Genomic DNA, 137,847 nt, shown 5'->3' with positions numbered 1-137,847 from the left:
CCAACAGTGCATGTTTGGCAGGCAAACTAGGTGGATTCCATGTAGCTGAGACACTAATTACCCCACCTGTGCATAGGTGAGGTTGCCTGCCAAACATGCACCGCTGGGGAGTCATGAGGGCAGATTTGAGAAGCACTGTCCTAATGATATACTGTATATTAAAGTGTTTACAGTATATACTTGTAGTACATAAGTATTACTAAAATGCTTCAAAATAAGCCTGTGATTAGTGATCCATTAAACTTACTGTACATTGCTGTTTTGAGATACGTCATTGCCCTCCGAAAATCTGTAACCTATAGAGAGTAAAAACGGATACTTACCTCAGGAAGGGGAAGTCTCTGGACCCTTAAGAAGCTTCTCCCATCCCCCTGTGCTGTCTCATTCAAGCACTGGGACCCCCACACAACAAGATATTTGCATTGCCTCCCTGCACAGACGCACTAGTGGCTCTATGCTCGGGATCTGGTGAGTTCAGTGAAGCAGAAGGCTCGCACCTGCGCAGTAGAGCAGACATGATCGGGCTTTGTTATTTCTGGTGGAGACTGAGGAAAAGCCGCTAGTGTGCCTGAACAGAACTGGTGACACGCACTGTCACGTGGACTTTTGGGGAAGCCAGCGCTGGATCCCTTCTGCTGAGAAGGACAGGGGGAGCCTATTTAGGATCCAGAGGCTTCCACCTCCCGAGGTAAGTATCCACTTCCCGAGGTAAGTATCTCCCAGGGGCTATTTTTCTCACTTCAGGTTTCCTTTCAGAAAGATTCAATACCAGCCTCACTCCTCTGTGCTTTGTGTTTGTTGCAATGCTGATTAAGCACTGCACAATATGCAGTGAAATTATACGGAGAACAGAGAATCAGTTAGCAACAAGAGAGAATGTAGAGGACATTTCAGAAGTAATGGTAACACTTTGGAAGCAGATTTTTACAAGTATGAGCACACACTGCAGCTAGTCTATTATCAATATAAGCAGAGAATAACACATTTCATTACATGCTGAACTAAGCCATTATTTATCTGCTAACTCCGTGCTTGATCAGTTCCAGTCTGAATTTTCTCTAACCACTCCACAGAAACAGCTCTTACTAAAGTGTCCAATGATATTCTTACAGCTAAATTGAAAGGTCATTTTTGCATACTCTCCTTCTTGATCTGTCATCAGCATTTTTGATACTGTTGACCACACCTTACTCCTGCAGATACTTTCATCTGTAGGCATAAAGGGCCTCGCTCTCTCTTGGTTATCTTCCTATCTCTCTGGAAGGTCCTTCACAGTCTATTACTTAGATCAGATATCTTCTATTCATCCTTTGTTTTTGGGGGTACCTTAAGGCTCTGTCCTCGGCTTCCTCCTCTTTTCCATCTACATGCACGGTCATGGCAACTCAGTCAACTAATTTGGGTTTCAATACCACTTATATTCAAATAATACACAACTGTACCTCTCAGCCTCAGACCTTAACTCCCTCCTCACACGTGTTCCTGACTGCTTGTCTGCTATATCCTCCTCATAGCTTCTCGCTTCTTAAAACTTAATATGAGTAAAAGATAACTAATCATTTTTTCACTGTCTCTGTCCATCACTCTGCCTGAAATAACAATAAATGTTAATAACACTGCCATAACTTCAGTTCCCAGAGCACGGTGCTTAGGGGTAATATTCGACTCCCCTCTCTCTTTTATTCCTCACATTCACTCCCTAACCAGCTCATGTCATCTGCAACTCAAAAACATATCTCGCCTCTGATCTTTTCTCACTCAAGACACAAAATGTTAATACATGCTCTTATAATATCTCGCCTGGACTATTGTAACATACTACTTTGTGGACTACCAACAAACAGACTGGCACCGATCCAATCTGTGCTGAGGACTATTGTAACATACTACTTTGTGGACTACCAACAAACAGACTGGCACCGATCCAATCTGTGCTGAACTCAGCTGCTCGTCTCATTCATCTTTCTTCTTAATCTTCCTCTGCTGACCCTCTCTGTCAAGCTCTTCATTGGCTACCAATTAACTAGAGGATCCAGTTCAAATGCTTAACCCTAACCTACAAAGCTCTCTACAATCTCTCTCCCCTGTACATCTCCTCACTAATTTCCAGATACCAACCCAATCGTAATCTCAGATCTGCTCATACCTGCTGTTGTCCTCCTCTAGAATCACCTCCTCTCATTCACGTAAACAAGATTTTGCACGCGCTTCACCCCTTCTCTGGAATGCCCACCCACAACACATCCGTCACTCTTCAACCCTTGATATCTTTAAAAAGGAACTTCAGTGAAAATAATGTAGTAAAAAAAGTGCTTCATTTTTTACCATAATTATGTATAAATGATTTAGTCAGTGTTTGCTCATTGTAAAATCTTTCCTCTCCCAGATTCACATTGTGACATGTATTACATGGTGACATTGTTACTGTGGGCAGGTTATGTAGCTGCTCCTAGCTGTTTTGGCTGTTAGAGACAGCTGTAAACAGCTAATTCCTGTCTGTGAACATTGTTACATTGTGGCAGTTTGCCCAGAGTACCGCGGTACTGAGAGCTTCTTGTGGGAGGGGTTTCAGCACAAAATCAGTCATACAGCGCCCCTGATGGTCTGTTTGTGAAAATCATTATATTTCTCATGTAAAAGGGGGTATCAGCTACTGATTGGGATACAGTTCAATTCTAGGTTGGAGTTTCTCTTTAAACGCTCTCTCAAAACTCACTTGTTCCGACAAGCAAACGCTCTACCTTAGGCCACTTCCCCTTTGTCCTAAAGCCAAGTTGCACTCCAATTAGATATCCTAAAACACACTGTCTCTAGGTATGATTATTGTATATGTATACTACACCACCTCTTGTTTCCCCCTATCCCTTTAGATTGTAAGCTTGCAAGGGCAGGGCTCTCTCCCCCTATTGTGTCTTGGAATTCATTATACATTTTACTTATCATGTTACTTTTGTCACTGGCATTACCAATTCTGCATTTTGTATTGATTCTGTATTTTGTCATCAATTGTGTATCTTGTATATTGCTGTATTCCATTTGTCTGTATTATTATGTACCCCGTGTTCATTTCTTACTTTGTACAGCACCATGAATATGTTGGTGCTTTATAAATCAAAAATAATAATAACTATTATTTTACTGTATGTACTTGAGGAGACATGTCACTATTATGTAATGGAGCTAAATTCAATCATGGAAACGATCTCCTTTCAAAGGGAACCTTAACTGAGAGGGATATGGAAGTTTCCTTTTAAACAATACCTGTTGCTTGGCAGTCCTGCTGATCTCTTTGGCTGCAGAAGTGGCAGAATCGCACACCTGAAACAAGTAGGCAGCTAATCCAGTCTGACTTCAGTCAGAGCACCTGATCTGCATGCTTGTTGAGGGGCTGTGGCTAAGAGTATTAGAGACACAGGATCAGCAGGAGAGTCCGGCAACTGGTATTATTTTAAAAGGGAAAATCCATATCCTTCTCAGTTTAGGTTCCCTTTAAAGCTTTAAAGGGTCTCCTTTTAAATACTTAAAGGACCTCTATCGCGAAAATCTTAAAATTTAAAATACATGTAAACATATACAAATAAGAAGTACTTTTCTTCCAGAGTAAAATGAGCCATAAATTGCTTTTCTCCTATGTTGCTGTCACTTACAGTAAGTAGTAGAAATCTGACATTACAGACAGATTTTGGACTAGCCCATCTTCTCATAGGGGGTTCTACGGGTTTTCTTTATTTTTAAAAGCACTTAGTGAATGGCAGTTGCTCAGTCCAACTGCCAAAAAAGTGTGCAACGAGCAGGGAGGCGCCAGGTGTTACCCGGACCAAATACTGTTGTGTGCTCCTATTTTTATTACCTGAGGAAGCAGGTCTAATCCTGCGGAACGCGTTGCAACCCCCCTGGAGTATGCCAATAAATTATTTTTGTTTGAATAGACAGTTTCTTGTGTCTGCTTGCAGGAGGTAAGTCCACCACTGCCTCCTAAGCATATTGATTGATTTTATCCTGTTGGCGCCTCTGGTTCTTTCTATTTAGCAATTAATATCAACCATTGGTGGAGGAGGATACCCCTTTTTTCCTATCTACAGAGAGCGACTTCTTATTCCTGAGTGAGCAAAGGTTAAATCTCCTCACCTGCCTGTACAGTGGTTGCCTGGAGGTAACCCTGGTTTGTGAGTATATCTTGCACTCTCTTTCATAACCTCATCTTGTTTATACCTACTACACTATATTGGGCTCTCGGTTTCTCTCTTTACATATATGCATCGAGCAGGGAGGCTGTCCAGCATCTATGTATAAATATTAAAGAACAAAGGCCATGCTGAAAATCCCCCAAGAAGCGATGGACTAACCCAAAACCTGTCGGTAATATAGGAGATTTCTACTACCTACTGTAAGTGACAGCAGCATAGGAGAAAAGTAATGTATGGCCCATTTTACTCTGGAAGAAACGCACTTTTTATTTGTATGTATGTGTAAATTTGAAGATTTCCCGACAGTTCATCTTTAAGTGAATTTTTTTTTTAAAGCAGACACTCACCTATAAGAGGGAAGGGAGCCTTCGGAAAGCTTCAGAAGCACTGATGTCCCCGAGTTCTTCCAAAGACCAGCGGCTTCATGCTGCGCTCGTGCATGCACAGTACGAAGCTGTCTGTCTTTAGAAGCATGCGGGGTAAGAGTGGGAAACAGGAAATTTGGGTGCGTGTGGCAACTTGACTGTTTGGGCACCGTTATTCACTTTAATGTTAAATATTGGCTAGCGGGCACCAAAGAAGAAATGTGGGTTCCTGGTAAAAAATGTCGGTTTTAGGCATATATACTTACATTTTTATTTTATTTATTTATATTTTTAATTTATACTTCCATTTAAAGCAGAAATTTCATTTTCATCACATATATTTGGGCAGCACGGTGGCGTAGTGGTTAGCGCTCTTGTCTTGCAGCGCTGAGTTCCTGGTTTTAATCCCAGCCAGGTCAACATCTGCAAGGAGTTTGTATGTTCTTCCCGTGTCTGTGTGGGTTTCCTCCGGGCACTCCGGTTTCCTCCCACATTCCAAAAACACACAGATACTGTAAGTTAATTGGCTTCCCCCTAAATTGGCCCTAGACTATGATACATACACTACACAATACATGCATAGACATATGACTTTGGTAGGGACTAGATTGTGAGCCCCTTTGAGGGACAGTTAGTGACAAGACAATATACGTTGCATAATATGTTGGCGCTATACAAATACTTAAATCATTAAATAAATATATTTGTCATCTATATTCCTCTATGCATTGCAAGGGGGGGGGGTTAGGTGTCAGGTAGGGTGTTTGTACGGGGTGGAAGGTTAGGGTGGGTTAGGTATGGAAGGGAGGGTTCTGTGTGAGAGTAGGGTTAGGGTTAGCCATAGTAAAATATCTGTATTTAATACCAATATTTTACACTTAAATAGTAACTATCAATATTTAATACCAATATTTTACATTTTAATAGTAAAATAACTATATTAAATACCAATATTTGACTATCAGAAATTACTGGGCACCCCACATTTCCCAGCGCCTTTTTTTTATGTACTCCACAAGTGCTTCCAAAGTCTCCCAAGGATCCCAAAGGCATCTTTGTCCAGTTGGTCAAATACCTGAAATGAAGGCGACAGTGCTGAAACAAAGCCACCAACAGAGGACTGGGAAGGCTCTGAGATCTTTAGAAAGTTATCAGGTGAAGTAGCATGGTCTTAACCACCCTGGCGTTCTACTGTATTAAATGCGCCAGGCTGGAGGCGCAGCAGTATTTTTTGATTTTTTTTTTAAATCATGTAGCTAGCTCAGCGCTAGCTACATGATTCCTCCCTCCCTGCGGCATCCCTCCCACCCCTCCGATCCCCGCCGGCGCGTATGCCCATAAGGAAATCCCGTTCTGAACGGGATTTCCTTTAGGGCTTACCTTGTCGCCATGGCGACGATCGTGATGACGTCATCGACATTGTGACGTCATCGGGTGTCCCGATCCACCCCTCAGCGCTGCCTGGCACTGATTGGCCAAGCTGCGCACGGGGTCTCGGGGGGGCCTGTAACGCGGCGGGTAGCGGTGCATTAGCAGGTAGCGGCGGCGATCGTCCTAAACACGCAGCTAGCAAAGTGGTCATTACCGCCAAGGAGGTTAAGCCTAGTTGTCTGCCTGGATTGGAACTCGATCCCTCAGGTGGCAATTTAGGGCCCAAATGCTGTACAAACACATGGGGTGTATGGATGACGGCACAAGGCACGATGCAGTGGGAGTGGTTAGGGGAACTATAGATTTGGCTTGTGCATTTGGATGAGATGATCCACCAGGCTGAATTTCTTGCTGATGCATCAAGGGCCGTCGTAAACACATTGCATGGGGACTATTTCACTATATATACCTCAAAATGTAAACATGTGTTCATATTTATGATCATAGTTAATGTGCATCTATATAGTGCTGGCCCATTTTGACAACACTTTATAGAGAGGCTCTGGATAAAGTGCTATCATTGTTGTGACATATGTTGGGCCGCTGATATACATCCCCAGATGTCTGCGATGCCTAGGCGGTCATGCCTCACTCCTCAGTATAGTGACTCTTCCCAGGGTAACGTTCTCCTGGTTTTCTTTGCTAAACTTGCACTAATTTGTCCTCAGGTGTATGCTGTTCCTATTATGCAAACTAAAAAAACTTTTTATATTGAGGTTTACAGTATATATTCAGTACTTTATTCTTTTTCTAAATTTTAGTTGTTTTGGTTCTGTATACATGCGCTACATTATTGTATGACTTATTCATCTGTACTCTATATTTATATGCATTTTTTAAACTCGAAAGTCTAGCTCAGGAAGGTTTTATTCGGGAAGTTTTGAGATTACTTGTGTGTGCGTCTACACAGGGCTGGATTGACCATAAGGCACTGTAGGCATGTGCCTACAGGCGCCTGATGATGGAAAGGCAGCTCAATCCCCTCCCCAAGCGCCTCTCTTCCTCCTTGCCTATGCAGAGTTCTGAGTGGAGTGTAAATGAAAGGTTGCTCACCCTGCTTTCGGCATTCCACTGACAAGATCTCTATTCACTGGGGGCATCAGTAGCTACTTAATACTGAGAGTACCTCTGGCTACCAATACTTGGGGGCGCCTCTAGCTATGATGGGAAAGGGAAGTAAGGGAGAAGTGACAGTTGAGCAGCCCACCTGTGGTGTGCTCGGGAGGGGGTTTGTAAATTCATGGAGGGTGCCAGTAAATCTTTGCCTATAGGCGCCAGAACATCTGTGCCTATAGGCTCTTGTGGTGTAATCCAGACCTGTGTACACATATAAATTCACTGGCCACTTTATTAGGTACCTCGATTCCATCGCCTGCATTGATGAGTCTTGATTTCAGTTAGGACATTGTGATAGATGGTCGGGCCAATAATTGGTATAAACAACATGAAAACATGTAGCCATCCTGCCTTGGGTCCACAGTTCAGGCGGGTGATGTATTGTTGTGCTGGACATTTTCTGGGCACACCTTGAGCATTGTTTAAATTCCACAGCCTACCTGAGAAAACGTTGCTGACTAAGCCCATGCCTGTTATGGCCACCGTATACCTTTTTGTCTGATGGCTACTTCCAGCATAATGATGCACCATGTCAAAAGGCTAAAAATCATCTGAACCAGTTTTATTGAACATGACAATTAGTTCACTGTACCAGGGGTGTAACTAGGAGCCACCGGGCCCCCCTGCAGAGACTCTGACAGCCCCCCCTGGGGCCTGCTCAGGCCCGTTTTGGGGGGCTGGAGGGGACACTGCATGAGAGGAAAGCCATGGCCACACTCGGCGGGGAGGGGGGACAGTCCCCCCCTCCCTCACCTCGGGCTCTCCCCTCTGCGCTTCGCTCCAGCTTAAATTATTGTCTGGGCAGCAGCGGGCAGATACATACCTACCTTGCGTTCCACCGCAGATACACCTCGCTCTAGTGTCTGACGCTACTTCCTGTTTATACAGGAAGTGACGTCAGACGCTGGAAAGAACGGTGGAACGCAAGGAAGGTATTTAACTGCATGACGCTATCATACCAATGTGGCCCACAATCTCTGAGGAATGTTTCCAACAATTTGCGATAAACTTAATAAAGTGAACAGCTCTCTCACCCTTTTGTGTCTTGGAATTTGTATTTTATAGCTTGCACTCTGTTATACATTTTACTCATCATGCTACATATCTCATTGTAATCACCAGTTCTGTATTTTGTACCAGTGTCCATAATTGATGTATATCATTGTCTGTATCATTATCTACCCCTTGTTTGTTTTCCTACTTTGTACAGCACCATGAAATATGTTGGCACTTTATAAATCAATAATATATATATTTTTTTCTATATGTGATGGTATATATACAGTATATTTTGTCCACTAAATGCTTTTTATGCTTACTTAATGGATACCTGAATCGTAGTTAAACATTTTGCTTTTTACTTAACTGCCCCGGTGATCTTGTAGATCCCTCGCCGTCCTCCCGGTCCCCTTCAGTAAAGTCTGTGCACTACTGCACGAGCGATGACTTGACGGCAAGCCTCCTTGGCCGGGGGTATTCTGTGCATGTGCAGTCTTTCAACACTCATAGCCATGCATGCGCAGAACGCTCCCAGCAATAGAGGCACACTGCGAGGTCAGCGCCTGCACAGTAATGAGTGACTCGCCTGAGACGGGGACTTTACAGACCGCACATCGGATCAACCAGAAGGACCGCGCAGGACTTACAAGACCACGGGGGTTGAAAAAAGCCTCTGGTAAGTAAAAGCAAACTGTTTAATTACCACTCAAGTATCCTTTAAGTGTTTATTGTATACAATATATTGACTTAGCTTTGGGACGCCCAATTGCTTCTTAAGTGTTTTTATATTAAGTGTTATTACAGTCTATATATTTTGAGCTATTTTAAATAAATTGACTTTTCCTCATTATAAGTAGTGCTTTTTAGTGGTTTTGTATTTGAAGATTTTTAGTTTAAATCATCCATAGGGTCATAGCACATTTCTTTCTATTCTCGCAGACTTTCCTTTCTTCATTTAACACCTTACAAAGTACATTTTATGTCACTCAGTGGCCCTCAGAGGAGCCCACATTCTGATGACCATATCATTATCCAGGGTCAGTTTTTTCCATCATGTAGGTTCTTGACACAGAGGAAGCAAGGACAGCAGAAAGCTCATGCAAACACAGGAAAAACACATAAGAATCATGCAGACAGCGTCCTAGCCAAATATTCCAGGCTGAACGCGATCTTAAAGAGAAACTTTAACCAATGATTGAACTTCATCCCAATCAGTAGCTGTTACCCCCTTTCCCACGAGAAATCTTTACCTTTTCTCAACTAGATCATCAGGGAGGTCTGTAGGGCTGATGTTGTGGTGAAACCCCTCCCACAGTGTGATGTTATGACCAAGGTCCTGACAGTTTGCTGTCTGTGAACTTCATTGCATTGTGGGAAATAATGGCTTTTTCCAACTGCTAAGCAAGCAGCATCTCCCTCTGTGCATAGAACTGTCAGTAACAAACATTCCGTACAGATCACCCGGAAGAACTACAGATGTCACCACCAGTGATACATTTCAGAATGTAAATCAGGGAGAGGAAAGATTTTACAATGGGCAAACACTGACTAAATAAACTATAAATTGAATATTGTAAAGAATTAGCAATTCATTATGTTATTTTCACTACAGTTCCACGTCAAAGGATAGACAATAATAAAATAAAATAAATGGCATATATACAATCATCCCAAACCAACCCCAAGTGTTTCAGGGATGATAAGTAGTGTGATTTCTTCTCCAAATATGGTGTGTGCAATGACAATCAAAGCCACTGACACAAAATATATGTCCGAGGTAGATGTTCTTTGACATTACCTAGACAGCGAGACTTACTAAACACAGAGCTGGGACACCAAGAGCCAAATATTGTGTAGTATGTACTGGTAGTTGGAATGAAGTATAATAGAGTAATAAGCTATACTCACAAAGCAGGGTTACCTCAAAGGCAACCACTGTATATGCAGGTGGAGAGATTAGACCTGACCCCACTCAGGATCAAAAAGGTCACTCTCTGTAGATGAGAAAAAAAGGGGGTAACGCCCCTCCACCAGGGGTGGACTTGATATAGTGTAGTATGGATACAACAGAGGTGCTTGGCTCTTCTACTGACCAGTGTGACCACATATGCTATTACTCTGCTGTTATCGCATGATGAAGCGGGATCAAACCTGCGAAACACGTTGCATTGTCCCCTGGAGTATGTAAATTAACTTGTTCTGTTTGACGAACACATTGGCAATTTTTGTGTCTGCTTGAAGGTGGTAAGTCCACCACTGCCTCCTCATGTTTTAAACTTTTTAGATACTTTTATCCTTTGGGCACTAAAGAGACTTACTAGGCAGTATTATTTTTTAAGGATGGGATTTTAGAGGCTATTTACTCTTTCCTGGAAAACAAAGCCTCTGGCCTAGATGCGGGCCCACTGACAGTGATGTACAGGCCCTGCCCCACTCGGCACATACCTCCAGATCCTTCCAAGCTACCACTTGTAAAATGTTTGGGCGTCCTCACTATAGGTGACTTAGGTAAAAGCATGCATCCAGTTGTTCACCCAGCCAAAGTGTTTGCAAATATATTGTATGTGTGTAATGTGGCCATTAGGGGCCATCTGAGAGGTATGCGTGTCATATTTCATCTACACATGAGAGGGTGAAAAATACACGGTGGAGGTCTGGAGGACGGTGTGGGAAGCCTCTGGAGGATCTATGGGCTTCCTTCTTCTTAGGTAGGTATTAGATTTCTGACCTGAGGTTCTCCTCAGGTTCACTTTCAAGTGGTTAGGAAAACAAGCTTAATCTGGCATATATGGGACACGAGCCACCTTGACATACAATTAGCTTTTATTGATACAAAATTCAGACACTTTCAAGTGGACCTGAACCAAGTAAAATTATTTAAAATAAACACATGGGCCTCGATTCATAAAGCATTACCTCATGCGGTAATGCTGAAAACGGCAGACTTTACCGACCACTTAGCAAAATGTCAATTCATAAAGGCTGTTACTGCATACAAAGCTGACATTATCGACCAGGGAGATAAATTACCGACTTGGCTGCAGTTACCGACAACACATGTCAGTAAATTGTCAGCAAATGTCAATTCATAAAGCCTTCAACAAGCGGTAAGCCAGGCGGTAGTTACCGACACCTCTGGTGAGGTCTTAACAAGTTACCGACAGCTCTGACAGCTCTGATTAATGCAAAGTGCAGAGATCCGTAGTCTGTTTGATTCATCCGTGGAGAGAGCCAGAGAGCCCTCTGTGTGAATCATTTCAGCAGGCAGGGAAAGACTGTGTGACTCATCTGTCTGAGTCATCAGTGGAAAGAGCCGTCTGTGTGAGTAATTTCTGCAAGCAGGGAAAGACTGTGTGACTCATCTGTCTGAGTCATCAGTGGAAAGAGCCGTCTGTGTGAGTAATTTCTGCAGGCAGGGAAAGACTGTGTGACTCATCTGTCTGAGTCATCAGTGGGAGAGCCAGAGAGAGCCGTCTGTGTGATTCATTTCTGCAGGGCAAAGAGGGAATCGGGACACTGCTCTACTCTACCGCTCAATGGGCTGCGGCAATTTACCGACCTCCAAGGGCAGCTGGGGAAATCTTTATGAATTAGCACACAGACCGGCAAAATACTGAGTGCGGTATTTTCCCAACAAGATTTTGTTTATCGCACTGCTGATGTACTTGCAAATGAATATTACATACTTACCTCGCTGCCATTTCCTCTAAGAAGCTCACCATTTTCTTCTAACAATGATTCCTTCCATTTCTAACAAGATTTTGTCAGAACTGAAATATATTCGTTGCTGTCAGTTATATATCAGTTGCTGTCAGCTTTATCTGAAAGGACAACTGATGAGCAAGGTATTGTCTATTTTTCTCTATGGCTTAAGTGGGCAATATTACAGTTTAACAGTGTGCTGACAGGAAACTGTTATGGGGTAATTGCCATTTTCAAAATGGAGGATGGAGAATTCCATTGATCGCAGTGGACAGGATGCAGGAGAGGAGAAAGAGATTGATGAGTAGACTACATGGGAGGTAAGTATGATGTGTGTATGTTTATTTTGACTTTTAATTTTCAGTTCAAGTTTGCCATACCTAGTTACCAACGAGGGTTTTTTCCCCATATGGACCGGAGCAATTTTCACATTTCAGCTCTTCTCTATTTATTCACCAATAACGTTATCCCTAATTATCACAACAAATGATCTATATCTTGTTTTTTCGCCACCAATTAGGGCTGGTTGAGACGGGCGTTTTTGTGGGTGGCGTTTAACGCAGCGTTTCAGACGCAGCGTTTTTTGGGATCTACTGCCATCCCATGCAAGTGAATGGGAGCGTTTAGAGCTGGCTTTTGCAGGCTTTCATGAAAGCCTGGCAGTAGATCCCAGCATTGCGTCTAGTCTCAAAAGCAACATGCTGCTTTCAGAGGCGGTAAACGCGAGGAAACAATAGCAGAGACCAGAACTGCTAGCCTTGAACGCTTTTCAAAAGCCTTCAAAAGCTAGCTTTTAAACGCTGGCGTTTAAACGCTGGCGTTTGAACGCAATGCCAAGCAAAAGCTCAGCAGACGCCCGTGTGAACCAGCCCTTAGGCTTTCTTTGGGGTGTACATTTTCCTGAGAATCATTTTATTCTAAATGTATTTTAATGGTAATAATAAGAAAATAATGGAAAAAAAAACAATTATTTCTCAGTCTTTGGACATTATAGTTCTAAAATAGTAAATGCTACTGAGGATGAAAGACACATTTTATTTGCCCATTTGTGCTGGTTATTACAAAATGTAAATTATATCCCTAGTACCATGTATGTTGACAATATTTTATTTGCATATAAAGGTGTATTTTTTCAGTTTTGCGCCCGTTACTAATTGCACCTTCTTATTCGCAAAAATACGGTAACAGTATATACTCTCATGACATACATATTAAGAAAAAGTCCTTAAGGTAACTTTTATGTATTTTTTATGTAATTTTTTTAATATACATGTTTTATTTTGGTAATTATGGTGAAGTGGGGGAGGTAAGGGGTTAATTTTAATTGGGGTTATATGTATTTTTATTAAATTTAATGTGTTAGGTTGTAATTTACTATTTGGCCAATAGATGTCCGCCCCCCAGTTTATTCCTCCTGTGTACTAAACAGTACACAAAGGAAGTGAAGGAGGGACTGAGCAGGAGCAGGTAGTGCGGTGATCGCAGGGACAGACGAGTATCTTAACGGGACTTCAAATTCTTCAAATGGGACTTTCCAGAGCGTAGATAAACTGCACGCTGTGCAGTAAGTAGTTACTGTAAGTCTGAACCATGTAGTTTGTATTATATGTCTATGCTGCTAACTGCGTATTTGCACTAAAGGGAATTTACAATCTGTTGCTTATGGAAATAAAAGAACCAATTTGTACATTAACCTCCCTGGCGGTTTAATAAAATCCGTTTTTAAAATCCGTTTTTTTTAAAATTTCAATCAAAGAACGGGATCTCTTGGAGGGCTTCCTCCGTCGCCATGGTGACGGGGCGGGATGACGTCACCGGCGTCATCGACGTCGTGACGTCAAAGGGGAATCCGATCCACCCCACTGCGCTGCCTGGCACTGATTGGCCAGGCAGCGCACGGGGTCTCGCCTGGGGGGGCCTTGCATCGCGGTGGGTAGCGGCGGATCGGCGGTGGCGATTGGCTAAGACACGCAGCAAGCAAAGTGCTTGCTGCGTGTTTAAAAAAAAAATTATTCAAATCGGCCCAGCGGGGCCCGAGCGGCGACCTCCGGCGGTAATGGACGTAACAATGCGTCCATACCGCTAAGGAGGTTAACACTCCCTCCACTATCTTCCTATAAAGAAAAAAACAAAAAACAAAAACTCTGAAAGACCTGTCCAAATGTGACTCATACAGTCCCATCTACCTGCTAATTGTAGATTCTTGCTAACATGTTCTCGGCTCATCTAAATAAAGGTATTCTTTCAACCTCCCTAGCGGTAAGCCCGAGCTGAGATTGGGGTGGGAGAAATTAGCTGGGAACGGTAATCCCGAGCTCAACTCGGGCTAGCAAGTTACCTGCTTTCCTGAGTCCCGCGTGCGATCGGCACTGCACAGCATGGACTCCAGCATGTCTCCCCTGCTCTCCCCTGAGCGGAGCGGCGCTAGTGCGGCGTGATGTCTGGGCGGCGTGACGTCATGGGGGAGGTGCGGGAAATTTAAAAATGTTAATGCTGATTGGCCCTAATTCTCATTGTATTAGATACAAATGTGTCAAGTACATTTGTATCCAATGCATTGTAGACATTTGGTTCCCTGCTGCTTCTGAGCAAGTGCTTTTGTCTACTCACTTTACCAACCTCTGCCTGAATTACGACTATTTTTTTGCCTGCTGCCTGTACTGACCTTGGCTTGGATTCCAACTATTCTGTTTGCCTGCTGCCTTTACCGACCTCTGCCTGGATTACAACTATTATCTTTGCCTGTCGCCTCTGCCTGGATTTGATTACTCTCTGCCTGTCACCTGCCCGTCACTTCGTCACTTGCTATGGCTTCAGCCTGAAGGCGTCTCTCACCAGAAGCGCTGATGGAATTTGAGGACTGTGATCATGATCTGCAGTTGCTGGCGGACTCGAGTGACAGTGATGCACCTGGGGATCTGTCATCTGACTCGGGTAGTGAGAGCGAAGGTGCCTCCATCACCACCGACACCAAGGTTAGTGATGTACAGGTTTGGTGCCCAATCAACACTACTTATGCTCCACCACCGCCCCCATGTTTCCCTTTTACTGGGGAGCCCGGCCTGAAGATCGACTGAGAGCATAACCCCCTGGCGTACTTGCAGCTCTTTTTCAGTGACTCTGTCATTAAGAAAATCATAGTGGAGGCAAACCGCTACACCACACAAGAACTGGCTGCTCCATGAGGGCCCTTTTCAAGGAGCAGGATGTGGGAGCAGGTCACCAAGGATGACTTGTGGCTTTTGCTCTTATTTATCGCTCGCATTATTCTGCAGGAGGTGGTGGGGAAGCCCCTGCAGAAATGGTATTGGTCTATTAACAAGATCATCGCTACCCCCGTTCTTTGGAATGGTAATGTCTGAATACTGTTTTGGAATTATCATGAAATATCTGCACTTTTAAGACAACACCACCTTCGATGAGTCCACCCACCTTGCGCCAAAGCTGAATAAAATTTGGGAGGTTTATCAGCTGGTGGTGGAAAACTTCCAAAACACTTATGTACCCCAGAGGGACATAATTGTTGGTGAAAGTCTGATGGCCTACAAGGGGAGACTATCCTGGATACAGTACATCGCATCCAAGAGGGCCCGCTTTGGAGTGAAATCCTATATGCTATGCGAGTCAGCAATGGGATATATATGGAACAGCATTCTGTATACTGGAAAAGGGACAAAATGTAACCCCACTTTCAACAACTACGGACTGGTGACATCATCTGTGCTGTCTTTGGTGGAGCCTTTGCTGAACAAGGGAAACTGTGTGACCACTGAACTTTTTGAAATATTGATCAAGAACAAAACTGATGCCAACAACCTTCGCCAAACAAAAACTAAAAACTGGGGACATTGTGGCTGGCGTGACAAGAAAGATGTGTGTGTCCTCAGTACAGTCCATGACACATTAACTGTCACCACCAGGATACGAGGAGGTAAAGCCTCAAGTCATCCTGGACTATAACAACACAATGGGTGGGATGCACAGAGCCGACCAGGCGATGACATTCTACCCCACAGTCCACAAGCAACAACAAAAAAATATTATAAAAATGTTTTCGACATCTGCTGGAACAGTCACTTTGGAATGCGTACATCCTGTACAAACAGCGCAGTGACAGGCCAGGAACACATGCAGATTTTATCTGGAAGGTTTGCGAATGCATCTGTATGAGGTTTCAGACCTCATCAGCAGATGTCAGAGTTGGGTGCCGTGTATCCTACATCGTCAATCCCAAGCGCCTCACTGGCCGTCACCTTATGGAGTATATACCTCCCACTCCAAAAAAAACTGCACCAACCAGGATGTGCGTTGTATGCTGCAGCAAGACTGATAGCAAAGGCAAGAAAGTCCGCAAAGAATCCCAATACTACTGCCCGGATTGTAATGTCACCCTCTGTGCCATTCCCTGTTTTAAAGTATGCCACACACGGGAGGTGTACTAGGTTCATACTGTATTGCATGTACATACTGTATATATAATGTGCTGCCTTATTTGTACAGTTTTTCAATGTTTTCAGTTTATTGATAAACTTAATTATTTCAACAAGTTTGTGTTCCAGTTTTTTATTTATATGCAGATTGTCTACCAGGCCTTTATTCTGATATATTTTGGTGAGTTATGACTTGAAGGGACTCTGAGCACCTCTCATGGGTATGCCTTTAAGACTCCGACCAGTACTGCAAAGTACTTAAAGATGCATACCCTACTGTAGCTTGTGCTCTCCTCTTTCATTTGATGCCGTTCTACACCAAATAGTTTTCGTTCGATCTCAATTTAAAAATCGCGACTGCCATCTTGGCTATGTTATAACATCTGGGTCACCCCTGTTTTCTCTGTTAGAGAAGTGCATCACTGAATGAAGCAGGAAGAGCAAGTGACACACATAGCCATTGCAAGAGGCTCCTCCAGAGGGGTCATAGCACTTCTTTGTTGGAAGTCGTCTGGCTTAAAGGCATGCCCATGAGAGGTGCTTGGAGTCCCTTTAAGAATTGGAGGTCTAAAATTCTTAAAAACAATGTACCGCTTTTGGCTAATAATTCACAATTACCAAACCTGGGAAAAAGATATAAATGAATACTGATTGGATCCTTGAAATTATGCAATTCAAATGCAATAGGTTTCTGGCATCTCTTGAGGTGGCCAAAGCATTTGTCTCAGGAGAATGGCAATATTTGTATCCCACACTAGCTACTCTATATTTAGCTTCAGTGATAAATTAGTTTCCTGGGTTTTGCTCCTCTGTGTTAATCCCCAGGCCAAAGTCTGCTGCACTAGTTGCTAAATTCCCTTCAAGAAGGGGCACCAAACAGTGGTGCTCTGTATTCCCTTTATTTATGATATGCAATTTCCAGCAGTAGTGTCTGAACAACACGAAAAACAAGCATGCAGCTAATCTTGTCAGCTCTGGCAATAATGTCAGAAACACCTGATCTGCTGCATGCTTGTTCAGGTCTATGGCTACAAGTAGCAAAGGATCAGCAGGTCTGCCAGGAAATGAGTATTGCTTAACCTGCCTGGCGTTCTGATAAGATCGCCAGGGAGGCTGCGGGAGGGTTTTTTTTTAATAAAAAAAAAACTATTTCATGCAGCCAACTGAAAGTTGGCTGCATGAAAGCCCACTAGAGGGCGCTCCGGAGGCGTTCTTCCGATCGCCTCCGGCGCCCAGAATAAACAAGGAAGGCCGCAATGAGCGGCCTTCCTTGTTTTGCTTCCCTCGTCGCCATAGCGACGAGCGGAGTGACGTCATGGACGTCAGCCGACGTCCTGACGTCAGCCGCCTCCGATCCAGCCCTTAGCGCTGGCCGGAACTTTTTGTTCCGGCTACGCTGGGCTCAGGCGGCTGGGGGGACCCTCTTTCGCCGCTGCTCGCGGCGGATCGCCGCAGAGCGGCGGCGATCAGGCAGCACACGCGGCTGGCAAAGTGCCGGCTGCGTGTGCTGCTCTTTATTTCATCCAAATCGGCCCAGCAGGGCCTGAGCGGCAGGCTCCGGCGGTACTGGACGAGCTGAGCTCGTCCAGACCGCCCAGCAGGTTAAAGCAGAATATAACCCTGCATTTCAACTTTGCTCTAAAATATTATTTACAGTATATTATATGCAACCAGCATTTTTTTTTTACTAGACCAGCATTGGAGGGGTTACACAGGGCTTTAAAGTTCCTGGAGATTTCTGCAGACGCATCCGAAGCTGACATAGATACATTTTGTTTACATAAATGTATCTAAGTGTTGAATGTGACTCATCTCTCTCACTGAGAAGGAGCTTGGAGGACAGCCAAAGAGTGTGTAACATTTATCAATAGATACATTCAACTAAATAGAATGTATCTATCTGAACTTCTGCATATCTCTCCACGGAACTTTAAACCTCTGTGTTTAACCCTTCCAATGCTGGTCTAGTAAAAAAAAAAATGCTTTTTGCATATAATATGCTGGAAATAATATTTTAGAGCAAAGTTTAATGCAGGGTTATATTCCGCTTTAAAAGAAAATAAATATGGCAGCCTCCATTTACTTCTTGTTACAGTTGTCCTTTAAGATTAAAGCGGAATATAACCCTGCATTTCAACTTTGCTCTAAAACATTATTTACAGTATATTATATGCAACCAGCATTTTTTTTTTTACTAGACCAGCATTGGAAGGGTTACACAGGGCTTTAAAGTCCCTAGAGATTTCTGCAGACCAATCCGAACTTGAGTTAGATACTTTTTGTTTACAAATATGTGTTTATTGTGACTCATCTCTCTCACTGAGAAGGAGCTTGGAGGACAGCCAAAGAGATGTATCTATTGATAAACAGTTACACACTAACTAAATAGAATGTAACTATCTGAATGTCTGCACGGAACTTAAAACCTCTGTGTTTAACCCTTCCAATGCTGGTCTAGTAAAAAAAAAAAAATGCTTTTTGCATATAATATGCTGTAAATAATGTTTTAGAGCAAAGTTGAAATGCAGGGTTATATTCCGCTTTAAGAAGAGGAAAGTGTGTTAAAGAAAGCGTATGGAGGAAATGTGCAAGAAACCCCACGCATTTCATCATAAAATACAGCAATACCTGATATTGCACTGCATGGATTGATATTGCACAGATCGAATATGAGTATTGCTGTATTTTATGATGAAATATGTGTTTTTTATGTCAAGGTTTTTTTTAATATTCTAACTTTGATATATTGTATTATGCCTGAGGCGTTCTTTTATGAGTTTTTTTTAAATATATGAACTTGTGTTTTAGGCCCACATTTTTGTTTGATTGACCTGAAGAAGTGGGATAATCCCACAAACATGTTGTATGACTTCATATGTGCTGATAAATTAATTTGTCCACAGACCCCAGACAGCAATTGGCCTATTCTTCCAAAAGGCAACTACTTCCCTCTCCATTTTTACCAAGGCCGGGTTTATACTTTTTGTGCTCCTAGGCCAAGTATGTTGTGTCTCCCCTTTCTTGTGCAGCAATTCCTCCCCCATTCCATGTGCAATCCTTCTTCTATGTGTATAATCCATGTACTGAAGCCCCCTCTTCCATGTGTATCAGCCATGTACTGCAGGCCTGATTGGTCCATTGATTTCAAGTTCTGTAATTGGGCTAAAATTATCGAATTGCAGTAATGCAGTATTTCTGCAGAAATTAGATTTCCGAGTTCCAGTTTTCCGATTTCTGATCGGAAATTTCAATTCCGCGAAATCCGAATAAGCATCCCTACATAATAGTGTGACCTGGCCCTGAGGGTGCAGAGATAATAATAATTCCAATATTTGTATAAAAAGTGTTTTTCTCCTCAAAGCGGTTGCAAGGCAGCCACTATAGCGTGCTCAGGGGGCAGTAGCAGTGTAGGGAGTCTTGCCCAAGGACTCCCTACTGAATAGGTGCTGGCTTACTGAATAGGAATCAGGATTTGAACCCAGGTCTCTGTGTCAGAGGCATGTTGAAGATAGAAATACAATAGTGATAGAGATGGTTTGCTTCTACTATGTATTCCTTTGAAGCAAATCTAAACAAAAAATAATTATTATTATTGATTTATAAAGTGCAAACATATGTAACATAGTAATGTTAAAGTAAACCTAGAGTGGAAAAACTCTCTTCAGTTTAGATAATTACCTACATAGAGCATAGCTCCCAACTGTGCCTGTTTTGGAGCCCTGTTCCTCTGTCCCTCTTTCCTCCTCATTTGTCCCTCTTTCAGGACATTGGCCTCAATTCACTATGCTTATCTCCTGTCTTTAATAACATTTATAGAGTTATCACCATGGTGATGAGGCAGGTCTTATTCAGGAAACATTTTACCTCAGGCAAACCTAAAGTTAACTCTTCAATCCTTAAAATAACTCCAGTATTCTAAAGTTAAAGACAGGCTGTTAATTAACTGCGTGTGAAAATAACTACAGAGGAGGTAACTTAACTACAAAGGAGGTAACAACTATAGAGGAGGTAACTCAGGGAATGAAGAGATAAGATAATTTATTACCATCCTTTAAATTGATATATTACTAATTTTAAAATATTAATATAAAGGAAAATGAACTAAGATAGAAAGGACCAGTGTGCTTTGAATTATAAAACAACATATTTTTCTTATGAAATCTTTATGGTATGTGTGACTAGGGGTGTGTAAGGGCGTGATCAGGGGTGTGGCAGCCGCGTGGCTTAAAGAGACTCCGTAACAAAAATTGCATCCTGTTTTTTATCATCCTACAAGTTCCAAAAGCTATTCTAATGTGTTCTGGCTTACTGCAGCACTTTGTACTATCACAGTCTCTGTAATAAATCAACTTATCTCTCTCTTGTCAGACTTGTCAGCCAGTGTCTGGAAGGCTGCCAAGTTCTTCACTGTTGTAGTTCTGCTATGAACTCCCCCTTCCAGGCCCCTCTATGCACACTGCCTGTGTGTTATTTAGATTAGAGCAGCTTCTTTCTGCTCTCTTATCTTTTACAAGCTGGATAAATCGTCCTCTGAGCTGGATGGGCTTTCACATAGTGAGGAATTACAGACAAGGGCAAAGCTGTTTGCAGGAAGAAAAGAGCAGCCTGAAACTTCAGTGCATGAGAACAGGGGGAAAAAAACACACAAATGATCTCTTGAGATTCAAAAGGAAGGGTGTATACAGCCTGCTTGTGTATGGATGTATTTTCTATGTGTGGACATGCTGTACATCAACCTACTTCCTGTTTTGGTGGCCATTTTGTTTGTTTATAAACAAACTTTTTAAAACTGTTTTTAACCACTTTTAATGCGGCGGGGAGCGGCAAAATTGTGACAGAGGGTAATAGGAGATGTCCCCTAACGCACTGGTATGTTTACTTTTGTGTGATTTTAACAATACAGATTCTCTTTAAGATGAGAAAGAGGGACACTCTTTCTCATCGCAAAAAGTTGGGAGGTATGACATAGAGGGGTGTTCTGGATACTATGAAGCCTTCCCAGCCCTCGTTGAAGCTATTTGCCTTGCAAGGTCAAATGCCTCTTTGGGGCTCCTCATGCCAGCTTTGGAGCTTTGCGCAATTTTCAATTTTATTTGGTGGCGCACCCAGGCTATGCATATGCATAGATTAGGATTTAGTTAGTGTTAGGTCCCCTCCCATCAAGGATGACTTCTCTGCAGTGGGAGGGACAAGTACTTAACAAGTTGCATGCAAGCTGTTACAGGAAACCAACATCCTCCAGTGGTAGACAGGTCATGTGTATGCTAGGTGTGTATTTTATCCCACAAGTGCGGCTTGCACTCTCTTGCAGGTAGGCACTTATCTGTTTTTAAGTAGCGCTGTTCATTTCCTTGCCATGTGCAGCTTTGGAGTTTGTCTGAGCTGGTGCATGTGCAGTATGGATGCGCCTGTTTTCGAAAGCACTCAGGGATGCAAGTACTTCTGCAGCCTGCTAAGGAGTACAGAGGACAGAGCCGGGAGTGTAAATTCAACAGTGGACAGCAGTGGAATGACAAACGGAGAAAGGATCGGGAAGGGTTTATGGTATTCACAGCCTTCCCTCTACATAGATAAGTGTCTAACTGGCTTCAGGTTAAAGTGTACCAGCCGGCGGAGAGAGTTACGTAGAGGGCGCACTTCTCTTGTGCAGACTGGCTGCAACTGGCTGAAGTTACGGGACCCGGTACCAAAGAGGGAGAAGACTGAGGACGGTGGCGTGGGAGCGATCCGTGTGCATGGGGCTGGAGGAAGCCCCAGGTATGTATGCATTTTTTAGTTAAACTCGTCTCTGGTTTGCTTTAAGTTTAAATAGAGCTTTCCAGGGGTGTGGCATTCTCATTTTCAATTTAAATTTCAAGTATGAAATGTAAACAGCAGCCATGTGGGAATGACGTAAAATCTGGTGCATTCAGCGTCCACACAGAGAAATGATGACCTTTTGAGTTTTTCAGCCTTGTTCTGTTATATTAGGCATGTTTGTTAGGACAGATGCAAGTGTTTTGGCTTCCGTTTACTTTTCAAGAGAGCTGCAGCTGCATGACATTGCTAGTCTGACTGCCTCACCCCCACAGATAAAGCACTGGCATACCATCCATTACAATGAAAAGAAAAGGGGCACAAAGCCAATTTCTTAGGATTGGTACTTTATCTAACCATGCCACATGTCAGTTCAATTACACTTTTAACCTCTAGGTATTATGTCTTTTTTTATCTATACAGACAGCTATAGCCTATTTACCATGTACATAAAGAAAACGTCTAAATGTATAATCAATCTATTTAGAGCAGGGGTGTCAAACACAAATATAAAGTGGGCCGAAACTGTACACTGGGATCTAGTGGCGGGCCACCCTGAATGTCTACGGGCTACCTTCCTCTCTTATAAAGTTACCAGGTGGCCCTCTCCCTTCCCTATACAGTTCCCTGGTGTTTAGTGTTTCCCCCCTCCCTCCCCCATATGGCTTCCCTGGTGTTCTAGGGCTTCGCCTCCAGTGTAGCTTCCCTGGTGGTCTAGAGTGGGCCAAACATAATGCAAAGTGGGGAAACCACAGTGGGGAAACCAAATTGAATGGCTCTGAGGGACAGATTTGGCCCGCGGGGCCGGAGTTTGACATGTATGATTTAGAGTAATTTTATTCATGTCATTATTTTCCTTCTCTTCTTCTTGAACATAACAAACCGGCCAAATTTCACTATTAATAGTAGTAGTTCCACACATCATAATCAAAATTCATTAAAAAAACCCATGAAATGTACACAGTGATTCTCCTGGATTATCAGCTCCCTGTTGTGCTTGACTCAGGAAAGAATGGCCTTTCCTGATCACATGTATGAGTGATGTCCCTTGGTAGGATTGGGACCCGATTCATTAAACGACATTGCAGGGCCTAGGCTGTACAGATGTGTTGCTAGCTTGCAGGCTAGCGACGTGTTCTGTTGCCATGTGGGGAATGGGGGCTGATAGAGTATGCCGTGATGTCACGCGGGGGCTGGGTGAGCGGGGAGAATAATGCTATCAGCCAGAGCTCATCTGAAACGTTCCGTCGGGCTGATTGCTGGCCGAGGATAGTCGGGGCTACCGTTCACATGCTGGATTTTAAGCAAAGGCGATCATAATCAGATTTAATTTTAGACAGAATTGCAGTAAATTTGATGTTTATGTGTTGAACAAAAGTTATAGCAACTTCCAAGACACAGGGGAAATGGGACGCCGGGACCCAAACGCATTAACAGACACTGCTAGGTTAAAGCAATAAGCGTGTATATTCTGCCACTAAGTGAGTGCGCTACAATAGCGCAGGCAGCTAGATAAGTTTTATGGTTTTACGCTATGAGTGTTTTTATGTATTTTAACTTTGCATATTGAGCTTGGAATAAATCTGTTGGATTAAAGAGAGTGATGGACTGATTTAACCCCAAAACACTTTAGATCCACCTGGCTGTGAGGTGGCCTGCATCTGGTCAATATACACAACGGAGGGGGGGGGGTTTGGATTGCAGGGTGCACTTTTGACATGTGTGCATAGCTTCCAACTGTCCCTCTTTTGGGGGGACATTCCTCTCTTTGGGAACCCTGTCCCTCTTTCCTCCTCATTTCTCTATGTTTCAGGACTGATGTACAGATCTATGTAAAGATATGTATTTTACTACTGAAAATGTGTTTAATTGGCTCTAAACTTTATTCCCATGCTTTGAATTGATATATTTCTTATTTTCAGATGTTAATATGAAGGAAAATGAACCAGGATAGAAAGGACCAGTGCGGTTTGAATTATAAAGCAACATATTTTCTTGAAATATTTATGATGCCGGGGGGCGTGATCAGGGGTGTGGCTTTAGTGTCTCTCTTTCTCATCTCAAAAACTTGGGAGGTATGCATGTTGATCACGATCACCTGGTGGAGTGTTTACATTCTGAAATCAGTAATGTACTGATCCGGGTATTTTTCATCTTTACTGCCTCTGACTGAAGCCAATCCTGATGTCATTTCCTCCCTTACTCCTCTGTCTGAAATGGTGTAAACAGAACTGCACTATCTAGTTTGCTTTGTAAATCCATGTGAGCAGGATATAGATAGGATTTCAGTAGCTTCTGCAGAGGAGTGGGTGATTTATCTGCAATTCCCCTCCCCCAATCAGCAAGGAGCAGGAATGTGGGAGGGGAAGATAACAAGGCTTTTTTAACTTCCCTAATGTACGAAAAAAGAGCCAGGCTGACTGAAATAAGATTCATTACAGCAGACATTTTTCTGATTATACTGGAATGCTTGCAATGGGTCAGGATGTGTATGACTTACATAATAAACACAGAGCAGTGGGTAATAGATACTTGATTTTATGGCAAGCAATCCCGCTTTAAGGGATCATCTTGTTTATAACTGTATGTAATTGTTCACAATTCCCTAACTAACATCTACTCTTTATCAATTCTATTACACAGATTTTCAAAGACATAGCAAGATCCACTTGGTTAATTCACTATGAATTCTACAATTACCTACAGTGACTATGATGATAATTTTTGGAATGTCGACAAGCCAGAACCTCATCAAATTTACCCCACTGACTGGGTTGCTATTGTCATGTATGTTATAGTGTTTCTTCTTGGTGTGTCTGGCAATGGCCTTGTTTTGTGGGTCACCATCTTTGGTATGAAAAGGACAGTACACACAGTATGGTTCATAAACTTGGCAGTGGCAGACCTTCTGTGTTGTCTCTCATTGCCAGTTGTCATAATGGAAACTATTCTGGGACGTTGGCCTCTGGGTCTATTTGCCTGCAAGTTCATTCCAAGCTTGCTGCAGGTCAACATGTATGCCAGTGTCCATCTCCTTACTGTGATCAGCATTGACCGTTGTGCCATGACCCTGAAACCTGTGTGGTGTCACGTCCACAGAACTCTAAAGAAGGCGTATGTAGCTTGTCTGGTCATATGGTTCCTGGCCTTCCTTATGAGCAGTCCATCCTTTGTATTTCGCCATACAAGTGTAGAGGATGATAAAGGGACAGAGATGTGTGCATACAATTATATTTTAGCTCATAATCACAAACAGAAGGTGGAGAATTTTATTGGCAGTTCTAGATTTCTATTGGGCTTTGTCATTCCATTCCTAGTCATCACTGTTTGCTACGGCCTGCTACTTAGGCGAGTGTGGAGAAGATTTAATCAGTGTAGCAAGTCGCTGAAAGTTGCCATCACTGTGATCATCGGGTTTTTCATCTGCTGGCTTCCGTACCATGTGGCGGGAATCATCTTTGCCACCAACGGATCCACTTCAGCATTATTCAAAACAACGGCTAAAGTAGATACGATCTGTATCGCCTTGGCCTTTGTCAACAGTTGTATCAACCCAGTCATTTATGGATACATGGGTCAAGATTACAAAGGCAAATTTAAAAGATCTGTCAGTGCTCTACTGAAGATTGCCCTTGAGGAGGATATGAGCCAATCATGTGAGACGAAGTCAAGATTATCAACTAATTCTAAAAATACAGATGATATTGTATAAAAACCAAATGAAATTATAACGTTTAATATCAAATACAATTATGTTAATATATGCTTTTCTAAAATAACCTTTATGAACCTGGGATTTGATAAAAAGTAAATCTGTAACACAACCCACCCCAAAAATTAACAAAATCTATCACGGTGCATGCAATTTATGTTGGTTGTTAGTAGCTGTAATAAACTAGTGTACCCAAGCCGAAGCTCGGTTCAAAAATCACAGGCTTATTCCAGAATAGGGAAGCCTTTGGATCCTATAGAGCAGCGGTGGCGAACCTATGGCATGCATGCCCGGAGGCGGCACGCAGAGCCGTCTCTGTTTGCACACGTACTATGTCCCATCGCCACCGCTGGCAATCTGGCCGCACGCCTGGAGGGTTGGAGTGGGAGGTATGGGGTGCCCTGTTTGCAGCCCGACCAGGAGCAGTGCCGGAGGAGAGTAGGAGGGTGCGACTATCATGTCACCGTTCTCCTCTCCATAGCGCTGCCGCTGCAGAAGAAACTGCTTCACACTCACCTTCCTTGGCTCCGGGCTCTATCAGATGCTAGAGCTCCAGGTTCACGCTGTCTCCTCTCCATAGCCACTCACACTACTTCCTGATTCAGTGCGAGCGGCAGCGCAGAGGAGACAGCGTGGATCTGTAGCACCAGCATCTGACGGAGCAAGGAAAAGTGAGTGTAAAGTACTTTTTTATGAAGATGCAGCACTATGGAGGGGCATGGTGACAATAGGTGGGCCCCATGTGAGTTGATCATCCCATAGCAGCCACCAGCAGCCCATGGAGGCCACTCACCCACCAACCCCATGTAGCCACCCTTCCACCTACCCCACAGCAGACCATGTAGCCGCAGCCCATCACCCACTTTACAGCAGTCCATGGAGCCCACCCTCCCATCTACCCACCCACCTACCCCATCCATCCCACAGCAGCCCACCCCACAGCAACCCTCCTACGCCACTGCAGCCCACCCTCCAACCCACCTCACAGCAGCCCACCCTCTCACCCACCTATCCCACAGCAGCCCACTCTCCCACCCACCTACCCCACGAAGCCCATTTTTCCACCCACCTATCCCACAGCAGCCCACCCACCTACCCCACAGCAGCCCACCCTCCTACCTACCCCACGAAGCCCACCCTCCCCCCACCTATCCCACAGCAACCCACCATCCCACCCACCTACCCCACAGCAGACCACCCTCCCACCCACCTACCCCACTGCAGCACACCCTCCCACCCACCTACCCCACTGCAGCCAAAGGAGCCCACCCTCCCATTCCACAGCAGCCATGGAGCTGGGGGCACACTTTAAGTATGAGCACGGTCATACATCGCCTGCATGAGCAGACTTTGAGATACCGAGCAGGCTCCAAGCTACTGCACAGGCAGGACTTGCTCATGCAAGAAGACAAGCGTGGCCCCAATGTTTCAAAGTGTCAGAAGACTGGAGGACAGCATGCGAAGTCTCTGGAGGACTCCCCTCTTTAGTTGTTTTTCATACATGGTAATGTGGATGTCTGCCTTACACAGGAAGGTATTCAATCACACTTTGTAATATAGCAGGTTCCCATTAAGAAAACACTTGTATTGTGTAAGGCTCCATTTCTACTTACACAAAATTGCACGTTTTCCGCAGCGGTAAACCGACATGTTCACAGATCCTATGTTACATGTACTGTATGTGACCAAGGCGTACCTGTTGTACATGTCTGATGCGATCCAACAAAAACAATGGAGACTTTATGTTGCAGGGTTCATGCCGTAGACGTTCCAACCCATCAGCTATCAACCTGCACAGCACACATGCGATATTGTGGGAACCAAACCTGACCTAATAGTTTAGATTTTATAAGATATTATATGATCTATTATACGGTATTTATGTGCGTCTGTGGCAAAAAAAACTGTTTTCCATATCAAGGTAATAGATCAGCCAGTATAAAGTACCATGCTGGGAATAACCAGGTATATACAGGTTACACAATTTGCATTAAATCTGCATGCAAGCCAGAATTCGTAGCATATCATCTACCATATCGCATGTTCAGCGTTATTGTCTTACTGGGATGGAGTCCCAGATTCTAATTTCAGCCAGGACTCTATCTACATGGAGTTTGTATGTTCTCCGTGTTTGTATGGGCTCCTCCCAAGAATTTACAGTTCCTCCAAAAATTGGAGGACCATGTGACTATCATATGGATTAAATTGCGAGCTTCCCTGAGGGACAATCAGTGACATAACTATGTACTCTTTAGAGATATATAACGTATATTCCGGCGTATAAGACGACTGGACGTATAAGACGACCCCCCAACTTTCCCAGTTAAAAAATAGAGTTTGGGATATACTTGCCGTATAAGACTACACCTCTTCCAACGCACACCAAATAAAAATTAAAAAAAAACATCATATACTGGTGCTACTGTATGAACAAATACTGGTATTGTATGTGATATCCAGTATATAACAGTATACAGTATATAGGATTGACTGGTTGGATTGGTCAACTCTCCCTCTCCCTAAGTGGACTGGTCAGCTCTCCTTGTCTCCCTGTTTATCAAAGCGGTATGGAAGAATAGATCGCTCTGTACCCATAAAACACGCCTCTTTCACCCTTCTGGTCCACTCTATTTACCACCTCCTCTGCCTCTCAGATCTCGCACATGTGCACCAGCACCGCTTCACTACAGTCCTCAGCAGCGAGACCTGAGAGGCAGTAACAGGATAGGGCGTATCACCCGGCATCAATGACACCCGGTGTATAAGACGACCCCTGACTTTTCAGAAAATTTTAAAGACTTAAAAAGTAGTCTTATACGCCAGAATATACAGTATATACACACACACACACACACATAATAATGATAATACCTCTGAAGGTGATTGGGGAAGGGTGCTTACATGGGGAGCATCTTTGGTGCCTGACCGAGCAATAAAGATCTCATGGGCGGGGTCATGGGCGTCCGCAGAAAATTTTCCAGGGGGGGGCAAAAAGTGGGGAGCAAAAAGCGGGGCGGCGCGCGTAGCTCGTCGCAAATCCGAAAAATGGGTGTGGTCATGAACCAGAATGTAGGTGTGGTCGTGGGTGGAGACAAGTTTACATGAACTAAGCAATGGTGGGACATTAGATTAGGACAGTGGTGGCGAACCTTTTGGAGGTCGAGTGTCCAAACTGCAAAGTCACTTTACTATCACAAAGTGCCAACAGCAATTTAAACTAAATACAAACGTTTTAACTCATACATGAACATTATGGAAAATTAAGTTGAAAATAAACTGTGAAGATAAACAATTTCATCCATCGTACTCCTGAAAAAAATTATTCATTTTTTTAGAACCTCCCAGTTTCATTTTCTGTTTTAAAAAGCGGAAAAAGTAGGTTTAATGCTATTGTCTCATATGATGATGATTCAGCTTTTTCCATAGTCTCGCAGTTAGCAATCATGTGACCCCCAACAAGACAAATTCAGCAATCATGAGGCCCCCCCCCATCAAGACAAATTCAGCAATCATGAGGCCCCCAACATGACCAACTCAGCAATCATGAGGCCCCCAACAAGACAAATTCAGCAATCATGAGGCCCCCAACAAGACAAATTCAGCAATCATGAGGCCCCCAACAAGACAAATTCAGCAATCTTGAGGCCCCCAACAAATCATGAGGCCCCCAACAAGACAAAGTCAGTAACCATGAGGCCCGCAACAAGACAAATTCAGCAGTCATGAGGCACATAAATAGACAGCTTTTCACATAAATAGGCAGAATGCCCCCTTAATATGTAGACACCTCTCACCTGGCAGCAGTTCCCCAAAATACACTCAATCTGACAGCAGTGGTTCCCCAAAAATAGGTAGCCCCAGGTCTATAGGTGTCCCCAGAATAGGTGGCCAGCGGTATAGATGTCCCCAGAACTGGTAGCCAGGGGTAGAGATGTCCCCAGAACAGGTAGCCAGGGGTATATATGCCCAGTATATGTAGGCAGGGGTATATGTGCCCAGTATATGTAGGCAGGGGTATATGTGCCCAGTATATGTAGGCAGGGGTATATGTCCCCAGTATATGTAGGCAGGGGTATATGTCCCCAGTATATGTAGGCAGGGGTATATGTCCCAGTATATGTAGGCAGGGGTATATGTCCCAGTATATGTAGGCAGGGGTATATGTCCCAGTATATGTAGGCAGGGGTATATGTCCCAGTATATGTAGCCAGGGGGATACGTCCCAGTATATGTAGCCAGGGGGATATGTCCCAGAATAAGTAGGCAGGGGGTATATGTCCCAGTAGATGTAGGCAGGGGGTATATGTCCCAGTATATGTAGGCAGGGGGTATATGTCCCAGTATATGTAGCCAGGGGGATATGTCCCAGTATATGTAGGCAGGGGTATATGTCCCCAGAAAAAGTAGCCAGGGGTATATGTCCCAGTATATGTAGGCAGGGGTATATGTGCCCAGTATATGTAGGCAGGGGTATATGTGCCCAGTATATGTAGGCAGGGGTATATGTCCCCAGTATATGTAGGCAGGGGTATATGTCCCCAGTATATGTAGGCAGGGGTATATGTCCCAGTATATGTAGGCAGGGGTATATGTCCCAGTATATGTAGGCAGGGGTATATGTCCCAGTATATGTAGGCAGGGGTATATGTCCCAGTATATGTAGCCAGGGGGATACGTCCCAGTATATGTAGCCAGGGGGATATGTCCCAGAATAAGTAGGCAGGGGGTATATGTCCCAGTAGATGTAGGCAGGGGGTATATGTCCCAGTATATGTAGGCAGGGGGTATATGTCCCAGTATATGTAGCCAGGGGGATATGTCACAGTATATGTAGGCAGGGGTATATGTCCCCAGAAAAAGTAGCCAGGGGTATATGTCCCAGTATATGTAGGCAGGGGTATATGTCCCAGTATATGTAGGCAGGGGTATATGTCCCAGTATATGTAGGCAGGGGTATATGTTCCAGTATATGTAGGCAGGGGTATATGTCCCAGTATATGTAGGCAGGGGTATATGTCCCAGTATATGTAGGCAGGGGTATATGTCCCAGTATATGTAGGCAGGGGTATATGTCCCAGTATATGTAGCCAGGGGGATATGTCCCAGTATATGTAGGCAGGGGGTATATGTCCCAGTATATGTAGGCAGGGGGTATATGTCCCAGTATATGTAGGCAGGGGTATATGTCCCAGTATATGTAGCCAGGGGTATATGTCCCAGTATATGTAGGCAGGGGTATATGTCCCAGTATATGTAGGCAGGTGTATATGTCCCAGTATATGTAGGCAGGTGTATATGTCCCAGTATATGTAGGCAGGGGTATATGTCCCAGTATATGTAGGCAGGTGTATATGTCCCAGTATATGTAGGCAGGGGTATATGTCCCAGTACATGTAGCCAGGGGTATATGTCCCAGTATATGTAGCCAGGGGTATATGTCCCAGTATATGTAGCCAGGGGGATATGTCCCAGTATATGTAGGCACTAGGCAGGTGTATATGTCCCAGTATATGTAGGCAGGGGTATATGTCCCAGTATATGTAGGCAGGGGTATATGTCCCAGTATATGTAGCCAGGGGGATATGTCCCCAGAAAAAGTGGCCATGTCTGCGTGCAGGAGGAGGGGAGCAGCGGAGAGAAGAGGGAGAGCTATGGGCACTCACCTTAGGGGGCTCTCCCTCCCTCTCTCGCTGTCCCCTCCGGAGTCCGGAATGAAGTGTGCAGCGGCTGGCAGCGGGCGGAACTTACCTCCTCTCGTCGCACGCGCCGGATGGATTAGCCGCTACTCTGGCCTGATCCAGACCAGAGTGCGGCACCAGAACTTCCGGCGCAGGAGCGAGAGGAGGTAAGTTCCGCCCGCTGCCAGCCGCTGCACAGTGCACACTTCATTCCGGAGGGGACAGCGAGGGAGAGAGAGCCCCCTAAGGTGAGGGAAGGGGGGGGGGGGGAGACGTCCGCCCTTCCCCACTGTGCCCATAGCTCTCTCTCTTCTCTGCGCTGTTCCCTCCTGCTGGCTGCACGGGCACGCGGCCAGGGGGGGGCAGCGGGCGGCCAGGCTCGGGCAGATGCCCGGTTTTGCCATATGTGCGGACGCCCATGGGCGGGGTGCCTGGAGGTGGAGGACCTTGTCCCAGCCCTAGGGGTAAATAACATTTGAAGGGCTAAACATTTTTAAATTATTTGCATTACAAATCTCATTCCTATTAAGTGCCCGTGCCAGTTACACTTTTAGGCCTCTCCTTTACCTGATGAACAGACATAAACCCCATACCTGAGTTTCACACATTCATTGCCTCTCTCAGCGGTGCCTCCAGGGTACAAGCCTATGCTTGGGGCCTCACTTTAGAGGAGGTCTCACTGTCCCTGGGGCGCTGCCCTGTACTCCACAGCTCCGGCCCCTTCTGCCGAATGGTGCCCATAACTCAACACCTCTCATTATGTCAGAGGTGTCGGCTGGAAGTAACCACGGTGACCGGAGCTTAGCGTCCGGAAGGCGAGCAATGAGATTCGGCACTGGAATCGGGGCTAAGTCAGTCCCCCCCCTCCTCTCCGTTGGGGGTTGGGCACGCCCATTTTTCCCTTCATAATGGGGGGGAAGGGGCACAAATTAACCTTAGCAGTAACATAAATCTTAGCTGCAGCCCTGCTCTATCTCTCTATATATATTTTATTTAATGGATTAATTGGGACAATCACCTTTTTTTGTGGCTCAAACTGTGAATAGGTCCATTCTTCTTATTATAATCATTATGCATTTATATTTTCACAGCACTTTACAGAGTACAATTCATGCCCCTCATTGTCCCTCAAAGGAGCTAGCAATCTAATGACCTTATAATTGTCTAGGGTCAGTATTTTTGGGTAAACCCTTCAGTCTTGTAGTATGTTCTTGAGACAGGAAGACTGGGAGAATACACATGCTCTATGCAGTGTCTGAGTTGAATATTCTAAGAAATAGCACCTATTCATTAGTCTCAAATTCCTCCCAAGATGGGATTTGCTTATGTAAAAATACAGTATCTTCACCATGGTCCCATTAGGTCCATAGTACTACTTTAACATATAAAAAGTTGCATGAGGTCACTGTACTGCTTTTTCAGCGGTTCTATGGTAGATGTGGATGCTTTTGTCCTTCATGGTACCCATGTCTACTGCAGAGGAGCCTCTCATAACTGTTAACATGTTGGTGCCACACTGGGGGTTTAAGGAACTACATGAAGATATATGAGGGGATAGCCACATCCCAAATATGGTATTAAACTTGCAATAACCTGAACCATGGCAGGAGAAAAAATTATACATACCTGGGGCTTCCTCCAAGCTGATCGCTCCTTTGCTGTCCTCCGCTGCCTCCTGGATCTTCCGCAATCGACTCCAGTAAGTGCTCTGGCCTGGGGTGTGCTGTGCCTGTGTGGCCTGGCCGTGCGCCACCATCGTGCTCCCGTTGCTGGGAGCGTTCTCTGCCTGCGCAGTACTACAGCACAGGTGTGACAGGGGAACCCGCATGGATAGACTGCATGTGACCCGACTGACCCCGACTTGACGACTTACCAGGGCCGATTGCGGAAGATCCAGGAGGAGGCGGAGGATGGCATGGGAGCAATGAGCCTGAAGTGGGCTGAAAGAAGGCCCAGGTATATCTAATTTTTTTCTCGTTCCCAGGGGTGTACCTAGAAATCCCCGGACCCCCCTGCGGAAAAAAAAAATCCCCCCCCCAGGGCCCGCTCAGGGACTTCGTGGGGCAGGAGGGGTCGCAGCATAAGAGGAGAGCGTGGCCGCAGTTCGGTGGGAAGGGAGGACATCCCCCCCCTCCCTCACCTCGGGCTCTCCTCTCAGCGCTTTCCCTCCTGCAATCATTGGTGGCAGCGGCAGGCTGAACACATACCTCCTTAGCGCTGGAGGTCTTCTGATCTCTAAGAGCTTCATGTAACTTCCTGTTTACACAGGAAGTAACATAACAGGAAGTAACATGAAGCACTTAGAGATCGGAAGACCTCCGGCGCTAAGGAGGTATTTGTTCAGCCTTCTGCCGCTGCCACCAATGATTGCAGGAGGGAAAGCGCTGAGAGGAGAGCCCGAGGTGAGGGAGGGGGGGGGAATGTCCCCCCTCCCCACCGATCTGCGGCCACACTCTCCTCTTATGCTGCGACCCCTCCTGCCCCACAAAAGTCCCTGAGCGGGCCCTAGGGGGTCCGGAAGGGGTTGCATCCCCTATTGTTACGCCAGTGCTCGTGCCCCATCTCAGGTGCACTTTGAGTACTCGTGAGATGAAACAAGGTTACTTAATAGGTGCACTCAATCTTCAAACATATACCGTATATTTACAGTTTAGCTTCCCAAGTGTAAAGGTGGCTTTGTACAATTAATGCATGTGAGCAATTAATACATTCTGAATATGGTCATTGTAGAAACATTTCTTTCCTTTGGACCAGGGACACTGCTATTGCTATAGCAGCTACTATGGGGCCTAAGGGAGGTGGTAGAGGGGGGTGTTGCCCTGATCTGTTTACTGTCCTTTTCACTCTCTCTCCATCCATTGGAGCTTCATACTTGAACCCAGGAAAGGACATAAGGGATCCAGATGCAGAAGATGTGCTGATTGGCAGAGAAGAAAATGGCAATGGGTATCCCTAAGGCTAGGGGCGCCACAAAAATATAATTATGGTACCCCATGATTTGCAGTTACACAAATGACAAGCATGTTCCTCTTAATGTGGCACTTATTACTGTATTTAACAAGATGTACTATTACTTAATAAACTTATGAAACCATTTTGAAAATTGTTTTATGTCTTGCTACAGCCATAAAAGACCTGCATTAGAGTATTATTTGTAAATCACATACCATGATAAGTGTTAGGGCCTGTTTCCACTACACGCAGATTGGATGCAGAAAAACTGACTCCAATGAATGCCTATGGGAAAATCTGCATCAGAAAAATTGCGTTTGGTGGAAACAGGCCCATAGACATTCATTGGAGTCAGTTTTTCTGCATCCAAACTGCGTATAGTGGAAACAGGCCCTAGGTGTTACTGTTTGGATTTGGGTTAAAGGCCAAATCATCCAGAACATTAGTTTGGTTTAGTTCATCCTGGCCATTAACAATATTCAGGCCAAGTTCAGAGTGTGCACAGCAGCCTACATCACAATGGGCACAACAGCCTGCATCACAATGGGCACCAATCAAGAACAAGGAAGGAGCAGGAAACAGTTTCTACCATCTGGGACGTGGCAGGCATTCTATTGGATGCCTGCATTACTGGTATTTGGTCCCACTCAGGTCCAATCTCAGGTGCACTGATTTCAGTCTTGTGTGCTTAGCTAGGTGGATGTCTGCCGCTAATAGATAGTTTGCCAGGCGATTTTAGGTGGGAAAGAAGAGATTTGAATGATTTGGGGCTAGAGCACAGTAATGATAGGATACTACTTAGTGCTGGTAACTAGGAACTGCGGCCGGCAGAACAGAAGGGACCACAGTGACAGCACAGTGTACAGACATTTTGTAATGATCGCTGCTGCAGCAGCTATTGCTGGAAGTAGTGCTGCAGCTCAGGCAGTTCTGATGTCTTTCCATGCAAGCTGCATAGGTTTGTCTGTCTTTCCCTGCTGTCAGCTTGTGACTGATTATCATTCACCTGTGTGGGAATCTGCATGTCTGCTCCCATTGGATGACCTCAGTATAAAGATCTGCTTCCTGCAGGGTTTCCTTGGGTTTTCATAGCTTCAGCCTAAGCCTGTCTTGCTGTCGCTTTAGCCCCCGATCGTGTTTCTTGTTATAAAGATACTTTGCTGGTCTTTGCATCATATATTGGTTCATTGCCAATATATATGCATACCAGCACGTTTATTATTTTCCTTGTATTTGTGTTACGTGATACATCAGTGTTGCTGATGTATACGTACACGAACTGTTTATATCCTGTGTGCAGTTAGTCAGCTTTCCAGCACGTTTTGGTAGGTTGCGCGTACCGTGACCACCCGTGCTGAGGTAGTTACCCTGCTCCTGGTTCTGTTTGTGGATTGCGTTCATCTCTGCGAAGAGATAACGAATCCTTCTGAATCCTGTTCTGTTACTGTTTGTGGATTGCGTTCATCTCTGCGAAGAGATAGCGAATCCTTCTGAGTCCTGTTCCCTGTGTTACTCCATTCCTAGTCAGCGTTCCTGCTTATGTCATATATCGGTTCATTGCCGATATATACATATGTTAGTCAGACGTAACAAATAGTTTCATTGATAGCTGTAATTGTAATACGCTAGGAAAACATACTTATTGTATATTTATCTGTGTTACGTTCATCTATCTTAATCCTGCTATTTTCTGACTGTCCTGTCCTGTCTTTGTGAGGCACGCCATCGCCGCATCGCATTGGCTGCCTCATTCCAGTCTGTCTGGTTTTAGACGCTTGCTGTCGCTAAGTAGCCGCTAGCTAGCAAGCGTTCATTCTGTCTACCTGTCCTGATCTCCTCAGTTCTGGTTTATGCGCTCAGCGCTACTTTGCGCTGAGACGTTATAACGAAAGCATTGTTTGTGGCTGTCAGATCTGCACCGGCTCTGTGCGCCACAATCTCCTATTGGAGTCAGTCCTCCCCTCCACTATACTAGGGATAGCCTGTTTCCTGGTGCTAGTGTGTGTACCTCCTCCACGCCAGCTCATGCGTTGCATGCTGACTGTGGAGAATACACCACCAAGTCTTACATTATGAAAACCCCATTACCAATCCCCATTGTGGGGGGGATTCCCAGAAAGTATGACACTGTTAATTATGGTTCCTGTTCCTTTAAGAAATTTGAAGAACTTAGCTCTGAAACAGAAAATGAGTTTTTCTCTGAATGTGCCAGGTTCCTGGCCAATCCTGATCTCCAAGCGACTCCTGTTTCAACCTGGGCACTCCAACTAAGTTATATTTTGTTTAAAGGGGAATTATTCCAGTGGGCATTTGATGTTCTCAATCATTCCGATTTGAAAGATAGACCGCTGGAATTTCTAGCGTTTGTGATCCATAACTGGTTGCGCATAGATCCATTGCCTTTTCCTCTTAATGAACTCCTGGCAGCAGGCCAATCAGCTGCTCCTTCAATTGCTTGCAAGAATGAGCAGCAAGCAGAAAGTGTTACTGATAATTTTCCTGCAGCTTTGAATAAATCACCAAAAACCGCAAGGTCAAAGGCAAAACGCAAACGTTCTAAGAAACGTGTCCAATCTGCAGAATCGTTATCCTTAGCGACTGAGACCTATAATGAGATTCTGCCATTAACAGATAATGAAATGCAATTGTCTTTCAGGGGAGTTAAATGGACTTATGAAACTACTAATGAACTTTCCTCCCTGGCTAGGGAAAATAAAGATTTTTGTTTAAAAGAATTATCTGAGTATGATTATGATGAGATATTACAGAGTATTGAACAAATCAACTTATTTGTGAACCAAGGGAAGTTTGCATACACTACAGTTCAACACTTGCTACAGGTATTGGAGATTCTTAAGAATAAGGAATCTGCCAATCACCTGCTAATTAACCCTATACATGTGCCTGCCACAATCATATCTGCAGACTGTGATCAGCCTAAATGTTTCGCTGTTAAGTATGCATGGGATCCTCCATTCGAGAGGGGAGAGATGGAAGCCCTGGTCTGTGAATGGAAGAATGATTCAAGTTCATTTTGTCAATTTTACAGTGCAAAAAGTGAAATGGTATTGAACGCATGCATTAAGTCAGCCTATAACCTAATAGAGGCTGGTGTGTGTAGGTATGACTGTGTGGCTCCCTTGATTGATGTGTGGGAACTGATTTTGGATGATTTTTATGTGACTCCGAATTCGCAAATTTGGCGTTCTGACCCGCCTGCTTCAGCACCTTTGGCTGATTCAGCAGGTGATTCGGAGCTCTTTTTGTGTGAAATTGAAGTTCCTGCAATTCCACCCTGTACCATGGATAACTCAGTGTTACTTCCCAGTAAAACAGAAGCCACTGATACATTCTTAACCTTGCCCTGCGCAAATTTCTCAGCAGAGAATCCAGAGGTCCTGCTGACTTCCGAGTCCAGCCTAGCCAGTACTCATGACTCTTTGTTTAGTGAAACAGACACCAGAAAAATCTTGCCTGTCTCTGCAAACACTTCTGCAGAAATTACCTGTGTTAATAAAGTTCAACTCCTGTCTGATCCAGCAGATGCCAATAGATGCACTACATCAGTTTCCGAGTCCCAGCAATTCCGTCTAGAAACATCAGAACCCCGGCATCTGAATTTTCCAATTTTACAAATGAATGGTGATTCAGATGCGCAAACATTGTGTCTTGATCTTCCTGTTTCTACACCTCGCTCTAGTTTCATGAATAGCTCAGAGCATCTGCTATGTGAACCTGAAATCGCAGAATTATTACCTTGTTCAGAAAATCTTCCAGTAAATTTGCCCTGTACCATGAATTGTGCAGTAGATCTCTCCAATGAAACTCAGGTCACAGAATCATTATGCTGTCCAGCAGGTGCTTCCATGGTTTTGCCCTGCAATATGGACTGTTCAGTGATCCTGTCCAGTGAAGCTGTGGTCGCAGAGTCTTATGCTTCACCCAGTACTTTGGATATTTCAAACCCTCTAGCAGAAGGGTCTGAGGCACTGCTTACCTCAGTTGGTGTTGCAGTAATATTCACTTGTCTAGCAGCTGTTTTGGAATTACAGTCTGCTCTAATAAAACTTGGTGAATTTCTGCCCAGCAAAGCAGAAGCCATTGAAATATTGTCCTCGTCAGCAATTGTGTTAGATACCTTGCCCTGTACACAGTCTGATTTAACCAATGTTGAGTCCCTCTCCAGTGTTGTAACAGCCGAGGAACTCCAGCCCTGTCCTCTGAATGTTTCAGAAGTCTTGCCCTGTAACATGGATAATTCTGATTCTCTGGTCAAAATAATAGAAATCTCAGAATTTCAGTCCGGTCTGATGTGTGTTCCTGAAACCCAGCCCTGTATCCTGAAAGATTCTGGTTCTCTGGCCGCTGTGGCAGAGGTTCCAGAGTCCCCTTCCTGTCCAGGGAATTCCTCAGTTTTGCCTAGTCCAGTGGGGGCTGCTGCAATGCTGACTTGTTCTGCAGCGCCTCATGAGCTCCAATCCAGTGTATTAGATGAGTCTCTGTCCAGTCCAGAGGTAGTTGTGGAGTCCCTATCTGGTTCAGTGCATACATCAGAAGATTTGTCCTGTCTTGTTAGTGCCCCTGAATCTGATTTGTTACTGACTTTGCTGGAATCAGCGACATCTAAGTCTCATCCTGCATTCTCGTGTAAAAATCCAGTAGTTGCGAAGTCTAGTCATGATGATTTTTTTTTGGCCAGTCCTGGTTTTGGTCCTGTCTTGGCTGACCCTGAGGCTCACAGTTCCTTGACATGCCCAGAGGTTTCTCTTGTGCCAGTGTGCCCAGATGTTCTTTGTGTGCCAGAATGCCCAAGTGTGTTTAAGGTGTTAGCGTGCTCTGATGCTTCCTTAGTGGGAACATGTTCTGATGTTGCCAGTCTGCCTGCATGCCCAGAGATGGTTCTGGTCCCTGAAAGCCCTGATATTGATGTTTGTCCTTGTGGCCCTGACTCGGGAATTGCCCTAGGTTCCATAGGGGTTCTTGATAGTTCTCCATGTGAGCCTAAGGGGCATTCTGACCTATGGGGATCTCTTTGGAGCTTCAAGGTGTTCTGGGAGGTCTCTGAGAAAACTTGTCCTGGTGCCTTGGACTGGTTCAACAGTGGGTTTTGTCTTGGTAAAGACAGTACCGGTGGGCATTGCAAAGGCTTTGGCGTTTCTGAACTGTTCCTGGAAGGCGGTGGGTATCGCTCAGGGAGTTTCGGAGGGCTTTCTTCTGGAAATCATGGTTCTGATGGGTGTCACACTGGGGCTTGTAGTACTGATGGGCATGGTTCTGTAGGTTCTGGTTCTGATGGGTCCAGTCTTGTGGGGACTGATTCTGGAATTCGGTCTTGCCGGGCTGTCCCGGTCATCATGAATTATCAGTCAGACTGTTTTGTTGGAAATTTCAGTTTTGAAAAGCGTCTGGAATCCGCTTTTAAAGGCGGGGGTACTGTAATGATCGCTGCTGCAGCAGCTATTGCTGGAAGTAGTGCTGCAGCTCAGGCAGTTCTGATGTCTTTCCATGCAAGCTGCATAGGTTTGTCATTCTTTCCCTGCTGTCAGCTTGTGACTGATTATCATTCACCTGTGTGGGAATCTGCATGTCTGCTCCCATTGGATGACCTCAGTATAAAGATCTGCTTCCTGCAGGGTTTCCTTGGGTTTTCATAGCTTCAGCCTAAGCCTGTCTTGCTGTCGCTTTAGCCCCCGATCGTGTTTCTTGTTATAAAGATACTTTGCTGGTCTTTGCATCATATATTGGTTCATTGCCAATATATATGCATACCAGCACGTTTATTATTTTCCTTGTATTTGTGTTACGTGATACATCAGTGTTGCTGATGTATACGTACACGAACTGTTTATATCCTGTGTGCAGTTAGTCAGCTTTCCAGCACGTTTTGGTAGGTTGCGCGTACCGTGACCACCCGTGCTGAGGTAGTTACCCTGCTCCTGGTTCTGTTTGTGGATTGCGTTCATCTCTGCGAAGAGATAACGAATCCTTCTGAATCCTGTTCTGTTACTGTTTGTGGATTGCGTTCATCTCTGCGAAGAGATAGCGAATCCTTCTGAGTCCTGTTCCCTGTGTTACTCCATTCCTAGTCAGCGTTCCTGCTTATGTCATATATCGGTTCATTGCCGATATATACATATGTTAGTCAGACGTAACAAATAGTTTCATTGATAGCTGTAATTGTAATACGCTAGGAAAACATACTTATTGTATATTTATCTGTGTTACGTTCATCTATCTTAATCCTGCTATTTTCTGACTGTCCTGTCCTGTCTTTGTGAGGCACGCCATCGCCGCATCGCATTGGCTGCCTCATTCCAGTCTGTCTGGTTTTGGACGCTTGCTGTCGCTAAGTAGCCGCTAGCTAGCAAGCGTTCATTCTGTCTACCTGTCCTGATCTCCTCAGTTCTGGTTTATGCGCTCAGCGCTACTTTGCGCTGAGACGTTATAACGAAAGCATTGTTTGTGGCTGTCAGATCTGCACCGGCTCTGTGCGCCACAATCTCCTATTGGAGTCAGTCCTCCCCTCCACTATACTAGGGATAGCCTGTTTCCTGGTGCTAGTGTGTGTACCTCCTCCACGCCAGCTCATGCGTTGCATGCTGACTGTGGAGAATACACCACCAAGTCTTACACATTTATTACACGGAAATAATATGAACAAGGACATGTCAACATACATTCAACAACTACCTCTACTGATGCATTAATATTAACATCTTAGATTAGAAATAGCGAGAGGTCTTCAAATTAAAACTCTGTTTGTTCTCCTCTGAACCTCCAGTTCTGCAGCTCCAAAGATCTGGCAATGGCTTTAGAGCCTTCAAACTCTAGGCAGCCCCTAATCTCCTACTCAGACCAAAATTCTAAGAGAGGTAGAGAGACTCTGAAACTGTTCATACACTGAAGGGCATAAATGTGGGAAAAGCCTGCTTAGATACTTACACTCTAGAAGTCTTCCTCAGATACACAGTTCCCTAGGCTCCCTCTAGGGGATTGAGGGGGGGGGGGGGGGGGTTGCCTGTGTGGCTAATATTGTGGTGAAACCCCTCTCACAGCATGATTTTAGACCGAGGTCCTGAATTTTGCTGTCTGTGGGCCAGATTCATCAAGGCATTACCAACAGCTCTTCTTCTTAAAGAGGAACTCCAGTGAAAAAAATGTAATAAAAAAAGTGCTTCGTTTTTACCATAATTATGAAACGATTTAGTCAATGTTTGCCCATTGTAAAATCTTTCTTCCTCCTGATTTACATTCTGACATTTATCACATGGTGACAATTTTACTACTGGAAGGTGATGTAGCTGCTGCTTGCTTTTTTTGGCAGCTGGAAACAGCTGTAAACGGCTATTTCCCACAATGCAACAAGGCTCACAGACTGGAAACTGTTAGGACCATGGTCCTCAAAGTTTATTGTGGGAGGGGTTTCACCACAATATCAGCCATACAGAGCCCCCTGATGGTCTGTTTGTGAAAAAGGAATAGATTTCTCATGTAAAAGTGGGTATCAGCTACTGATTGGGATGAAGGTCAATTCTTGGTCACGGTTTCTCTTTAAACCTGTTCTGCATGATAATAAGAAAATTCTTAATTCCTAGTTAATAGCGGCAGTTTAGTGTGAATTTATAGAACTGCGCTACAGTTAAGAAAAGTGCATATCCATTCCTAAACTGCCACAGATTAGGAGAGCGCTTCTGAGCACTTTTACCACTTGCGAACGACCGCCCACTACCTATGGGTGTTGGCAAAGTGGCACCCCGAGGACCATGTAACGCCGATCGGCGGCGGTACCTGGGGTAGTGATTAGCCGGTGATATGCGCGCACATCCGCCGGCATTAGGCTGCGCCCACCCGCGGCGTCAACCCGCCAGCCAATTAGCAGTGCCGGCAGGTTGTTAACCCTCGATCTGCTGCTACAAAAATGTATAATACCCTTTGTAATGTATACAAAGTGTATTATACAGGCTGCCTCCTACCCTGGTGGCCCCAGGTACAGTGCATTATTTACATCTTTTCTCCCCTCTATCACCCATCAATCACCCCCTGTCACTGTTACCCATCAGATCAGACATTAATCTGCCCCCTGCGGCTTCTGATCACCCGGCCAAACCCTCACCCACCCCACCGCAGTGACAGAATTTTTTTTTCTGATCACTGCTGGTCTCTACCACTTTATTGTGGCTGAGACTAATCGTTATGCCACACAATACGCAACCGCCAATCCAAGAAGCTACCATGCCCAGCCTTTTCGGTGGAAACCACTCCAAGTTTCCAAACGTAACATTTTTTGGGGCCTTCTCCTTAACATGGGTTTAATCAAAAAGAATGTTTTGCGGTCTTATTGGTCTACGCACCCAATACATCACATGCCCATGTTCTCTGCTGCCATGTCCAGGTCACAATTTGATAACATCCTGCGCTTCCTGCACTTCAGTGCCAATACAACCTGTCATCTAAGAGGCCACCCTGCTTATGACCAGTTCCACAAAATTCGGCCCCTCATAGACCACTTGTCATCAAAATTTGCAGATGCTTATACCCCTGAACAGACATTTTGAGGTATTTGGTTTCCAGGCTTCTCCTCACGGTTTTGGGCCCCTAAAATGCCAGGGCAGTATAGGAACCCCACAAGTGACCCCATTTTAGAAAGAAGACACCCCAAGGTATTCCGTTAGGTGTATGATGAGTTCATAGATGAGTTTATTTTTTGTCACAAGTTAGTGGAAAATGACACTTTGTGACAAAAAACAATGAAAATCAATATCCGCTAACTTGTGACAAAAAACAAAATCTTCTATGAACTCACCATACTCCTAACGGAATACCTTGGGGTGTTGTCTTTCTAAAATGGAGTCACTTGTGGGGTTCCTAAACTGCCCTGGCATTTTAGGGGCCCTAAACCGTGAGGAGTAGTCTGGAAACCAAATGCCTCAAAATGACCTGTGAAATCCTAAAGGTACTCATAGGACTTTGGGTCCCTTAGCTCACCTAGGCTGCAAAAAAGTGTCACACATGTGGTATCGCCGTACTCAGGAGAAGTAGTATAATGTGTTTTGGGGTGTATTTTTACACATAACCATGCTGGGTGGGAGAAATATCTTTGTTAATGGACAATTGTGTGTAAAAAAAACAAAAAATTGTCATTTACAGAGGTATTTATCCCACCCAGCATGGGTATGTGTAAAAATACACCCCAAAACACATTATACTACTTCTTTTGAGTACGGCGATACCACATGTGTGACACTTTTTTGCAGCCTAGGTGCGCTAAGGGGCCCAACGTCCTATGAGTACCTTTAGGATTTTACAGGTCATTTTGAGGCATTTGGTTTCTAGACGCCACCTCATGGTTTAGGGCCCCTAAAATGCCAGGGCAGTATAGGAACCCCACAAGTGACCCCATTTTAGAAAGAAGACACCCCAAGGTATTCCGTTAGGGGTATGGTGAGTTCATAGAGGATTTTATTTTTGTCACAAGTTAGTGGAAAATGACACTTTGTGAAAAAAAAACAATAAAAATCAATTTCCGCTAACGTGTGACAAAAAATAAAATCTTCTATGAACTCACCATACTCCTAATGAAACACCTTGGGGTGTCTTCTTTCTAAAATGGGGTCACTTGTGGGGTTCCTATACTGCCCTGGCATTTTAGTGGCCCTAAACCGTGAGGAGTAGTCTAGAAACCAAATGCCTCAAAATGACCTGTAGAATCCTAAAGGTACTCATAGGACTTTGGGCCCCTTAGCGCACCTAGGCTGCAAAAAAGTGTCACACATGTGGTATCGCCGTACTCATGAGAAGTAGTATAATGTGTTTTGGGGTGTATTTTTACACATACCCATGCTGGGTGGGAGACATATCTCTGTAAATGGATAATTGTGTGTAAAAAAATCAAAAAAATCTAATTTACAGAGATATTTCTCCCACCCAGCATGGGTATGTGTAAAAATACACCGCAAAACACATTATACTATTTCTCCTGAGTACGGAGATACCACATGTGTGACACTTTTTGGCAGCCTAGGTGCGCTAAGGGGCCCAAAGTCCTATGAGCACCTTTAGGCTTCACAGGGGTGCTTACAATTTTAGCACCCCCCAAAATGCCAGGACAGTAAACACACCCCTCAAATGACTGCATTTTATAAAGTAGACACCAAAAAGTTTTTAGAGAGGGGCATGGTGAGTCCGTGGCAGATTTCATTTTTTTTGTCACAAGTTAGCAGAAATGGAAACTTTTTTTTATTTATTTTTTTTGTCACAAAGTGTCATTTTCCGCTAACTTGTGACAAAAAAAAATCTTCTATGAACTCAGTGAAGGGGGTGACGTGGTGATTGATAGGTGATCAGGGTGTGATTAGAGGGGAGAATAGATGCAAGCAATGCACTGGCGAAGTGATCAGGGGGGAAGGGGGGGGGGGGTCTTAGGGCGATCTGAGGGTGTGGGCGGGTGATTGGGTGCCCGCAAGGGGCAGATGAGGGTCTGATCTGATGGGTATGATGGGTAGCAGTGACAGGGGGTGAGTGATGGGTGATCAGAGGGTGATTAGAGGGGAGAACAGATGTAAATAATGCACTGGACCTGGGACCACCAGGGTAGGAGGCAGTCTGTATAATACACTTTGCATACATTACAAAGTGTATTATACACTTTCTAGCAGCAGATCGAGGGTTAACAACCCGCCGACACTGCTAATTGGCCAGCGGGTTAACGTCGTGGGTGGGCGGAGCCTAATGCCGGCGGATGCGCGATCCCCAGCTAATCAGTCCCCCAGGTACCGCCGCCGATCGGCGTTACGTGGTCCTGGGGGTGCCACTTTGCCAATGTCCATAGGTAGTGGGTGGTCGGCAAGTGGTTAAAAGTGCTCAGAAGCGCTCTCCTAATCTGTGGCAGTTTAGGAATGGATATGCACTTTTCTTAACTGTAGCGCAGTTCTATAAATTCACACTAAACTGCCGCTATTAACTAGGAATTAAGAATTTTCTTATTATCATGCAGAACAGGTTTAAAGAGAAACCGTGACCAAGAATTGACCTTCATCCCAATCAGTAGCGGATACTCCCTTTCCCATGAGAAATCTATTCCTTTTTCACAAACAGATCATCAGGGGGCTCTGTATGGCTGATATTGAGGTGAAACCCCTCCCCCAATAATCTCTGAGGACCATGGTCCTGGCAGTTTCCTGTCTGTGAACCTTGTTGCATTGTGGGAAATAGCCGTTTACAGCTGTTTCCAACTGCCAAAAAAGCAAGCAGCAGCTACATCACCTGCCAGCAGTAAAATTGTCACCATGTGATAAATGTCAGAATGTAAATGAGTAGCCTCCATTAAATGGGATTTTTCACATGCGATTGTCTGTGGGGAAAAAAACAGACAGCCTGCTGTGCTGCATTTTTTCTAATTTCGTACGCAAACCAACTCCCCTAACTAGTTCCTGGCCAGACAAATCAACTAATGTTACTATTTCCATCAACCAGAAAAACACATACAGGCCTAGTGCACACCAAAAACCGCTAGCAGATCCGCAAAATGCTAGCAGATTTTGAAACGCTTTTTCTTATTTTTCTGCAGCGTTTCAGCTAGCGTTTTGCGGTTTTGTGTAGCGGTTTTGGTATAGTAGATTTCATGTATTGTTACAGTAAAGCTGTTACTGAATAGCTACTGTAACAAAAAACGCCTGGCAAACCGCTCTGAAGTGCCGTTTTTCAGAGCGGTTTGCGTTTTTCCTATACTTAACATTGAGGCAGAAACGCATCCGCAATCCAAAATCTGCAGCAGCCCGGGAGTATGCGTTTCTGCAAAACGCCTCCCGCTCTGGTGTGCACCAGCCCATTGAAATACATTACCCTAGCATTTCCACATCCGCAAGCGGATCGCAAACTGCAGCCGAACCGCTCTGGTGTGCACTAGGCCATAGAGAGAATTTACCAATTTTGAATTGCTTTGGTCCTAGATCTACCCAAACTCCAGCTCAGTGCTATAACTTTCTAAAAAAATTCTTAAAACTCTTGAAAAACTTAGGAACTTGACCAACAAATGGTAAAGAAATCTTAATAAAGTTCTTACAATTATAAGCAATATTTAGCAGTTTAAGTACCGCTGAACTGAGGGAGTGTTTTCATTTTATTTATACCATTGTATTTGTGGTGTTGACATATGTCACAGCACCAACCCTTTTGTCTAGTGCCCCCTGTGGTCCCACGCTACTCAGTTGAAACCTTGCGGTGGCTTTTTTTTAAACAGTTAGTTTAAAACAAAGATTAGGAGTATTTTAAGACTTCCTACAATGCATTGCACAGTGGTCCTAATTCAACAGCAGTAAGATTACCATGTGTGTTATTGTAAGGCAGGTCGCAATAATTAGGCAACTCTTGCTACCCTGTCATCAGGAAGAGAAATACGGGGCACCTTCCGTCCTAATTCTTTATTGCAGTGCATTCATCACAGGTAGCTTGTCAAAGATGCATCCATCCTTTAGATCATACGGTGGTGGAGTGATGGAGGTGGGGGGGGGGGGGGGGGGCCGGGCACCAGATGTCGCGTCGTGATTGTGAATTACCGGCTGGTCAGAGCTAGAGATACATACTGAACACTTTTATTTGTTTTAGGCTAGGTGCACATTTAACAGAAACGCTAGCGTTGCAGAAAACGCAGCGTTTTTGCCGCTAATGGAAGTCTATGGGCCGCAGGAAAAAATGCATATAAAAACACATATGTGTTTTGTATGTGTGCATTTTTAAAAATGCTGGTTTTGTTGCATAATATGCAAAAATGCATCAAAAATGCTCATAATGAAAGTCAATGGAAACGCAATCGCATTTTATCATTTTGTCATGTGGGGTTTTTTTTGGTGCGTTTTTGGTGCATTTTTACTGCATTTTTGGTGCGTTTGCGTTAGCGTTTTTTTTACTGCAGATGCGTTGTACATGTGTTTTGTTTTCTTTTAAATTGTTTTGTGATGTATTTCCGCTTCCTGTTGTCTTCCTAGTTATTTGCGTAAAAAGCATGAAAAACACATGCGTTGTGTATATGCGAAACACAAACTCGTGAAAACGCACGCAAAATGCATCTGTGGTAAAAAAAACGCAAACGCACCAAAAATGCATTAAAAGCGCACACAAAAAAACCCCGCACGACATAAAATGCGACCTTTCACTTTATGTTATGTGTGCACCTACCCTTACTGAATGCTTTAGGGTAGGTAACACACTAGGCAGAATCGCATATGCATTTTCCATAGCACATAGTGAAAAACGCATATGCGATTCTGCCTAGTGTGTTCCTACTCTCAATCTTTGTGAAATGCAATCTTTTGACATTTCCTGAAGTATTTACCGCACAAGTTGATAATTTACCTCCCTTGTAGGTAATTTTACTTTTGAGTGCAGAAATAGGTTTAGTGAATTGGCAAGGTGATCGGGAAAATTACCTGAAAATCATCTGTTTTCTGCATTACGTAACGCAGTAATGTTTAGTGAGTTGAGGCCAATATGGGAAGCTTAGGAAAGTATCTCTCTTTTTTTTAGTTTACTTTCTCTTCCAAGTCTTTAATCCTATTTTAGAATAAGAATAAGATGTGCCAAGCCCTGGTCTCTGTTCTGCTCTTCCCCAGCTCTTTCCAAGAAGAAGAGTTCAAACATAGTTTCATTATTAAAAACATGGTAATAGCTTGGTGAGAAATGAGAAAGCATGTTCAACCCTCAGCCATGAACTTCCCATTGATGTCTTTGATTTCCTAACTAGGGATCCAAAGGACAATCTCATAAATCAGCAGAAAAAAAGCAAGCAAGTCTTTTTGCAGAAACACTACTAAATATGGAAAGTGAGATCTTTACATTCGCCTCCTCACTATTTCAAGTACATAATTTACACATTCCTTGGCATCTGCCCAATAAAAGGCTGTGAGAAGAAATTGCTTTTGCATGTAATCTGTGAAGATTATAAGGGTAAGCAGTTGTCCCAATTCACAGCTTCACCAATATCTATTTAGACATTGGCTGGGAACGTATCCAGCAAGGCCTAAGCAATGTTTGGCAAGCTACTCTTTATTCAGGAAGAAGGAGGGGAATACTGATGAAATGTATCTAAAGCATTTTTATCTATGTACCGGTCCGGAATCCCTCTCGCCCACAGATAACTAGGTTTATAGCTGCCCTAATAAATGTTGTTTTCCTAACCTTGATTTTAGCCACCTTTGTGCTTTTATTCGGTCATGGAGTAAAACTTGTACTTTTTAGGACTTGATGGAAGATTTTATGGACAAACTGCTTTAGGCTCACAACAGTTAGGGCCCATTGACACGATAGCGAAAGCGTTTTGCCACAACGCTTTTTACACTAAAATTGCATATTTTTTACTGGACATTTTCTCAATTTTTGAGCGATTGTGATTGTAATGTATTTGAATCGCGATCGCGCTAAAATTGCTGCACATAGTGTGTTTGCGTTTAGCGCTAATCACAAATCGCCGGCAATTGCGGCAGTGAGATCACGGCCATATAGATAACATTGCACTAGCACTTTAACCTCCCTAGCGTTCAATTTCCCCAGGATTTCTGTGCAAGAAGTGATAACATTTATTTTTCAAACTTTATTTTTCCCTGTAACTTGCCAAAATGTGTCAAGCAAGGGTCTAGTATACAGTGCAGGAGAGTATTGATGTGTATGCATGTTTATACTGTTCACAGCATGTTTTTATGGACGGATATACAGATCCTTCTAAAAAAATTAGCATATTGTGATAAAATTCATTATTTTCTGTAATGTACTGATACACATTAGACTTTCTTATATTTTAGATTCATTACACACAACTGAAGTAGTTCAAGCCTTTTATTGTTTTAATATTGATGATTTTGGCATACAGCTCATGAAAGCCCAAAATTCCTATCTCAAAAAATTAGCATATCATGAAAAGGTTCTCTAAACGAGCTATTAACCTAATCATCCGAATCAACTAATGAACTCTAAACACCTGCAAAAGATTCCTGAGGCTTTTAAAAACTCCCAGCCTGGTTCATTACACAAAACCGCAATCATGGGTAAGACTGCCGACCTGACTGCTGTCCAGAAGGCCATCATTGACACCTTCAAGCAAGAGGGTAAGACACAGAAAGACATTTCTGAACGAATAGGTGGTTCCCAGAGTGCTGTATCAAGGTACCTCAATGGGAAGTCTGTGGACTTCCAGTGGGACCTGTATCTGTCAATACCGCTAGGGAGGTTAAAAAGCGCTAGCGATTGCCAGTGATTCAGAGATTAGCAGTAAACGGCCGCTAATTGCCCCAGTGTGAATGGGCCCTAACAGTTCTACTGGATCTAAGACTATGGCCAAATCGTTATGTATAGCTTTACTGTTGGCAAAAAAGAAAAAACATTCTGCCTTACTGCCTACCCTTCCCCCCCCCATCTCTATCTGTAATGAGGGTTACGACAAAAGGTGGGATATATACCAGGCTTTCCCAACCAGGGTTCCTTGAGGTCTTTGCAGGGGTTCCCTGGAATTTTCCTCTACTGTGACAGTGGGGGGCTGAGAATGCTTTAAAAGTACCTCTTTGGCTCCTCTGTGTCCTCTTCAATCATTGTATGCTCAATCTGAATGGGGTGGGGCTGGAGGATAGAGCACACTATAATGTGGGTAATGTATAAAGAAGCAATACATTGGAGGTCAGAATAATAATGAGCACATTCATAAAAATTACAGGGCCCTGGGGGCCCCGAGCACTGTAGGAGGGGTCACAGGCACAGCGCAGGAAGGAGGAGCAGCGGGGAGGGGGTCCCTCACCAAGGGACCCCCCCTTCCACGCAGCCTGCCCTGGCCCAAGCTCAAGCGGAAACTTTCCTGGTGGGCCCTTAGTGTCCCAGTCCGACCCTGCATGCGCTACTTTAATAGGAAGCATGGAATGGGGGCTAAAAAACAAGGCTGTTACAATGAACCACCACACCCACTTTTAGATACCACGTGTCCTGCAAAATAAAACCTTACTTGCCCCACTCATACAGGGGTTCCTTGAGATCCAAAAATGATTTGAAGGGTTCCCCCAGAGTAAGAAGGTTGAGAAAGGGTGATCTATACCTTTTATTGCCAGAAATGGGCTATAAAGTGACAGTCCCCAACATTCATATACTGGTAATACTAGGAGAGGGCCCAAGGTAGTCCCATTAGTAGCTGTCTCATGTAAAGCTAAAAATGTTGACCAAGTCAGCAATGAGTAAATGTATTCATCAACTGTAGTTTGATGCTGTTTAAGGTACCCATTTGGTATTGGTAAAATCACTGTGCAGAACATATTTCGCATCAGTATGTTGCAGCTGGTACTTTGCCAGGCCCAGTAACATTAACCATTTTTCTACCACAGGGTATTCCCCCTAAAAACAACAGCAATTTTCACATTTCACTCTGCCCATTAATTCGCCAATAACTGTATCACTTCTTTTCACACCAAAGTATATATTGTTTTTTTTTTTTTTGCCACAAATTAATCTTTCTTTGGGTGGTACTTTTTGCTAAGAAATATTATTTTGTATTATTATTTATTTTAAAGGGACTCCGATCAGTGCAGAAACTATGGAAAGATGCATATCATTTTAAAGCTCTCTTTCTCCTCTTTCCAATGATATACAAACCACCGCCCTACGCCTTTTAGTTTTCGCTATTTTCGCGATTGAAATTGCCGCGGCCGCGATTTCGATCGAGAAAATATAGAAAACTAAAAGGCGTAGGGCGACGATTTAGGGGTAGTCAGAAAGAGAGCTTTAAAATGATATCCATCTTTCCATAGTTACATTGTATTACACGGGGCGACTTTTTCCTAAAGTCAGCAGCTCCATTCTGAAATCACGGCCGCAGCAATTTCAATCGCGAAAATAGCGAAAACTAAAAGGCGTAGGGCGGTGGTTTGTATATCATTGGAAAGAGGAGAAAGAGAGCTTTAAAATGCATCTTTTCATAGTTTCTGCACTGCTCGGAGTCCCTTTAAAGGACAACTGAGGTGAAAATTAACTAATAAGATAAACAACTGTATCTATCCTCCTCCTTCTAAAAATGACTTTTATAGTTATCCTGCAGTTTTATTTATTTATTTATAAATCTACTTTTCAAGTTTTTACTGTTTCATGGCTTCTTCTCAATGACACATTCATTGAAGTATGCCAGAGATAAAATCTGTGAACTATTGACCCCTTTTAGCTCTTTCCTACTCTCAGAAGCCAGGAAAGTGTTATATGGCGGCAATTCCTTATCAGTGAGGGTTATGTTACAGTCTGACCTGACCCCGATAGAAATTGTCACTTGCATACCTGATTTTTAACCCTTTCAGACAGAGAAAAAAAAAGAAGAAAAGACACCATAGTTAGTTGTGTGCTTGGCACTGTACATACACATGTCTATTTCATCATGTCTCATGTCCCCTCTGAAGTCCTTTAAGGCTGCTTACACACCAAGACGTTACAGGCGCACGTTAGTGCGCCTGTAACGCTCCCCCAACGCACAGCAATGTAACACAAGTGGGCTGTTCACACAGCCCACGTTGCGTTACATGTAACGCTGCACGTTCTGTGCAAAGTGCAGCATGCTACGGCGTTGGAGCGGCTATAGCCGCGTTAGACTGTTTGCACATGCGCAGTGGGGGGCGGAGAGGAGGCGGGGAGAGCCAGCTACAGTAGCCGCGCACATGGCTACTTAATATTCACTGCACTGGCGGGCGCTGATTGGCCGGCGGGACCACGTGATGCGGAGTGTCTCGCTCCGCATCACGTGGTCCCGCTGGCCAATCAGCGCCACTCTGGGAGACATTATAGGACTCGAGCCGCCTAACGCGGCTCACTCTACCGTCGGCTCTTGCAGCACCATACGTTGTGTTAGGTGCACGTTATGCGACCTTAACGTGCCACCTAATGCAACGTCTTGGTGTGCAAGAAGCCTAAAGGGAATAAGAAGAAACAAGCAGGGTTGCTCAAATCCGAATTCGGTAGACATCCGGATAGTTATATCCGGATATCTCCCAGTAAAGCTGTGCGGGGTGGGCGGGGGTCAATCTTACCTGTATGATGTCTTCTTCGGTCCGTCCCTGGCGCCTCCCACGATGCGGTCCAAGGGTTCCGGGTTAAAGGAGGAAGTGTTTGTAGTCACATGACCGGTGCATGGAACGCATCGTGGGAGGCGCCAGGGACGGACCGAAGAAGACATCATACAGGTAAGATTGACCCACCCCGCACAGCTTTACTGGGAAAATATCCGGATAGAACTATCCGGATGTCTCCCAAATTCGGATTTGAGCAACCCAGGAAACAATGTTTTAAAAAGTAATTATTTCTCAGGTTTCAGCCATTATAGTTTAAAAATAAAACATGCTATTGTATATAAAACCCACACATTTTATTTGACCATTTGTCCCAGTTATTACAACATTTAAATGATGTCCCTAGTACAATGTATGGTGACAATATTTTATCTGGAAATAAAGGTGCATTTTTTCCATTTTTAGTTTTTATTTATAGTTCATCAATAATTACAAACCCTTGTTAGCAAAAATAACAGTAATATACCTGATGCATTCAATAAATTCAGTTTAAAAAAATGTTTTCTGTGAGAACCTATGGCTCGGGAGCCAGATGTGGCTACTTTAATGGCTAAATCTGGCTCACAGAACAATCAGTAAGGGTTGAATCACTAAGCTACACTGCAGAAGCAGCGCAGCTTAGTGTGACAGCGCAAGTAAAATTTTCAAAGCAGGCATGCTACGAACAGCCGCTCCATTTGTCCCACCCTGGACCCTGTCAGGTCCAGTGACTTTGTAGGATGAGATCCCCGCACTTTGATTGGCCCAATAGGCTGTCTGTCACTTGACTGGAAGCCTATTGGGCAGAAGTGCGGGGATCTCCTCCTACAAAGTGAATCAATCCCCAAGTCAGCTAGCTAATTGTACAAGCTGTTAGTCTGTATTTCTCCTGTCTGGCTCTCGGGGAAATTGCTGATGTTGCTGAAACCCAAGAGAAGCTGAAGACGTGTCTGACACTTTTGCTGCCTGGAGGATCAACTGTGTACACATCACAATGGTAACTGGGATCTGAGCCCTCTGCTGCGCATATGCACTGTCCCAGTTTGAAACGTATTATATGGCTCTCACAGAATTACATTTTAAAATATGTGGCTCGCTCAGCCAAAAAGGTTCCTGAGCCCTGCAGTATAGTGTGATTGTGGCTGCTCTCTCTATCATACCTGTTGTATATGGGTTGATGGGAACCTGAAGCAAAGTATATGGAGGCTGCCATATTGATTTCCTTTTCCAACAACAATACCCGTTTCCTGGCAGCCTCGCTGATGCTTCTGGCATCAGTAGTGTCTGAACTACATACCTGAAACAAGCATGCAGCTAATCTAGTCAGACTTTTGTCAGGAACACCTGATCTGCATGCTTGCTCAGGATCTACGGCTAAAAGTATTATTATTATTTAGAATTTATATAGCGCCGACATATTACGCAGCGCTGTACAGTGTATATATATATTGTCTTGTCACTAACTGTCCCTCAAAGGAGCGCACAATCTAATCCCTACCATTGCCATATATCTATATTATGTAGTGTAAGTACTGTAGTCTAGGGCCAATTTTAGGGGGAGCCAATTAACTTATCTGTATGTTTTTGGAATGTGGGAGGAAACCAGAGTGCCCGGATGAAACCCACGCAGACACAGAGAGAACATACAAACTCTTTGCAGATAGTGCCCTGGCTGGGATTCGAACCAGGGACCCAGCGCTGCAAGGCGAGAGAGCTAACCACTAGGCCACCGTGCTGTATTAGAGGTAGAGGAGCAGCAGAACTGTCAGGCAACTGGTATTATTCAATATTAAAAAAATGTCAGTCTCTATACACCTCTCACCTCAGGTTCTCTTTAAAAAGTGTGCCCCCCCATTCCTGTCTAGCCTACCTGTCGCATATGGGTTACATAGCGCACCCGCCCCTTCCTGTCTAAGTTAGTGGCATGATGTAGTATTTGTATGTGTGGTATGAGGACACACTGCAATATTGTGCTCTGTTCATGCTGTGATATACTGCACTGATTGCTATGGCTATGATATACTGTATGTCCTGAAATAATAAAGAAGCTATTAGATTATACAGTTGAGCCTGTGCTCATATTTTGCACTATGATGGCTATTGCTACATTCTGACACCACTATGCTGCTCACTACCACTCAATGTTAAAGTAAATACCGTATGTACTGAGACTCAAGTTTTCTGAAAAATTCATAACAGCACACACACCTCCACAGTTTATTTGTGTGCACCGTACTGGTGGACAGCTCACGTTGTGTCAGCTGGGAATTAACATATTTCACCCAGGCACAACTATTTATAGCTACTTCTAGGACATGGCTAAAAAAGAAAAAAACAGAGTTAAACCCTGGGAACATTTTTCTGTGATGCTGCAATTCTTAGGAATAAGCCACGGGAAAAAATGAATGAATACTTGTGCTTATACACCAGGGATGGTCGTAAATGCCGTTCTCCGATTCCGTGGAAATTCTGATTTTCACCAATGCCGATTACCGATTGCATAGATTTCCGATTTTGGATTTCCAAGGAATCTTTTTTTTCATAATGCTTTGCAATCCCTGATTGGCTCAAAAGTACTGGACCAATAATACAGAATTTTACTGCTGTAATCAGAACTGAGCATTGACAGCATAGCTTGACAAAGGGGTGGTTACCCTGAAACGTTGCCTTTACTCCTGCAATGTATGATATATGAAAATAAAAGAGCATGAATATATGGATGGTGCCAGTCATCTTTTCTACTATCAAAACAAAAAGAAAAATGCAGAAAAAATGCAGCATGCAGTACCGATTAAAAATCACAAATAAGAATCGCATGTAAAATCGCATCAAAATCGGAATCACATGTAGTGTGCAAGAACCATGAATATGTTTTTTAGATAGGTAAAATTGTGTTTTGCTGAATCCTCATGATTCACACAGTGTTAGACCAAGCACTCCAATGGAGATAGGAGTGTGCTAACGCTGATATGACCCTGATGCCCAAGGGTCGCCGATTCAAGAAACCAAGATCAGCAGCACCACTCTTGAGGAAATAGCTCTTTATTCAGACACGTCATTAAAATCACATGCCAAAAAAATAGGCTTAGATGCAGCTACAGCCCGCTGCAAGCTTACAGCTTGACAAAGAAGCATTCGAAACAGCGGGCTGTAGCTGCGTCTAAGCCCATTTTTTTGGGCATGTGATTTTAATGACGTGTCTGAATAAAGAGCTATTTCCTCAAGAGTGGTGCTGCTGATCTTGGTTTCTTGCTGAATACTCATTCGTATCTGAGTCTTGTAATTGGTCGAAAATTACTGCGGTAATCCGATTTTCACATTAAAATTCTGCATTCTCTGATTGGTCCCATGCTTCAGAGTTCTGTAATTGGGCTACAATTGCCGACTTGGGGTAATGTGGTATTTCCGCTGAAATGCCGATTTACGATTGGAAATATGGAAATTTCAATTCTGCGGAATCCAAATCAGCATTCCTATTATACACGATCAATGAGGGACACTCACCCACAATCTGATCCAACTTACTCCAAGTGAAACCTGAGGAAGATACCTCATATACTGTATCTCAAGAGACACATAGGGGTATATTCAGTAAACGCCAGTAAACGTTACACGCACCAGCAGTGCATGTAAAATTTACCGGGTCCCCCCAAGCATACAGTACTCTTCAAGTGTTTGTTGAATATGCTTTTGTGACAACACACCCATTTGTGTATGAGTTTAACTCTAATACGTATGTGTGAGTACGGTTCGGGCATGCCCTGTAGCACGATGCCGACCCATTTGTGTAGGAGTTTAACTTTATTGCGTATGCATCAGTACGGTCGGGCATGCCCAGAAGCACGATGCTGACCCATTTGTATATGAGTTTAACAGTATTGCGTATGTGTGAGTACAGTCCGGACATGCCCAGTAACACGATGCTGACCAATTTGTGTTTGAGTTTAACTGTACTGTGTATGCATGAGTACGGTTCGAGCATGCCCATTTGCACTTTGCTGCTCATGCATCCGTCCACAAACAGCTTTGTGCTACTTGTCATGCCTGTACCGTACTTGCACATGCGCAGTATGTATGCCCTTGTACACTAACAGGAGCGCAGCCACAGAGGTGAAAAGTGTCCCTTCCAGCAGAGGTGGGATTGTGGAGGATCTGGGAAGCCTTTGGATGCTCCTTAGGTAAGTAGCTAACTTATGTAGCATGTATCCCATAAGGGGGAGGACCCTACAGTACCTTACATATTAACCTCTATTGGGTCTGCATTAAAATAAATATGTGTAGGAAATATTCATATAAAGGTATCCACTATATACCAATTTGGACCAGACACAGGGAGCATGTGAGAAGCACCGTGCACCTCCTATCCAAGGGTTGACAGTGGTCTAGTCTTGAATGCAAATCAGATGCAAACTATGCACTAATCTCTAATCTAAATAAATGAATGCAAACTGATACCCAACTGATACACATAAACGCAGCTCGCCACAATTAGGCCTCTTTTCCACGAACTGCTTCTAGGCAGTGAAATGCCTCTCAAACTCTCACAACTGCTCACTGCTGCCTGGTAACTGCTTGTCGCTGCCTGGTAACTGCTCACTGCTGCCTGGCAACTGCTTGCTGAGCACACAGCTCAACAGTTTGTGGAAAAGAGGCCTTAGAGTTACATTTTTATACAACAGGAGGAAATGGCAGTGCTTTCAAATATAGGCGCACCTGAATTGACCAGCTACATAGATATACAGAGCACAAACATGGGCAGATTACACAACTTGAGTTCAAAACAGATGCAACAAATGGAGGACGTTAGCTTCCAATACAGCCTGTGCACAGATTGTTCAATACTAGACTCTTCCATGATGATAAATTGAATTGTGCTATACATCAAATAAACCTTTCAACACTGAAAACAATAAAGCCTGTGAGATATAGATGTAGCCCAAGTCAAAGCTCCATATTTACTCAAGTTTTTGGGCAAAAAAAGTCGGCCATAAGTGGGGGTTTTGGCTTATTCACTACCAAATGCACCCTCACCCACCACAGGCAACACAGCGCAGACTAGTGAGAAAGAAGCATGGTCCACTCTGTTTCAGTGTAGATTCATTTATGACACCCCCCGGTGTACAAGGCTGAAGCATCCCATTTGTTTGTTGCTATCAGATATATCCAAAGAAATATGAAGCAAAAAAGGAAATTAACTCTAGTGTTGGCCACTGAGTGTAATAAAATAACATCACAGCCTCCTGGGTTCCACCCATACCTTTCCTCTATGGCCTGCCCTCTCATTTTTTAAAGTTGTGCAAGCCCTTGTGTAATTGTGTAATGTTAAATTGCTGCTTGACTCCAAGGGACCAGTTGTTACATCTACAACTGGAACCCTGAGGACTGCATGTTATTTTTTTCTAAGGGCTTCTCCAGCCAAACAAGGTTCAGAAGGTTCTAGGTACCTCTGATTACCTCTGTACACTAGCGTAGAAATATTGAATCATTCTAACAAATCACAGCAAAAGCTGATACAGACTTTGCTTAAAGAGAATCTGTAACGTTAAAATGTCCCCTGGGGGGTACTCACCTCGGATGGGGGAAGCCTCAGGATCCTAATGAGGCTTCCCACGCCGTCTGCCGTCCCTCGGGGGTCTCGCTGTAGCCCTCCGTACAGCGGTGACGTAATATTTACCTTTGCAGGCTCCTGCGCAGGCGCTCTGGCTGCTTTCGCTCCGAAGGAGGCGGAAATACCCGATCTCAGTCGGGTCCGCTCTACTGCGCAGGCGCAAGTCTCCGGCGCCTGCACAGTAGAGCGGACCCGACTGAGATCGGGTATTTCCGCCTCCTTCGGAGCGAAAGCAGCCACAGCGCCCCCGCTGGAGCCTGCAAAGGTAAATATTGAATTGAACAGTCGGCACAGTCGCCGGCTGTTCGGAGGGCTGCAGCGAGACCTCCGTGGGACAGAGGACGGCGTGGGAAGCCTCATTAGGATCCTGAGGCTTCCCCCACCCGAGGTGAGTACCCCCCAGGGGATCTTTTTGTCGTTACAGAGTCTCTTTAAAGAGGAACTGTCGCAAAAATCTTAAAATCATACAAACAGTGCAGTTTCTAGGCTAAAATGCACCCAGGGCGAGGGTGTACAAATTGCGCCCCCCCCCCCCCCCCGAGCAAGGTATGGGTGCCCACAGTATAGGTTAGCCAGGTCTAGTTGCACTTAGTATAGGTCCCCCCAGTATAGGTAGCCCAGAATAGGTACCCTAGTATAGGTAGCCAGCTATAGGTACCCCAATATAGGTAGCCAGGCATAGGTGAGCCAGTATAGTTGCCCCCACTATAGGTTAGCCAGGTAGGTGCCTCCAGTATAGGTAGCCAGTATAGTTGCCCCCAGTATAGGTTAGATAGGCAGGCGCACACGGTATAAGTTAGATAGGTAGGTGCCCCAGTACAGGTTAGCTAGGTGGGTGCCTCTAATACAGGTAGCCAGAATAGTTGCCCCCAACATAGGTTAGATAGGTAGGTGCCGCCAGTATAGGTTATTTAGGTAGCTGCCTGCAATATAGGTAGCCAGTATAGTTGCCACCTGTATAGGCTAGCTAGGTAGGTAGGTGTCCCCAATACAGGTTAGATAACTGCCCCCAGTATAGGTTAGATAGGTAGCTGCCCCCCCCCAGTATAGGTTAGATAGGTTGCTGCCCCCCAGTATAGGTTGGATAGGTAGGTGCCCCTCAGTATAGGTTAGATAGGTAGGTGCCCCCAGTATAGGTTAGATTAGGTAGCTGCCCCCCAGTATAGGCTAGATTAGACAGGTGCCCCCCAGTATAGGCTAGATTAGATAGGTGCCCCCCAGTATAGGTTAGATTAGGTAGCTGCCCCCCCCCCCCAGTGTAGGTTAGATTAGGTAGCTGCCCCTCCAGTATAGGTTAGATTAGGTAGCTGCCCCCCAGTATAGGTTAAGTAGGTGCCCCCCAGTATAGGTTAGATTAGGTAGCTGCTCCCCAGTATAGGTTAGATAGGTAGTTGCCCCCCAGTGTAGGTTAGATTAGGTAGCTGCCCCCCAGTGTAGGTTAGATTAGGTAGGTGCCCCCCAGTATAGGTTAGATTAGGTAGCTGCCCCCCCCCCCCCCAGTATAGGTTAGATTAGGTAGCTGCCCCTCCAGTATAGGTTAGATTAGGTAGCTGCCCCCCAGTATAGGTTAAGTAGGTGCCCCCCCAGTATAGGTTAGATTAGGTAGCTGCTCCCCAGTATAGGTTAGATAGGTAGCTGCCCTCCAGTGTAGGTTAGATTAGGTAGGTGCCCCCCAGTATAGGTTAGATAGGTAGTTGCCCCCCAGTGTAGGTTAGATTAGGTAGCTGCCCCCCAGTGTAGGTTAGATTAGGTAGGTGCCCCCCAGTATAGGTTAGATAGGTAGCTGCCCCCCAGTGTAGGTTAGATTAGGTAGGTGCCCCCCAGTGTAGGTTAGATTAGGTAGGTTCCCCCCAGTGTAGGTTAGATTAGGTAGGTGCCCCCCAGGATAAGTTAGATAGGTAGCTGCCCCCAGTACAGGTTAGATTAGGTAGGTGCCCCCCAGTATAGGATAGATAGGTAGCTGCCCCCAGTATAAGATAGATAGGTAGCTGCCCCCCAGCGTAGGTAAGATTAGGTAGCTGCCCCCCAGCGTAGGTTAGATTAGGTAGCTGCCCCCCAGGATAGGTTAGATAGGTTAGATAGGTAGCTGCCCCCCATAATGAAGGGGGGAGCCGGAGCCGTGGAGAGGGCAGCCCGACCTCTCCCTCCCTCTCCTGGGCCGCCCTCCGTGCTCCCCCCTCAGATGCAGAGCGAGCAGGCTGGAAGCGCTGTTTACAACTCACCTCCCTGGCTCCAAGCGCTGCTCTCTCGCTGCCGGTCTTCTCCTATCTGCCTACACGCTGATACACACACTGCTTCCGGCTAAACAGGAAGCAGCGTGTGTATCAGCATGTATACAGAGAGGAGACCGGCGGCGAGAGAGCAGCGCTTAGAGCCAGGGAGGTGAGTTGTAAACAGCGCTCCCTGCCTGCTCACTATACATCTGAGGGGGGAGCACGGAGGGCGGCCCGGGAGAGGGAGGGAGAGGTCGGGCTGCCCTCCCCACGGCTCCGGCTTCCCCCTCCATTACAGCGCCCCCCTCCCAACAGCGCCCTGGGCGGCTGCATGCCCCGCACGGCCCTAGAAACGGGCCTGCATACAAATAAGAAGTACATTTCTTCCAGAGTAAAATTAGCCATAAATTACCTTTCTCCTATGTTGCTGTCACATACAGTCGGTAGTAGAATCTGACAGAACCGACAGGTTTTGGGTTAGTCCATCTCTTCATGGGGGATTCTCAGCATGGCCTTTATTCTTTATAAAGATATTCCCTGAAAAAGATTTATACAAATATGCTGGCCACCCTCCCTCCTCTCTGCACACCTTTTTTGGCAGTTGGAGGGAGCAACTGCCATTCAGTAAGTGCTTTTAAAAATAAAGAAAACCCTGAAAACCCCCCACGAGAAGAAGGGCTAGCCTAAAATCTCTCGGTAATGTCAGATTCTGTTACTTACTGTATGTGACAGCAACATAGGAGTAAAGTAATTTATTGTTCATTTTACTCTGGAAGAAAAGTACTTATTATTTATTTGTATATGTATTTGTATTGTATGTGTATTTAAAATTTTAAGATTTTCGCGACAAAGTTCCTTTTATAAAGTTAGATGCATAACTGTTTTTTCTCTTCTTGGAAAAACATAGTTTCACAGAATTGCAGTAGAATTTGTGATACTATACAATGTATAGGACTTTTATCTCACCCTATGCTATCTTATGGAAAATCATATGCTTCTTGTTAATCCAACGGATCAATATCTGAGTGTGGTTGGCTGTTGAAAGATAAGAAGGTATCTTTTTCTTGCCATAGCAGTTATGTACCAACCACAGTATTCTGGTCTTCATGTGTGCCATGTGATGGAAAATATGCTGTGGGCAGATAAGAAATGATGGATGCAGCAAGACTAAAAATGGGTACATTTCAAACTTTAGACAAGATTTTGCTGATATTGTGGAGAAATTGTGGGGAGTCCTGTTTATGAAAGGGTGTAGTGAGGTTGTTGAGTTGGTTATCATTCATGTAAAATATGTTACATTTTAAATTGAATAATAAAACAACTTTTTCAACTATTCTTTAACCACTTGAGGACTGTGATGTTAACCCCCCCTAGTGACCAGGCCATTTTTAGTTAATTGGGCCACTGCAGCTTTAAGGCCAAGCTGCAGGGCCGCACAACACAGCACACAAGTGATTCCCCCCTCCTTTTCCCCCCACCAACAGAGCTCTCACATTGTTTATTTTTTTTATAAATATTGATGTCTTTTATTTTTAAATACATTTTACTATTTATTTTTTTACGCATTACCCTCCCTCCCCCTAGCCAGCCAATCACGCGATCGGCTGTCATAGGCTTCAGCCTATGAAAGCCGATCGCTCTCCTGTGGGGTAGGGGGACAGCCATAAAGTAAAGTTATTAGAAGGCGAAACCACCGTCTAACAGTCTCCCGAGCGCCGCTCCAATTGGCGTGGAGCAGTCGGCAAGTAGTTAAAGGACACCCGAGGCAAAAATAAACGAATGAAATAAACAATTGTATCTATCTTCCTTCTCCTAAAAATGACTTTTTAAGATATTCCACAGTTATGATTTAAGTTTAAATCTACTTTTTCAGTTTTAACTGTTTTATTGTTTTTGCTCAATGACACATTCACTAAAGTATGCGAGAGCTAAAATCTATGAGCTCTTGACCCCTTTTTTTTTCTCTTTCCTGCTCTCAGAAGCCATTTTCTGGTTGGAATTTCTTATTAGTGAGGGTCACACTGAAGTCACTTCCTGTCTGAGTCAGGACTGAGTCAGCCACTTACATACCTGATATTTAACTCTTTCTGGCAGAGAAAGAAAAAAAGGAACACAGCATAGTTATTTGTGTGCTAGACACTACATACACGTCTATCTCATCATGTCACATGTGACCTCGGGCATCATGCAGCAATTTAACATAAAACAATTACACAAGGGCTTACACAGCTTTAAAAAAAAAACGAGAGGGCTGGCCTTGGAAAAGTATGGGTGGAACCAAGGAGGGTGTGATGTTATTTTATTGCGCAGAAAAAGTGGGATCAGCGCATCACCAGGCCGCCTCTGAATGGCCTCAGCTCAGAGATGCGCTGAGCCCCCCCAGAGACTACAAACGCACCTTGAACCCAAACAGAGGCTCTACATATACACCAAAGATGTTATTTTATTACACTCAGTGTCCAACGCTAGAAGTATTTTCCTTTTTTGCTTCATATTTCTTAAATCTGATAGAAACAAACAAATGGGATACTTAAAGAGGAACTCCAGTGAACATAATGTAATAAAAAAAGTGCTTAATTTTTACAATAATTATGTATAAATGATTCAGTCAGTGTTTGCCCATTGTAAAATCTTTTAAATCCATGATTTACATTCTGATATTTATTACATGGTGACATTTTTACTGCTGGCAGGTGATGTAGCTGCTGCTTGCTTTTTGGCAGTTGGAAACAGCTGTAAAGAGCTATTTCCCACAATGCAACAAGGTTCACGGACAGGAAACTGTCAGGAGTATCACGATCCTCAGAGTTTCTTGTGGGAGGGGTTTCACCACAATATCAGCCATACAGCAGGCCCTTGATGATCCGTTTGTGAAAAGGAATAGATTTCTCATGTAAAAGGGGGTATCAGATACTGATTGGGAGGAAGTTAAATTCTTGGTCACGGTTTCTTTTTAAGCCTTGTACACAGGGAATGGGACTTGGTCCCTTATGCAACAGTTTAGGGCTGAGTACTGTACAGACATGTCACTAGCCTAAAGGCTAGCAATGTGCCTGTTTTTCTGCAGTGGGAGGAAAGACGACGCAAGTCACATGGCAGTCACATGACAGACTGGCATCCTGTGGGCAGGGTGAGAAGAAGTAGAATGTGCTTAGGGTTGGTCTGACGTCGCTAAAGCATGGCATGCAGGATTTTTAGTCGATATCTGGGGGCTCCTGTACACACGCTAGATTTACACCATGGCTACCTCAGCTGAGTCTTATCCAGTGTGTGCACTTAGCTTTTAGAATCCATTTAATCTGTTGTTTGCGCATATACAAAGTATATCTAGTCTGATAAAGTCTAATCTGCTAGTCTCAGAAACAGAGATGGATTACAATGAGGCCCTAAGCAAGGTAGTAGATTTGGCGCCCCCGTGTGATTATTTTGGTAAGCTGCAGTGGAGAGAGGACAGAGAAGGTGGCAGGTAGGCCCTTTGACACCCACTAGGTCCCAGGCACCTGCGGTTGCCTGGTGGAGGATCCTGCAAGCAGCAGCTACATAGGTGGCAAAGACCTTTTCCCTCCGTATGCAGTTCATGTCTCCTGGTCATTTGCACAAGTCCAGGAGCAAAAAGCTAATCTGCCAAGCTTTTATATTGCCGTCTGAGATATACTTAGGTCTGGTGCACACCGAGTGGTTTTTGTAGTGTTTTCCAAACTGCTTCCGCCCGTGAAAACACTTGGCTAATGTATTTCAATGGGATGGCGCACACCAGCGGTTTGAGGTTTTTACTGCAAACGTTGGTAATGCAGCACTTTTGCGGTTTGAAGAATCTTTCTGCCTCAAAGCAAAGTATAGGAAAAGCTCAAACCGCTCTGGAAAACGCTACATCAGAGCGGTTTTCCAGGCGTTTTTGTTACAGAAGCTGTTCAGTAACAGCTTTTACTGTAACAATATTTGTAATCTGCTACACAAAAACGCTCCAAAAAACGCTAGGCTTGTTTAGAAAACGTCTCTAAACATGCCTAGAATTGCTCTGAAATCTGCTCCAAAAACCTCTAGCGTTTTGAGGATCTGCTAGTGGTTTTGGTGTGCACTGGGCCTTATACATGTTAATTAAATCTCCTCTAAGGGCTGGAACCCACAAGAGTGTTTTTTTGAGCATTTTGGCAGCGCTGCGATACGCTAGTATTTTGCCAAAACGCTCAGCTGATGTTAATGGATGGGGCAACTTCCACAGGAGCGTTTGCGTTTCCCAGAAACGCAAACGCAGGACCTGCAGCATTTTGGGAGCGTTAGCGCTTCAATGTAAAGTATTGAAACGCTAGCAGAAACGCTCAGCAAAACCTAAACTGAGCGGTTTTGCTAGCGTTTTGCGGTTCAGCACACTGTAACAAAATGAAAAATAATTCACAGGACCAATCAGGATAAAAACGCAAAACGCTACGCACCCGCTGGGCAAAAAAATACAATGTTGCAAAACACGACCAAAAACGCACATGAATCCGCTTGCAAACCGCTCAGACAAAACGCTAGCGGTTGCGTTTGATGATTTCAGTGGGTTCCAGGTCTAAGGCATCTTTTCTCCAGACTAAGCAAGATCACCTCTTGGGCACCTCTCCTTGCTGAAAAAGCAGGCCTGCTATAAGCAAAACAGTTCATTTTGGCACCTGCCTCAGTAGCCCCCATAATAGACCACAATATAAATTGTGGCTATACAGCGACAAGGTGGTGGATTGGGTGCCTGAAACCAGCCGATCAGCTATTAGTTACCTGAAAAGTTAGTAGGTGGGTGCAGGGATTTAAGGATGTGGTAAATTTCAGGAGGAGGTTAGTATTAGACACTAAAAGGGTGGGTTAGTGTAAGGCATTAGGAGGGAGGATTAGTGTGAGACTAGGCCCCAGGTAAGTCAATAGGAAAATATCTTTAAGAACGTCCAAGTGTGAAAGAGCCCTAAATGTCCAGGTCACCACCAAGCACCATTATAAGTATATGGGAGTAATGCCTGGTATAGTAAACCCTAATATAATAGAACTTATAGTAAACTTGTTTTTTGGCCCCTGCAGTATTTTGTATCCCGCTATAATGGAAAATGGGGAGACACATATGTCATACATCACTCGGAGACCCATGAGCTGTGGTCAGTAGGCAGGCTGGCAGCCGCTTATAGCCTGCTCGCTATCTACATGCTACTCTGGGCCTGCATAGATTCCCTCAAAAGAAACAGGCAGTGAGACCTTTGCTTGTTGTGTAAGCTGCTGCATGATTACTGAGGGAATTGGCTATCATCTGTAATCCAGAAAAGTGAGGTGAGGCGCACCTTAGCACAATGTGGTGTGCCACGACCCTGTCCCAGTGTCTCTTGGGACCACTGCAATCCAAAGTATAGAAGGGTCGGCACCACCAAGTAGTAAATACTTGGTTTATTCCAACTGCTGGAATAAAGAGCTATATTTACTACTTGGTGGTGCCGACCCTTCTATACTTTGGTGGCTATCATCTGTGACTTTCTTGTGCATGGCTGCAACACTACAGTATCATCCAGGCTTTAGGGCCCGTTTCCACTGCAGTCGCACGCGTCTGCGAGACATGTGGCGGCATTTCCGGATCTGAGGTTACGATGACAAATCCCATGAGCCGTGCCATGCACGGTTATGGGATTCGCAGATTCAGATGGAAAAGCCAGCCAAATCACTTGATTTTCCCATGCAATTTGCCTGCGGGGAAACTGCGGATTCTGCCCGATTTCACAAGTGGAAACGGGCCCTCACAGAAATGAGAAAAAAGGAGGACACTATCAGTACTGTACCTGTTAATCCCTATTGCATGCAAACCCTGCATTCTGAGCACTGTGCATTTTCATCTAGTTTAGACACTGTGCTCACTTTCTAAAAAGAAAAAAATACCCCAATTATTGACTGAATTAAGATACATACTAGAAGTACACTTTATGTGTTTAGGTATGACCATTTCTGTAAACTTTGCCAGGTCCCTTGGGATTTACTACAAAGGGATTTTCCTGTACTGCACCCATTCATGCAGAGCTCATAATACACTGCTTTGTTCCTGAACTGGTTACTAGTACAGCACGTTCCACGTCTGTCTTGCTGCTGCTTTGCAAGCAGAAATAATCTCTTTGCTGGTTACTCTGTACCTTTCTGAGGAAGTGACTCAGCGGAAGTGACATCATCTAGGCAAGCCTCGGTAGCTGGAACGCAAACCCGGAAGTATGAGCTACCATGTGAAAAGCTGGTAAATATACTCTGCTGTGCACAATTATACTGAAATATCTGTTCATATCAATGCTGTACCTGTCGAGTTCTGACTTATTGAATAATGACAATACGTTCTAAATGGGGTTGCCTGTCACGGGCACGTCCCTGAACTTCAAGGAGGGGGACTAAAATAGTAATTGAAAATCAGATATGTATTAAACGTTTTGGATTGGATTGTAACGTCTTGGAACCTGTGTGCCCGATTCCGTTATTTCAGCTATGTTGTATATTTTAGACTGGGATAAATACATGTTTTACTGGAGCTATAATAACGTAAAACAAGGCTCTGTTCCATAATACAGTGTTTTTGTGTTGCTGGCTTTGCTTTTGTCCACTGATCAGTGTGACAAAATAAGTGTGCAAATAGAGTAGAGATGCCGTGGACAGTGTGCCTTCCAGCAGAACTTTGAATGTTGCAGATTCAGAAAGTAATTATCAGTGACAGCTTATTATTTTTAAACCTGATTAGCCCTATGCAAAGTTTTGGTTCAGACCAGGGTAGTTTAATGGTCTATGCAAAACAACAAAAAGTGAACCAGAACTTCTCACAGGGCTTATCAGATTCAGAAAATGAACAATGAATTAACTGATGAATTCATTAATCAATCAAGCACTCAGTTAATCAATCATATTCGCGTCTGAATAGCCTCCACTTCGGCTTCCTGCACACTACAAGACTACATGCAATTCCGATTTCGATTTTGAATCGATTTTCATATGCGATACCTATTTGCGATTTTTAATCGGTACTGCTTGCTGCATTTTTTTCTACGTTTTACTTTTAATAGTATCCAGGGAAAATCAGAATCGCAAATTGGAATCGGATTTGAGTATGAACAATCCAGGGATTGAATACTGGACACTTGTCTTGCATTTTTGCACATGCTATAAGGGTGTACTGTATGTACACATCACGCTTGTTATTTAAAAGGTCCCTGTCATAAGGGCCTGGGATGTGAGTATCACAACGGCTTTATGGATTTTATTTATGAATATAAGTTTATTGCTTCTCTAAAGAATTACTAAGCATTTGCCTTTGTTTTTTTGTGGTGGTCACCACATTTGTTTAGAGCTCTGAGTGAATACAGAGCAACCAAAATTGGCAATAGTTTGCAGCTTAGAGCTGAGGATTGAACTGCTAAGATTATATGACTAGCACTTTCTTAGCTTTTGAATGAGTGTTTTTTTATGCTTTCTGCAGCTTGTCGAACACCAGGGAAATATGATGTATGATCCTCCTAAAACATCTAACAATTGCTCACACAAGCGTTAGATAGGCATTCCCATAAACCCCTTCACGAGGAAGTGCTTGAACCTGACATAGAGTGCAGCGGCCAGAGGCGGAGACAAGCGTGAGGTAACATTCCCTGCGTTTAGCTGTTTGCCATTAGTTTACATCGGTTACCATCGTTACTTCACGGTTTGAGTCTTATAGTGGAATGCAGAAACCACTGGGTGCTACACACAGCGTCTCAGGAAATTCGATCAACTAAAACATTCATGCAATTGCTGGTAAACACACTGAAACGAACGCTGCCATTCACCTCAATGCTGGGCCCGTTCAATCCCAGCCTTACACGTCGAGGACGGACATCTTCCACCATACATCTGAACCAGTCCTAGGATGTCAGTGCTATATTAATTCACCTGTGAATAACATTTATGATGACACTTTACTGCTTTAAAGGGATACTGTAGGGGGGTCGGGGGAAAATGAGCTGAACTTACCCGGGGCTTCTAATGGTCCCCCGCAGACATCCTGTGTTGGCGCAGCCACTCCCCAATGCTCCGACCCCGCCTCCGGTTCACTTCTGGAATTTCTGATTTTAAAGTCAGAAAACCACTGCGCCTGCGTTGCCGTGTCCTCGGACACAGACCATACTGGGCCTGCGCTGTGCGCTCTTGATGACATCAGCGGGATCGAGGACACGGCAATGCAGGCGCAGTGGTTTTCTGACTTTAAAGTCAGAAATTCCAGAAGTGAACCGGAGGCGGGGCTGGAGCATCGGTGAGCGGCTGCGCGGGCACAGGATGTCTGCGGGGGACCATTAGAAGCCCCGGGTAAGTTCAGCTCATTTTCCCCCGACCCCCCTACAGTATCCCTTTAAGAGAGGGAAGAGGGGCACAACATTGGAGAGGGGGAGAGTAAAAGACACAGAGAGGGGGCACAAGATGAATTAGTGGATAGACTGAGAATAGGCAAATCTAGCAGGCAGGCTGATGCAGAGCACTTGGCAGCAGCTCTTTCCAGGTGACAGGTCACTTTAGAGGTATAAACTCCGCCCTCATAGCACTAGCCAGATAGCAGCTCTCCTGCAGCACTCAAATCTCCTGGAAGCTAGCAGAGGAGAATGTAAGACAAGTAGCCCGCAGAGAGGGGCAGGAGCAGAGCTATGCAACAAAGAGTGCCGTGCTCTGCCAGGACAGCGCTGTGCTGCACTCTGCACACATACAGAAGCAAGGCAACCCACTAATGCTGCTTGGGGTTTTAGTAGCTGTGCTGGAAGTTGTCCTAGCTATCCTGCCACCCGAGGCCCAGGCCTCTGTGGCCTGTGCAGGGCCCATGTGTTCTGCTTTTAAAGATCTTTGCCTCAAGATGGGCCTTTAAAGAGTAACTGTAAAGGCTCGTACACGTCTGATGAAAGGCAACGACGGGTCCGTCGTCACCTCCCGCTGGGCGGGTTTTCAGCAGACAGTACAACGTGTACAGTCTGTCGGTGGACTGATAAGGCTGTTTCTGAGCGATCCGCCGGCGTTAGTGAAGCACTTGGATCCATTAGCAGGTGAGTCTGTGGCTGCTGCATTTAATCCTCCCTGATGTGCACAGAAACAGTGCAGGGAGGAGGGGGATGCGGGGGGAAGGATCTAGCCAGAGCACACAAGATGGCCCCTGCCAGCAACAGGAGTCATTTTGCAATGCACAAAACACATAAATCAAAACATGGACACTATAATACATCTATTATGTAAGTAGAGCAAGTATTTATCTACTTACGTATGTGTATGTTTTTTTTTTGGGGGGGGGGCGGCTAATAGTGTCTCTTGAAACTTGTAGCAACTTTCAAAAATGGGAATATCCATTTTAATCAGGTATATGATAATAAACCAGATTATGTCATGAGAAGTATTCAATCCTCTCAGGTGATTAGGGCATGTTGGCATCCTTGGGTTTTTTTTTTTTTTTCATCTTTTTATGTTGATTTCTGATGAGAGTGAGCATTCTTTTTTTTTTTTTCTTTTTTTAAATGTACTATTAAAGGGAACCTAAACTGAGAAGGATATGCATTTTTTCCTTTTAAAATAATACCAGTTGCCTGACTCTCCTGTTGATCCTGTGTCTCTAATACTTTTAGCCACAGCCCCTGAACAAGCATGCAGATCAGTTTCTCTGACTGAAGTCAGACTGGATTAGCTGCATGCTTGTTTCAGGTGTGTTATCCACTTACTATTGCAGTCAAAGAGATCAGCAGGACTGCCAGGCAACTGGTATTGTTTAAAAGGAAACATCCACATCCCTCTCAGTTTAGGTTCCCTTTAAATTGTTTATATTGAACACATATTTCTACATCTAACAGATCTGTAACATGGAAAGAGAGAGAAGCCATAGCCACTGGGACTGGAGCCATCCTCACACACAAAGACGCTTAGAAGAACTATTTTTTGGTGAACGTGGTTACATCAAAGCTAACTCAGAAGACAGCAAAGAGTTTTGGGTGTTTTTTGAACGTTTCCAAAGGTATCAAAGCCTTCAAAAACAAAGCCGTAAAAGAAATGAGGATGGAGAAAGAGAAGGACGTGGGCACAAACTTGATCTGCCGAAGGAATATGATCCAAGGTACCGTATTAATTTCTCCATTGTTCCAAGCAGGGAGCTTGAAAAAGTTCTTCATGGACACCAGAAGAAGAAACATAAATCAAGAGATTCTGACGATATACCCAAAGAAAAACTGGTGGAATTCAAACAAGCCATTCTTCATTACTTGGACTTTAACCAAAGACAAAGTTTTGGGAAGCTAACCAAGCTCCGTAAAGACAGGTCAAGCCTGCCAATCTTTCAGTACAGAGAAAAAATTGTGCAGAGAGTGAGGGAGCACCAAGTTGTGGTGGTGGCAGGGGACACTGGGTGTGGAAAGTCCACTCAGGTTCCTCAGTACTTACTGGCAGCTGGGTTTGGACACATTGCATGTACTCAGCCTCGTAGAATTGCTTGCATTTCTTTGGCAAAACGAGTTGGGTTTGAGAGTCTTAACCAGTATGGATCCAAGGTAAGAAATCATTTGTAAATGCAGTATAATCTCATTGTAGATAATCTCTGATATAGTAGAACTCGTGGCATAGTAAACTAAATGTCCAGGTCCCAGCTAAGCATCATTTTAAGTATATGGGAGATACGTCTGATATAGTAGACAAGACACAAAACATTTATAACACGCTTTTCTCCTGATAGACTCAAAACACCAGAGCCACTAGGACGCGCTTTATAGGCAGTAGCAGTGTTAGTGAGTCTTGCCCAACGTCTCCTCACCAGATAAGTGCACTCTTACTGAATAGGAAGAGCCAAGATTTGAACCCTGGTCTCCTGTTTCAGATGCAGAGCCCTTAACCAGTGCACTACCCAACCAGAGCACTACCCAGCCACTGCTGTATACATTAGCAATCTCTGATATAGTAGAACTTCGGTTAAAGTGAACCTTTTTGTTTTGGCCTCTACGGTATTCTATATCTGGATACAGTGGAAAGTGAGCAGGCACATCTTGTATCAGTCAGAGACCAATGGCCCGTGGTTGGTTGGCAAGCCGGTAGCCAAATCCTTGCTATCTGCACACTACTCCTGGCACCAGCCAGTGCATGGGCTAAAGACTGCAAGCTGCATCAACTGGTGTGAGACCTATGCTTCCTGTGTAAGCTGCTACCTGATTGCTGAGGGAATTGCCTGTCTTCTGTGACCTGCTTGTGCAGGGCTGGAACGCTACAGTATCATCCAGGCTGCACAGAAATGTGGACAGAGGAGCACACTATCAGTACTGTATCTGCATTAACTTGTGAGACCTATGCTTCCTGCTCAAGCTGTTGCTTGATTATAGCATGCAGATCCCTGCATATTGAGCATTGTGTATGTTGATCTAGCTTAGACACTGTCTGTGCTCGCTTGATGAAGCATTGTAAAGAAAACAAATCACTCCCAATTGAGTGATTTTTTTAAGATACTCACCTAAGGAGAGGGTTGGTTCTGGGTCCTATAGAGCCTTTCCATTCTACTCACAGTGTCCTCGCTCCTCTGTTTGAATCTCCAACTGCAGGAGACTTCGGCAATCTTTGGAAACACTCGGGCTTCCGAAGACCAGCAGCTCTGTACTGCACACACACAAGTGCGCAAGAGAGGGCCCTCACACGTGCGCAGTATGGAGCAGGTCATCTTTGGAAGCCCGGGTGCTTCCGAAGACTGCCGAAGTGCACCCAACGCAGAAGAGAGCAGTCCACGACCAGAAGGTTGCAGACTGCTTACGGGGGAGCCCTCGGGGGAACGCGATGACCTGGAGGAAAATGAGAAGGCTCTGTAGTACCCAGAACCTTCCCTCTCCTTAGGTGAGTATCTGTTTTTTTTTTTTTGTTGTTGTTTTTTTAATCCGCTTTGGACTTCCTTTAAAATGCAGCTCTATAGGTGCGTACTTTTTTAAAGTATACTTTATGTGCTTGAGTACTTCTGATATAGTAAACTACATAGCCTGGTCCCTTGGAGTTTACTTTAAAGGGACTCTTCTGTAGTGTACTGTATGTAAAACACGTTTGTGACAGACTTTGCAATGAAGAGACAGAAAAAGCCAGCACTCAAAGGTAGGGTAGGGTTCAATAGATGGATGCTGGATCACACCATGCTCACAGCCAAATACCAAGTAATATAGTAATTGTAGAGAACAGAGCAGGGCATCAAAACATTAATTCACCCGGTACAGTGAGGTTACAGCATAGCGAAATATAAAGATGCCCTAACAGCCGTTTCACGGGGTCTCCGTGCTTTGTCGGAGGAACATATGTGCATCCATCGAAGTGTGGAGAGCAGTGAAACAACTGTTAGGTCATCCTTACATTTCTTTATGCTGTAACTGTACTGTACCGGATGGATTCAAGTTTTTGAGTAATTTACACTGGTGCCCAGTTCTGTTCTCTACCATTGCCACATGTTTGTATCAGTTAAGAGGCTTTACTTTAGGGCCAACTTTATTTTGGAAATCATTTGTTTCTTCTTTTCTCTAAGGTTGGGTATCAAATCCGCTTTGAGAGCAGTCGTTCTCCCGCCACAAAAATCGTGTTTCTCACGGAGGGCCTGTTGCTGCGTCAGATCCAGAGAGATTCTGAAGTTCCTCAATATCAAGTTCTTATTGTAGATGAGGTTCACGAGAGGCATCTCCATAGTGACTTCCTCCTGGGTGTCTTGCGCCAGCTCCTTCCTCTGAGGCCTGACCTGAAGGTCATCCTCATGTCGGCCACAATTAACATCAAACTGTTCTCTGAGTACTTTGACCAGGCCCCGGTCTTACAAGTTCCAGGAAGACTCTTCCCTATACAGGTAGTTGGCTGACTGGATTTCTTTTGCGATGTTCATAAAATGGGTTTCCGCTGAGTAAATAAATACATTTTCTGTTTCAGGTCATTTACCAGCCAATCCCTCAGGAAGAAACAGTGTCGAAATCAGAGAAATTAGACCCCAGGCCTTATCTGCGTGTTCTTCAAGGCATCGATCATAAGTACCCAGCAGATGAACGAGGAGATCTGCTTATCTTTCTGAGTGGAGTGACTGAGATTAGCACAGTGCAGGAAGCTATACAGGTGTATGCCACGCATACCCAGCGCTGGATCGTGCTCCCGCTGCATAGCACTCTGTCCATTGCCGACCAAGATAAGGTAGGACAGGAGTATCATTTCTTCTCTTACTGTTTCTTCTGAAATAAGTGTCTTAGGCCCCTTTTACACTGTATGCTGTCTGTCGCGTCGCCTAAACCCGAAGCATGCTGTCGCAGAAGTAGTGATACCTATATGGGGCTATCACACTGATCGTGTTGCAGTGGGTCCTGTCGCTGTACCACAAGAGTTGCATTGCATTGTGCGCAGTAACCCTGATTGTACCGCAATGATAATAGGCAGTGCGACTTGAGGATGTTGCGGTGTTAACAATCACACCACAACAGTATAGAAGCAGCCTTACAATTCTTTTTCTTAATGTAAGCAGGATTAGAACGATATTCTACAAAAATGAAGGATATGATAAAGCCTAAATGATTCATACCACGGTAGTAAATGTAAACGTATGCTGGCAGATACTACATTCTCTTGTCTCGTCCGCAGCAGGTTTGATTGTCAGCGGAGAGAGCCAGGTCATTTAGTGTTCCCCAACCCCGTCCTCAAGGCCCACCAACAGTACATGTTTTGCAGAAAACCACAAACATGCACAGGGGAGGTAATTAGTGTCTCAGCAGAGCTGATTAACTTCCTCTGTGGATTTCTACAAAACATGCACTGTTGGTGGGCCTTGAGGACAGGGTTGGGGAACACTGATTAGATATCTCACCCATTGTCCATATCCTGGGCATGTGCAAGGTCATGGTGCCCATACACGCTTATAATTACCTCTTAATGTCGCAAAAAGATCAGCTCTTCTCTAATATGAATCTGATCATTGAGGGATTGAATCCCTCCCGTACACTGCACACAGATTTCACTGTGAATGGTTGATACAGTGGGCCGTGGATCTAACGCCACTCCCATGCTGCATCCAAGCAAAATTTTCTGTATGCTCCAATTCTAATTTCAATTGATTTTTGCTGCAAATCAATCAAAATTATGATTGGTTTGGCTGGTTGGGCTATAGATTGTTGGCACATTGGATCAGAATGATCAAAATTACTTCTTTCTCAGAGTTGCTACGACTTGGAGGGGGAGTAGTATTTGTCATTCAGCTTTCCCTGCCCCCAGCTCTCCGGCGGGGTACATATATGCACGCATCGGGGCAGCTCTTCCAAACTCCTCTTTACAGTAGAAGCGCTGTACAGCATCATGTGACTCTTCCCTGCATGTCACATGATATACAGGTATGGGAGCTGTATGGTGCTGTATGGCGCTTGTACGGGGAAGAGGGTGGTGGGAGAAAGCGGATTGGAGGGGTAGTTCCAGGGGTGGGGGCAATTGTTATGCCTCTGAGTCCAGTCTAGGTTTGCTATATGACACATGCTCCCTACAGCTTTCCATTCACTGTAAATATGGGCTTTTAGTGTATCTGTCACTATGCAGAGTACAATCTCAACTCATCTGTTGAAGTTAAACTGTTTGGGTGACACTCCCAGCTGACAGACTCTTAAAACTTCTGTTTATTTAACATTTGTATAACACTTTTCTCCTGCTTGTTTCTAAGCACTTGAGATCTGTAACTATTTTATGTGCATAAAAAACATAAGCAGCTGAAACAATCTTTGTAATTAAAGGACACCTGAAGGATATGGAGGCTGCCATATGTATTAACTTTTTAACAAAGCAAATTGCCTGGCTGTCCTGCTGATCTTTTAGTGCATCAGTAGTGTCTGAATCACACACCTGAAACAAGCATGTGGCAATAACGGTAGGTAGAGAGGAGTGTTTTGCCCAGGGATGGAAGAGATGGGCAGTGGAGTTTAGTAATGATTGGAGAGGTGTCAGTCTGTTTTCGGTAGGCAGCCGTATTTGGTGTTGCAGTATTTGAGACCAGGAACTGTCCTTTACTTATATTTATTTCATCCTTAGGTTTTTGACTTGGCTCCTCCAGGGGTGAGAAAATGTATCATCTCCACCAACATTGCTGAGACGTCCGTCACCATCGATGGAGTGAGATTTGTCCTGGATTCAGGTATGGAGATGACGCCACTAGAGAACGATGTTTTTCTTACATTGTGTATTTGAGATCTTGCAGAGATGTTTCCTTGTTTAATTAAATAGCTGAACCCTGGCTGGTTGCCTGGACAACCACAACACTTCTGCTCCAATTTAAGAAATCAGTCCCAGTCCCACAGTGCACTACTTTATATGTACTGTATGCATCAATTTAAGAAATCACTCCTGCAGCGTACCACTTTATATGTACTGTATGCATCAATATGTTAATCTGTAGCCCAGAGTATTGCTGCTTAAAGTGGACCTGAACTCTTGCATAGGACAGAAGGAAAACAGTAAGATGCACTCTAAATGTATTTAGAAAGTTTAGCTCGTTTATTTCCCCCTCATTTGTGTCTAATCACAAGTTGTAATTTGATCTTTCCCTGTGTCACATGACTGCCACGGCAGAGATGGCAGATATGCTCATTTGTAAACACAGGCTGTTAACAATATGTCTGCTTCTATGACCCAGGAAGGAGACACACTGCAGATTTATTTTAGTATTTGTATCAGCTGTAACACAGGACAACTATTGGGAAACATAATTTTTAACATATACGGTACATATTAATGTACATATTTCCCAGGGTAAAATGCCCTATAAATTACTTTTTTTCCCATGTCTCTGTCACTTACAGTTGGTAGTGAAATATGACAGATCTGACAGGTTTTAGACTACTCCATCTCCTCTTAGGGCAGTGGTTCCCAACCTTTTATGAGTTATCGCCCCTTAGGGGGAGACGACTCACCCCTGTCGCCCCCCTTCTCTTAGTACGGTATACCCTTATTTAAATGTAAGAAACGTGTTGTTGTAAAAATAATAGACTGAATTATTTTGGTAAATGATGTATTACTATATACAACAAATAATTAACCAATGTAGATGTATCCAGAATTCTTCCTCTCATCAGTCTCATCTCATGAGTTTGAGCTCAATTTAAAAAAAAATCTGTTCTCTCAAAAAACTGCTTTTACGATTTTGATGAAATCTATGTTGAATCTCCAACACGGTCTTCCGTACTTCAAAACTAACGAACGATTACTAAACAGATACGCACAATGTAATCGCAATGTAGTCACTGGCGTAGCCTACTAAAGACATAGAAAACGTATGACAAACTGGGGTGAGTGTTGTGATTGACACGAAGACTAGATGTGTACGCCAGGTGGTGGTGCCAGTGGAGGGGGTAGCGCTGTGACCTTGCCAGCTAAAAATAGCCGGTGACTCAACTACTTTGCGCCAATTCCCTTACCGGCGCGTGACCAACGAGCCCTGAGGAATTACGCAACTCTATCATGCACACTTGCATATTTTATACAGATCATATTCTTTGCCCATAATTTTCTTAAAAACGAGTGACACTGCGACACTTAAGATTCTACTCTACAGAAGAGTTAGTTTATTTTTTTCTGCCTTTTCATACTGATCGCCCCCCTGTCGCCCCCCCCACAAATTTATCGCCCCCCCTTTAGAACCCAAATCGCCCACCGGGGGCGATCGCCCCCAGGTTGGGAACCACTGTCTTAGGGGATTCTCAGATATTTCTTTAAATAAATAATAGTGTGCAAATGAGTAGGGAGGCTGGGTGACATCTTTGTATAGATCCTTTTGCATGGAGTGCTTTTGTAAAAAATAAAGGTGATACTGAAAATCTCCCTTGAGGAGATGGTCTAGCCTAAAACCTGTCAGATCTTTCAGCTATTTACTACCTACTATAAGTAACAGCAGAACTAAAAGGTAATATATAGTGCACATTACTTTGGGTGAAATGTACATTTATTTATATGTGTGTATTTTACATTTTATTTTTTTTGTCCCTTTAAGAGTGATCAGCAAACCCTACTAAATAGCATCTGCTTACCATCCATTCAAGCTTCATCATGAGACAAAGCTGCATTCCAACATGTCCATGTGGAGGCTCTGTGGGAAGGGCTGCAGCTACAGGAGCCTATAGGCACAGATGTCCTGGCACTTTAGACCAGGGCTGTGGAGTCATTACAAAAATCTTCCAACTCCGACTCCTCAGTTTCTGAAACCAAGACTCCGACTCCGGGTACCCAAAATTGCTCAGACTCCGACTCTTTAACTCTGACTCCTTAGTCTAATACTTAACAGGGCTGTGGATTTTGTACAAAAATCATGCGACTCCAACTCCCGACTCCGACTCCTCAGTTTCTGAAACCACGACTTCAACTCTGACTCCGGGTGCCTAAAATTACTCCAACTCCACAGCCCTGCTTTAGACTTCACCCTCCATGAACCTACAAACACCAGTTGAACTGCTCTGCAAGTGTGCTGGCTTTCCCAGCTGTCACTTCTCCCTTACTTCCCTTGCCTGTCAATATTAAGTAGCTAGAAGTGCCCCCAAGTATTTGGTAGCTAGAGGTCCCCGTGACTGAAGGGAGATCTCATCAGTGGAAAGCGAAGAGCTCAGGACTATACATAGGAAAGGAGGGAGGGAGGCATTTGGGGAGAGGGGTGAGCCGCCTTTCCATCATTAGGCGCCTGTAGGCACGAGCCTACAGTGCCTTATGGTAAATCTGGCCCTGCTTTTCATACTGAAAGGGGGAAGACCCAGACTGAATCTCTCTGAAAAGATTGAGGCCTTTAGCAAGGGCTGTCTGGTGCAGCCAGTGGTCAGTGTTTGAAGGTTCCTGACTTTCCACTTTAGGAGATTTATCTGACATGAGCTGATGAAGGAGGTCCTGCACAGAAAATGCAGAACTCTCCCATCAAGTGTCCACATATGACCTATGAAAACACTTGTGTCTTGGGTGGGGCTTTATATAGAGCGGTGTATAATTCTTATTATTTAGTATTTATATAGCACCGACATCTTCCGAAGCAATGTGCGGTCTTTCCCTTAAAGTGAACCTAAAGTCAAGTTAAAAAAAATGAGATTAACTCACCTGGGGCTTCCCTCAGCCCCCTGCAGCCGACAGGCATGGGAACGCGAGTGATTCTTCGTGTTCCCAGCCTGTATATCGCCCCATATGCTGCTATTGAGGCCTCCTGGCCGCAATAGCAGCATAGGGGGCGATATACAGGCTCGGAACGCGAAGAATCACTCGCGTTCCCATGGCAGTTGGCTGATGGTGTAATGGTTAAGGGCTCTGCCTCTGACACAGGAGACCAGGGTTCGAATCTCGGCTTTACCAGTTCAGTAAGCCAGCACTAATTCAGTAGAAGACCTTTGGCAAGTCTCCCTTACACTGCTACTGCCAATAGAGCGCGCCCTAGTGGCTGCTGCTCTGCTCTGGCGCTTTGAGTCCGCAAGGAGAAAAGCGCAATATAAATGTTATTTGTCTTGTCTTGCCTGTCGGCCGGTGACGGCCAAACCGGATGTGTTCGCCGGCGGGTCCTGGACCATCGGAGCGGGGCTGCGAGGGCACCGATCGGCTGCAGGGGGCTGAGGGAAGCCCCAGGTGAGTAAATCTTATTTTTTTTCACTTGACTTTAGGTTCACTTTAACTGTCCTTCAGAAGGGCTCACAATCTATTCCCCACCATAGTAATATGTCTACATATGCATTGTGAGTGTATGTATCATAGTCTAGGGCCAAATAAGGGGGAAGCCAATAGACTTATCTGTATGTTTTTTTGGGAAGTGGGAGGAAACCGGAGTGCCTGGAAGAAACCCATGCAGACATAAGGAGAGCATACAAACGCCTTGCAGATAGTGCCCTGGCTGAGAGTTTAGCCAAAGGACTTAGCGCTGCAAGACGAGTGCTATCCACCATGCCACCGTGCTGCCTGATGTAAAATTCCTTTAGATGGTTGGATAACTAAAGGGCATCTGACTTTATAGTACTAGTAGAAAAATCACACCTCCACACCCGTGTGTCAGTCCAGGGCTCCTGGAGCTGAGTGCCGGTGCTGGTCTCTCACAGGTACACCACTCCTGTGTTCAGCAATAGCAAGGAAACACACTCAGAGACCGCACTCAGAAAGCAATTCAATCACTGTATTGAAAAATCAGAGCAAACAGAGGCACACAACGTTTCGGGCGTAGCCCTTCCTCAGGTGTGCCACACCCATCACCAGTGACACCTTTATACCCCACCCATTACATCACATGATAATTCACATATATACAACAACAGAGGAACTACACATATGCGTCTACCTCGGTACATAACTGAGTTAGGCCTCCCTACTATGCATAGTTCAAACAATCCAACTTTTTGCAAAACTTTATAGTACTAGTTGAAAGATTTTATGAAAGCATATTCCGCTTTATTTCATGCCTGTCACTGTCGCCAGTTCTAATTCAGAAAATCTCAGTCTATTTTTTCTTTGTGGCTTGTTGCTTCAGGGAAAGTAAAAGAGATGAGTTTTGACCCCAAGGCGAAGATGCAACGCCTGCAGGAGTTCTGGATCAGCCGCGCCAGTGCCGAGCAGAGAAAAGGGCGTGCGGGGAGAACCGGTCCTGGTGTGTGTTACCGCCTGTATGCAGAGTCAGATTATGACGCATTTGCACCGTATCCTGTGCCAGAGATCCAACGTGTAGCCCTGGATGCTCTCATACTTCAGGTATCTCTTCCTCCATAGCTCATGTTTTCTGATGCAGCCGCCCTTATGTCATGTTAATCAGTAGCTTGCATACCAACATCACCAAATCACATTATTACATCTATTTATAAGCTTCTGCTTCCTGCTTTAGGTCAGTTTTACATTTAAGAAAAGCGCTGCATTGTTTGCATCGCAAGGCCAAAAACGAGATTCACATGACCCTGTGGCAGAGTGCGCCGCCAACAAATTTAAATATTTTGCGTCTGCCCTTGACCTCCATTTATTCCGCTGCATCGCTGCGGTAACACACTGTTGACTTTTAGGCTGGTTGGCGGCGAATCTGAAGATTCCGACTGCAATGCGACGCATCGTGGTTAGTGTACTGAGCTTCATACGCTTTCTTTGCTGTTGCGTTACCCTGCGTGCAGAAAGGGTAACGCAATGCAAAAAAAAGTGCCCAAGTGTAAAAGGAGCCTTAGCCTAAGCACAAGAAGAAGCAAACAAGGCTGTGGAAATTGTTCACTCTGCTTATAATATGGTCCATATTATATGGAGCCTGTTTTCATAGCAAAGGTTTGTGGGCTGAATACATCTGTGGACTGTTTGACATGTTTTTGGCACATGGTATCAGTGTTTATGTTTATTTTGATGTTGCCTTTTGTGTGTTTTTATGATCAGATGAAGAGTATGGGCCTGGGAGATCCCCGCACTTTCCCATTTATCGAGCAGCCACCCATGTCCAGCATAGAGACGGCAGTTTTATATCTAAGGGACCAAGGTGCTTTAGATATTAATGAGGACCTCACGCCCATCGGTAACCTGCTGGCTCAGCTCCCAGTGGATGTTGTTATTGGTAATGTTGCTTTTATTTTCTTTCTTTGCCGTTATTACTAATATCAAATTTATGATTCTATATACATCTTTTCTTGGAAGTAATCAGTGATTAGTAGCACATGTTAGTTGGATTATATTTCACTAGTCTGACTGCCTTTGATGAATGACAAATACAGCTCTTATGGATTAAACATCTACATTTCTCTGCAATATAAAAGTGCTTACACGTGCACAAGGAATGATGTCTGTGGGGATTGGGACTTGATCCCTTTGTCAGCAGTTTGGGATGAGTGCTGTACAGATGTGCAGCATTCTGTTGCTTTGGAGGGAGGATGACCGAGTGGCACAGTTGCTTTGCTGCTATTTCACTTCTAACAATAACAAGCCATCGTATGCTGTTCTATAACTTGAGTAAAGGTTGTACATTTTTGCCTTACAATAGTTTACAAATTAAGAAAATACCGGCCAGGTTTCTTTCACCATTTAATGCTCTGTATTTTTTTACACATGCTGTAATGTCACGGCTAAACCTAATGCAGTATTCTGCCTTGTATCCTCATACACACGCTGGCCCCTTAACTCCAAGGTTAGGTGTTCTCACTGTGCAGGTGGACAGTAAAGCAAGCTGAAGCCACTTTGGCTTCAATCCTTCCTGTCCTGACTCCTGCCAGGTGCCACATTCCATTACCTCATGTTTACCACCACCACCACATAACCTTTGCTGCATCATTAATACCTGTTAATGCATGGAAGTGAGGTCAGTGTCTGTGCCAACCCTGCGATAAGAGGATGGGCTGAGAGCAATGAGCGTCATGCTACCTCCTAGAAGCGACCACAAGAGGCTGGGTCATTGCTATGAAGAAGCTGCCTATTTCTTGCTGTTGATAGAGGAGATTCCCTAGATGACATAATTGCTGGAACATTGAGGGGTCAGATAAATAAAATGGGGTCTTTTGGGGAGGAGTGTTATCCTCCTATGTGTAAGAAGGAGTGGTTCAGGAACGAAAAATAAAATGAAACTGTGGATGTCCTTTAGAACTAACAGGTCCATACCCAGGTAAGGATGTCTATTAGTTCAGTTTGTGAGCAGGTAACTTAATAACGTGTGGACAGGCTATCTTTCACAAACCTTGCACATCATTGTTTTACCATAGCCAATAACCCTGATTATGTGACACCGCTTTGCTCTTCTGTAGGAAAGATGCTTATTCTGGGGTCTCTGTTCAGTCTTGTGGAACCAGTCCTGACTATAGCGGCAGCCCTCAGTGTACAGTCTCCATTACTACGAAGCGCCACCAACAACCCAGAATGCTCCACAGCAAGGAAACCCTTGGAGAGCGACCATGGAGACCCCTTTACTCTGCTCAATGTCTTCAATGAGTGGCTCCAGGTGACTAAGTAGATTATCATACAGATACACAAATAGCAGATACATATACACAGGAGCTGTAGACGTCACCATTGTAACCTTTGATGTCAGCTAGAATTTGAAACACCATACAGCTCTATCAGCTAGGATGAATAAGAAGCATCACTTGCACTTTCTTTACATGACACGTTGAAAGTGACAATGTTTGAACACGTGTCTGGTTATCACTGATGTTTGTTCCCCCAACTAAACAGATTCCTTCCTCACATATTGCTATGGAGGCAGCAGGTGGGAAACCATCTCCTTAGGATAAGAGTGTTTGGTACCAAAATAGTATTTTGGAGAAGTAAAATAGGAATTGTCATTCACAGAAAGAAACAGAGATGTAATCGGGGCAGGAGGTGAGCTGAAATATCTTCAGTGGGGTTCAGTTACAAGACCAAGGCTGGTGCTTCCAAACTGAACTATTGCCCCGGGGCCCCTGAGTGCTGCTGTGCTCCTCCAGGTTTCCCCCAAAGGTTACTTTGGTTCCAGGGTCCTGGCAGAGACTTCTGCAGCATAGCAACTTGCCTGTCCCTGCTAGCGCACTCCTCCATTAGTCCATGCGTTCCCATCTTCACCATCATCTGGCTGTATCTTCTCAGTGACCCGGCCGCATGTTATTACGTATTAACATGTGCTGGGTCATGGAGGAGAGGAACGCCTATAAGGATAAAGACTGGGATGTGTGGACTAATGGAGGAGCAGGTGAGGACAGGTGAGTCACTATGCTGTCGAAAACTCTGTGGGGGCCCCGGGGACCAAATAAACATACATCGGATATACTGTAGTAAAGATACAGTGGAAGATATGGGTGAGCCCAGTAGCTGGCTCAGGGGCCTTGGGGTGTTGTTTGTCAGAAATAAAAGGCCTGTAATACAGTACTGCTTATGGCGGGGGTTTTAGGGAGCCCCCCCCCCCCCCCCAGGTTACTTTTGTCCATTCTACCCTGCCAAGAGGATGACTTGGACAATAGCTAACAGTGTATGAGAAGCAGTGCAGAACTATTTTCTGTTGTAACAAAGGTTCATTTTTAACATTGTAATACCATAGGAAAGAATCACAGTCAGGGCACTGCACAGAATTTGTATGTTTGCCCCATGTCTGTGTGGGTTTCCTCCAGGCACTCTGGTTCCCCAAAACATACGGATGAGCTACATGGCTTCTCCTAAAATTGACCCTAGACTACGATACATACACTACATGGTACATACATAGATATATGACTACGGTAGGGATTGGATTGTGAGCTCCTCAAAGAGGACAGATAGTGACAAGACTACAGTACATACTCTGTAAAGTGCAGCAGAGATGACAGTGTTATCTAAATAGGAAAAAAAATAATAGTATTAGATAAACAATCTGTTAAAAGAAATTACCAGATTCTGCTGAGTTTCATTACACCCCTGTGTACTTTTGTCAGCACAATTCTACTGGAAATTGAAGATTTTATTTTTTGATATTTGTTTTATGTCAGAAATATACCAGAATTTATTTATAGATGTTTCTTCTACATGCTCTGTACCAGATTAAGTCAGGTCGGGGCAGCAACTCCAGGAAGTGGTGTCGCCGGCGTGGACTGGAAGAGCAAAGGTTATATGAGATGGCAAATCTGCGGCGTCAGTTTAAGGTAACTGATATTCTTTATCGTGACGCTGTTGTAACAGTCATAGCTGAGAAAAAACAGTCTCCTGCAGTCTAATGCGATAAGCGATGTGTACCCACGATGCAATTTCCCATCTGATCGACTGGTAATCTGACAGGAAGTTGCATCATGTGCAAAGTGTTCCCAATCGATAAACGAGATTGCGTTTTCTGTAAAAGCTTTGGAAAATAGATGGCGTTATCGAACGGAAGCCGATCGGACATGGCGAAAATAATCGATTCCCGACGTCATATGGGAAATAGCATTGTGTACCCAGCATAACATCCCTAACAATGTGCACAGTCTTAAAGAGAATCTGTACTCTAAAATTCATACAATAAAAAGCATACCATTCTATTCATTATGTTCTCCTGGGCCTCTCTGTGCTGTTTCTGCCACTCCCTGCTGCAATCCTGGCTTGTAATTGCCAGTTTTAGGCGGTGTTTACAAACAAGACATGGTTTCTAACCAGAGTGTGATAGGCTGAGAGGAGAGCTTGGAGAGGGTGTGTAAGGCTTCTGCCTATCACAAGCAGTGCTGCACATTCCAAACATTCCAGCCTGAGCCCGACAGAGGAAAGAAGATTAGATTTATTACTGAGACAGTGCAACTAGAAAAGGCTGCAGTAATCCAGGCCACATTAGAACAGGTATAGGAACTTATAGGATAGAAGATATAAGGCTCAAAATTTTGTTACAGAGTCTCTTTAACCAACTATAGAGAATTTTCTGCATTTTACCTTTGTCGATGTAGAGCAGTTGGATTGGTTGCTAAAAGTAACTGAAGTTTTCACAGTCCCTTTTGCCCCATGAATGGAAGTGAAAATGATATTCTGTACCTCCATACACAACTAATTTCCTGTAGTATAATTCTCCAAGTGCATTTGACCCCTTCACCTTTATCAGGGGTTGGGTGTGATAAAAGCTCACACTTCTTGTACCACCAGTGGCGTACCAATAGGGGATGCAGCGGTTCCGACCGGACTGGGGGATTTCGACAGTAGTTCCACTTTTAGATAATATCAGTTTCCTGATCTATCATGCATCATAAGTATCTAAATCGCACACCTGAAACAAGCAGGTGGCAAATACATTCAAACTTAAAGGACAACTGTAACGAGAGGTATATGGTGGCTGCCATATGTATTCCCTTTTAAAGAATACCAGTTGCTTGGCTGTCCTGCTGCTCCTCTTACTCTAATACTTTTAGCCATAGACCATGAACAAGCATGCAGCAGATCAGGCGTTTCTGACATTATTTTCAGATCTGACAAGATTAGCTGCATGCTTATTTCTGGTGGGAATCCGACACTACTGCAGCCAAATAGACCATCAGGACTGCCAGGCAACTAGTATTGTTTAATAAGAAATAAATATGGCAGCTTCCATATCCCTCTCATTACAGTTGTCTTTTAAGTCAAACATCAGATCGGCAGGCTTGTTCAGGGTCTATGGCTAAGAGGCAGAGTCTTTGGCTGAGAGGCAGAGAAGGAGGTAATAGTATACAAGGGTGGGCCAAACCGGTGAAAGAGGTGTGTTTGCGGCGCGCTACCGCACTGATAGTCTTGGCGACACGTATTGCTGACCAAGCAGGCTTTGTATACAACAACCAGCCAATCGCCGGTAAGGTACATCACTTGCCGTGATTGGCTCGTTGTTGTATACTGGGTACCACGTACAGTACAGTATACGGGTTATCTGTAATTCGGATCCACCCAAATGTATGTCTGACCCTCGTTCTTTAAAGTTATTTTTGACTTTGACAGATTTTTCTTGCTTCCAATTGAAGTATGTACAAGTTTTCTCCTGACAGCAGTTTTCCTCTACATCTCTTCCATTCAGTTTTCTAACTGTTCATCCATCAAGGCCCCCATTTAGCAAACACAAGAAGTTTTGTTGATTTTTTCCTGGACACATGTAATGGCTCTGTGGCTGATTTCTCATTTCAGGCATTGCTGAAGGACCATGGAATGATGGAGGGGAGTGAAGCCCGGGTAGTTGATCGTTACAGCCGGCAGCAGCAGCACAAGGAACGCAAGGAGCTGCATCAACTCAAGAGGGAGCATGAGCGTACGGAAAAACGCAAGCGCAAAGTGCTGAAGCTGCAGGATGAGGATGTGTTATCTTCCAGTGATGAGGACACAAGACATAGGAGAGAAGGAAAAGATAGTGTAGATATCCAGGTAAGGCTAAGTTTAGCCAACTTCCCACCAGACATTGAACAGGCTACTCCCGTTTCTTGCTTTGTTTGCAGCAACAGCTGGTGGCATTGCCAAGCTTTTTTTATTGTAACCACTTAAGGGCCGCGGTGTTAAACCCCCCCCCCCTAGTGACCAGGCCATTTTTTTTAAATAATTAGGCCACTGTAGCTTTAAGGCCTCACTGCAGGGCCGCACAACTCGGGACACAAGTCATTACCCCCCCCCCCCTCCTCCCTTTTCTGCCCACCAACAGAGATTTCTGTGGTGGGCTATGATCGCTCCCTGGATGTTTATTATTTTTTTTACAAATATTTATTTCTATTTTTTAATAATAAATAAAGCAATTTTTTTTCTTAACCCTCCCTCCCCCCACCAATCAGCGCGATCAGCTGTCATAGACGATCAGCCTATGACAGCGGATCGCTTCTCTGCCGCCCAGGGGGACAGCCGTGTCGCACGGCTTTCCCCAGTACAGCGCTGCCATAGATCACAGCACGGTACACGGTAAATAGATGGCAATTTCGCCGTCTAACAGTCTCCTAGCAGCGATCGCATCGGCGTACGCGATCTCTTGTAAATCCCTGTCCCAGAACTTGATGCAAATTGGCAATAGGCGGTCCTGGGGCCCATTAGCGTGAGGTGGACGTTAAGAAGTTATGTTAGTAACTGGAAGACACGTATGCTGCATATATTGGTTATATGATGGTTAACCTTCCTGGCGGTAACGTTCGGGGTAAGCCGAGCAGGAGGTTTTCTCAGGCCCTGCTGGGCCGATTTGCACAATTGTTTTTGCTGCACGCAGCTAGCACTTTGCTAGCTGCGTGAGCACACCGATGGCCGCCGCCCTGCATCGATTCGGGATTTCCTGATCGCCGGAGGCGATCGAAGAGGGTAGGGGGATGCCGCTGCACAGCGGCTATCATGTAGTGAGCCCTAGGCTCGCTACATGATTTAAAAAAAAAAAAAAAATATGAAAAAACGGCTGCGCTACCCCCTGGCGGTTTTTAATAGACTACCAGGAGGGTTAAGGACTCTGCCTCTGACATAGTAGACCTGAGTTCAAATCTTAGCTCATCCTATTCAGTAAGGAATCCTTGGGCGATACTCCCTAACACTGCTACTGCCTACTCTAGTGGCTGCGTCACAAGCGCTTTGAGTGCTACCGGAGAAAAGCATTAGACAAATACTGGAATTATTATTATTATTATTATTATGAAGTGAGTGTCCTCTCTCCATCTGCCTGATTGAGATTTTTTTTCCCCAACCTTCTTTGGAGTAGATTCTCAACAGAGCATTAGATTGTGAGCACGTTTGAGGGACAGTTAAGTGACAAGACAATATTATTATTTAGTATTTATATAGCTGTACAGAGTATATTGTCTTGTCACTTATCTGCCCCTCAGAGGGGCTCACAATCCAATCCCAACCATAGTCATATGTCTATGTATTTATCTTGTAGTGTAGTGCAGGGGTTCTCAACACGTGGTTCGCGTACCCCAGGGGGTTCGCGAGACCACAGTCAGGGGTACGCAGCACAGCTGTGCTGACTTACTAATATGCACTTGTGTGGTCTGCCAGCCGCGCTCTAAACACTAAATATTAACTATTTCTGCCGCCCGGACGTGAAGCTCACGTCCGGGCTGCTGCTCTGCTGCAGTGCCACACTTCGGCGTGATTACGGGCGCGACCCCGTGCCCCTGTGGTGTCCCCCGGTAGCCCTGGGATCAGTGAACGGGAACATGGTTCCCGATCACCGATCCGTGTCCTCCGCAGAAAAACCGAAGCGCTCTTACAAGAGGCTTCCATTTTTTTGCCCGGAAAAATTTCCACATCCCTCTTGTACTTCCGCTTACCGAGAAGCACAAGGAGGGGAAAAAAAATAAAGGTGGCCACCTTGTGGCCAAATAGTAAAACTACATGTACGTATTTCTTACATTACAATTTACACATATAACAACATTAAAAATTAACTGTTTATTTCCCACACCAAAATATTACCCAAATAAAATTTTTAATGGAAAAAAAAATTAAAATAATAATAAAAAAAAATACATAAATAGTTACCTAAGGGTCTGAACTTTTTAAATATGCATTTGAAGGGGGTATACTACGAACATTTTTTAAATTATAAGCTTGTAAATAGTGATGGAAGCAAAACGGAAACAATGCACCTTTATTTCCAAATAAAATATTGGCGCCATACATTGTGATAGGCCAAAATTTAAATAGTGTCATAACCGAGACGAACGGGCAAATAAAATACATAGGTTTTAATTATGGTAGCATGGATTATTTTAAAGCTATAATGGACGAAAACTGAGAAATAATGAATTTTTCCCATTTTTTTCTTATTAATCCTGTTAAAATGCAGTTATAAAAAAAATATTCTTAGCAAAATGTACCACCCAAAGAAAGCCTAATTAGTGGTGGAAAAATCAGATATAGATCAATAAATTGTGATAAGTAGTGATAAAGTTATTAGCGAATGAATGGGAGGTGAAAATTGCTCTGATGCATAAGGTGAAAAATTCCAGCGGGCTGAAATGGTTAATAATCTCTGGTCACGGTCATCTCTATCCATGATAAAAGTGATTCTCTTTCTGCAGGATGTGAAGTTTAAACTGAGGCACAATTTGTCTGAGCTGCGGGAGTCATCTGGAGCTGGAGGGGAACTATCAAGCAAACAGCTGTCCTTGCTTAAGCTTATTGTGTGCCATGGACTGTATCCACAACTGGCCCTGCCTGACAGCTTCAACAGCTGCCGCAAAGACTCTGACCAGGTGAGTTGTGTTGTACGTAATATTGCACGCCTGATCCCAATTGCCTGTAATACTTTTAGTCACAGACCCTGAACAAGCATGAAGATCAGATGTTTCTGACACAAGTCTGACTGGATTAGACACATGCTTGTTTCAGGTGTGCTATTCAGACACTACTGCAGACAAAGAAATCAGTGGTTCTGCCAGCAACTAGTATTGCTTAAAAGGGAAAGACTGTGGCAACCTCCATACTCCTCTCAGTTCACGTGTGCTTTAGGCCGGTTTTACATCTTTTTGACAAACATATGACCCTGTGGCAGAGTGCGGTGACAGGGTCATATGCATAGTGTCGCGCCCCCCCCCCCCCCCCCCTGTCTACGAATGCGCTCCGTTCACACATAGTGCATCGCCCATAGACTTCCATAATCCCAAGCATTGTGCCTTATAGAAAACCTGTAATGAAAAAAAAAAACCTCTGGGGGATACGTACCTTGGGAGGGGGAAGCCTCTGGATCCTAACCAGGCTTCCCCCAATTCTTCTCCGTCCCTCTGTTCAAGTAGCAGGGTCCCCTGAAGTGCAGCGAGGTAAATATTTACCTACCACGATCCTGCGCAGGCGCATTAGCCGCTCTTCATTCGGGTTAAGGCGAAAATAGCTGAACCCGATCTATCCCGATACCATGGGGTTTCGCTATTTGCACCTAGCCAGAATGAAGAGTCGCTACTGCGCCTGCGCTGGATCCCGGAGAGGTATATGAAACAAGCCTTGTTGTGGGAGGATTGGATTCCCTGCAGCTACAGGGGAGGGGGGGAAGCCTCATTTAGACCTGAAGCTTCCCCCGTCACCAGGTAAGTATCCCCCAGAGGGTCTTTTTTAATTACAGAGTCTCTTTAAGCACGATGCTTCCGGTGCACCACAAGGGGCCGCAATAAGTGTGAAAGTCTCCATAGACTTTCATTGCTTCTGCAACACAGGTTTAGCCAGCAAGTGTAAAAGGGCCTTAAAGCGGGATTAAACTCTGATTTTCAAATAAATGGTGAGTTCTCCATTAATAAAAATGTACAAAATCACTACTTTTCCAATAAATAATTATTACACAGTCAGGAGCATGTACCTGTTTGGAACCACAGTCCCTTATTTCCTAAGCAGAGAAAGAGGTAGTCGCTTTTTAAGTGACTGGAATTTTTTCATGTTTTGCCTGACTTTGCGATTTTGGAGCGATTTTTAGAGCAATTTTGGAGAAATTGCATTTCTAAAATTCTCCTTTTTGACGATCTTTTATTTTTTTGTAGGTTTTCCACACAAGGAGTAAACAGGGGATTGTCCTCCACCCCACCTCTGTCTTCTCCAGTAACCCAGACCTGCTTCAAGTAGAAAATGAGCAAGAAGAGGCCAGTAATGGTAATAATATTGTCGTTATTAGTTGATATCAGGCCTGTGACATTGGTACATAAATCCATAAAGTGGAAGAATGCAATTTACATGGCATTTCATGATGATGTTTCTTTTGAAGCCTTGGTTGTCGATTCACAGAATCAGCTAGTGAGAGTGGCTCAGGACACAAGAGAGGCCAGGAAAGCTAAATCGGCCCAAACCAGAACACTCCCACCACCATGTTTCACAGATGGGAGAAGGTTCATACTGGAATGCAGTGTTTTTCTTTTTTTCCCAAATATAGCATTCCTCATTTAAACCAATAAGTTCTATTTAAGCTTCATCTGTCCACAAAACATTCTTCCAGTATCCTTCTCAATGGTCCATGTGATCTTTAGGAAACTGTAGATGGTCTGCATTATTATTGGTAGGGAGCAGTGGCTTTTTCTCCTTGGTACCCTGCCATAAACACCATTGCTGTTCAGTGTTCATCTCCTGATGGTGGACCCATGAACGTCAATGTTTGTCAATGTCAGACAGGCCTTCAGTTGCTTAGAATTTACCCTGGGTTCCTTTGTAACCCCTAAAACTATTCTTGCAGTTTCTTTTATGGTTCACCACCCCTGAGTAGGGTAACAAAAGTCTTGAATTTCCTCCATTTGTAAACAGTCTGTCTGACGGTTTACTGGTGTTGTCCAAACTCTTTAGAGATGGTCTTTATCCTTTTCCAGCTTTATCAGCAACTCTTTTTCTGAGTTCCTCAGGCACCTTCTTTGTTCTCGCTATGATACACACCCACAAATGTCGTGTATGGGTGATCAAGTTTTACTGGAACCCCATACTTTAAATAAGATGGGGGCTCTAACTCATACCTAATTGTCACCCCATTGATTGAAATCAACCAATTTTACTTTCAATTGAAATGATAATCTTAAAGGCCATGCACATGCTAGATTAATGCTGAGTGCTGAGGTTGCCAATAACAACCGCCTCTGCCAATAATCCGGAGTATGTACAGTAGCCCCAGATGACCGCCAGCATTCCACTAGGCGGAGCAATTTGGCCGATAGCTTTGTTCTCTCCACCCACCATGTGACATCACATCTGCACCACTCCATCAACCCTCTCCCACCCCAGATGAACTTCACTTATTCCAAATAGCTATGTGGACAGGGTTGTAATAAGGATACCCCTATTCATTCTTTATGTATGAGGTAGTTGGCTTCGAGTATATAAAAATCAGTCAAGCCTGGGATAAATCTTCCATAATATTGAAGCACAACTGGAAAAATCCCTCATACAGGGGTTATTCAAAGTTTTTTTTTTTTAACTATGCATCTGTACAGCCTCGGCCCTGCAGTGCCGCAGGAGGGATAGGCTCCCGATCCCTGTCAGGCGACCTCAAACTAGCGTGTGTATGGACCTTAAAAACATTTACTTTTTGCCGCACGCAGGTACAGTATTGGATTATTTAGTTTTAAAAAATACATGCCCAAATGTCGTGTTTGACAATCAGATGGTGTTTTAGTCAAATGAGGTAGGATTGGTAAGGGAAATGAGTGCGCCAATCGATACACAGAAACTTGTTATAAAATATCATAACTTTATTAAATTCATTAGAAAAATTAAAATTAAAAAAGTGTACATTAGCCTGATGTCTAAGCAAGCCGGCTAGCCCCACACTCACACCACACAGACACGCTCGATTGATCGTTTAGGGGAACAATATTGTTAATCCTGTTCATGGAGATTTCATGTACATGAGATGGCATTCATAATATAGCAGCAGAGTGCAGCGATATGGGTTAGAAGCAGCAAAGCAATACATTTTGGCCAAAGACCATAGCGAAGTTCGCAGCACTCCCTGCAAATCACTGTTAGTAAATGAAGCAGCTCAACAGCATTGTGGCACATGTAATGTTAGCTTCATCAGCTTCCAGCATAGCAAATGGAGATTGCAGTCATTAGATATGCCAGGCTGCGTGTGGCTGGGCAGTAGTCCACAACCTCATGCATGCCGTGACAGCGTCACACACACAGAGATTAGTTTCCAGAAACATGAGGCAGTGAGGGTTATACTGTACCACTCCGTAGTCCGGTGTTGGCTGTACTTTATCAGCTGTGCAGACTCCTGGGCCCTCTCACAACAGTGATCTGAGCTCACGGGTATCCAGTTCTCTGAAGGCAAGTGCAAACTCCCGCAGGCAGATGCTGTAAGTCTGGACAGTGTATGCCGCCAATGTGATCACAATGCTGCTATTGGAAGCGTTTTCCCACTAAACCCGGAATAGGATCCCATATGCGGGGGATGATGAACAGCAAGAGTGGGGTGTGGGACTGTCGGACGGCCAGAGTCCATCAGCAGGGACATGCCAAACCTGACATGTTTCGCCGCTTCTGGCTTCCTCAGAGGGGCGTGGCTAACGCACTCATTCACGCTGCTCCTCTAATCACTCCATGCGCCCAATCACAGAACCCGCTGCAGAGGGTGTTTTAGGTCACATAAATATAAAATATAGAAAATTTAAAAATGTTCACATGTTTTCAAGCTACAGAAATACTGTATATCATGGTTTAAAAATGCATTCCCTAAAGAGAACAGCAGAGGGCAGTGTGGTGCCATGTTCTGTTCTAAGAATAGTGCCAGCCACTTGTTTAGCAGAAAGCCTGAGAAGAGATAGAGAGAAGTGAACATTTTCAGTTGGAGGCTGTAAATAACTGATCTCATGTTGTTAGAGAGGACATACATATGATAAAGATGAAGAGGCAGAGATAGTTGTAATAAAAAAGAGAGGATTATAACTGCCAGTAATAGTTACAAATATCTGTAAAAAGTAGGCTAAAGCAATTTTAGCTCCAGATAATGTTGCAGATATATATTTACACTTTTTCAAGCTCCGTGAAATGTACAAGTTACTGTAATGACCTTCAGAAAGGCTACAGCAAACTGCAGACTTTAGTATGCTCTAGTCTCTACTGTATAATAGACCCCTGGTGTACATCTTATAAAGACTGTGTTAAAGGGACCCTGAACAGACAAAAGTGGAATCTGAACTTAACTGGTGCTTCCTCTAGCCCCCCCCCCCCCCCCATAGCCCGTGAGGTCCCTTGGGATTCCCCAGATGTCTAGTTATCTAACTTTCTAAAGGAATGTTATATCGGGCAGCACGGTGGCGTAGCAGGTCCCTGGTTCAAATCCCAGCCAAGGCACTATCTGCGCAGAGTTTTATATGTTCTCCCCGTGTCTGTGTGAGTACCCCATACACTTTTGTTTCCTCCTACATCCAAAAAACATACAGAAAAGTTAATTGACTCTCCCTTAACCACTTAAGGACCAGGGCTTTCTGCAGTGATAGGTGCTGCGTGGGCTCTCCAGCCCGCAGCACCGATCAGGATTGAGCCTTGGCGATCAGACTTCCACCCTTTTTTCCCCACTAGGGGGATGTCCTGCTGGGGGGGTCTGATCACCGCCGGCTGTTTGTGATCTGCGGGGGGGGCTCTTCAAAGCCCCCCTCCGCAGCGTTTTCGGCGCTCCCTCCTTCCCCTTACCTCCCTCTCCCTCCATGGGCTGCGCAGGACGGATATCCGTCCTGCGCATTGAAGGATAGGCTTCAGCCTATCATATGCCGGCGATCCCCGGCCAATCAGAGGCCGGGGATCGCCGATCTACGTCACGGCGCTGCTGCGCAGCAGCGCCTTGTGATGTAAACAGCGGGGATTTATTCCCCGCCTGTTTACAGTTCGCTGGCGAGCCGCGATCGGCGGCTCTCCGGCTGTTCACGGAGACAGCCTCCGTGAACTGGCATGGAAAGGTTTCCATGCTATACCACTAACGACCCGCCGACGCCTATCGGCGTTAGGCGGTCGTTAAGTGGTTAAATTGGCCCTAGACTAGGATACTTACACTACATGATACCCTCTTTCCCTGAAAATAAGACCTACCCTGAAAATAAGCCCTAGCTGGAATTTTGAGAATGCTTGAAATATAAGCCCTACCCTGAAAATAAGCCCTAGCGGAGGTTAAAGAGGAGGAAGAGGCAGCCATTAAGTGGGGACACAGTGGTGCAGTGCCAAGTGGGCACTGATCCTGTCATCCCAGCACACAGCAAGGTTATCAGCTGTGTGCAGGGAAGACAGGGCAGGTGCCTGATCACTACAGTAGCATACTTTCAAATCCATGAACATCACAGTACAAAGGAACAGGAAATGTTCTGCTGAGAGACACTTCCTAATAGAAATATAAGACATCCCCTGAAAATAAGCCCTAGCACATCTTTTAGAGCAAAAATTTATATAAGACACTGTCTTATTTTCGGGGAAAGACGGTACATACATAAACATCTGACTATGGCAGGGATTAGATTGTGACTCTGAGGAACAGTTAAGTAACGAGACAATACATATTCTGTACAGCGCTGCGGAAAATGTCGGTGCTATATAAATACTAAATAATAATAATTATAAAATATTAAAATAAGCAGAAGAAATATAGATACCGTGAACAGGCATTTGTAAGAATCTGAATTTTACCTTGTACTGCTCTTGAAGTAAAATCTCACCTTCTTGGATTGACTGTTTGTCTTGTTTGTTATTTCTGTAGCTCTTTGCAGTGTTTGCAGCAAGTTTAAACTTAACCTTATCCTTTATTTTCATCTTTACAGACCCAAAGAATAAGGGGCTGAGCAGTAAGCACCAGATTGTGGGCTATGTGTCCCTACTGGAGACCAACAAACCTTACTTAGTGAACTGCGTTAGGTTACCCGCCCTACAGGTGAGACTTGTAATTACTCATGATGCAAAATGAGAACTATTCTAATTTTCTTCCCATGTAAAGTTATTTTTGAGTGATTAATACCAAAAAGGTACCAAGACGTCTTACTAGTTTTTTTTATTGTGGTTTGTGTCCCTGTTGAGGAGGTTTGCTGTGAGCTTTTAGGTAAACCTGAGATGAAGAAAGCAAATATATTTACACTTAGCTTCCTTCAGCCCCCTGTAGCCCATCAGCTCCCTTGCCATCTTTCCAGGCCGATCTGCTGTGGTCCTGAGAAGTCTGCAATCCAGTTGTGTTTATGGCCACTGCGCATGCGCAGTCCTGGCCATGCACACCACTCAATGGGGCTCCCGTTGCCAGGAGAGTCCTGTACAAGCACAGTCAGTCTTCATGGGGGGGGGGGCAAAACCCCAGGTAAGTATAAATCCTTTTGCTTTGGTCATCTCGGGTACACTTTAAATGCCAGCGAATACATCGGAGAGCCTTCACAGAGATCGGAGAGCCTGTAGCAGCTCCAAATCTGCAACTCAGTTGCCGCTAATGTTTTCCAAGGTATTCATCAGTTTGTAGCTTCATAGACTAGCAATGTAGCTGCTGTAACAGCTTTGTACCAGCAGGTGGCAGCAACAAATCACATCTTTGCAGCTACAAATTGCTGCTATAGTGACTTATTTGGTAGCAACTACACTGCTATGATAGCCCAAATTCTTTCCCTTCTTAATAAGAACAAACAAATAAGTGTCTGCTGCTTCTGTCCCTGTCACATTAATTTACTCTATTCCCACCATGGAGACACTTGTACCTGGAGCAAGAAGTAAAGAAAACGGTACCCTATGGGAAGAAGGATAGCAGTAAAAGCCAGAGAGAGATTTTACTCTCTAACCCTTTTCTGTCTGTAATAAATGCTAACATTTCTGTAGCACTTTTCTCCCTTTGGACTGCCGGTAAAAAAGGTGCTGGAAATGCAAGTAGAATATTGGTAAAATTACCGATGTTCTACTACTTAATAATGATAGTAAAATATTGATCATCTTTACTGATATTTTACTTTGACCCAACCTAACCTTACTCTCACACTGACACCCTCCTCTACCAATGCCTAACCTTAACCCCCCTTTCCTGGTGGTGCCTAACCCCCCCCCCCCTGGTTGTGCCTAGCCTTAATCCCCCCTCCTGGTGGTGCCTAACCTTAACCCCCCCCTCCTGGTGGCGCTTAACCTTAACCCCCCCTCCTGGTGGCGCCTAACCTTAATACCCCCAATGACATAAGTATGTACAGTGCCAAGATTACAAATAATTAGGCTGTGTTCCTTTTTTTTCTTTTTCTGCCTGAAAGAGTTAACCACTCTGATAAGCTGAGTAGAGATAAAATAGGTCAGTAGTTCATATATTTTGGATTTTAACTGTGTATCATGCAGTTGAGACAATACAGCATTAAACTAACTATTTAGCTTGTACACAGAAAATAAAACAGGAATTCTAAAAAGGAAGAGAAGGAGGATAGATACAATTGTTCTCATCAGATTATTTTAACCTCAGATTTCCTTAAAATGTCTCTGACAATCAGAAACAAGAACACAGGAAATCATTTTTTTTTTTCACACCATTGTATTACTGTTTGTTCAAATATTATCTCTCCGGTAGGGTCTTCTGCTCCTGGCCCGTTCCTTGGATACCAGCGCTGACTGCTGCCGTATTGTAATTGATGGCTGGATAGAAGTGGACCTGGAAGATCCTGAAGGTGCACTACATGTAATCTCTGAGGCTGTTCAGGTGCGGTTAGGCTGGGAAAAGGTGTTGCGCTCCAGGCTGGAGAAAGCTAACCAACGAGATATTCATGAGGCTGACAAGAGGCAGTGGAGACGGGAGATTGATGGTTTAGGGCACCGCCTGGTGGACTATGTGCGCTCACAGGTAGGTCAAGGCCTTCTACAGTATGACTTCATGACTTCAAATGTCAGAGTAGATATGCTGGCCCAGTTAATTGTTCATGTCAAGGCAAAACCATGAAATCGCCATCACAATCGGGTTTGTACACCGATTTAGCAATTACGATCCAATCCGAGATTTTATGCATAGGGAAAGAGCACCTGGGGTTACTTCAGGCCAGATAACAAAAAGGTCTATTTTCAAATGACAATGTGATGCCTGGGACAAAAGCTCAAGGCATTCTCCATCATGGAGCTAACACATACGTGTGAACACAAGCTCTTAAACTATGTACCCACGGCCAGAAGGATCAGGGATCTCCGCCCACGGATGATCGTTCCCCGTTCTATCCAGCCGAATCTGCAAGCGATTTCAGCAACGAACGATTGTGGTAAAATAACGTGAAAGTCCTGCACAATTTAATCCATCACGACAGTTGTTCAAAAACGAATGAACACCGCAAGTGGTATGCGTTACGAAACCTCGCTAAATGAATGGTGTTAAACTATGTTGTGCAAAAAAAAAAAACGCCCTGAAACATTGTGGGTATGGGCCTTAACGCCCCGTCTACACGGGGCGTTGTGTCTTATCAATCGAGCCGCTGATGCGGCTCGATTGATAAGATCCGACAGGTCCGATCTCGCTGCCGCCGATTCCCTGCTCGTTCCCCATGAGCGGACAATGACAGGGAATCGAGCGGAAGGTAAGCGGCTCGATACGTGTAGACCCAGCTTAGGGATCCATGTGCATGGCACTGTGCTACTGGAAGCATAGATCCCTGAGAAAATTCTCACCGGGCCTTAGTGTCTAAGGGGTGGATCCACGAACGTTGTGCTGCGTGATGTTCAGCGATTGCACAACAGCGATACTTCAGTAGTGCAGCCGCTACTATGTTAATAAATGGAGGGGGGATTTTCTTTCAGAATTTTATCAGAATTTTCAGTCACATTTGGAAGTATTTTTAGGCCTGAAACCCACCACAAATCGCTATTGCAATCACTAGCGTTTTTAATGAGCGTTTTCTAAGTGATTTCATAAGCGTTTTCAGTCGATTTTGGTAGCAATTGTGTAGCGATTTATGATTAGCGGTTTTAATTCTGATTGGTCCTTTCAGTTAATTACATTTTTTTTTACAGTGCGCACTTTTAAAAACGATAGCAAATCGCTCTGTCATGAGCGATTACGCCAGAGTTTATATACTTTACATAGCAGAAACGCAAACGCTAACACTCAAAAAATGCTGCATGTCCTGCGTTAGTGATTTTGGTAATCGCAATCGCTCCAGTGGAATTTGGCCCATCCATTAACATTAGCTGAGCGTTTAGGGAAATCACTAGCATTTCTAATCGCTCCCTAAATGCTCAAAAATCGCTCTAGTGGGTTGTAGCTGTTAATTTTGTTCGGCACACCTCATATGTGGTTTTCAGTTCGGCCTCAGGGAGGGATCACGCTTGCATCTGCGGGAATCTCAGACGATTCCCCAAAAGCATTTTGCAGAGCGTTTTAACGTGAGTTTTTCTTTTTATATTACCCATTGATTTCATGACTGCATGCGTTCAGCGGGAAAGTAGTGCAGGTTGCATCTTTCTTTGATGCAATGCAGAATGGCATATATCTCTGTAAAACGCACAGGCACAATAGACTACCATTATATGCAATTCTGCATGCGTTTTTTTCGTATGTGGCAAAACCCTGCGGATTTGCTCAAGTGTGACCCCTGCCTGACAGTCCCACTAAAATTGCAGTTGAGAATTGGAATCTTTGCACACAAAATCAATTTAGTCAGGTTTTTTTACACTGAAATCCTAGAGAAATAAACAAACATTGTCCAGCCAGGTCCATCATCCAGGTCCATGTTTCTTTCTGCTTCTCTGACTATTTCATGCTGATTCCCTGGCAGGTGGTGTACAGTATGCGGCGCCTGGCAGGTCTGGAATCTCAGAACTTGTATGTGGGTCCTCATATAATGACCGACGCCTCCAGTCTGAAGAGTCTGTTCAGCTGTGAAGAGATGAAGCCTGATACTGTGAAGGGAGGATACAGAGTGACCTGCTTCCTGACATACAATTGTTTGCGGGTGAGTAGCAGCAGGTCTGTTTAGCCATTTCATTCGTATTGCATTTTTTCAGATAACGAAGAGTATGACCTTTAGAGCTGGTTTCCACTAGGAGCCGTGGCCGTTTCCGCGGTTCCCATTCTGCTGCGCAGCCGCGATTGCCTAGTAATGCCATGCATGGCTGTAGGGATTTGGGTGTGCGTACTGCAGAAATCTGCAGCATGCTGTCCAAATTCACACAGCAGTGCGATCTAGATGGCAAAGTCATTAACCACCCTGGCGTTCTATTTCCCCAGGATTTCCGTGCAAAAAGTGGTTCAATTAATTTCCCATAATTTTCAACCAATTTTTTTTTTTGCAATCTTTTTTTTTTTGTATTGAATTCAATACAGGTTATTGTATTGAATTAAATTTTTAAAAAAAAGTGTTTGCTGCGAGATTTTGATGATGCTGTGTGACACTGGTTCCATCAACGCCGATCGACGGGGGACATGTGATCTCCAAGGGAGAAGCAAAATCCGCCAAGGGACATGGAAGAAGGCACCGGGGAAGCTATCAGAGGTACGCGACGAGGGATCAGCATGCCAATGGTGAGTATAAGACCCAGATGTATAGCCAGGTATAGTTAGCCAGATGTATAGCCAGGTATAGTTAGCCAGATGTATAGCCAGGTATAGTTAGCCAGATGTATAGTTAGCCAGATGTGCAGCCAGGTGTAGTTAGCCAGATGTATTAGCCAGGAATAGTTTAGCCAGATGTTTTGCCAGGTATATAGGGAGCAAGATGTTTGCCAGGTGTATAGGAGACAGATGTTTGCCAGGTGTATAGGAGACAGATGTTTGCCAGGTGTATAGGAGACAGATGTGCAGCCAGGTGTATAGGAGACAGATGTGCAGCCAGGTGTATAGGAGACAGATGTGCAGCCAGGTGTATAGGAGACAGATGTGCAGCCAGGTGTATAGGAGACAGATGTGCAGCCAGGTGTATAGGAGACAGATGTGCAGCCAGGTGTATAGGAGACAGATGTGCAGCCAGGTGTAGGGAGTCATATGTATAGGGAGCCAGGTTTGCGGGTGCCTCTGCCCCCCCACCCCCCCCCATTGCCCCCTGACTCTGGCCGGGTGTCCCTTCTGTGGGGGGGCTCCCCTTCTGTGCTGGCTGGTAGTGGCCGGTGGGGATCCCCTCTGTGGGGGGGGGGGGGATCCCCATACTGTGCGTGCAGGTGGCTGGGTGGCCCTTCTGTGTGTGTGGGGGATATCCCCTTCTATGGGGGCTAGTCATGGTCTGTCGGGGACACCCCCTTCTGTTGTGGGGGGAGGTGGGTGTCCCCATCTATGAGGGCTGTGGGTGGCCTCTCCCTCCTCTTCCCCCCATCCCTTCCGATCCCCCGTGCCCCCCCCCCCCCCCCCAATCCCGTGTCTCCCCCGTCAGAAGCCCTGATCTACTCACCTGAGGGCTTGCTCCTGCGGCGGAAGCGGCGCACTTCCTCCTCCATCGCGAAGTCTCGTGTTCTCTGTAATTACTGTACGCGGCTTGGTGACGTCACCAAGCCGCGTACTGTAATTACAGAGACCGGGACTTCGGCGATGGAGATGGAGGGTGTGCATCTCGGCCAGCGCAGGAGAAAGCCCTCAGGTGAGTAAAGCAGGGCTTTTGACTGACAGGGGGGAGACACGGGATGGGGGGGGACACAGGATCGGGGGTGAGGAGGGCACGGGGGACAGAGAGGGAGGAGGGAAAGGCCACCCACAGCTCTCATAGAAGGGGACACCCACCTCCCCCCCCCCCCCGCACAGAAGGGGGTGTCCCCGACCGGCCAAGACTCGCCCCATAGGGGGGATACCCGCCCCCCCCCCCCACACACACTACAGGGTCACCCGCACGCAAATTACGGGGATCCCCCCCCCCCCCTCCCCACAGAGAGGATCCCCGCCGGTACCGGCCACTACCAGCCAGCACAGAAGGGGACACCCTCCCCCCGCACAGAGGGGATCCCCGCACCAGCCACCCGCAGCACAGCAGGGGACCCCCCCCCACAGAGGGGATCCCCGCACCAGCCACCCGCAGCACAGAAGGGGAATCCCGCATGCTGCTGAGCACATTCTCTGCTCCGATGGCTGCACAGGGATTCCCCAGGGTGGCTGGATGCTAGTTCTGCACGCTGTGGGTAGCACAGATCGCTACCCACAGCGTGCTGACAGGCATCCAGCCATCCTGGGGAATCCCTCTGATGAGGGAAAAGTGCAGCCGGCGGGGCAGAGAAACAATAAATCTCCCTGGCAGTATTGACGAGCTCAGCTCGTCAATACCGCTTTCAGCAAGTTTTTCCTGGACGAGCTGAGCTCGTCAATACCACCAGGGTGGTTAAACAGATAGGCAGCCTTTCCCCACCCCTCTCACCTGCGTGGAAACGCTGTAGATTTGTGCCGAATTTGGCACTAGTGGAAACGGGCCCGTAGTCTAGGTTCACAGTGGTTAGTTTCATAACTCACGCTTTATAATGAATGTGAACTGCAATGGACATAGACTTTAATACAAGAATAATGTGATCCGTTTTATTTTTATTGAACCATGGTTTAGCTCCTTAAAGTGGATCCAAGATAAACTTTTACTCATTACATAATTGTGTTCCTTTCATATAGTTTTTACGGCATTCCTCAAGCGAAATACTTGTTTTTTTGTTTTAATACTCTAACTCCCTATTAACTAAGCAAGCCTCACCCACAGCTTCTCCAGAGTGCCTTGGCACTCTCAGCCTTAGTAGCAAGGGCTTATGGGAGCTCAGTATGGGCAGAAGGAGGAGGAGGAGGTTACTAGCTAGAGATTTCAGAGGCAGATGGGAGGAGGAGAGGGGAGTGAAGTTTTCACAGGCTTGAGAGGTGGAGATGCAGAGCAGCTTGCCTGTGTATAATGTGACAAACAGAACATAGCCGCTTTCATTGTATCACAGGAATGAATAATCATAAACTGTTGCAGCTGTTTGCAGCTAGATTTGCTGTGTAAACTATCTAAACTTTAGGAGAAAATATATAGACACGTTACTTGTTACAGTAAGTTTTTCATCTCGGATCTAACTTATTTCAGTCATTTTAGCTATTTCAGTAATCAGAGCTGTGGGAACTTCTCAGACCAGACAGGCACCACCCACCTCGAGGCAGCAGACACATGTGACACTTTGCACACTCCCCCAAGGCAAGACAGGGGAAGCTTTTCAGGCAGGTTGAGTTGTAGATACAGAGGAATGTCCTGCGCGACAGAAAGGCAATTTACACGATTAATGATACAATTCCGTTTTCAATATTTTTTATTGGAATTTTCAAAATTTTATAAACAATACGTCAAAGACATATTAATACAAATGATAAAGCAAGAATTACTTTTTACATTACAACAAATTATTGAATAACAGTATCGTTAATTTGTAAAAATGTACAGTTACATTCAGGAGTATACATATAATAACTTATCAGGCAGTACAGTAAATTATCAGACTTCTCTATATAAGTCAAATTTCTGATCTTCCCTTTTAAAGTAATTGCTAAGGTTTAGTCTGTGTGTTACTGCATATAATATATTAACTAACATCATATATAAATTACTAAACTTATAGACTTAAATAAATCAACCTACATAATTTCGCATAAACTAATAGTTATTTACAAATTTTACGCCTATATACGCCTAAAAAATACGCATGAGTGCAGCATAATAAGAATGTACGCGTGAAAAGTCTATAAACGCGTAAAAAACTGCTATATAACTGCGCGTAAACGCGCATAATGATACAATGCCAAGACCAGTCAATCATTTCTGATAAATGCGGTAATTGATTGTAAGCAATCGGTCATGCTCGTTAATTGCAGAATTCTCGCTAGCTGACTTGATTAATGCAATTGATCATTTTCTTGGATCGATTCCATCTATCTGATTGTTTGGATGGAATTGGACTGTTAATGGGCATGACTGATCATTTCTGATGATTACCACGGCGATCGGAAACAATCAATTGGCCACAGAATTGTATTGTTAATGGGCACCTTAACATGAAAAAGTTATAAGAGTGCAGGGTCTCATTCAAATGTTCTGCTAGCGAGTGGAAAAACATTTGGCAACCTTTGACGGCGGTTAGATGTGTTTTTGATGCTTTTTGACCCCTGTAGCAGGACATAGAAGCGCCATGCTTAGATGATCCTGAAAGCCATACATATCTTCCAGGACCAAACGAGATGTCAAGATCAAGAGTAGCGTTTGCGCAAATGATGGTAAATGCCGGTACCAAGCAATGTCCATTCATTTGAATAGACAGCACTTGAGTGATAAGCGACCTTCATTTTACCCATCTGAACCGAACCTAAGGAAGAAATCAAACATTAGTAACAGCTTTTGTGAGACTCTTTCTACACCAGTTTATTAGATTACCCTATATGTAATTATAATGAACATTCTGGAGTCCACCTTTAAATCCTAATTTACGCATGTAAATTGTTTGTAGACCTTCTGTCATGATTCAATTAATCGTGTGCATGCTTGTTCTATTCAGAATGAAGCTGATTTCTACAGTGACTGTTTGCGCACTTTCTGGACCTGTCCTCGCTGTGGGCTGTATATGCCATTTACACCACTGGAGCGGATGGCTCATCAGAACAGCTGTGCGGAGGAAGACAAATCTGAGGGTAAGAACATATTTATGGAATGTGATCAGCTTAGGGCACAGCTTTTTGGCAAACTCTGCACAGAGGCTTCATAAAGGTTACAACACTTTCTTATGCTTTGTCAGACACTGCATTGGCATGACAACGTATTAACAGTTGCTGTTTTCAGGACAATTAGTCCATGTCCTCTGAGACTTTACCTGCGTCTGGAGGACAGATGTATATGTTCTAATGTGCATAGGGTACATATTGGTATACACCAGTGCTAATTACTTCTGGGAATGTAAAGGGTATGAAACCGGGTAGTCCTCCCTAATGTCTAAACACTTGTCTAAAAATGGTCACTTGTAATGATTACTGATAGAATGTAACCGTAACATTGCACAAAAAGTCATTTAGGTAGCCATACATCTAGCAATTTTGCTTCAGTAGACTAAGCAATTTACTTTATTGGGCGATCAACTTCGGTGTGGTTGATTGAAAGTCAATTGACTTGTGGCCCACACACTACAAGTGATATCCTATGCGATTTACCTTCACTAATCAATCTGACCAATGTTGTGCCTCCCTGTTCTGAATGCAGAAATGAAGTCGATTCCGTGTCGATCAACTTACATGTGAACAATAGCGGATTTCTGTGTAATCCACCAATCTTCCATGTTGCTCTATCAATGAAGTTGGTCAATTCAACATGATATCGGCCACTTTTCATTGTTTCATTGATTGGGCATACTGGAACACACTTGATTTTCTCTCCATTTGAGAAAATGGATCAAATCGAATGGTCAATCATGTAGCCAAATCGCTAGAACTATGGCCACCTTTTCAGGTGATTTTTATCTTCAGTGCGTAGGTAGCTTCCCTTGTACTATACCTTTTTATTATAATAAGCACAACTGTCTTACATATACCTGAATAATGATTAAGGCCTTGATATTTTTCTCTAACAGAACCTGAAGAATCGGGAGCAAAACCCTCTTCATTGAGCTCCCTACACAAGAACTATCACTGTGATTTGTGTGACAAGGACTTTGTTCTCACCCCAACTGAGATTCTCAAGCACAAGAGGCAGCATCTGAACTCCTAGAAAAAAACATGTCCTGGGAAGTGTCACACCTGACCATTCCTACAGAACTTTGGTGTGAGATTGTCTCTTGAAGATCATGTAGTTTGACATCTGAATGAGCAGGTCAGCTACACCACCAGCCACTGTTGCTTCTTGAATATTTACCCAAGAAGCTGGGTGATCTGTAAGACTCCGGACAGCGGTTACCAGGAAGCTCTGTTCAGTGTTTGTTCTTCGGGTGGCTCCTAGCTCAGAGCCTCGGGCATCCAGTCTGATGGACGATGAAGGAGAAAAACACTGTGTCCACATATTTTGAACACAAGAACATGTTTAAGTTCTGCTCAGACCAACCCAAATGGATTGTCTAACAGGCTTCAATCATGCTGCTATTAGGATCCATTGAACTATGTGCAGTAGTGCTTCAATGTAGTAGACTGCTGGGGAACACATGTAGACACCAATATCTAGTCCAGCTGCTTTTCCCTACACTGGGATACCTGTCAAACAGCTGTCTACCGTGAGGTGAATGAAAGAGCTTCAGTGGACTACATAAGCAGGACTGGGTAATACTTACCACATGCTGCAGGAAGGCATGTGAGTGAGCAGGAAGGAATGTGCCTAGGTAAAGTAATGTGGAGTTTTCTACCATGAATTAAGATAAATTTCTTTGTGTCATCCTGGTGGAGTAATAAGATTTCCTTTCTAGTTATAGCAGGTCACTTCACTCTGAAGATCTGCACAAAGTCCAGCATGGCTGGGGAAAAAAATACTCCTTCAGCTGAAGTATAATCCCAATAGAAAACGCGAACACTATCATTTTTCTACTATTTATTTCAAGAGTATTCTAGCATATTCTGTCATGTAAGAATGTAAGACTACATTTCAATTAAAGTCTACTTTTTCTCAATGTTTTGTCCTTGGGGCAGTGAAATTTCTTTAGGGTCTTGAATTAGCCCAAGTTATCTGTTCTGTCCTTTCACATCAGATCTTCAGGACACACCAGACAATTGATGAGTTATGTTATATAAGATAGAATGTCACATTTTTATCAACCTACAAAGTAAAGATTTTCACATCTTATCAATAAAATGCCTTTTTAGCCATCAGAAAGAAAAAAAAATGCTCAAAATAATTTTGAAATTCCTTTTTCTCCTACTTTTTTGGTACTTTTTCAATTGCAACGTGCTGAAAAGTTATTTAAAAGTGTAACTGGCTGGCATAAAATCAAAAATCAATGATTTATTTTTATCTGGTAAACAAGTAATAAGGATGCTAACCAGGCAATCCAAAAGTTAGAAATCACTATTACTTTTCTTGTTGATAAATGATCATTCCCCAGTTTACCTGACTCTTATTTGGTACATTGTCGCACAAAGAAAGTTTCAGGGCATGCTGGGTTGTCTTGCTTTGCTTCTTCACTTTCCTCTCAGACCTAACTACTGCAGCCTGATTGGCTGAAGACTCTTTCCCCTGTTTTCCCTTCCCACATCTCTGTTCCTCTCTGATTAGACAATATTTCTCATGCTGAGACAATGCACTTTCTATTGCAGAGCTGGGTGGGAGTGCCAGAAGACTGGGAGGAGGGTGGGCAGTGCATACACAAATGAGGCAGAGGAGAGTAAGGGAGGAAATTACATCAGGATTGGCTTCAAGATAGACACAATTAAAATGGAGAATCCTAAGAAGGATTTTCTCTTTTTTTTTTTTTTAATATAGAAAAATCACTAAAATCAAAATGTTGACAGTGCAATACATATGTAAGTAGAGCAAGTATTTATCTACTTATATACAGTGGCGGCGCTACACTGGGGCTTACCCAGGCTTAAGCCCCAGCTGAAATGATGTCAGCCCCTCCAAAAGCCCCCGCTCTGCAGAATTGCCCGATCATCACACAGCGTGGAACACTGGGGATGTATAGGCAACGCAGCGTGTTCTGCTGCTGCTGCCAGCCAATAGTACTGAAGCAGGCTGGTAAGTTTAATGCCCATTGGATGTTGGGAAGTAGGCGGAGCTATGGGAGACGAGAAGCTCCAACAGGGATAGGAGAGATTTGCAGGCTGTCTGTGCGTGATCTCTGCCTCCCTCTCCCCACGTGTGTAGATTTCCTCATCGCGGTAGATTTGAGCTTTCTATGCTGGCTGTCAGGGACTCCCTCTATTCCTCACACAGCTGGACCAGACGCTTCCCTGAGCCTGGACTCTACACACAGGACAAGGGTGAGCTTATCTCCGGCATTTCTGGCTGCTCTCTGACTCCCTGTAATAGGGGGGGGGGGGAGGGGTTACTTAACCCTTTCAGCAGTTCAGCTGCCTCTGTTGCTTGCAAAGTCTCTGGCATTCCTCTTCCACAAGGGTTTTTATGCATGTCAGTTAGTCCTGCACTATTCTTATAAAATCTATGGTTTCTCCTGTTCTGCGTGTATACGCACACATACACACAGTGTAGATGTTATAAGAATAGTGCATAACTCACTGTTTGACATGCATGTGGAAAAGGAATGCCAGAGCCTTTGCAATCAACACATCTGAGTTGCTGAAAGGGTTAAGTACACCTGTTTCTTAAGGTGCCCACACATCAGCAGCTCTATGGGCAGATTGACCTAGAGTCAGATCTCTCTCTGATTAGAGGGTGATCTGTCGGCTGCCCATACATCGCAGGCTGATTCCCAATCGGTTTCAGCATGAAATCTCTCGGGAATCAGGCTTTTGACGCCGCCTTGCGCCCCCCAAGCTGTCCCCCTTAATGTCAAATGTTCCCTACCCCCTGTTGCTCTATACTTACCTGTCCATTGCTGGCACTGTCCTCATACATTCCCCATGTGGTTGCCAGTGTATGTGTGGGAGCGTGTGTGAAGTCACACATGCACTCACGTTACGCAGGCAACCAGTTGGGACGCTATGAGGGATGAAGCACAGATTGGCGTAGGGGGGCCCCATCCAAAGTTTCACAGGGGGGGGCCAATGATGTCAAGTTACGGTGAGGGAAGGGGGGGGGGGAGATGTCCCCCTTCTCCACCGCTGTGCCCATCGCTCCCTCTTCTCTCTCTGCTGCCACCCCACCTGGGGACATTTGTACACCTTGCTATACTGGGCCCTGGGGACACAGTAAGGCCCAGTGCACACCGAGCGGTTTTGGATGTGAACCGCCGGCCGCATCCGCCTGTAAAACTGCTTGGCTAATGTATTTCAATGGGATGGTGCACACCGGCGGTTTGTGGTTTGTAGCAAACCGCAAACATGCCTCCTGTTGCACGTTTGCGGTTTGCAGAAGCGTTTCTGCCTCAATGTAAAGAATAGGGAAAACGCAAACCGCTCTGAAAATCGCTACATCAGAGCGGTTTGCCAGGTGTTTTTGTTACAGAAGCTGTTCAGTAACAGCTTTTACTGTAACAGTATAAGTAATCTGCTACCCAAAAACACTCTCAAAACCGCTAGGCATGTGTAGAAAACGTCTCTAAACGTGCCTAGAATCGCTCTGAAATCCGCTCCAAAAACTGCTACCGTTTTGTGGATCTGCTAGCGGTTTTGGTGTGCACTGGGCCTAAGTCCTGGTTGACACTGGCTGTCTGTCATTGCATGCATTTACTGGTGAAAGGCTGTCTGTCATTACGTGCATTTAAGGCCCATTCACACTAGAGCGTTTTGCCAGCGATTTCGGCAAAAACGCTGAAGCACTAGCATTTTTTAGAGCGCTAGTGCAATAATACCCTATGGGCCTGTTCTCACTTGGGAGATTTGCGTTAAAGCAAATCGCCAAACACAAACGTGTAGCCTGCACCATTTTCAGGCAATTTTCCGGTGATCGCATTTCAGTGCTAAAGAAGCGCTAAACGCGATCGCTAAAAAAATCGCCAAGTGTGAATGGCATTTTTTTTTCACGTTCAATGCAAAAAACCGCCATAGCAAAACGCTAGCAAAAGCACTAGTGTTTTGCGTTCAGAAAGTGTGAATGGGCCATAACTGGTGAAAAGCTGTCTCTTATGTGCATTTACTAGTGAAAGGCTGTCTCTCATTACATGCAAATACTGGGGAGAATTTGTCTGTCACTATGTGCATTTACTGGTGAAACGCAGTCTGCCATTACGTGCATTTACTAGGGAAACGCTGTCTGTCATTACGTGCATTCACTAGGGAAACGCTGTCTGTCATTACGTGCATTCACTAGGGAAACGCTGTCTGTCATTACGTGCATTCACTAGGGAAACGCTGTCTGTCATTACGTGCATTCACTAGGGAAACGCTGTCTGTGATTACGTGCATTTACCGGGAAAACGCTGTCTGTCATTATGTGCATTTACTTCATTTTTTTTTATGTAACTACATTAGGTGGTATAACTACTTTACAGTTAGCCCCGCCCACATGATGTCATGACCACGCCCATTGTTCGCCGCTGCGCGCGCCGCTAATTTCCCCCATGAGCCCCGCCTGACAGCCATTGTGCCGCTTTTCAGCCCCCCCAAAAATCTGAAGCTGGAGCCGCCACTGCTTATATATGTGTTTTTTCTGAGATAGTATGGCTGACTGCTCCTCTTTAAACAGATACAAAAATGAAAGATTAGTAGAAAAGGTGAATTGATTGAGGGCCCTAGTCCCCAACTGTCCAGTTTTCTGTGGGATGTTCCCTTTTTCCACCTAAAATACTAGCATTTTCAGAATTTGAAGAAAGCACGATCGCAGCTCCCAAGACAGAAAATATATTTTGCAGCTCTGTCCAATAAGATTAAAAGGGAGCTGCAATGACTACATACAGGTGGCTGAAGGTAGAGTGGGACTGTACTTCAAATCTATAGAAATTACCCCCCCCCCCCCTCATTAGTACTGAGGTGGTATCAGGGGCAGTCCGCCCATGATGCCAGGTGAATGGCATGTGGCAGGGACACTAGAGCGGCATCCCGCCCCACTCCCTACTCGTGGCCACCACTCGTTTTACCTTCTCTGTGTGGCCACCTCCTCTGACGGTCTCCGGTCCTCTCTCTAGGTACTACAAGACTTCAGATCAGTGGCTACCCGCTGCACCGCGTGATGAAGGAAGAGGAGAGCGGCTCTTGTAGCAGCCGATATACAGGAAGTACTTACTTTCTGTATATGCGCTGTTACCAGGGGAACTACTCTCCTGTTCCTTCATCACGCAGCGCAGTGTCCGCCAAGAAGGTAAAACGAGCAACGGCTGCTGGGAGGGAGGGAGGGGGAGCAGGCTGGCTAACCTATACTGGGGGCACCTACCTGGCTACCCTATACTGGGACAACTATACTGGCTACCTATACTGGAGTCAACTATACTGACTATACTGAGAGCACCTACCTGGCTAACCTATACTGGGGCAACTATATTGGCTGCCTATACTGGGAGCACCTACCTGGCTAACTTATACTGGGGCAACTAAACAGGCTACCTATACCGGGAGCAACTATACTGGCTACATATAATGGAGGCAACTATACTGGGGGCAACAATATTGGCTACCTATACTCGTGGCACCTACCTGGATAACCTATACTAGGGGAAACTATAGTAGCTACCTATACAAGAGACACATACCTGGCTAACCTATACTGGGGCAACTATCTGGTTATCTATACTGGGGGCAACTACTATGGCTACCTATCCTGGGGGCACCTACCTGGCTAATCTTTACTGGGGGCAACTATACTTGCTACCTATACTGGGGGCAACTGTACTGGGGGCAGCTATACTGGCTACCTATACTAGGGGAAACTATACTGACTACCTATAGTGGGGGGCACCTACCTTACTAACGTATGCTGGGGCCACCTACCTGGCTACCTATACTGGGGGCAACTATACTGGCTACCTACTGGGGGCACCTACCTGGCTAACTTATACTGGCGGCAACTATACTGGCTACCCTTACTGGAGGCAACGATACCTGGCTGACCTATACTGTGGGCAACTATACCTGGCTGACCTATACAGGGGGCACCTATACCTAGCTACCTACCTACTTATACAGAGGGTGGTTTTTTTCTGGTTGCTCCGCAGCTATATGGTGTGGTGGAAATAGTCGGGCGCTGTGCAATCATTCCAAATGGGGGGAGGGGGTTCGGGAAGGAGGGTGGCGCAACCTCACAAGTTTGCCTCAGGTAGTAAAAAGTCTAGAATTGGCCCTGGGTGGTATCCTCTCCAGTAAACCCCTCCCTCTGTTACAATATCTGATATGGTTAAAAATAAGGTGTCTTCATGTTCTTTGGAGTCTTTATTGTGTGATTACACCAACAGGAAGGGAATCGAACACCCCTTCCCTTTCCTCCCAATCTCAGGAGATTTTTATTGAACAGATAGAGGATGGAAGCTCTGTTTGTTTGTTTTTTAAACAAAGCAGGAAGGTTATCAAGTTATCAGCCTAAAGTGATTGTGACATTAATGACAAATAGAAGACTTTTTCTCCTACATATGTAGCTCCCCATGAACTTGAAGTTGCCACACAAGCAATGAGAAAAAACAATTGCAAATGGATGCTGCCATCACTAACTGCACGTGTGACAATGGTGTTTTTTGTTTGTTTTGTTTGTTTTTATTTACAATGATAATATACTTTCGGCTAAAGGCAGGAAGAATAAGTATATGGGCAAAAAGGATTTGGTAGACAAGTTTTTATTGTATTTCTTTGCCAGACTAAAAGTGAAGTGTGGTCCGGTTAGTCGAAGAGCAGAAATGCAGACATCAAAGCAACAAACGTTGATTCCGGTGATACAGAAATCAACAGATGCAGATACAGGCATCACCGGAATCAACGTTTGTTGGTTTGATGTCTGCATTTTTGCCGGACTAATTTTGCTTTAAGAGGCGTTTGTAGACAACTATCACTGTAATGTGCAATGAGAAGGAGTTTATTCCAAGGTGCACATGTAACAGTGATGTTTTTTTTTTTTTACAAAGATAACATTACTTTGGGCTAAAGGCAGGGAGGATAACTATATGGGCAACAAGGATTCGGGAGACAGGTTTTTATTGTATTTCTATGACAGACTATTTGTGCTTTAAGTGACATGTCTATACAACTATCGCTGTAAATAGCAATCAGAAGGAGTTTGAACACAACAAAAAACAGAATCTGGGAACCGTTACACCTGAACATTTCTCTGGCGAGATATGTGACATATGTTACCTCTCCCAAATATTATCATATAGCCTGACCTCTGATTCAGCAGTTTTACCTGATCAACAGCCTTGAACAACTCCGCAAACAAAACGTAAATATATAAATACCCAAGGAGGAAGGAGTAGGTTACAGGACTCAGGTCAGCTGTCAAGATGAAGTTGCTCTGCTCTGCACTTCTGCTTCCATTCTTCTTCGGGGGTCTATTGGCCCAGTGCCCCTCAGCAGCCAACCTGGTGAATGAACAAGGGGACAAACTATGTGCACGCATGTTTGAACACAGCAATATTTACTTCGACCAGTCCTGCGGAGGTGCCAACCTTGATGCATTCAGCAATGATGACTTCCCCTACATGCCTTCCGGATGGGGTAACAAGATTTCATCCCTGGTTGTGGCCAATCGCTGTACCTTGAAAGTCTGGAGCAAGTCAGGCAAGGCTGGCAACAATCGCTCTTTCAATGCTGGCGTCAGCTACCAGCTCAAGGACTTTGCCAATGGACTGTTTGGAGACTGGAACGATTCCATCAATTCCTACTACTGCACCTGCACATAAGAAGACTTGCTACTGCTGTAACTGTATACGTGAAGAGACTGATGATGTACTGAGCTATATCAAAATGTATGTCTCAATAAAACTCCATCTTTTCGTTCACAATGTTTACAGTGTTTTTCTCTTGATATCTTTCAAGTTGGTCAGTTGACGTTTAATGGGTGGAAAAGAGTCCTGTTTAACGAGCTCTTAACCAGTGCATTGCGTTTAATCCTATGCTTCAGATCTGTAGGATGCTGTGAGTCAATGTTAGGAAGGATCTCACCAGTTTATACAGTAGGAATATTGGCAATTCGAACTGTTCATTGGGTGTTTTCTATCAAAAAGTGGTCTGGTGTGTGTATGTGAAACATGCTAGAGGTGAGGTCTTAAGAGGCCTGCTAATGACACAATCTTAATTATACAATGCTTACCACTTTTATGTGAGGTACTATCCATTCAAGTATCCATTCAAAGTATATCCGCTCAGTTTTACCTTCTGCTGTATAGAATTGGTAAAATTGTACAATCAAGATTGTATCATTAGAGGGCACCATTACCGTAATTTTTGAAAAGCACTATCAATGCCTGTCCATACCCTAAAAGTCTGAAAGCTTCTATATGGAAAAAAATCTATGGGCAAGAACATACAAGTAGTGATTCTATAGAATATATATTACACCATGGCCCTTATTCAAATTCATTTTTTTGTCCTATGTTTTCGGCTAGGTGATATTTTCACACATTATCAATAAAATGCCTTTTACGTCAACAACAAGCAAGAAAATGCTATAATAATTTTGACAACTTAATGTCTACAGTATAAAGACACTGCTTTGTATTTGATCCGAGGAAGTGGACTGTGTTCCGTGAAACGCGTTATCATTGATAGTCTCTGATGAATAATAAACCTTTTGTTGGCTTTGGCTTTGCCCTTCCATTTTTATTATTTATATTTTGTGCTATTTTTAGTCACATAATATAGATATACCGTTCATCCACCACCACCTATTTTTTGGGGCGCCTTCTCCCTCCGAGTTGTTATGTCACAGCCACTCAGCTGCTTTGGGGGGGTAAATCTAGTGTTCAATTTCGGAGCTATTGCTTTTTTCTAGAGTTTTAGACTCTAAAAACAAGAAAAAAAAAACATACCAGAGAAAGGTCTGCAGCTCCTGCATATAACTCACTCCGGCATGGGGTTACTGCTCTGAGCCTAACTCAGGATTACCGCTAAGGAGGTTAAGAAGGCAAAATTACATTTACACTTCTTTAAAGGGATACTGTAGGGGGTCGGGGGAAAATGAGTTGAAGTTACCCGGGGCTTCTAATGGTCCCCCGCAGGCATCCTGTGCCCGCGCAGCCACTCCCCAATGCTCCGGCCCCGCCTCTGGTTCACCTCTGGAATTTCAGATTTTAACCACTTTACCCCCGCGCGTACGTATTTCTCCGCCCCTTTTTCCATCCTTTAAAAACCAGGGACGGAGAAACACGTACTTTCCGCGTTCCCGACGCTGCCCGCGCTCCCGCTCGTAAACACGCCGCCCGCCGCTAGTAAACACGCCGCCGCCCGCTCGCCCAGAGATCAATGAACGGGAAAATCCATTCCCGTTCGTTGATCTAAGCCCCGCAATGATCAGCTGCTCTCCTATGGGCAGCGCGATCATTGTGAGAAAAAACTCACGTGTCCAGCCTCCTTATTCTTCCTACAAGCTTCCGGAAGGAAGCTTGGAGGTCGCATTAAAACAAAAAGTTACTGTGGCCATCTTTTGGCCAAATAATAAACTACACCCTACACATTTTTCACATACAAATAAATGACTTTTACACATAAAATTAACTCATTACCTCCCACACTCCCCATTTTTTTTTTTTTGTAATTAAAAAAAAATTAAAAAATTTACAATTAAAAAAAATACATAAATAGTTACCTTAGGGACTGAACTTTTTAAACATTTATGTCAAGAGGGTATAACACTGTTACTTTATAAACTATGGGCTTGTAATTAGGGATGGACGCAAAACTGAAAAAAATGCACCTTTATTTCCAAATAAAATATTGGCGCCAAACATTGTGATAGGGACATAATTTAAATGGTTTTATAACCGGGACAAAAGGGCAAATACGTTTCATGGGTTTTAATTACAGTAGCATGCATTATTTAAAAACTATAATGGCCGAAAACTGAAAAATAATTATTTTTTCCCCCACATTTTTCCTATTTTCCCATTAAAACACATTTAGAAAAAAATAATTCTTGGCATAATGTCCCACCTAAAGAAAGCCTAATTGGTGGCGAAAAAAACAAGATATAGTTAATTTCATTGCGATAAGTAATAATAAAGTTATAGACGAATGAATGGAAGGAGCGCTGAAAGGTGAAAATTGCTCTGGTGGTCAGGGGGTAAAACCCCTCAGTGGTGAAGTGGTTAAAGTCTGAAAACCACTGAGCCTGCGTTGCCGTGTTCTCGCTTCCCCTGATGTCACCAGGAGCGCACGGCGCAGGTACAGACCATACTGGGCCTGCGCAGTACGTTCCTGGTGCCATCAGCAATAGTGAGGACACGGCAACGCAGACGCAGTGGTTTTCAGGCTTTAAAGTCTGAAATTCCAGAAGTAAACCAGAGGCGGGGCCGGAGCATTGGGGAGTGGCTGTGCAGGCACAGGATGCCTGCGGGGGACCATTAGAAGCCTCGGGTAACTTCAACTCATTTTCCCCCAACCCCCCTACAGTATCCCTTTAACCTCCTCGGCGTTCTATTGAGATCGCCAGGGAGGCTGCGGGAGGGTTTTTTTTTAATTAAAAAAAAACTATTTCATGCAGCCAACTGAAAGTTGGCTGCATGAAAGCCCACTAGAGGGCGCTCCGGAGGCGTTCTTCCGATCGCCTCCGGCGCCCATAATAAACAAGGAAGGCCGCAATGAGCGGCCTTCCTTGTTTTGCTTAGATCGTCGCCATGGCGACGAGCGGAGTGACGTCATGGACGTCAGCCGACGTCCTGACGTCAGCCGCCTCCGATCCAGCCCTTAGCGCTGGCCGGAACTTTTTGTTCCGGCTGCGCAGGGCTCAGGCGGCTAGGGGGGCCCTCTTTCGCCGCTGCTCGCGGCGAATCGCCGCAGAGCGGCGGCGATCAGGCAGCACACGCGGCTGGCAAAGTGCCGGCTGCGTGTGCTGCACTTTATTTGATAAAAATCGGCCCAGCAGGGCCTGAGCGGCAGCCTCCGGCGGTGATGGACGAGCTGAGCTCGTCCATACCGCTCAGGAGGTTAAAAGTGATACCCTCAATATAAAAACCTACATACATCCTAGAAGCCAGTCAGTCAGTGATCTTGGGCATTGTATCAGGTACCTTTTCTTTTGCATTCATTTTTATTTTGCTGTCAAAACATTATAATTCTTTAAAGGGAACCTAAACTGAGAAGGATATTGATTTTTCCTTTTAAAATTATACCAGTTGCCTGACTCTCCTGCTGATCCTGTGTCTCCTAATACTTTTAGCCACAGCCCCTCAACAAGCATGCAGATCAGGTGCTCTGACTGGAGTCAGACTGGATTAGCTGCATGCTTGTTTCAGGTGTGAATTCTAGATACTACTGCAGCAAATACATCAGCAGGACTGCCAAGCAACTGGTATTGTTTAAAAGGAAACATCCATATCCCTCTCAGTTTAGGTTCCCTTTAATGCAGGGTTTACAGTTGCCAAAATTGCATGCCGTTTTCTGCATGCAAATTCACATGAGTACTTTAAACCATCATAAATCAGTAAGATCATTCACATTTAAAAAGACTCTGTAACTAGAGATGGCCCAAACGGTTCGGCCGCGAACTTATTCGAGCAAACTTCGGTGGTTCGCGTTCACGGTGAACCTCGAACTATATGCCAGTTCGACCCGCCGCCTATACTACATCATCAGGGTCAACTTTGACCCTCTACATCACAGTCAGTAGACACAGGGTAGCCAATCAGGCTACACTCCCTCCTGGCAGCGTCAGCCTTTTCACTCACTCGTGTGGCTGCAGTAATTAGAGAAGGTAAAGAACCTGCTGACATAGGGAAAGCTTAGTTAGGCTCTTGTGTTAGGTTGCTCCTTCTTGCTGATAATTATTGCTAAAAAGCACTCCTCATCCTCAACAGCTCTTTTGAGAGCTAATGTTCTTCTTGTGATCTATTTTTGTGTGTGTGTGTGTGTGTGTGTGTGTGTCCCACAGACACTTGTGTTGCATATACAGCCCTGTCAGTCAGTTGCAGCTGCTGGACCTTGGCCCCTTGGTAATTCCTACTGTGCCACTGCCAGGCCCAGCACATTCAGTGACTACCTGTGTGTGTGACAGCTGCACATTTGTAATACTAATCACTGCATACCCACCTGTTCAGTGCACCTACCTACCTACATGAGCGCACGCAGTGTTATATACCAGTCAGTCGCTGCACCTGTTCACGGTACCTGTGTGTGTGTGACAGCTGCACATTTGTAATACCAATCACTGCATACCCACCTGTTCAGTGCACCTACCTACGTGAGCGCACGCAGTAGTTATATACCAGTCAGTCGCTGCAGCTGTTCACGGTACTTGTGTGTGTGACAGCTTCACTGCATACCCACCTGAAAATAAGAAACAAACGAGAAATTGGCGACTCTCCAAAACTTGGACTGGCCAGCTGCTGCAGTTAGACCTTATCCCAGGAAGTCTCAACAGATCCAAACACCTCAAGACTGCTGCGCTGAAGTTCCAAAATGATGCTGGGGTGTCCCCTCTTTCCTCTCCTGCAGTATATCACTCGTAACATGAAAAAGCAGAGAAACGGGGACTCCCTCAGTTTCAAAAGATCTTGATCCAACTTTAATGTAAAAGTGCAATACACGTTTAAAAATGCAATAAAACACTCACTTCCGTTTCCCAAAGTGCAAGGTGCTGATATTGCCCGCTTTCAACCCTGGGTTGAAAGCGGGCAATATCAGCACCTTGCACTTTGGGAAATGGATCGGAGTACCACTTTGGTGGGAAGCGGTTACAGCCAGTGGGTCCTATTGGAGTTAGGACCCACAGAAGTGAGTGTTTTATTGCATTTTTAAACGTGTATTGCACTTTTACATTAAAGTTGGATCAAGATCTTTTGAAACTGAGGGAGTCCCCGTTTTCTCTGCTTTTTCATGTTACGAGTGATATACTGCAGGAGAGGAAAGAGGGGACACCCCAGCATCATTTTGGAACTTCAGCACAGCAGTCTTGAGGTGTTTGGAACTGCATACCCACCTGTTCAGTGAACCTACCTACCTACGTGAGCGCACGCAGTGTTATATACCAGTCAGTCGCTACACCTGTTCATGGTACCTGTGTGTGTTTGACAGCTGCACATTGTATTGATACCAGTCACTGCATACCTGTTCACTGCACTTGTGTGACTGCACATTGTATTAGTCATGTCAGTGCATACCTTTCACTTCATCCCCCCCAATATGGGCAAAACAGGCAGTGGCAGAGGCAGGCCACCCGGCAGGTCTGTTCGAGGTTGTGCTGTTTTTATTTCATGTGGCCTTGTACCAAAGTACAGTGTTCAGAAGTCGTGTGCCATCAACCCCCAAGGTTGTCTTGACGTAGTTGGCCGCCACCACCAAAGTGCCATCACCCCAGGGCTCAGTGGTGTGTCTGCCTCAGATGAGAGCAATGCCATCTGTACTCTCTGCCACCAAAAATTGGGCTGTGGAAAGACCAAGACCAGCATAGGGACAACTTCCTTACGAAGGCACATGATGACAAAGCACAAACTGCAATGGGATGACCACCTGAGGAAAAGCAGCACACAAAAGCAAAGCCACACACCCTAGTGGAAGATACCAGGCCGCAATTATTTCTCAAAAAAGGTGATACCCAAACTGTACCATGATGTTGAAAGGCAAGTGGTGTCATCTCTGGCACACAGCGTTGGATCAAGGGTCTATCTGAGCACGTGGTCTGCAAAGCACGGTCAGGCCTGCCCGAAGACTAAGTCAGTCCCCACACACAGCATCTCCGCCTGCACACCGTGTGACTGCCTGCCCTAAGACTAAGTCGCTCCCCACACAGCATCTCTGCCTGCAGGCCGCTTGACTGCCTTCTCCGCCACCACCAACACGGTCCAGGATTCCAGGCGGATTCCTGAATGTTTAAGGCCACTGCTAGCAGCGGCCGCTATAATAATTTTTCTGGTGCGTGTACATGCCTGCCTAATTTTTCTGGCTGTGCTGCAGCTTCAACAACAAAACAAAAGGCATGTACATGTGTCAATTCCCCTTCATGATCGTTACCTTGCCGCGGTGAAGGGGCTTGCGTATCACAATGAAGCAATGACCGCTGGCTATATGAGTGTCGCCACCATCACATGCACTCTCGTCATGGTGCGCACCAGTCCAGCACGGCCGTCACTACACAAACAGCTGTTTACAGTCACTCCATACCTTTCACTGCATCTGTGACTGCACATTGTATTACACCTGGCAGTCAGTGCATACCTTTCACTTGAATGAAAGGCAGACTTGCCCTCCATAACAGATTCTCGTTAAAGGATTTAAAGTAGATTCGTCTAATATACAGAAGGGCCTCGAAAGTCCTCCTGTATTGTTATTTTTCGTCACTACCTCCCTGAGTCGGGACTTGCATGCCATGCCTGCTGCCTTCCTTGGATGTGTGGTGGTAGCCGTTCCTGCTCCTTTGCCCACAGCGGCGTGCCTGCTGACTTCCTTGGGTGTGTGGTGGTGGTAGCCGTTTCTCAGGCTCCCACTCCGGACCGGAATCGAACCCTGATTCCCCGGCCATTACCTGTGGTCACCATGGCACTGAAAAAGTAATATGGAGACTTGTTTATCAGTCACACAGTTGAATGAATGGCAGACTTGCCCTCCATAACAGATTCTCTTTAAAGGCAAGTGGTGTCATCTCTGGCACACAGCGTTGGGTCAAGGGTCCATCTGACCACAGATGCCTGGTCTGCAAAGCACGGTCAGGGCACTGGGCAGGTACATTACTTATACAGCACAATGGGTCCTTCCTTGGATGTGTGGTGGTAGCCGTTTCTCAGGCTCCCATTCCAGACCGGAATTGAACCCTGATTCCCCAGCCATTACCCGTGGTCACCATGGTGCTGAGAAAGTACCATCGAAAGTTTCACACAGTTGAATGAATGGCAGACTTGCCCTCCATAACAGATTCTCGTTAAAGGTATTGAACAGCCAGCAGAAAAAGTAATTTCAAAAAATAGATGTAAGCTTTAACAATGGTAGATAAAGAACAATCGAAAGTTGATAAGGCAGTCAGACATTACCTGATATCACTGAGGAAGAGCTATCTCGCCATGGTGCGCACCAGTCCAGCACGGCCGTCACTACACAAACAGCTGTTTGCGGTGCGCTACACAGTGAGTTTGGTGTGTCAGTGTGAACCAGTACATTAATTACCCTCCCTAATTGATGTATACACATGCAAGATGTTTTAAAGCACTTTAGGCCTTCAATTTAGCATGCAATGTGATTTCTGCCCTTAAAACGCTGCTGTGCGTCAAATCCAGATTTTTCCCCGGGACTTTGGCGTGTATCCCACTCTGCCATGCAAAAACTCAGATTAAAAGTCAGGATCACGGTGAGGAGCGGCGAAAATGGCAAAGAGGGATCCTAGGAGATCACAGTGACTCAATTGGTATGTTTTTTATTGTACAAATTGGACAGTACAGATTCTATTTAACAGTGGCTGGATAGTGTACTGGTTAAGGGCTCTGCCTCTGACACAGGCGTCCTGGATTTGAATCTCAGCTCTTCCTGTTCAGTAAGCCAGCACCTATTTAGTGAGGAGATCGTGGGCAAGTCTCCCTAACACTGCTACTGTCTGTAGCCCTAGTGGCTAGAGATCTAGCACTTTGAGTCCGCCAGGAGAAAAGCACAATATAAATGTTATATGTCTTTATGTGACTTAAAATGGACCTGAACTCTTGCACAGGACAGAAGGAAAATGTTTTTGTTTAACCACCCTGGCGTTCTGATTAAATCGCCAGGGTGGCTGCGGGAGGGTTTTTTTTAAATAAAAAAAAAACTATTTCATGCAGCCAACTGAAAGTTGGCTGCATGAAAGCCCACTAGAGGGCGCTCCGGAGGCGATCTTCCGATCGCCTCCGGCGCCCAGAATAAACAAGGAAGGCCGCAATGAGCGGCCTTCCTTGTTTTGCTTATATCGTCGCCATAGCGACGAGCGGAGTGACGTCATCGACGTCAGCCGACGTCCTGACGTCAGCCGCCTCCGATCCAGCCCTTAGCGCTGGCCGGAACTTTTTGTTCCGGCTACGCTGGGCTCAGGCGGCTGGGGGGACCCTCTTTCGCCGCTGCTCGCGGCGGATCGCCGCAGAGCGGCGGCGATCAGGCAGCACACGCGGCTGGCAAAGTGCCGGCTGCGTGTGCTGCTTTTTATTTGACTAAAATCGGCCCAGCAGGGCCTGAGCGGCAGCCTCTGGCGGTGTTGGACGAGCTGAGCTCGTCCAGACCGCTCAGCAGGTTAAAGGTTATTATGCTGTTGTGTATCTTTTAGAGCAGAGAGGACATTCTGAGTTCAGGTCCACTTTTAATGCGTATTTTGCATACGGGAAGAAAATGAATGGCAGGGCAGCATAATTTGCACATCGTGTGCATTTTCTTATTGACAATTATTAGCTACAGTGGAAAGATGAACCCGTTTAAATGCAGACAAACACACACACACAAAAAATATTTTGTATTTTCTGCACAGACAAGTCTCTAAGGGCCTGTTTTCACTATACCTAAGCAAATCCAAATAGAAAAAAACGCTTTCGAATTCACGTGCATTTGCGTGTGCTTTTTTCATGTGAATTCACATTTTATTTTCTTGTCACCATTCATCACTATTGACATCCGCACATGAAAACGCGTACACAAAAATACATACGCGCGAAAACGTGTAAACCCTGGGGATGCGAATTTCGCCTGTAATGGAAACAGGCCCATTGAAATACATTGGGCCTGATTCAGTAAACGTGCTAACCCAGTTAGCACGCCTAAAGGCTTTGGGTGCTAAGTTGTTAGCACATGTAAACTACTTAGCACCATAGTTAGTACATGCAAACTACTTAGCACCGTAGTTAGCACATGCAGACTACTACTTAGCACCTGCAAAGAGATAAAAAAAACAGGGAACACCAAGAGCCCCAATAGTGTAATACGTACTGGATAAGGTGGCAATACATTCGTATTGCTAGATACTCACAAGTCAGGGTCACCAGCAGGCAACCACTGTAAAGGCAGGTGGGGAGATTATCCTGACCCCACTCAGGATTAAGAAGTTGCTCTCTGTAGACAGGAAAAAAGGGTAGCAACCCTCCACCAAGGGTGGACTCGAAATTGTATACAATGAACAGAGGCGCCAAAAGTATAAAATTAGATTAAATGAGCTTAAAAACCAACTCAAATGGCAAAAATGAAGGAGGAAGTGGTGGTCTTACCTCCCTCAAGCAGACACGACAACGACTGCGACTCCTCCCTGTATTGCCTGATGAAGCGGGATTGAGCCTGCAAAACACATTGCAACATTTTTTGGGGCGTTTCTAATAAATGTGTTTGACTGTCTGAATCGCAGTCGTTGCCGTGTCTGCTTGAGGGAGGTAAGACCACCACTTCCTCCTTCATTTTTGCCATTTGAGTTGCTTTTTAAGGTCATTTAATCTAATTTTATACTTTTGGCGCATTTTGATGAAATGCTGTAAGATTACATGTATTTTTTTTTGGGGACGACGACACTATGGCAGAGCTCAAACTTCCCCGGCAGACATCTATACCCCTGGCCACCTATTCTGGGGACACCTATAGACCTGGCTACCTATTTTTGGGGAACCACTGCTGTCAGATTAAGTGTATTTTGGGGAACTGCTGCCAGATTATGTGTATGTTGGGGGAATCGCTGCTGCCAGATTACATCTATTTTTAGGGAACCAATGCCATATTATCTGTATTTTGGAAGAATCTCTGCCAGATTACGTGCATTTTTGATGAAATGCTGTAAGATTACATGTATTTTTTTTTTGGGGGGGGGGGGACACTATGGCAGAGCTCAAACTTCCCCGGCAGACCTTTTACAGCACTACTAAAGTCATGTATATTCGGCCCTGCCCATGACCACACCCACATTCTGTGGTCTTTGGCAGGGCAGCACTATCTTGCATTTAAAGGATACCCCAACTGAAATGTGACATAATGAGATAGACATGTGTATGTACAATGCCTAGCACACAGATAACTGTGCTGTGTTCCTTTTTTTCTTTCTCTGCCTGAAAGAGTTAAATATCAGGTATGTAAGTGGCTGACTCAATTCTGACTCAAACAGGAAGTGACTACAATGTGACCCTCACTGATAAGAAATTCCCCTTTTTTTACCTCTTTCTTGCTCTCAGAAGCCATTTTCTGCTAGGAAAGTGTTTTATAGTTGGAATTTCTTATCAGTGAGGGTCACACTGTAGTCACTTCCTGTCTGAGTCAGGACTGAGTTAGCCACTTGCATACCTTATATTTAACTCTTTCAGGCAGAAAAATAAAAAAAGGAACACAGCATAGGTATCTGTGTGCTAGGCACTGTACATACACATGTCTATCTCATTATGTCACATTTCAGTTGGGGTATCCTTTAAGGCTTTATCAGACAGGTAGATTTTAGTCACACCACTTTTCTCAGAATATGCCCTTCAGTAACTTGGGTTAACTGTAACTATACTTAGAAACCTCCACTGAACTCTGGCCCTCTTCTGATCACAACCTGGGTCTTGATGCTGGTGCAAGGCCTATACTCAACTGGCCTGACAGGATCTCTCTCCTCCTGCGCTCGCCTGGATCTTGCCTGCTGTAGCTTTAAAACGGTTTCCGGTCACTGCCTGGACTCTGTCACTGCTGCCCCCACTCTGCTGGTGGTCTGGATGCTGCCGCTGGGCCCCCGCTCTGCCTCATTGGTTGGCTGCTCTCACTGGCCTCCTTCCTGGCCACTGCCGCCTCCTGACTGACTGAAAATCTGTCAGGAGAAATAGTATCAACCAGTTCCCTCAGCCTCTGCCACGCCCCCTCTGCCTCTGCTCTGCCCTCTCCTCCCCATTTCTAGAAGGCTCCCCGCTCTGTGTACTGGGTTGCCTAGCAACCCAGTCTATGCTACTATATGGGCGCTTGGGTAGGGTGACCATATTTTGATTTCCAAAAAAGAAAAGGACGATCGGCACGGCCTCCAGACAAATTCAGACAAGCTTTGGTTGATGAACATTATTTATTATATACTTCAATGGTGCAGAATTAACCTCTGTAATAAAATGAAATCTGTAAAAACTTATAACAAAATAATATCTTAGACTCTTCAAATAAATAATTAAATATTGTTCTAAATATGAACTATTCTGTTCCAGCTTCAAGCTGCACTTATGCTTGTTATTACTGCAGAAGATGTCAGTGCTATATAAATACTAAATAATACGGCCAGACTTTAATCACAGCACCTGATGTTTATACTTATTCTGGGTCTGTGGCTGAACATATTAGAGACACAAGCTCAGCAGGATATCCATGCATTCGGGGGTAGATAAAATAGACACTGAGGTACGCTTATAATTAAAGGTTATAATTACCTGTCACACTATCTGTGTATTAATGATTCCCGAATCAGCCGGGTTTCATCATATAGCTCAGTCTCCTTTTCCAGAAAGTCCTCACATTTCTATATATCACAATAGCAAAAGGCAGATGCCACTTTGTGCAAGAGGGGGGAGCAACGCACCAAAACCTGGCTTATTCGGGACTTAGGTGAAGATTATTACGCAAATAGCTTGCCAGGTAATTATGCAAGTATTAGCGTACCTCCTAGCTTTTTATCTACACCAGAGTCGGGCTTTAAAAGGAAGTACATATGATAGGGTGACCATATTTTGATTTCCAAAAAAGAGGACGATCGGCACGGCTTCCAGAGGAATTCAGACAAGCTTTGGTTGATGAACATTATTTATTATATACTTCAATGGTGCAGAATTAACCTCAGTAATAAAATGAAATCTGTAAAAATTTATAACAAAATAATATCTTAAAGGGACTCCGAGCAGTGCAGAAACTATGGAAAGATGCACATCATTTTAAAGCTCTCTTTCTCCTCTTTCCAATGATATATAAACCGCCGCCCTACGCCTTTTAGTTTTCGCTATTTTCGCGATTGAAATTGCCGCGGTCAGGATTTCGATCGCGAAAATAGAGAAAACTAAAAGGTGTAGGGCAACGATTTAGGTGTCGCCAGAAAGAGGAGAAAGAGAGCTTTAAAATGATATCCATCTTGCCATAGTTATATTGTATTACACAGGACGACACTTTCCCCAGTGTCAGCAGCTCCATTCTGCTGAATGCAGCTGCTGACTTTGACAAAAAGTCGCCCTGTGTAATACAATATAACTATGGCTTGATGGATATCATTTTAAAGCTCTCTTTCTCCTCTTTCTGACGACACCTACATCGTCGGCCTACGCCTTTTAGTTTTCTCTATTTTCGCGATCGAAATCGCAGCCGCGGCAATTTCAATCGCGAAAATAGCGAAAACTAAAAGGCGTAGGGCTGCGGTTTATATATCATTGGAAAGAGGAGAAAGAGAGCTTTAAAATGATGTGCATCATTCCATAGTTTCTGCACTGCTCGGAGTCCCTTTAAGACTCTTCAAATAAATAGTTAAATATGGTTCTAAATATAAACTATTCTGTTCCAGCTTCAAGCTGCACTTATGCTTCGGAATTTTTGCTGCTATACTGATCCACTCTCTGCTCTGTTCCCTGGCCTGTCTGTCTGCAGTCTGCACTGCTCCCTGTCTGTGTCGCTCTCTGCTCTGATCCCTGGCCTGTCTATCTGCAGTCTGCACTGCTCCCTGTCTGTGTTGCTCTTTGCTCTGATCCCTGGCCTGTCTGCACTAGTCTGCACTAGTCTGCACTGCCACTGCTGCTCCCTGTCTGCTCTGTGTCGCTCTCTCTCTGCTCTGATCCCTGGCCTCTGGCCCACTGCAGTCTGCACTCTCTCTGCACTACTGCGTCTGTGTCGCAGCTATAATTACTGCTCCCACAGGCCACACAGCACCAGCGTGACTTCACTTCACTGAACTCAGGCCCAATTACTGCTCCCACAGGCCACACAGCACCAGTGTGACTTCACTTCACTGAACTCAGGCCCAATTACTGCTCCCACAGGCCACACAGCACTAGCGTGACTTCACTTCACTGAACTCAGGCCCAATTACTGCTCCCACAGGCCACACAGCACCAGCGTGACTTCACTGAACTCAGGCCCTTACTGCTCCCACAGGCTGCCCACACAGCACCAGTGTGACTTATTCACTGAACTCAGGGCTCAGGCTGCTCCCACAGTCCACACACACAGCACCAGCCCAGCGTGACTACCACAGTCTCAGCCTCAGGCCCTGTCTACTACCCCTAGCCTAAAACTCCGCCCCTCACCGCCGCCCCTCTGCTCCGCAATTTGCTCTCAGTTAGAGTGACCAGACGTCCCGGATTGCCCGGGACGCGTCCCGGATTTGGGGTCCGCTGTCACAGGCAGCATGAGGTCCTGGGAAACGTCCCGCTTTCATCAGTGGGACTTCCCGGCCTCGGGACTCTGGCTACTCTATCCTTATGAAGTGGGAGCGGCGTCTATAGACGCCGTGCCAGTTCATTGCCCACAGCCCCGCTCCAGCCTCCTCTTCCGGTGTCTGTTCCGACACCGGAAGGCGAGCAGGGCTACGGCAAGATGGCTGCCGGAGCTCTGTACTGGAGACTATTTGTGTCTCCAGTACAGGGCTTCGGGCGCCATCTTGCCGTAGTCCTGTCAGCGCGGGAGACGAGCAGGAGGAAGGTGGTCACGGGAGCAGCGCGCCAGAGGTCGGAGACTTCTGCCAGGTGAGTAAATGCTTTCTTTTCCAGGTGAAATGTTTGCCCGCATTGTGTTTCTTTTCCAGGTGAAATGTTTGCCCGCATTGTGTTTCTTTTCCAGGTGAAATGTTTGCCCGCATTGTGTTTCTTTTCCAGGTGCAATGTTTGCCCGCATTGTGTTTCTTTTCCAGGTGAAATGTTTGCCCGCATTGCGTTTTTTTTCTGGGGAAATGTTTGCCTGCATTGCGTTTCTTTTCTGGTGAAATGTTTGCCCGCATTGCGGTTTTTTTCTGTGGAAATGTTTGCCCACATTGCGTTTCTTTTCTGGTGAAATGTTTGCCCTCATTGCGTTTATGTTCTGGTGAAATGTTTGCCCGCATTGCGTTTCTTTTCCAGGTGAAATGTTTGCCCGCATTGCATTTCTTTTCTGGTGAAATGTTTGCCCGCATTGCGTTTTTTTTTCCAGGTGAAATGTTTGCCCGCATTGCGTTTTTTTTTTGCCAGGTGAAATGTTTGCCTGCATTGCGTTTTTTTTCCAGGTGAAATGTTTGCCCGCATTGCGTTTTTTTTTCCAGGTGAAATGGTTGCCCGCATTGCGTTTTTTTTTCCAGGTGAAATGTTTGCCCGCATTGCGTTTCTTTTCCAGGTCAAATGTTTGCCCGCATTGCCTTTTTTTCCCAGGTCAAATGTTTGCCCGCATTGCGTTTCTTTTCTGGTGAAATGTTTGCCCGCATTGCGTTTCTTTTCTGGTGAAATGTTTGCCCGCATTGCGTTTCTTTTCTGGTGAAATGATTGCCCACATTGCGTTTATTTTCTGGTGAAATGTTTGCTTGCATTGTGTTAATTTTCTGGTGAAATGTTTGCCCGCATTGCGTTTCTTTTCTGGTGAAATGTTTGCCCACATTGCGTTACTTTTCTGGTGAAATGTTTGCCCGCATTGCGTTTCTTTTCTGGTGAAATGTTTGCCCGCATTGCATTAATTTTCTGGTGAAATGTTTGCCCGCATTGCATTAATTTTCTGGTGAAATGCTTGCCCGCAATGTGTTAATTTTGTACTGACATGTTGCCCGCATTGCGTTAATTTTGTACTGACATGTTGCCCGCATTCCGTTTATTTTGTACTGACATGTTTGCCCGCATTGCGTTTTATTTTGTACTGACATGTTTGCCCGCATTGCATTTTATTTTGTACTGACATGTTGTCCGCATTGCGTTTATTTTATACTGACATGTTGCCCGCATTGCGTTTATTTTGTGCTGACATGTTGCCCATTGCGTTTATTTTGTACTGACATGTTTGCCCGCATTGCGTTTATTTTGTACTGACATGTTTGCCCGCATTGCGTTTATTTTATACTGACATGTTGCCCGCATTGCGTTTATTTTGTGCTGACATGTTGCTCATTGCGGTTATTTTCTGGTGTCCGGGGTAACTGTTACTGCATTTATTATTTAATGGTCATAGATGGCTATGTTTGCTGCTTTGTGCTTACGGTATACTATTAGCATCACACAGTTTCTGCACACCCACGATGCAAAGTGTCGTTTGTCCACATCATGGCGTAAACACTGCTTTCTTATGCCTCGCTGTTACATCATTACGTTAGCTCCGCCCATACAATGGCATGACCACGCCCATAAAGCTCCCCCCCCTCTTCGTTGCTGCGCGCTCCTCAGTCCTCCCCACTCCCCCCCTCCCCGTCCCAGGTTGGACCCACAAAAATCTGGTCACTCTATCTCAGTCGCAGTGGATGGGGGCAGAGGCGGAGCAGAGCAGCAGGGAGGAAGAAGAGCCGTTTGGTTTGGGTCGGGAGGAGTCGAACGAGCCGACTCTTTGGGAGCCGAGCGGGAGTGGTCGAGCCAGAAGAATAGCCGATGCTTAAAGAGCCAGTATTCCCATCACTAGTGTACTAGTGAAGTCACGCTGGTGCTGTGTGGGCGGCCTGTGGGTGCAGTAAGGGCCTGAGTTCAGTGAAGTGAAGTCACGCTGGTGCTGTGTGGCCTGTGGGAGCAGTAATTGGGCCTGAGTTCAGTGAAGTGAAGTCACGCTGGTGCTGTGTGGCCTGTGGGAGCAGTAATTCTAGCTGCAACACAGAAGCAGTAGTGCAGAGAGAGTGCAGACTGCAAAGGGCCAGAGGTCAGGGATCAGAGCAGAGAGAGAGAGCGACACAGAGCAGACAGGGAGCAGCAGTGGCAGTGCAGACTGCAGATAGACAGGCCAGAGATCAGAGCAGAGAGTGACACAGACAGGGAGCAGTGCAGACTGCAGACAGACAGGCCAGGGAACAGAGCAGAGAGTGGATCAGTATAGCAGCAAAAATTCCGAAGCATAAGTGCAGCTTGAAGCTGGAACAGAATAGTTTATATTTAGAACCATATTTAACTATCTATTTGAAGAGTCTTAAGATATTATTTTGTTATAAATTTTTACAGATTTCATTTTATTACTGAGGTTAATTCTGCACCATTGAAGTATATAATAAATAATGTTCATCAACCAAAGCTTGTCTGAATTCCTCTGGAAGCCGTGCCGATCGTCCTCTTTTTTGGAAATCAAAATATGGTCACCCTATCATATGTACTTCCTTTTAAAGCCCGACTCTGGTGTAGATAAAAAGCTAGGAGGTACGCGAATACTTGCATAATTACCTGGCAAGCTATTTGCGTAATAATCTTCACCTAAGTCCCGAATAAGCCAGGTTTTGGTGCGTTGCTTGGGGGGGTCGGGGTAGGACAGGTGCCCCGGGGCGCTGGGTCCCCAAGGGCGCCCAGCTGCAGTGTCCTTTTTTTAATATAATTATTTCTCGGCGCCGGGCCCGGGTCTCCCCCGTCAGTGACGTCACCAGTGACATCACCGCCGCGCAGCGTCCTTAGCAGTGGACGCTGCGCAGAGCGGCAGAGAGATAGCGCCGCCAGACCCATCCTCCCATTCGCCGCCGACACGAGGCAGGCAGGGAAGGAAGAACGGGAGGTCAGGTGATAAGTGGAGCCGGACACAGCGTGGAACCGGAGACAGCGTGGAGCCAGACGGACGAGCCAGCACAGGGCTTCCAGGCGGAGAGGACCAGAGCCTAATAGTGCTGTGCGCACTATTAGGTATATTGACAGTAAGCCTCAGTGTGAGGAAGCCTGGCAGAGGGAGGGTGGAGGTTGCTACATATACTGGGCACATATACCCCTTGCTACATATACTGAGGACACATGTACCCCTTGCTACATATACTGAGGACACATGTACCCCTTGCTACATATACTGAGGACACATGTACCCCTTGCTACATATACTGAGGACACATGTACCCCATGCTACATATACTGAGGACACATGTACCCCTTGCTACATATGCTGAGGACACATATACCCCTTGCTACATATACTGAGGACACATATACCCCTTGCAACATATACTGAGGCACATGTACCCCTTGCTACATATGCTGAGGACACATGTACCCCTTGCTACATATGCTGAGGACACATATACCCCTTGCTACATATACTGAGGACACATGTACCCCTTGCTACATATGCTGAGGACACATGTACCCCTTGCTACATATGCTGAGGACACATATACCCCTTGCTACATATACTGAGGACACATGTACGCCTTGCTACATATACTGAGGACACATGTACCCCTTGCTACATATACTGAGGACACATATACCCCTTGCTACATATACTGAGGACACATGTACCCCATGCTACATATACTGAGGACACATGTACCCCTTGCTACATATACTGAGGACACATGTACCCCTTGCTACATATACTGAGGACACATATACCCCTTGCTACATATACTGGGCGCATATACCCCTTGCTACATATAGTGGGCACATATACCCATGGCTACTTATACTGGGCGCATATACCCCTGGCTACATATACTGGGCACATATACCCCTGGCTACATATACTGGGCACATATACCCCTGGCTACATATCCTGGGAACATATACCCCTGGCTACATATCCTGGGCACATATACCCCTGGCTACATATCCTGGGCACATATACCCCTGGCTACATATCCTGGGCACATATACCCCTGGCTACATATCCTGGGCACATATACCCCTGGCTACATATCCTGGGCACATATCCCCCTGCCTACATATACTGGGCACATATACCCCTGCCTACATATACTGGGGACATATACCCTGTCTACATATACTGAGGACATATACACCTGGCTACATATACTGGGCACATATACCCCTGGCTACATATAGTGGGGACATATATACACCTGACTACTTATACTGGGGACATATACACCTGACTACTTATACTGGGGCCATATACACCTGGCTACTTACACTGGGGACATATACACCTGGCTACTTATACTGGGAACATATACACCTGGCTACATATACTGGGAACATATACCCCTGGCTACATATAGTGGGGGCATATATACACCTGACTACTTATACTGGGGACATATATACACCTGACTACTTATACTGGGGACATATACACCTGGCTACTTATACTGGGAACATATACACCTGGCTACATATACTGGGCACATATACCCCTAGCTACATATAGTGGGGACATATATACACCTGACTACTTACACTGGGGACATATATACACCTGACTACTTATACTGGCGACATATACACCTGGCTACTTATACTGGGGACATATATACACCTGACTACTTATACTGAGGACATATACACCTGGCTACTTATATTGGGGACATATACACCTGGCTACTTATACTGGGGACACATATACACTTGGCCTTGAGATTACATGTATTTTGGGGGAACCACTATGGCAGAGCTCAAACTTCCCTGGCAGACCTTTTTACACCACTGCTAAGGTCATGAATATTTGGCCCCAACCATTACCACGCGCACATTTTGTTGCATGGCCACACCCCCTTTTTTGGCGCGGGGCGCTATGCGCGCCGCAGGTCCCTCCTTATAGGGCGCACTAATAGTCTTTGTCCCCGGGCGCTGAAAGCCCTAGCTACGCCTCTGCTCCCCCCTCTTGCACAAAGTGGCATCTGCCTTTTGCTATTGTGATATATAGAAATGTGAGGACTTTCTGGAAAAGGAGACTGAGCTATATGATGAAACCCGGCTGATTCGGGATTCATTAATACACAGATAGTGTGACAGGTAATTATAACCTTTAATTATAAGCGTACCTCAGTGTCTATTTTATCTACCCCTGAATGCATGGATATCCTGCTGAGCTTGTGTCTCTAATATGTTCAGCCACAGACCCAGAATAAGTATAAACATCAGGTGCTGTGATTAAAGTCTGGCCGTATTATTTAGTATTTATATAGCACTGACATCTTCTGCAGTAATAACAAGCCTCAACTTTAGGGCGGGTAACCTAACACAATTCACTGAGTAAGCTTTGTTGGTCTCCACTAGAGACACATAGCCCAGAATCTGGTGCTTACTGCTCAGCCCCTTATTCTTTGAATCTGTAAAGATGAAACTAAAGGATACTGTTAAAGAGACACTGAAGTGAAAAAAAATATGATATAATGAATTGGTTGTGTAGTACGGATAATTATTAGAACATTAGTAGCAAAGAAAATATTCTCATATTTTTATTTTTAGTTATATAGGGTTTTTATATAGGGTTTTTTGCAACATTGCATCAATCTGTAATATTTTCAGTTTACACACTACACAGCATTCTGAATGATTTTACAGAGCAGCCCAGTGAACTATTGAACCCTTCTCTGCAGAGGAAAAGAAGATACAATGACAGTTGAGATAATAAGCTTCAGAAGACAGAGCTCTCTGCAACTTTGAAAGCCATGGAGCTCAATGGCTCTTTTGCATAGATAACAACTGGAGTTTCTTAACTCTTCCTGTACTGGAAACAATATTAGACTTCTGTCTCTACTCCTAATGTTTTATTTCTTAGCTGTACTACACATACAAATCATATCATAATTTTTTTTTTGTTTTCTCTTCAGTGTCTCCTTAAAGATTGACCTTGCTGCAAACACTGCAAAGAGCTACAGAAATAACAAACGAGAAATAGTCAATCCAGGAAGGCGAGATTTTATTTCAAGAGCGGTTTAAGTTGAAATTGAGATTCTTACAAACAGGGGCGTAACTAGAAGTCCCTGGGCCCCCCTGCAAGAATTTGAGCGCCCCCCCAGGGCCCGCTCATGGCAGTTTTGGGGAGGCAGGAGGGGTCGTAGCATGAGGGGAGAGCATTAGACATCATCGGGGAAGGGGGACAGTCCCCTCCTCCCTCACCTCGGGCTCTCCCCTCTGCGCTCCCCTCCTGCATCTATCTAAATGGCAGCAGCAGCGGTGGCAGCTATAATTACCTCCATTCACCACGGAGGTCTCCGATCTGCAAGGGCTTCACATTACCTCCGTGGTGAATGGAGGTAATTATAGCTGCCACTGCCACTTACATAGATGCGGGAGGGGAGCGCAGAGGGGAGAGCCCGAGGTGAGGGAGGGGGGGACTGTCCCCCTCCCGACTGATGTCCAATGCTCTCCCCTCATGCTGTGACCCCTCCTGCCCCCCCAAAATGGCCATGAGCAGGCCCCGGGGGGGCCCCGGGCCCCCCCCCACGGGGGCAGGGGCTGCTTCCCCTATTGTTACGCCAGTGCTTGCAAATGTCTGTTTGTAACATCTATATTTCTTCTGATTGTTATTATTTCTATAACGCTGACATCTTCTGCAGCACTGTACAGAGTATACTGTCTTGTCACTTAACTGTCCCTTAGAGGGGTTCACAGTCTGATCCCTACCATAGATTAGAGATGGGCCGAACCTCCGATTTTCGGTTCGGGAACCGAAAGTTGACCCTCATGATGCACTATGGGGGCAAACCGAACTTCTGGAAAAGTTTGCGGTTCTTCGCGATAGCGAACCACGGAAGTTCACCGGGAACCGTTCGCCGGCGAACCGTTCGGGCCATCTCTACCATAGATATGTCTATCATAATCTAGGGCCAATTTAGGGGGAAACCAATTCACTTTCAGTATTTTTTTGGGCTATGGGAGGAAACTGAAGTGCCTGGAGGAAACCCACAGCAACATGGGGAGAACATACAAACTCTGTGCAGAGAGTTTACTGGCTGGGATTTGAATCAGGGAACCAGCACTGCAAGGTGATTCTACTACAGCCAAAAGGATTAGCAAGACTGCCAGGCAACTGGAATTCTTCAAAGTGAATCTGAGGTAAGGGTGATATGGAGACTGCCATTTTTTTTAACATTACCAGTTGTCTGGAAGTCCTGTTGATCTCCTGACATCAGCAGTGTCTGAGTCACAACCCTGAAACAAGCATGTGCCTAATCCAGTCAGACAAGAGTCAGGGCACCTGATCTGTTTGCTTCCTCAAGGTTTATGGCCTACAGCATTAGAGACGCAGGATCAGGGGGACAGCCAGGCAAATGTAACTGTTTAAAAGAAAATAAATATGGCAACCTCTCTTACTACAGCGAGAGCATGATAAAAACTACTCCATATACTCAACCTTGAAGAAAAACAGTAATAATGATGGTAACACTGTTCTTTAGGGCATTCTGAAGATCCAGGGATATAGTAATTTTAGTTACCTTACTACACATGCGGTGTCACCATAATGTCCATTATAGGGTTTTTAGTCTCACTATCACTTACAGTCTAAAATAATTGAAACAGCATCTGACCTTGTAGAAAAACACATTCTGGGAACCATCACACCTGGAGCAGTCCTACAGAAAGACCTATAGCTTATGTTTGCCCTTCTGAAGTTGATTACATAACCTTGTTTTGAGTAAGCAGTCTGACCACATCAAGAATATGACAGCCTTGCCTGGTTCCCCAAACAAAACTTACTTGTATAAATACCTGAGAGGTTGGCTGGCCTAAAAGACTAAGGTCAGCTGTCACCATGAAGTTGCTGTGTTCCGTGCTGCTGCTCCCTCTGTTCTTTGAGGGTCTTCTGGCTCAGTGCCCAGCACCAGCCGGCCTGGTGAATGAACAAGGAGAAAAGCTCTGTGCTCGCATGTATGAACACAGTAACATGTACTTTGATCAGTCTTGTAATGGCAAACACTTTGATGTCAAGGATGGTGATGACGTCCCATACATGCCAATTTTATGGAACAACAGGGCTTCTTCTCTGGTTGTAGCTAACCGCTGTACCCTGAAAGTCTGGAGCGTATCAGGCAAGGGTGGAAACAACCGTTCTTTCAGTAGTGGTGTGTACTATCAACTGAAGGACTATATCAATGGACTGTTAGGAAACTGGAATGATGCCATCAGCTCCTACTACTGTACCTGCTCATGAGAAGACTCCTTGTGTGTACCTTCACTGCCTGCTCAAGAGAAGACTCAAATAGCACACTGAGTTAATGTTCCTCAATTAAAATCAATTTTCTCATTCAAAGTGTACTAATCACTTAGGTTGGCTGATGTGTGATTGGTGGAGAAATAGTTGACCATGATGGCAACACAAGGGTGTGAAACTAGACCTTAGCTCAAATACATTCCTCAGCTGCATGCATGAAGTTCAGTACACGGTGAGTTTTTGGCAGCGTATGAGAATTTAACTCTCCTGTGATCTATAAATTTTATGTCCGATTACCTATTCCTTAGATATTTAGCACATAGAACATATTTGATTCTGGTTAAGATCTTATTGATCTTTACATTGATGGTTGTACCTGTCTTTGGGGCTGATTCACAAAATATATTTTAAGAATTTATCTTAGTTGTTTAGTATATAGAACATATTGTTTGATTCTGGTTAAGATCTTATTGGACTTTACATTGATGGCTATACCTGTCTTTAAGGTGTATTCACAAAATGTATCTCTGGTTGGCCCATATACAATTAACTTTCTCCTTCTGAGTTCTCCTGAGATAAGTTTCATATTCTCTTTTAAATAACGTTTAAGTATTTTTCAAGTAAAATGTAAAAGTATCCAAAGTTGGTGAAAAAGTACTATCAAAAAGTATTTTAAGTATGTTGTTGTTTGCTGGTGGTTTAAAGTGAACCAGAGATGACGCACCCTCATGTATTTTACCATATATATCACTGAGAACATTAGTGAAAACACCCACCCTGCTCTCTGTTTCATCCTTTACTGCTCACCCTGTGTGTTATCAGCCCTGATAAAATCCCAGACTGAACATTCAGTCTGACTTTGCTCAGGAATCATTATATCTGAGTCTGTCTTCTCTGATGTCTTTTCAGGCCCAAGCCTGCCCCTTCTGGCTCTTCTATAATGATACCTGAGCAAAGCCAGACTGAATGCTCAGCTGGGAATTTTATCAGGGCAGATAACAAGCAGGCTGAGCAGTGAAGGATGAAGCAGAGAGCAGGGTAGATGTTTTGTATAATGTTCCTGCTGATATATATGGTAAAATACATGAGGGTGCTTCATCTCTGGTTCACTTTAAAAGACATTTTTGATAAGGTGTGAAGATATTACGTAGGAGAAAACTTAGGAGAAAAGGTTAATTGCATACTGCATGGGCCAAGGGCCCTTAATCAATTCACATTTTTCTCCTGAGTTTTCTCCTAAGTGATATTTTCACAACTAATCAATAAAATGCCTTTTTAAGTCACCAGCAAACAAGAAAATACTCAGAATAATTTTGACTGAGTCTTTTCAACAACTTTTTGGTACTTTTTCAATTGCAGAGTGCTGAAAAGTTATTTTAAAAAGAAGATAAAAAAAGTCTCTAAGGAGAAAACTTAGAAGAGATGAATTGAATAAGAGCCAGAGGCTAAGCAGGACAGCCATGCAATCTGCATTGTATAAAACTAAATAAATGTCAGCTTCCATATCCATCTCAACTCAGGTGCGCTTTGTATATAAATATCTCTTGTGAGAAAACTCATGAGAAATGTTAATTAAATAGGCCCCTATTCAATTTTATTTTCTTCTGAGTTTTCTCACAGAAGATGCTATCACACTTTTTCAATAAAATACCCTTTAAACACATATATGGCACTCTGGCGCTGAGTTTTTTTTTGGCACAGGGTGAGCCGAGTGATGACTCACCCCGATTCCGCACAAAAACGGGGGGTGGGGGGAGGGAAGGAAATCAAGGTCTGGCAATCGTTGGATACCTAAATGACTCATGCTCGTGGCGCGGATTATAGCATTACTCCTGTAGACATGCCAAGCTTCGCCGCTACGTGACTCAAGGTGGGCACCAGAAAGCCCTGTTTCACTTTAAACACTTAAACCCATGACAAGGTACCGTCGTTTGTAAACACCTAAAAACACAAATGCAAGCGTTTTGCATCTTGTGCGCTGTCTTTTCCCCTCCCGGCACTCCACTGCGAGCTGCGTTTTTGAAAAAACAGCTTTTCTAAGCGCTTTGCCAGAGCGGTTTTGAGACGCAGGTCAGGAAGTGAACTCTTTGACCCGTAAAAGCATAAATACAATGTATTTCTTCTAAAAGATGCGAACACAATCACCGCATCAAGTGATTTTGTGAGCGTTTAGCACTCTTTCTATACCTTCCATTATACAAAAATCGCCCCAAAAATGGTACAGGCACCGCTTTGCTGAACGCACAGCGCATGAACCGCGCTGATATGAACCTTCTCATAGAGATTCATCGCACAAGCGTTTTGTGGGCGATTTTAAAAATCATTTGCTTGAAAAATGCCGAAAACCCCCCCTAGGGTGAATGAGCCCTAAGTGTGTGTGTGTGTGTGCGCGCGCGCTTGCATGCGTGCGCTTAACTCATGATTTTTACCTCATTATCTCATGCACCGCTCATGGTTGAAGTGAAAAACTAGTTAGGTAGAGTAATTGTTGAGATAAGGTTAGTGAATGTTGGAGATAATCTGCACTCAACTAGGCAATATGGATTCAGTTCACAGGAAACATGAGGAATTGTAAAATCAACATTTCTCATCTCTCTCTATTTCAACTAAAACTGGTACAAAAATACTGTATTTTCAAAACTTTACTTTGTCTCCTGCTAAGGGTAGACAAATAAAGAATGTTCATCTTTAGGCTGACTATGAAGGAGCTATTAATGTGTATGACTGCATCTGCCCATTTTGGTGCCCTAGGTGAGACACATACAGCAATATTCCCTCCCCACTCTGCAATAATCAATTACTTTAATCAATCTAATCTTTGGAAAGGACTTTTGATTTTTTTTTCTTCCAAATTCCCCATATTTTCCCAATATGTACAAAAACATTTAAATGAGATTATGGACCTTACTTTATTTCCTATGGGAGGAAACAGGCTTGCAAATGTTGTTGGTAATCTCAGTGGGAGGCACTGTTTTATTTTAGGCCTTAGACCCACTGATGGCCCTTTTCAACAGATCTAAAAGTGCTGTGATTTCTGAAATAGCGGAATTCCGCAATTTTACTACGATTCCTGGAGCTATCGACATTTGGCTGTGCATCCCTTCAATGCAATGGCTCCAAAAATGCAGTCGCCTGATCACCAAGTGCAAGCACTGCACTGGAACCACCCTCATAAAGTTCCACTGCCTATTGCTTTGCTATTTGCAGAATAAGGGATGGTCGGAAATGTCGATTTCCGATTCTGCAGAAATTCCGATTTCCGCCAATGCTGATTACCGATTTCACGGATTTCTGATTGGTTTCCGATTTCCGAGTTCGGATTTCCGAGTAGTGTTTTTGTTTGGGTCATTTTTTGCATTCTCTGATTGGACAAATACTAAATAGGATTCTATATGA

At 44.7% G+C, this 137,847-nt stretch overlaps 3 protein-coding genes and 1 long non-coding RNA gene across 5 annotated transcripts; 3 read left to right on the top strand and 1 right to left on the bottom strand.

Moving 5' to 3' along the window:
• The first annotated feature begins 24,709 nt into the window (after positions 1–24,709).
• LOC137527360 (C5a anaphylatoxin chemotactic receptor 1-like) lies at positions 24,710–25,738 on the top strand. Its single transcript, XM_068247870.1, has one exon. The coding sequence runs from the start codon at positions 24,710–24,712 to the stop codon at positions 25,736–25,738; it is 1,029 nt and encodes a 342-aa protein (XP_068103971.1).
• A 40,651-nt stretch (positions 25,739–66,389) lies between these two features.
• On the top strand, positions 66,390–105,517 carry DHX34 (DExH-box helicase 34). 2 transcript variants are annotated; one of them, XM_068250714.1, is made up of 18 exons: positions 66,390–66,477; positions 67,702–67,857; positions 70,076–70,765; positions 72,757–73,068; positions 73,149–73,403; positions 75,273–75,375; positions 79,717–79,934; positions 80,592–80,766; positions 81,944–82,137; positions 83,684–83,785; positions 85,749–85,982; positions 88,607–88,780; positions 90,053–90,161; positions 94,796–94,905; positions 96,550–96,819; positions 98,735–98,911; positions 103,431–103,563; positions 104,493–105,517. In XM_068250714.1, exons 3-18 carry the CDS (start codon positions 70,085–70,087, stop codon positions 104,627–104,629), a joined length of 3,384 nt encoding a protein of 1,127 aa, XP_068106815.1. In that variant the 5' UTR covers positions 66,390–66,477; positions 67,702–67,857; positions 70,076–70,084; the 3' UTR covers positions 104,630–105,517. The 2 variants fall into 2 exon arrangements, with proteins under 2 accessions (XP_068106815.1, XP_068106814.1); XM_068250713.1 differs by lacking the exon at positions 67,702–67,857 and having other exon boundaries at positions 66,414–66,477.
• On the bottom strand, positions 98,558–116,856 carry LOC137528933 (uncharacterized). The gene is made up of 4 exons (XR_011023501.1): positions 116,770–116,856; positions 111,837–112,270; positions 102,039–102,136; positions 98,558–98,835 (listed from the first exon to the last, which is right to left on the bottom strand). It is a non-coding gene; the product is annotated as an uncharacterized lncRNA (long non-coding RNA).
• Positions 116,857–134,052: 17,196 nt separating this feature from the next.
• LOC137528209 (syncollin-like) lies at positions 134,053–134,451 on the top strand. Its single transcript, XM_068249476.1, has one exon. The coding sequence runs from the start codon at positions 134,053–134,055 to the stop codon at positions 134,449–134,451; it is 399 nt and encodes a 132-aa protein (XP_068105577.1).
• Positions 134,452–137,847: the final 3,396 nt, after the last annotated feature.

The sequence above is a fragment of the Hyperolius riggenbachi genome, chromosome 8 (assembly GCF_040937935.1).
Source record: "Hyperolius riggenbachi isolate aHypRig1 chromosome 8, aHypRig1.pri, whole genome shotgun sequence".
NCBI lineage: Eukaryota > Metazoa > Chordata > Amphibia > Anura > Hyperoliidae > Hyperolius > Hyperolius riggenbachi.
The sequence above is the reverse complement of the archived record's forward strand: the minus strand, read 5'-3'. Positions and strand labels throughout refer to the sequence as shown.

Bases quoted from the DNA above. Each gene is read 5' to 3' on its own strand.
- LOC137527360 (XM_068247870.1), top strand. From the start codon at position 24,710: ATGAATTCTACAATTACCTACAGTGACTATGATGATAATTTTTGGAAT.
- DHX34 (XM_068250714.1), top strand. From the start codon at position 70,085: ATGGAAAGAGAGAGAAGCCATAGCCACTGGGACTGGAGCCATCCTCAC. The intron at 73,069-73,148 runs GTAGTTGGCTGA...TTTCTGTTTCAG, and splicing joins GAAGACTCTTCCCTATACAG to GTCATTTACCAGCCAATCCC. The intron at 103,564-104,492 runs GTAAGAACATAT...TTTCTCTAACAG, and splicing joins GGAGGAAGACAAATCTGAGG to AACCTGAAGAATCGGGAGCA.
- LOC137528209 (XM_068249476.1), top strand. From the start codon at position 134,053: ATGAAGTTGCTGTGTTCCGTGCTGCTGCTCCCTCTGTTCTTTGAGGGT.